The sequence below is a fragment of the Thunnus albacares genome, chromosome 11 (genome assembly GCF_914725855.1).
Source record: "Thunnus albacares chromosome 11, fThuAlb1.1, whole genome shotgun sequence".
Classification (NCBI taxonomy): Eukaryota; Metazoa; Chordata; class Actinopteri; order Scombriformes; family Scombridae; genus Thunnus; species Thunnus albacares.
In genome coordinates this window covers 9799480-9922903 of record NC_058116.1, presented here as the reverse complement: position 1 = coordinate 9922903, position 123424 = coordinate 9799480, and the positions used below count along the sequence as shown (strand labels likewise).

Sequence of the window (123424 nt, the reverse complement as noted above, 5' to 3'; positions counted from 1 at the left end):
CCCAAACTTTGAATGTAATGCCAAATTATATGCATATTGAGCTGACCTCTTTCACCTTTTTTTCTTAAAGCCATAGAAGAGGTGTGATATGCAAAAACCCACAGATCCTTCAGCTCATCATTTAGATGATTTCAGCACTTTTGGTTTTCTAGCTGTCCAAGGGTGATCACGTTGGTCACTAATAGATAAAGAAGAGCCTCCTCCATTAGCATGGAGGTCATATGTGTAAAACCCCAAACCTTGCTGTCATTGCAGTAAGAAAAAAACAATGGGACTTAGAGTAGAAATTCACTTGATGCAATGTCAAACACTTTGAATCATGAGACACAGAACGCACTAGATAACTGCAATCCATTCTCACATTATCCATTGTTAACACTCATGCTTTTGTCACCCATCTCTACAGCTATGACCTATTAGCTTTAGTGAAGTGCTCTGAGGCCACGGAGCCATGTGAAGGTTGTTCACCCATCCAACAGGGCCATTTACAGGAGAGAGACCCCAGAGCCGAGCCGCCGCAGCTCTCTAATGACTCTATCAGCTACACTGATGGGAGCAAATGGCACCCAGAGATTTTAACACATTCCCTGAGCATGCATTACATTTGCTCTCCTTACTTTCGTTATTCTTTTGTAATGGTAATGCATAAGGACATTGTAAAACATTTGAAAATACATCCTAGAAATACCTTTTTTTTAAAAAGAAATATTCAGCACCCTCCCATACACATGTGTGCGCACACACTCACACTAATGCCAGTTTTCCTATATAGGATATTGCTACAATCTTCTTGAGGTACTCACATATTTTCAAATGATCCGTTCTTTAACCTAAATACAACCTCTGTATAATTATTGTAATTTTCAAGGGAAGCCGGGTTGATCTCGCACCTCAATCCAAAAATTACAGGAAACTATGTGTAAGATAAAAACAGAATATGTGCTTCCCTTTGTGAGAGATGGTGTGAAGTCACAGGAGTATTCATTAAGGCCTTTTTGTGTCCTGTTTGAAATAGTGCTGTTAAAGGCTTTAGCTGTGGGCATCTCTCTGGAAGAGATATAATGATCCTCCAATTAGAGACAGAATCATGAGACCTGTTTATTAGTCCTAATTCATCTCCTCATTGTGCTGAGCATATCAAATACCACAGAGGAAAAAAAATCAACAATTTGCCCACCATAATTACAGATCTATTAATAGTTTCACAACAGTGACAAGCAAAGCTATTCACATCATTTTCTACTGTCAAGAACAATACCGCAGCACTGTCAATGTATCCATTAAAGCCTGCATTTATACCAGCTCAGTGACATCCTGCATTTCATAGATGACTCTGAGCCTCTTCAGATAAATTACACTTTTTCATTAACAAGAATGGTTTCAGTATTATTAATTCTAAATGGATTTTCAGACACCTCTCTACATTTGTAGCTTATCATACAATAACAGGGTTTTGCGGCTATAAAGGTATTTTCCATTAAGAACTAGAAGATGGAAAAAAAACCACTGCAATCCATTGTTGAGGTTTCTGTTTCAGGAGTCTAAAGGTAAAAATTGATACAACACAGCAACATAACAAATGAAAGTCCACATGCTGTACCTAACTTCAAATAAACACGTTAACTTGCCAGTTTTATGTAATAAAAATATGTTCACATTGTGAAATTACAGAACTTGAACTATTTAATGTTTTATGTAACCAATAACTATATATTGTTGTTACAGTTTTTCTTGATTGCTAAGACACAGTTTTTTAAATTATGCTCCATATCCCAAAACTCTAAACACAAATGCATAACTGCACACTTATCTTAACAAACTTCTATGTCAAAACCAAACTCTCCACTCAACCATGTAATCCGCCTTCAGACATCACACAAAAGCCATCAAATACACATATAACGGTCCATCCCAATTTCAATGGTAGTCATAAATCGTTAGCTTAAAAGCTGTATCATATGTTAGTTTAAAAACAATTTATCCATTTAGTTTAAATATCACTACCACCACAGAGGGACTGTTTTAACCAATGCTAGCTAAAGTAAAATCGTTAGTGTTAGTTTAACATTCATCTTAAAGCTGCAGTGCAGAACTTTTACATATAAATGAACGTCCGTTACATTCAAGCCCTTGCCAAACGAGTTCACACAATGTTGATTAAGCCTATCACCACCAGATAAATCTCTTTTTTAAATCTCATGTCCGGTGCGACATTCCCGTGCTGGCTGTTTGGCTGTTAATCTTGTGCTTCTTCTAGACTTTCCAAATGTTATAGGACCAAATAGATCAAATTCTGATAGTGAAATGAGTAATTTTGCCGGGGTTGTGTGACACTCAAAACAGTTTATCCACCATTTTACAGCTGCAACAGTTGGCTACAGCCAAGCGGCAACCTCCGGGGCTGAAAAATGAAGCCAATGTGGAAGTGCCAAAAACCTGCATTCTATTTAATGGCCATTAGGGGGCAACTCAACTGACTGCAAAATGAAGTCTGATTGTATGGAAGTCTATGAGAAAATGACCTTACTTCTGTATTGAATTATTATCTCAATTTGTAGTTTCAAGTCTTCTTCAATACAGCATGATGTTCATTTAATAAATTATGGTCCCATTTAATTTAAATTTGACGATAAAGCAGGGTATGCTTTAGGGCGTGGCTACGTTGTGATTGACAAGTTGCTACCATGGCGACGTAACGTAACTATAGGCCTAACTGCTGCTATTTCACAGTGTGTTTTCAGTTTCCTAAAGTTAATTGTACATTGTGATCGCCTCAGAAAGTGTTGTTCAGCATTTGGTTTTAATAAAAGACCCATCAATGAGTTGGATGATCAGTTTCTCTGGTGAGTACATTTTGTTTTAACGGTTTTAGGCCTGTTTTTTGATAGCGAAAATTAGCATTAGCATTAGCAAGATCACTGTTAACCATAGATTGTTAATGCACTGTGCTAACAGAGCTAGCCGCTAGCGCTGTGGTCAGCTCAACCCTCTTGTCCAAATATGGTCACTTCTGGCTCCAAAAATCAAACATGGCGATGGCCAAATCCAAGATGGCGATGGTCAACTCGTTAAACTCAAGGCTTCTCTTCCTACATCTACGCTTCAAATCAACAGTTTGCAAACCAAGGGGTGACATCACGGTGACTATGTCCATATTTTTTACAGCCTATGGTTATGGCCAGTGGTGTACTGGCCATCGCACATACTGGAACAAATTCCACTGGGCTGGTGGACTGTCAAAAAATACGTTTTTGGGCCAGTGGACCATCAACTCATATCAGTTTTTACCGGTCCTCTGTGTGACTGTCATCATGTGCACATGAGCACATGCTGCATGCCTGCAATCACAGTCGAGCGCCCCCTTTACTCTCACTGCCAGAAGGGGGAGACAAAGCCCCGCACTCCAGCTTTAAGCTAATGTAGCTCAAAAATAAATGTTAAATGTTTAGCTAACGGTAATTAGTCACTAGCTAACCGAGAGACAAAAGGTTGGGTGGAATTTTTGGGTGGATAAATTCATCTATTGTGAAACTTTATTTGATGCTAACAGGATTAGGTGCATGGTGGGATGCTTATATAAGTTAATGAAGTTGTTAAATTTCATAAACTAATGTTTAAAAATAATGCTGTTTTTTTAGGTGACAGCTAACAGTATGTCCTCTTTGACTTCCACAAAGACTAACTTTCCCATCCTATGGTTTGGTAAGGAATAAATGAATGCTGATGAGTGCAACACCCATAAGAGAAAGCAGAAAAGCAGCAAAATACTTATGGACGATCTCCCACGCTACAGTTAAAAAAACCTCTGGAATGTAGATGATATGCAGTGTTTTCACCATCTCATTTTGTTTCTTGTTCATCACAGATCAGAGAAGGCAGCATCTCACTAATATTAGGGAACAGGTTATTCATGTTACATAATAAAATATAAATCTTTACAATGTCTGTTCACCTGTCTGACATTGCTTTCCGCACTTGTGTGCTGACACCAAGATTAACCCCTTAGATAAAGTTTGTCAGCATGCAAGTTATCAAGAGTGACAATCACAATATTGCAGGGATACATGCTAGCAACATGATAATGTAGTAGTCAACATAAAGGAAAAGTGCCCATGTAGGTTTGCAACTGCATTGCATTAAAGTCTAGGACAATTATGTAGATGGTAGAAGATTATATTAGCTTGACTTCTTACGTAAGTTTTTCAAGGCTACACCCACCTTAAAATGAAAGAACTGTAACATGTCCAATAAGGGAAGGGAAGGGCACTGAGCACTGGTTTTATATTTTTACTGGCTCCTGTTTGGTCAGAAACTAAAGACTGATGAGCTCATGGGAAGTCAGTGGCATTACTGGTGATTATGTCATTTATTATTGCGTCTTACTATTTGCTAATGATGTACGTGTTTGTAAGCATTATGCAACTAGTTCTATTCACATTCTCTGGACTTATTATGGTGGACAGGTTAAAATGCTCAGAAGTGTGGGCATAACTGTGGCAAAGTGAATGAAAATACAGCTGACAGCAAGTGTTTGTGCCTAACAGTTTTGTGTGTAATATAGATAATGCTAACAATCTAATGGAACAACATGCCTTAAATTTGCAGGGTTTTGGATTGTCTCTGCAAAGCGGCTGCTGTGTCTTGTCAGCGCAGTCCATCAACTCCTCCTGGCTTGATAATCTTGGCAAACAGTTCTGATCCCCACAACAATGTGACCATATCAAGCCAAAATAAGTTCATAGTTATTAACTTTAGAAAGCAACACCACCAGCAGAGCAGATTTGACACAGTATACAGATTTGATAAAATGCTGGCAAACCCCAACCCATAGCTGTCATACACATATATTGTTTTAATCTGTGCTGGCTCTCTGACAAATAGTCCAGCAACAGGAAAAGCAGGGGCTGCTGCAGGTTTCCGAACTCAGGAAGGATCTGTGTGCATCGCACCAGTACATCAGTTTCACAGAGTGCTGGCTTGCTCCTGAACTCTCATCGTGTCACCAGCCTGAATGAGGCCACTGTGTTGAAATGGGGTGGTTGCCAACGCAGACGGCCCTGTAAAAAAATGCAGGGTTGTCTGACCAATGAAATTAAACCTTATCCAATTTATGTCCCAATGCAATTTGACTTAATCTGGCAATGCACTGTTTTGGCCGATCAAATACATGCAAGTGCACATTCCTAATGGATTGCTTTGCAATGTGAACGGTGAGAAGCAAAACGATCACTGTTCTGATAACTTTGAAGAGTTGTAAAGTTCTGTCTCACAGTATTATAACTGCTGTGCTGTGTTATGGCTTCTGATAAGCCCTCAAGCTCATTGACCTATTACTCAAACTGTCTTTCTTGGATAGTATTTCATTTTCTGACAGGTACCTGAAACAACACAGCCGCACCGCATTTTTATTTAACGCAGTGCTGTTAACTGTCTAGACACATGGTTAATCTGAAACCAGATAACACTTCCCAAAATTACAGGAACAATTACACCTCATGTTTGTGAAGGATTTCCATTTAATGTAAAGAGTTTCTACAAAACCCTTTTCCTTACAGATAAATCGTAAAATTGTTATGTTCGTTGTAAAATTTTATATATATATATGTGTGTGTGTGTGTGTGTGTGTGTGTGTGTGTGTGTGTATGTGTGTGTGCGTGTATGTATATTCATTATAATCTTATTCATTATAATCTTATCTGATATGAGGGCTTGAGTGACAGAGCATGGTGTTAGCTCTGTAACCTCTCAAATGTTAGATAAGTACATCAGATATTGCCAATCATATCACCTGTAATGATATTATACATATTGTTTCAGCAATAACGCATTAATCCAATTAAAACAGCATTTATCTTTATTTTAAATAACTTTATAACTTTATTGTACAAAGTATCTCAACTTTAATTTAGTGTATTTTTCTACATTCATAACACGGTCTGGTAATAAAAGTTAATTATTAATTGGTGAGGTTAATTATTTATACTTACTCCAATAATGTGCCTGCTATAAATGTGTTAGGTAAAAATGAATAAAAACTGCTGTTAAAGAGAAACCATGTGTTCAGCAGCCATCTAAGTGAGATAGACTGAGGCCCTGTTGTCTTTTGGGACAGGGCAGCTCTACTTTGGACAAATTAATCTCCAGTAAAGATGACTTAGATCAACTTTGAAAAACACTAAGATGAAAACCCATAAAATGATTACGAACGGCGGCCAGAATGACAAGTATTATCAACAAAAATTAATCAGGTGCATCTTTTCATGAACTCAATTAATAATGTGCAACAACGGGGTCTTTTTTCCCTGGAATGAAAATTAATTAGCAGGGGAAGGTCACTCGGAGATGCTGACATCACTCATCAGGCCGCTGTGGCAGTTCTAATTATTTGTCTTCCAGGCTTGGCTGATCAAAAATTATTGCCATACCTGAGCAACATTTAGAAAAAAAGCTTTGTTTAAAGCGCTTTTAATTAGACCTGCTATTTGATTAATGCCTTGTAAGCGCTCAGGATCGGCCCTCTTATCAGCATTTCTGACAAGTTTGCTGGGTATTGTTGTGTGAAAGACGTTTTACTGACGCTAACCGACTGTTTAGTATCTAATTCGTTCACTTTAGTTGCAATTAAAAAGCTATTTACTGCAAGAGCACTTGTTGATATTAATATAGATGTTGTAAACTTTGACAAAGCACTCTGTATCAATACTTGAAATAAATGTGGCATTGAGTGATAATAAGTAAATAAACTTACATCATGTGGATTAGAGCTAATAAAGAGTGTAGTTACTAACAACCAGCAATATCACACACAAACATAGTGTTGTTGAAGATTGTGCAATGATGACCCATATTAAGAAACAGCAAGTGTAGCTCTAAGGTAATACAATTTATTGTGTTTTTGTCAGCCATAATTAATAATAAAAGACAAAGGTCACACTAACCCAACATGATTACCTCATCCCTGCCTGATAGTAGATCTAGCTAATACTGAACCTCTTGGTCACAAAGAAAGAAGACTTGTCACGAAGCAGCGTTATGATCCAGGCTTTATCAAGCTCTTCTTGTGTCTACGCTCTTGCGTTAATGTGTTGACTCGATGCCTGAACTATCTTCAACCCTTACTACATCAATTCACATTACCTGCAAATTAGCAAAGTTCTACTTTCAAGCTCACAGTACATTTGATCCAAATAGACTCTAAATGCCATTTCTGTTCCTATTAACCTACGGATCGGTGTGGCAGATATTTTCATGAGGTTGCTGGGGAAAAAACACGAGGCTAATGGCTTGGTTGTGACAGCGCTATTCATGATGATTTATGATTCTGTGTTTAAGTTGATTACTCCACTGCTGACTCGGAATACTATTTCAATTAGTGCACTGAAGGTCACTCCACGAAATCCCTCCATAATCTATTCCTATTAACACTAATGCGCCGAGTATCCATATCTGTTCACCCTTGTTGATTCAAATCATCCCCACTCCTAACGGCCAGCTTGTTTACCAGTTTACTGGTTCGGACGTATCCTAGATGGTAATTTTCTCTCCTCCTTGTATCATTAATGTCTTCAGTCTTGACACATGGCTAGGAGGGACATCTCAATAGAGCTTGGGTGCATTTTTATGGCTTTTATTATTTCTAATTTGTTTCACAGATCGAGTGATATTTATGCTGAATGAAATTGATCCTGAAAGCCCTATAGGCAAATGTGGTAATATTGTGAGGTTAGAAAGCAACAACCTCCTATTACTTGTCATCATGAGAACCAAAATAGCCTCGGTGTGATCAAAATTTTAGAGGTCTAAATTAATTTTACATCACTTTCATTCATACTCCCACTCACCCATGCAGAGGAGGAAATTAGCTACCTGTATTTAATCTAATATGTTCCCACTGTAAGCGCTGGTGGACATGATAGACTTAATCAGTTCACACTGAATCAAAAAGCTCACCAGACAGTGCTTAGCGATGAACAATGTATTAAGTTTCAAAGACAGGGTCTATGAGTTTACCTTAGGCCTACTTTCCTTTAGAATACCTTATTTGAACAATAGGTTTAGCCTTCTGATTTGTTTTATACATTACATCAGATCAGAAATTAGCAACTAATTTACTACAAAAAGTTTATTGCATATTTGCCAGCACAACTTTAAGGTTTATAGTTGTTAGGATTAGCAGCAAAACATTATATTACACATTCATAAACAAGCTAACAAAATTCTGTATTGGAAAAAGGTAAAAACTTGGTAGCTCTTATCAGCCAAAACAGGCCTCCAGGCCTGAGGAGAGGAATCATCCTTTTTTGAGAGAAGGGTAAAAGTGCTGACATTGTCACCAGTTGATGGGACTCTATCCTAGGGATAGGTGAAAACACTTGCGCACAGTGACATCAATTTTCAAGATGATTTAACTCCATGCTCCTCTGTTGGGGGAAAGAAACTTCAGACCCCTGATTTACCTCCAATGACAGCCACGCGGCCCCCGAAACAATGTTTCCAAGGCTACTAGCGAATGACGAGTGGTCACGTCTGTACAGCCGTCCCCATTGGTTTGATTTATGTGACCGGGATCCAATAAAAATGGCAATCAAATCAACCCAGCCACTTTACAGGTAGAGGGCTGTCTGATTGAGTTGTCGAAGGCATGGCTGAGGCTCAGAATGATTATGCTAGGAAACGGAGAGGGGTCCATCTCTCCGCACCCAACAAGGACACCATACATCTCCCCATGCAGCTTTCCTACTCCACTGTGAAATGTATCCAAAATAACTGCACACCTACTGCTTGCCTCCCCTCTCTGAAGGTTATTTGTCGTCTGAAGGACTCTTCCTGTCAGAGTATGATGAATACCATGTACACAGACAAGAGCAGCGTCAGGTCCAGGATTAGCCGGAAAACTCACTGATCTGTGAATAACCTAAAAAAGAGGAGCTGAAGATTAGCAATGATGCTTTTAGGAATGATCCATCAAACTCAACTACCCCAGTCACTCAAATGAATCATCTCACTTGATTCTTTAACCCAGGCGAAGTACGAGTGACTGCCGCGCTACCTGCAGGTCACAGAGATCATTTTGAGGATGTTTATTAAATCAGTGCTATCAATTTTCTTACTGATCATCTTTTATCTGTCCTGTCCTTGGGGAAGAGTCAAGCACACAATGATGTTAAAGGTTGCAATATTCAACTTATGGCTTTTCCATACAACCTCCAGAGCTCCGCTGGCAATATTGAATTACAGCCACTGCCATAACGTACAAATTGATACCTGAAATATGCCCTATATTGAGAGGGCCTGTCACTTAAGTTAACTGACGTCTGTTAACAGAGCTACTGTACAAAGCAGAACAAAAAATGAGCAAACAATAATCATGTGAACTATTTGCCTTGGCTTTGAACTAATGACAACTCTGGCAGGCCTGTTTACTGTGCATGAGGAAGCACACGTTCAGGAAGTAAATTGGATCAAAGTACAAGCAGCTGCTTAAGTACTTACTCGCTTCGATAAGCAGAGTGAAATCACCATCATTGTTGCATTAGAGTGACTTGCTTCAGTCACCGCCAAGAAAGCAGACAGGAAGAGGAGAAGGGAGCTGATAGTGTACCAGCTCCATGTGTCATGAAGGAGCCACTGGCTAACAGCCAGCCTGAAAGAGAACAATTGAACATCACTGTAGAGTCTTTTTTTGTGTTGGAAACACAATCACCTTGTTGGAGAACAGAATGCACTGTACAGCAGGTACAAACACATCCTCTGGAATAATAGCCAAGCACACTGACTTTAAATCAGTTCACACATTTCAAGACATAATCACTTATGAGTAAGGTTTTTTTTCCCCTTTAGCTGTAACAGTTACCTCAGTATTATTTCATAGAAAAGTAGGCTACTACAAAAGCAAAGTCAACAGAATATGAATTTAAAACATGGAATAAGCTCATCGTTGTAATAAGCAAACAAGCAAACTTAAGATAAGAGAGAGCCCTTTCAATGTTTTCTTTTTAGGCTCGAGGCAAAGAGTGAAAACAGAAATTCTCTAAATCCAAAGGGTCTGAAATGACATCATCTTAAGTTGTCACTGAACTTTGAGGACCTTTCTTCTCCAGCAATGAGGAGACAAGGAAAGTTCAAGGATTGAGCAAGTCAGTTGGACTAACGTGCCATGGAACAGGAAATAGCCATTCATTGATTTTGTGTGTGTCCAGAAAGATCAATTTTATTCTTCCTTTGTTTTCAGACTACAATGCACTAAAGCTCCTGCAGCAGCAGGATGTGTTTCGTACAAGCACGGTCCAAATGAAGCTATAAATCAAGTGTTGAAGCAGAAACACATAATGTCATCCCCCATAGACCACATACTGTACAGTATTGCATCTCAAACTCCTCCAATCTGCTTTCATACTTGCTGTACAAACAGCCTGACAATGTCCGACAATCTAATTAATATGACTGTCAAAATAACAAAACAAGGACTAAGGAAATTGCTAAGAGAAAGGTAGCACAGTGCAGATTTATTCTATTTTGGATACGTACAGTAGGTGTGTTCTCACTCTGTACTCTCCTTGGAAAAGTTAGTCATGGATAGACTACTTTGCATTGTATGACGACTTAACACCTAACCCTTATGTTATCTAGTTCAACATCATTCTGTTGTTATGCAGTTTGCTGATTAAGTGCGTCAGTGCATGAGCACATATGCGTGCGTGCATAAACTGACACTTCTTTAATTGTATTTCACTTGTGCTATCTGGTGCTGGAGTTAACTCGTAAAAGTGAAGTCTCAAGCAGATTCCCAGCGTCTGCCTATTTAAGATTCATAGAAAAGACCATCCACCCCAATCAATATCTACTTGAGATTTAAGTTGCATTATGTGTCCCCTTCACAGGCATGATTTAAAACATCAGCACAAAGTATTCTTAATTTTATTGCCTGCCGTAAATTAAAATTAATGATGCTGACATCCACAATTAACAATGAAAAATGCAGATTCTTATAATTACTTTAGCAGTAATATTGTTTTCAGCCCAGGCTCAAGGTGCTCCTCATATGCTCCTCAACATTCAGTAAAACACAAAAAGACAGCTTCATTACATTTTATTTGCTATAGGAAACAAAAAAAGGGTCTAACAAAAATCCACAGCTCATTTGGGAATATCTCGCCATGCATAATTAAGCAAATTTGATTGGAATTAAGCATGACTTCTTTTGGTTGGGTTTTAATGAATGCAAATCAGGCATCTACATCCCTAAGATTAATTTCAGCCAATTAAAAAACAAAGCTTGTTGGAAAGTGTAAAAGTGTTCAAAGCAGGGCAGCAAAGCAGTTTCTCTCTCCCTCTCCCATTCCCTCTCTCTCCTCATCTCATCTTCATAACTTGCACTCAGGAGAATCCCCCCCCCCCCACCCTCAACTTTGATCATTAGCATGAAGTTACAGGCAAACAGTATGAATTCAAATGTGGCAGAAATGCACTGCCAAGATCCTTGTGCCTTTTAATCTCAAAGTTGCACCCCTTAATAGTTTCTTCACACAATTACTGTTTAAGTACTTTGTGTCTAGTATAAATCCAAATATACTAAATAACATGCTAATTTTTCCTCAGTGATGCAAAAGCAAAGTTTAGAGAACTAAATATGTCATTGTTCTGGGTTTTGACAGGACAAAATATGACAATTATTCTGCATTAGTTTGCCCACAATAATGTTGGCACAACCTGAAATCAACCTTTATCAGTGTTCAAGAGCATTCAATCCATCTGACTTAAGCACTCAGGAGATCTCATCGTGGTATTTTCCATGTGAAGGCACCATTGCACACCAGACCAGTGACAAATAACGCAGCTCACACCAATAACAAATGTCAGTGTCAGGCAGTGTCTATGGCTTATGTAGGTTTTAGTCTCATAATGACAACCTTACATTACCCTCTGTCTTAAATGCTATGCCTTTTTTTTGCACCTATCAATGCAGTGCACAACAGCACTGAGTAAATCCTGATTATTTTGAGAGTAAACGCTAATGATTGAGGGCAAGCAGGCACCTTCAGGCTAATGCTAATCTGCCTGCACATTGCCCGGAGAACGCCGTGTACATTGATTTGATCTCTCACATCAAAAGACAAACAGTGGTGCAAGTCAGCACTTCCCCAGTCAATGTCATTCCTTGAAGTGATTCCCCCACACGTGCATCTTCATGGGCCTGGGGAGAGAGGGAGGGAATAGAGTATTAGGCAATCAGATCTATTGGCATTTCTTTAAAGGAGATTCATGGTGGGAGGAAAGAGGAAAAGTGAAGAAAAGTGTTTCCCCATTCACCTGCTAGCCAGAGCCAGTTCTGAGAGGCTTGCTGTGTTTAGATTGCATTAATCCCTCTGTCTCTACCTGTTACAGAGCTTTCATTAATGTTGTCTTTTAACATCAAGTCTCCTGCAGAGTGGGGAATAAGTTGAGAGTGCTCAGAACTCTGCAGAAAGTTCAAAGCGCCACAAGAAACCCTTTATGTGTTCCCTTAATCATTCAAAAGCCCATCCTAGTATGCCACTTGCGTAGCTCCTCCATATGACGAGAAGAATTAATATTTGGCCTCTGATGCATTCTTTTTGAAAGAATAAAGGAATGTGAAGGAAAAGCATTATCTATTCAAGGAGCGCAGGGAATACTCCGACTGTGTCTCAGTTCTGTTGTAGCTGCTGCGTCTCATTTTGTCTGTCGCAGATCACAGAGCTGCAGACTGGTACGTTTCTGAGGGAGAATGGAGAGTGGGAAATTGTACTGTTTTATTAGAACCCTGTGGGAGAGTTTTGTAGAGGCAAGCATGCCATTGAGCCTATTTGCATCATGCTAGCAGTGAATAGATATGATAATATTGTAATACTTTGGAATCACTCCCACAAAAGTGGTTTATGTGATGATTTTTCTGTGGTGAGAGCCTCTGGCAGAACCCTTCGTGATATCAGACAAGATACTGTACAGTAAGTCCACACTGGTGTTTTATATTAATTTATATTTTGCCAAAAACATTACACATCTACATTCTTAGACGATAACTTATAATCACCACCTCAGTGTGAAAGCCAGAATAATCATTAATTCCCATTTTATCGTTTGTTCTATTTCATTTTTTAGTATTTTTTGTCTGTTAGTCCTCCCTTGTGTTAATGTATTAACTCTGATGCCTTAGGCTTTTCATTTCATTCAATAAAGCCTCATTGCTATAGAGTTGGCCTTATGCTTACTTTATGCACCAAGGACCACACATTCAAGTTCACTAGAGCAGACCTACGCGCCTTTTGAAGCACTTGGACCGCGTTATTATGAAAGTATAGTGTTCGTACATTTGTAACTGCAATTGCAACTCAGCCATCAGTGTAAAATTTCCCATTCTAAGTTTCCTGAATGCAACGAGACAGAGAGAGGGAACATGTGTGTACCCTTTATTTTCACACATAATAACACAACAGAGATTATTATTCAGGGGGTACAACTAGTGAAAGGCTATTCAGTACATTTGTTTCAGGCTGTCCTACTAAAAACCGAGAGCTGGAATCATTTGCACAAAGCCTTTAAGCATTCTGCGTATTCAATGGTTTTTTTTTTTTTTTTTTTTTTAAAAGTATTTTAATTAATTTTCATTAAATTGCATTGAACTATTTAAAAAGAGGGTGCTGTGGAAAAAGTCTTTCTGCTAGGTGTGGGGCTAAATTGTGTGGAGTGAAGAGATGTTACTCAGAGATGGGAAGCCCAAGGGACAAGCAGGAGGACAATGCTGTCTCTTGGGAGAATTTTATGCTGCTGAAGTGAATTTGAATACATAAAGGAGAACTCGGGTAAGAAGGAAAGGGGGGTACAACATAGCCTGTGTTCTCCTGGTCCCTTGTGTGGGAAAAGAGGCAGATTACCCTACGTTTTTTTTTTTTCCTTTCTGGCCCTATTCTCAATCACTAATTTTGCATTTTTAGGTCTACAATTATGCCATGAGAACATTAGCTCAAGAATTGCATATTTTACCTCCACACATCAAATTTAAGTGTCAGATGTGGTGCTCTTCAGTGGTAGTTCATTTACTTCTAGTATCCATTGCCACTGCACAAATTCGTTGCAGATGCATAGCATTACAATAAACAGATTTACTGCTTCCACCAAAGAAGTTATACGTTCCCGTCTAGTTAGTTAGTTTGTCTGCCTCTGTTGACTAGATATCTCAAAACCTCAACAGATTTGGCAGACAGATGGGCCTTGGGTCTAGGAGCGATGGATTTGATTCTAGCGGAGCTCCGGATGTAGGAGTTCTTATTTGCAAGACCATATTATGTTAGCTGTTTTGATTCCAAACCTTAAAGGCTTTGTTTACAATCTCATAAAATAACTGTCCGAGTTTCTCAAAGTTATTCTCTGATCGTGTAGCATTAACTGAACTGGGTTGTTTTCTTGGATTAATTCTTCAGTTAAAAAAAAACCCAACAACAACAAAAAATAGACACAGAGCGCAACATTACACAACACAACTAAAAAATAATACAACATACTCGTATCAGCACATTTTCCTGCTCAGGCAGGCAACGCCCCGCACATTCTCCCTTCTTAGTTTTCCTGTTTGGTCTGCCCTCTTTGCTTTGTCCCTTATCTGAGCATCATTCATTCCTCCTCCGTGATCCTGCACTTGGCTGTGGTCTGCGTGGCTTGGCACCCTCCCATTCCTCCTCTACCCCACTAAAGACACTGCTCTGCACTGTTCTTTGTCTTCAACTAAAAGCAGAGGGGTTGGAGTATGTGAGGGCATTACTTGTTGATATGCAGCAGCCTCACCTGTTTGCAGGACACCTTGTCATGATGTATGTTTGCATCTTGATCTGCCACAATATGCAGCTGGTAGTAAAACTGTAACATCAACAATCTCAACAGTATTTTAAAGTGAAGATTCTTATGTTAAAATTGGATTATATGTAAAGTTTCTCTATAAAAACGATTTATTAAATTGTGTAACCATTGTGAACATTTGCAAAATGACCTATCAGTCCCGATTGGTCATTGTGCCAGATCCAAGGAAAATAAGGAAGAATTTAATTTAATTATTACACTATAATCCTATACACTATACACTGTATAGTATAAAGTCAAAGCATCTATAAGAACCACTATCACACTGAGGTTATTTGATAACATGATAAATAGAATAACATCAAATACAAAATCACAGTAACAAATATATATATTTTGTAGAACACAATCCCTCTAGGTTAGTGGTTTGATGCATCTATTTTGGGGTGCATGACCTGAAAACATGTGAGAGGCCTGCAGAGGTATTTACAGTAACAGTATTAAAGCAAGCATGAACTAGATTGCAGTTGATGTGTTCTGTGTTCCTGTAGAGGTCACTGTTGTGTGGTGCCTCTGTGTCAGATATGGGATACTATCAGCAGCCCCGATGCTTTACTGTATGATGTCTGCAGTGAGTAGTGTGACATTGAAAGAGACCAAGAGAATGTGAGCAAGAGAGGGATTACAAAGTTAATTTTGTTTGCAAAGCCATAATGTCTAGTACAAACAATGTCGTTTTAAAGGGAAAAGTTTGTTGGAGCTTAATCTGTACAATGATGAACAGTAATTATTTTTTATGCCAGTGTTAATCACACTGCACCAGTGGTAAGTTAATTTGGACCAAATACAGAACATTATGTACATATGTCTGAAGGCATCTTAGAATTGTAGGATTATTTTCTTCTCTGGAAGAAACACATTATGTTAATCACAAAATCCCCATATTTGTGTATCTGGAAGATGATTGTAGTGAGCAATTATGAGTGGGCTTTATTACCAAGAACACAAATTAGATACTATGAATGAGTTCATCCCAAGCATTTGTATGTGCCATTTAACTCCCAAATCCTTGTTTATTAAACTCCAATTGCACATATGAATCAACTCTTTGGCATTAATCATGAAGTACAAGGGCCCAGATGGTACAATCTTAGCCAAGCTTGAATTAATACGAAAGGTTGAATCGCTGCTGCATCGAGATCCTCTCAAGGACCTTTGAAGAATGACATCAATAATCATTGTTGTTGGATGCATAGTTTATTAAGTCAGCAGTGCATTGTGACCTACTGCAAACTGAGAGAGATTATAGCACACGGTCCTGCCCTGCCAAGACTGTTTGATGTATTGCAGCTTGGATATTGAAGTGAAGAATAACTTGTTTTAACTCATAATATGACATTTTAGTATCATATTATACACTATAATATCAGTTTCATATGTTGGTCATGATAAATAAACTATTTTGATTTTTATTTGGGTCGGTGAATCCTTAGTTTATAAAATAGCATAAGATTGCTTGCTCTGATTTATAAAACCTAACCCTAACCCTAAAACTAACCCTAACCCTAACCCTAACCATAACCCTAACCCTAACCCTAACCCAGATTAATGTCTGAAACTACAGCCTACAAAAGGTCAGTTTCACAGTTAACATATTAACTATGTTATTTTCTGTCGTAATCACTGTAATACAGTATTTTTTCAGATATCTGATCTATAGCAGTGTCATGTATCTTATATCAGTATCATTCAATAACAGAAAGATGAGAAAAGGGAGGTGGAGATGAAACAGTAGTCAACAGAATAGGCTAACAAACAAGTGTTTATACTACTTAAGAGCAATTACACTTGAACATATAGAAAACTGTATAGATTTGCAACTCATGACATGAATATATATCCTGTCACTGCTCAGTGACAACACATCATAGAATCCTATTTACTTATTTTTTTGTTCTAAACAACAGTCCTTCTCCACTTCTCTGCTTTGGTCTCACACTTAATGTATTCCAGTTTAGCTGATTTCCTGATTCTAAAGGACATTGCATCTCATTTCTTGTCACTTGTCTCCTAAATTCCTAAAGGTACAATTAGCATTTTGTTTGACGAAATGTTGAAAGGTTCATAGATTGATATTTGAAAAATGTACCAGGGTGTTTTTTTTTTTTCCAAATGCAAATTCTGACATTTATTAACTTTTATTGCAGATAGTCTGTTTATGGATTGTAAAACTCTGCATAGATTTAATGGGAATAAAGTAAAATTACAATGTTTAAACACAATCAGTGTGGCAAACCAGCAAGTGTGTAATTTAGTGTTGTGTGGCAATGAAATGTTTTACGGGCCTTGATTTATGTCCTGTGCATGGCATTTCTAATGAGAGAGACCAACATTGCAGCGCGCCTGTGTTCCAGGAAACTACATTTACAGCAGATCTTTTTTCTCAAGAGTGTTTTTCCCCTGTGAAATAATGTCAGCACTTTCCCACCTTCAAAGTCCTTTTGTTTCCAGATCTATTAACAATTCTAATTGTACAGGAACACTTGTTAAGTAAGGCTGGTAAATAAAGCAGGAAACGCATTATTTCCTTTTAGTGCAGATTAAAGGTACAGCTATGCTGGGTTGAAACACATTAATGAGGTTTTAAATAAAAATGCTGGCAGGGAATTTACACCGCTGACTGGTTTAACTGCAGTAAGCAGTTGATTTTCCTTGATGTTAAAGGGGAACATTATTTCACCCACTAATGAAAAATACATCTTTCCACCCTCCTATCTGTTAATTAACATGTTTGTGTTAAGGGATTTTCAAAAAGGGATACAATCGCTTTCAATCTGATTAAAGTAAGTGATACATAATAGGGAGGTTGTTTTCGTTGGGTCTTTCTGTTAATTGAATAGCTTTGTATGACTAGGAATGTTTTTCCTAGTCACAACAGTTTGCCTGGACCTAGCAGCTTGGGATGCCCTATCTTAATTATGGATCGTTTTCCAAATGTGGTTCAATTTCCTCAGCAGGACAGTTTCTGTTAACTGCTATTTTTAAGGCCAATAACAACGTCAAAGCTAGGGATGATTAAAGCAATTAAAGTTTCCCTTTGTTTTCTAAGCACTGCGAGATAGGCTTGCCTGTTTGTACAGCATTTATTAAACATTTACTAAATGGAATTGAATCTGTCATCGATGAAGTTTTCCGAGACAATTACCTTTTAGCATAGCAAACACTGTTTCAGTCAGCCAATGTCTCACAGCTTATAGCTGTGATTAGCCATTTGATTTCATCAAGCCAAACTAAAATCCTCCAGCAGAGAGAGAGAGAGAGAGGGCGAGAGAGAGAGAAAGAGAGAGAGAAAGAGAGAGAGAGAGAGAGAGAGAGAGACAGAGAGGGGTTTAAATATAATTTTACCATCGGAATTTCTCAATTAGCATACCACATTTTCTCCATTAGATAAACTGCCTTTAGAGAGCTGGCTGGTTTAATCTGTTTAATGTCCGTGTAAACTATAATCTCCTGATTCTAAAAAGAAATCCCTTAAGGACATCATTCGCATACACTCTTCATAAGACAGTTTTTGAAAGACATGATCGAGCGCAGCTTTTAAAGAGGGATTGTACGGCGGTGGGATGTTATGCCTATCATGCTTTTCTTTTCTGTGGTGCATGGATTGTGCAAGTTGTGGTTTCACTTGCTTGAGTTTAGCTAATCATTAGTAATTACGCTTTTACAAGCTTGTCCTTACTCGAATATCACCAGAACATACAGTATAGCTTCACTGTAGATTGTTCTGATAGTATATAGGTTTATGTCAGTGCTCAAGTGTCATGGCAACTGCCTGTTGTCTCTGAAGTCATATATTAAGTCACTCTTGAAAGATGGTAGTTGCCGTTCTCTGAAGGATAATTTGGAAGACATATCACCACATGACATAATACATGAATCAAACTTTGATCTCAGATTGAATCAGGCGTGTATCAGGCTGTGTGTACTGTACATGAACTTCACTGCCAATCAGTCTTGGGCTGTTAGTGTGTATGGATATAGAAATGAGGATTTGTTGTTATCCTATTGAACGATGAGCACAGAGAAATCAGAGTGTTTACATGCATATCATTGCCTTCCATCATACACTGCAGGCTGTATGAATTAGGGCCTGCAAACACAGTCTCATTCTCCTTGCATCACGCCAAGAGTCACTCCATTGATTACCCTTCCCCGCTCCCAGGAAATGGCTCATGCATCTCGTGTACATTATAACAAATGTTCTCTTTGCATTACAATTGAATTGTGATTGTTATGTTCAATCAATGGGGAAAGGTCACGGGATTGCTCCTGCCAGCACTTTAATGGAGAAGTCGATGAGGATTCATTTTAATCACTGTGGCTGTGGCAGAATGAGCACAACACTGAGAGACTGTCAATGGCCCGGTAATTACCGCTGTTTATACAGGTTTCTGCTTTAGCAATTTAGATATCCACAAATCTCTGTTTCTTGCACCCCAGTTATATTGGAAGCTGCGTGGCATCAAATGAAGTACTGTAGGATGTGGGCCGTGACTGCTCTAATTGTGGGACTATCGGTGAGGCAGGCTCTTTGAAAATGAAGTGAGCTCCATTTGCTCCTCTTTTGAGTAGTTACATTACCAGAAAGCTGTTATTTTACATACTTTGTGTGAGGGAGCATATTATTAGCTCAGCTGAATCCAAGTCCTGTCTGTAGCAGTTGTATGTACGTAAGTGGTGGAAGATTGTGCATATAAATTACCGTATAAATTACAGTGCACGTCCTTCTAGGTTAACTAAATGATCTCATTCTGTAATTTCATTGCTTGAAGAAATTGTGATGGTGCGTACAAGCTGAGAACCTAAAAGGCTGATGTAGACTTCATTTCCCAGAATCCTTGCTATGTATGGCATTCTGTCTTCCTTTTCTGACTTTTCTAACTTTAGTTTCAGTTTCTGTTGTTGTATGCTTCTCTTCGGCCACTTTGGTCAGCATGTGTTATTTTAAAAATGCTTTACATGTACAGTAAGGTGATTTGACTTTCACTTTTTTACACATAAAAATATAGTATTTAGTGAATTATGTATAAGTAACAACTCTGAGGCAGAAATGCAGTTTTATGGACAGTAGACTAGGGCTGTTTTTATTTCATTATCGATTAATCTACTGACTATTTTCTTGATTAATTGATTAATGGACAATAAAATGTCTAAAAAAATGTCAAAATTACCATTCAAAGTTCGGGGTGGACTCTGGGTGAACCAAAGAGGTTCAATTTACAATAAAATAAACAGAAAAAAAGCAAATCCTAAGATTGGAGAAGCTGGAATCATAAAATTATCAGAGTTTTTCATTAAAATGGGCTTAAACAATCGATTGATTATCAAAATATTTGCAGATAAATTTTCTGTTTGTCGACTAATGCATGAATCATTTCAGCTCTAATGTAGACTGTCAGAGTCACAGTCACATTTTGGATTGTGACTGACAAGTTGGTGGATCTGATTAGAAAATTACAGACACTTTCACTTAAACATTCGATAAGTTAACATTATGAGAGATGGCCTAAACTGATAAAGAAATTGTTGTGGCCAATGTATAATATTATCACGCGCCCTCCACCATCACTGTGCTCTCTGACATCTCCCCCTTCACCCCAAGTGGCATGTTTGTGTTGGATGGTGTCTAAGGATAGATGGGGTCAAGGCAGTGTAACCTTGGAGAAACAAATATTCATGATCAATAGATGCTTTATTCCAAGCATCTAAATGATTCTTAACTCTGAGGCAGACTCCCCCCTCCCTCTCCCTTATTTGCCCATGCAGAAAAGCAGCTCGAAGATTTATGCAGACTAGGTAAAAGGACATTTTAAAAGACTACACAGTATCAATGCCTTCAAATGTCATGTAATCATAGGTTAGAGGAGAGTGCTGGGCACAGAGAGCTAAGTGATATTACAGATAATGAATTGCCTCTGAAATATAATACATCGTAAGTATGATGCTTTGTTCCAAGCTCTGTACACCAACTCCGTACAATTAAAGTTATTTATCTCTCTCGTTTTTTAAGTTCATCAATTATATTGTGATACACTTAATGTCCATAAGAGGATGATGCATGATTGGTCTAATTATTTCTTATTCACCATGCTTTCTAAAGCATATCAATTTTGTTAATACCATGTAATTAAAACACGTCAGTGTGCTACAAGTTGCTGGCTGTATTAATGACTATGAAAATTATTTTAATTAAATAGCCAATTATAGAAAAATCCTAACCATGAGAATTGACATTTAAATGAATTCAATTTAAATTGCTTTTCAACATTGTTTTATCAAAGCTTTATGGGGTGAATAAATTATTACATCAAACAATATACTGTGTCATTGATCATACACAAGTCTTGTCCCATATCCATACATTTTCAAACACTTTCCTGATGCCATACATCATACTGGGTGATTACATTTTGACATAGTCATTTGTTTACCGCAATCTCATCCACATGTACTGTACTTCTGTGTACTTTTAGGAAAACTGTTAGCTGTGTATGTGACTTAGTTGACCAAGTATTCAGTCACACTGGAAACTTCATTCCTAGTACTAATTTCCAACTGTTTTTGCTGCTACTTTGTGCTATTGTATCTGAAGAAAATATATTACATTTATGTCAAAAGGAAACAGTAAGTTTTCTTTGTAAGCTGTTTCCTTTCAAGATAAGTTCTCATACCTGACTTTTACGTCCAGTAATGATTTTGCATTTGTGCTGAATTACATGAAAGTGTTGTGGCTTAATGCACAGTACCAGTATACAAACCTTTTCCTGTTATGCTGTGTTTTCATAACTGGGGTCAGCCCACCCAGTATGTTGAAAGGCATCGGTATCGAAAACATCATACATATCCTGTGGTGCCTTTTAATACCTATTAGGCTTCTCAGGCTCATATATTCTCCTTTTTTCCCGCATAATGTTAATGAAGTCATTTTTCAGACATTACAAGCACAATGATTTGCAGTTAACCCGTGCAAACAAGAGAAATAGTGGCAAACTGTTGTGACATTCATTGTATATAATGAAATCTTAATATGGTGCATATTTAAGTGAAAGGTTAGCAACATAAAGGGCAAATGGATTGCCTGGCAATGAATTTTAAGCAGCTATTGATTTTACACTACAAGCTACCTCTTTCCCTGAATGATAATTTTGAAATGGCACACTGCTTATCTTAAAACTGATCTGACACAACAGGACAACAGGAATATACAGAATATTAAGGCAAATCTAGACTGTGATAAGCATCACTTTTCTTGACAGGCACCACCTCATTCCACCTAATGAGAATACATAAGTACTGATGCACTGTCGAAATGCCAATTAATACATATATCTAAGGGAAAATAGACAATTGTAATAAAAACAGTGTGATTAACAAAATTAAAACTAAGAAGGCTGTGACATATGGTTTCATATAATGTGTCTCAAGACTCTGGTTGTTTGGAAATTTTAAGAAAATGACCAAGTTGGTTATGGTAAGTAAAAACTTATGGCTGTGCTGACTGACCAAGAAAAATAGTTTTAAATGTTCACAAATCTCCAAATCAACGTCTTGCAAATAAGAAAAAAGAAAGTCCACATATGGTTTTCTGCCACACTATGAAGAAAACATAAAAGCAAAGTATTGTTTACTGATCCTATCTAACATATGTAAGCCCTAATTTTAATAGGTTCCACTTAGGATAACTCTGCTGCATGTTAACATAGTTCATTGTCTTACAACAAATGATTGGTTTGATGAGAAAGGCAAGAAGAAATGTCTTTTCTTCTATTCATTGGTTGAATAGACATATAAAGTCTATAAGAGCTGCACCTATTTCACTTGTACATGGATCTGACCCTACACCATGACACAGTGCTGCATTTCTTCCCTCTCTGCTTTTATCCTTCTTTCCTGTACCGTCTGAGATTGAGATTGAGATCGAGAGAGAGAGTTCGAGAGTTCACGTTCTAGCTGGGTCAAACTTGGTTCACAACTCAGCCTCATAAAATAGTACAACCCCTCAACTAACTAGTGTTCTGTCTGTCCGTTGGTTGTGCAGTGTGTGTACTGTGGCTAAAGATGACACTGCATCATTGTGCAACACCCAAAAAGTGAACAATTACTATTTCTATGGTCAGTGTTTATATGTTGATTTTTTTTTCTTTTAGGTTTTAACTTAGTATTTCCCAGTCCTCTCACACAATATCAAATTCTGAATGGGCTCTGGTGATATAAGGGATTTGGTTTCTTCAGTTGGTGCATTTATGTGTGCAGCAAATTTGAGTTCAGTAACATTTTTAACCCTGTTTTCATAGGACATATTGTTTGACGACACCTGTGATTCTTACATAATAAAATAGTTATTATGTGTATTTAACTTGAAATGGACAGAAGTTTAACTTTCAAAATGCTATCTGTTGGAGATCAGTAATTACAGTAAAACTTTGATAGGTAACTGTATGTCCACATTATCCGACAGTACTTTTATTTTTGTGCAGATCTGATGAGCGTTTTAATAACTGTCGTCCATGTTCTACTTCATATGAAAATGACATGCGTGTAAATACAATAATCAGAGGAGTTATTAAAAAGGTATTAAAGTATATTGCAGTATTAAAGTCTGTACTGGACATTTCAGGTATGCAAAATGAAAGTACAAAAGTTTGTCCTGCAAAAGTTTGTCTTAAATCATTTTGGTGCTCATGTAGAGTCTCTAGAGGATCAATGTGGAGCAGTGGGATTGCATACAGTTGGATAGCAGGTGCAACCTGTATTACTATTACAGTGTTAGAACCAGGAAAAAAAATCTGATATATCCAGTGAGTGCATGTTTCTTTTGACCACAGATAAAAAAACAATAAATGCATATGTTTACACGATTATGATTTGATATAACCGGAACTACTTTATGTGGAATAATCGATGTAACATTTTAAAAGACCTGAAACATTTCAGAGGTAGCCAAAGCACAGTTATCTGTTCTTCAAAGGCTTCCACTGTCCCCTAGCTCCTCCCTCTCTGTACCGTGTGACAACAACAACTCATCCACAGAGCGGAGCTGCACTTTTCAGCTCATTTTCCTCCTGTCATTCCTCCTCCTATCTTTGATCACTGTCCCGCCGCTCAGCCCCCCCAAACCCCTCACTCAGCACGCCTTTTTTCGGCAGCTCTTTTTACTTCCCAACTTATCCGAGGAGCTAAACTCTGGTGGATTCTTTCATTTAGGGGTATCTCGGCAGGCTGGGTTTTATACTTTGAACTTCGGCTACTCTCTTCCCCTCCTGTAGGTGACCATGGCCGTACCGGCTGCTCTGATCCCACCAACTCCTCTGGTCCCACCGCCTCCGATCTCGACTCCCTCCGCGACGACGTCCCCGCCGTCGACAACTTCATCACCGTCTCCATCCCTGGCCCCCCCATCTGGACCCGGACAGAACCTGTTCAGATCAGAGCTCCTCGCCACCAGCAGCCCGGGCATCCCGACCCCGACCGCGGCTTTACCACCCGGCAAACCCGTATATTCGACTCCATCGCCTGTTGAAAACATACCGCAAAACAATGAGTGCAAGATGGTCGAGTTACGCGGTGCCAAAGTGGCCTCTTTCACCGTGGACGGCTGCGAGCTCATCTGCCTTCCTCAGGCTTTCGACCTGTTCCTGAAGCACCTGGTCGGTGGACTGCACACGGTCTACACCAAGCTGAAGCGGCTGGAGATCACGCCGGTGGTGTGCAATGTGGAGCAGGTCCGCATCCTCAGAGGGCTCGGCGCCATCCAACCCGGGGTGAACCGCTGTAAACTCATCTCCAGAAAAGACTTCGAGACTCTGTACAACGACTGCACCAATGCGAGGTTAGTGGAGAGCTCTTTTTACGGCATTATGGTTTAAATGTCTGCACAGACCGCCGTGCGTAAAGGCGCAGAAGCAAGGAAGGGGGAGACATTTTCCCTCTATAAAACAAGCAGTCCAAGCGATATGATTAACTTTCTAGCTGACTTTAATAATCGTTTGTTTTTTAGTGTGTGAATATGCTTGAGCGTGTGTGTGTATGTGAAGCTCCATCTAAACAGCATTGTGCTGAAAGCTTGTCAGTTGGACGGGAAGAGGCCAGCGCGCATCATCAGTGAAAAAAAGTTTGGTGAAAGTTTTTTTGACACGTGCAGGGCAAAGTTGTGCCATGATGGATAGCCTGTCTGCCTCAGAGCAAATGAATCGATAATGTAAGACTACAGTTTCACAGTCCTGTTGAATAAAGTTCAGGTGCAGAGCTGCCACTGCAGAGACTATTTCAGAAAACACGAAACCTGAATCCATGAGCCATGCTTTACTTTAATTTAAGGCAGCTTTAAGATCAACTTTATTCTTAAATTAATCCAAAATAAAACTAGGCTGTGTCTTATTATATGCCCTTGCCACAGGGTCAATTTAATTTCAGTCATCACTTGAATTTTTCAGAAAGTAAACAAGACAAACCCATTATTAGAATTAGATGACCTGGAATATTTTTATATTAATTGTAATCTTACTATTGATAACTAATACATTTCTTAAGGAGGTTGCAGTACTTTCATGGCTTCTGTTGAAAAAGAAGAGTATATAAAGCCAGTTTTTTTTTTGTACCCTGTAAATCCCAGGGATAATTATCTCACACACACACACACAGACACATACACACACATGAGAATGTGCCTCAGTCACACAACCCTCATTTCTATATAACAAGGAAAATTAATAAAAAGTAAGCGAGGTAAACAACCACACGTGTGAAAATTAATGCATTACTCCAAATTACCAAATCAAATATTTTGAGCTTTATATGTTTTACTATGGAATGATTTAAGTGGAGATCAATATTTGATTAAAAGCCTTTTTTTACTGTCCTGTTGCTCCTAGCTTTGATGTATTGTTCAGTCTCACAGGATCGTTCAGTCTGGTCAAATTTACCATCTTACCTGTCACTGTGATTGATTCCATATTGATCTCCTACCTCAGAAATGAGCTGGAAATGCAAATATGATGGAAAGGCTCACATCAGTAGGGAATAGCAATAAACACTTTGAGACATTCGGATGTCTCAGTTTTTAAGAGGATGCAGCCTTTTGGAAAAAAAATGATAGTGTGAGATTAAACTCCATTCTGATTTGTAAATGTATGCTCTAATTTCACAAGCACACGTAAAAAAAAAACACACGTAAATACACGTACACAGAAGTTTCTGGGCAAACATTTTTTTGTGTGTGTGTGTGCCATGAAGATCCATATGCATGATGAGGTTAAATACATTGTGACCCTCAGGAATTACTCTATCTGCAAATTGCACTATCAGGCCTGGATTTAAAAAAAAAGCCAAATAACTCACACAATATTTCGAGAGTATGAGATTATTTTTTTACAATATGTTTTTTTTCCTAAATCGTTTTTCTCATGTAGCTCATTTGCATTAACTGCTGTTATACAGCTACATACGATATATACATTATACTAGTAGCTTACATATTTTTGCTATCAACAAACACACTTCCTCCTCTCTTTATGATTGCCTAGAAACAGTCAACCTCACACATCCACGCTCAATATTTGGAGCTTATAGATATGCTACAGCACCACATTTCCATTCCAGTAGCAATAGTCTCAACAACTCACCTGTGCACTTTGGTGCTTAAGCATCATTTACATAAAGCATCAAGGGAGCAGAACAAACCCCTTCTCTCCATAGAGAGAAACATACGGTGCAGTGATCCTCCTCTCTAGCCAGACGTAGGGCTTCAGGTGACAAAGTATGTGGTTGAACTCTTCGGGTTGTCAATGGGGGGATGGCCAGCGATGGGGTTAAAGGATAATGCAGTGCCTCGCGTCGCTTTAATGACGCTAAAGTGCTGGGCTATTACGGGCACATGGACAAGACTGTAATTGTCTCTGAAAGCAGCCAGGTTCTCCCGGTGCTGGGCTGAAATCAATCACTCAGACCCGGCCTGCCCGCCTGCCTGCCCCATTTGGAGAATTACATCATGGAACAGTGAGGCATCCGCTGGATAAAAGGCTTCTGTTACTTAGAAAGAGTTGATTTTATTTGCTGGGATGTGTGTGCTTTACATCGTCTGTCATTGAATTGCTGCTGACAAAATGATGAGTCTGAGTAAACAGGACACAAGTTGCCCTGTAGGTGAAAACGAGTCCCCCCCCCCCCCCTTACTCCTCCTCTTCTAAAGTCAATGTTGCACGTTGCTTTTGCACCGACTTATTGTCAGATAAAAAAAAAAAAAAAAAGTACCATCGGTTAACCCACTCAGGTTACACAACAACAGCCCGCTTGCCTGAGATAGTTTAGCTTTTCATCTCGCCCTATTACCACAGTGTCACTACTCTTTTTATACAGTGGCAGAGTGGTAACAATGAAGTGAATAATACTCCTGTACAATGGGTCTTACTATTTCACATGCTGTTTTTTCCCCTCCCACGGTCTATTGTGTTAAAACAACACTACTCTCATTTTGCACACGGTGTGAATGTGAATAGCATCACAGAGCACCGTTGCTTCCCGCTGTTTTAGTTTTGATGTGGACACAAACAAGCTCCAACCAAATTGTTCTCTATAACAGTTTTTGAACATGTTAAATGGAAAACTGCGTTGTCGGAATTGGAGTGTTTATCTCTTTTTTTCTTGTGTGTGTGTGTGTGTGTGTGTGTGTGTGTGTGTGTGTGTGTTTCAGAGATTAATTCAAAAATGAGAATTTATCCTTTTACATAATTTTACACCGAGGAGTGTTTGATCTATGTGTTCTTTCCTCTAATAAGCGACACAGTATTTTAGTAATTCATCTTTAAAGACATTAGGAATATAGTCATTCTCGACCCCTTCATTTTCTTAAGGACTCTCGTGCCAGATTAGCAGCGTTCCCCCTCTCTCTCTCTCTCTCTCTCTCCCAGACTGATCCAGGTTCAGTAATCTCCCTTACATTATGACTGGCCCTCCAGGAGCCCTCCAGGAGCCCTCTGTTCCAGCTACTTGTTTTCCTTTTCATTTTCCCTGCGGTGGGATGGAAAAGGTTCTTATTGCTGCGTGACACTTGAACTCTCTGAAAGGTTATTATAACACGGGGGGCGGTGCGGAGATATCGCATATCTCTCATTGGTCTGCTTTGTGGAGGCAGGCAATCCGATGCTGGGGCGCAGAAATGCAGCAGTTAATTGACAATCATTGTCTACCCCTGAAGGTTAACCACACGCCCCAGACAATGTCCCACCACTGGGAATGGGACGGCTTTTCACTTACATGCCCTTCTTAAATAGATTTTCCCCGGCTCCTTTCACTCAAGCAGATCCTACTCTGAAATGTTACGAGTGACAGGTCACAGTGGAACGAGGACTTTTTTTTTCTTTAACAAATATATCTAATTGATAGTGATATGACAGCAAGTGGTATGAGAGCTATCACCTCTCTTGTTTCTATTTCAAGGGTGTTTATGCCTAAACACACATATTTGCAAATGACGGTAATTGTTTTGTTTAGCGCTCAGTGTGAGCTGCCACTGAGGGTGCCAGCTTGTCTCTCTCCCTCCTCTCCTCTGCTCTTATAATATATTTGTTTTCTACAAGGCACGGATGTGTTTACAGGTACTCAGGGGAGATTTCTGGATTCCATTCAAATCATTCCCAGTCAGAGTGGGTGCTAAGATACCCGTCACCCAGCAACCACATCCAAGAGGGAGCTTGGGCGATAATAACTTCAAAAACAGAGTGACAGATGCCTGATTAGAGAGAGGGAGAGAGACACAGACAGAGAGAGAGAGGGAGAGAAGGAGAGAGAGAGGGAGATAATGGTATACAAAGCTGTTTAAAATCCAAATCTATTCAAGTACTTCCTTGAAAGTCAAATTGGCCCTCGTATTGTGTGTTGTTTCTTTATTGAGGAAAAAAAAAAAAAGATTGCAGTTCTCTCCTTTTTTTTTTCCACATTTTTAATCCTTCAGTGGGGCTCTGTTAAATTTGATTAGGTACAGTACATGTGCTCAAGTCAACTGTGCAGTTGGCAGATGGCGGCAAGGTGTTTTTTTTTGTTTTTTTTTTGCAAACAAATAGCCTCCTTGAAAATCAGAACTGCTTTATTGACTTGACATTTATTCAGTTGGAACAAGCGCAAATTAAAACATTTTTTTTTAGACTAACTCAGTCGACAAAAGTCATATTACTTTTCTTCATTTCTTTTAAGATCACGTTTTTATAACTTACAATGAAGCTGAGCCAACACTGTTGAACCCACAGATTTCACTTGTTAAAGAGGCTTTGTGTGACACTGTCTAATGTCATTTGTGGATTTAGAGGCTATTTGCATGGCAAAGAGGCCTGTATTGTTAATTTGCCTGTTGGATGCATTAGTTGTCCAAGCTCCTATCTTATTTGCATGCCTTTACTGGATCTGCAACAGCAATTAAATTACCAATTATTTCTTCTACCAAATGACATTTTTTAAAAAAAAAACCACACACACATCCACATCAGGTCTTTCCATGTTGATCGCTACATTAAAATGACCTATTTTTATGTTCAGCAACCATAAACGGGTATTAGCTTTGATTTTTATAGACAACTGACCCAAGCTGTTTAAAATCTATTTGTCAATATGACTTATCTAGCATGTTAAAGTAGATTTGTTAAGAGTGATTTTTACCTGCTGATTTTACACTGAGACTGATTGCCTGACAGGCCAGCAATAGATTTTGGGTCACTCTTATTTCTGTTCTCCTCTTCCCCCCCCCCCAGTCACTGCTCCCTAGCTTGTCTTTACTCACGGGCTCCTTCACATTACAGCACATTTAGGGAGCGTGGCGGAAGTCACAGACGCTCGTACCAGGATGTTAAATGCTACTGACAGAAGTTAGAGGGAGCAGATGAGATTTCCTGATTGGAGAAGGAATGCAGGCCCTTGCCTGCCTCTGTCTAATATGGTCACATAGAGAAATTGATTTTCCTCTGAAATTAATTAATTTTTCATATAGCCCAAAGCTGGAGTTTAAAAAAGAGTGCACACTTGCTGGTTTCCTATTTTCCCTTTTTTAAAGAATTATTGCCTAATCATATTAATACTTTTGCCCCAAGGATGAAAAGATAATTGTACAAATGCATTTGGAAATATGTATCACTGAGTATTTATGATTAAATTATGCAAATAACTCTGCTCCCATCCTTCGTGGGCCCAGATTGTCTAATTAGGATTGATATGGCGAATAGATGTTGGGGAATCTGAATACAAGCATGTCCAAAGAGCAGAAAATTGAAAATGACAAGGCTGGAATCCTTAAAAAGTGTGTAGGTTTTTTTTCCCCCCTCTCTGTCTAATTCAGCGTAGCTGTATCAGGAGTTAATTTTCCCCGGCTTCATTTCTCGTCTGAGCTGACAGGAAAAGGAATCCATCAGGGAAGCAATCTCAGATGGGATTCCACAAATTTCCTCCACTTGTTTTTTTCTCCCCCTCTTCATTTTCGTGGAGGCTATCAGGGATGAATCTTCTCCTGAGTAAACATGCAGATGTTATTCCTCAAGTGTCAATGTTTTTGGAGCTCTCTACTCAATACAAAGGACTCCTCCTTAATAATCGGAGTATATTACGAAAGGAATGTCATCCAACAAAAAGCTCTTTGTACTTTTGGAATTTTATTGAAGTAATGCACATCACATTATACGACTTTTTTATTTCATTTTCTGGAGGGTTAGGAACTTTTGACTTTTTTTTCTTCCATATAAAGAGATATTTGACCTATGTCATAACATTCAAACGACATCTTAGGTTATCTGATATACATTTGGCAGGTGATTACTGGAACAAAGTTTTTCTGAACATTTAAAACATTTACCTCCAAAATAATCAAATATATCAAACTGTCTTCTGCATACTGAAGTGTATTCCTATTTAATAAAATCCACACTTAAAACGAGCCTCTTCAAATTCCAGTCGGAGCTGCCAAAAGACAAACACACAGACACACTGTACACTGACACTAGTATGAGCCAACAGTTACGTGTAATTTAACAACAGCTCTGTTCCTTGCTGGGCACAGCGGCACATCATAGAAAAGAAACCAAGGAGGAAATGACATCGGTTTCCACTCTCTCTTCTTCTGTTGTTAGCGTCAGATGAACAGCACAGCACAGGAACGGCTCCAGTGCCTCCAACAGTATCTATTAAAGGGCTGATTGTTATCTAATCTTTACCTGGCGCTAGCTGGAAAAGCCCTGAAGCTAATGACACTTGAGACTAGCAGCACATTCTATGGTGGTTCAAAGCATCTGCTCAGTCAATACCTTCTGATGATAAACTAAGAAAACGGCCCCAAAGCTATTTATGTGAAGTCTGAATTCACTTAGACACCAGAAACACTTTATGCAGTCAATTTATTGCATTGAATTATAACTAACAACGTGCGTCAAATGAGTTCCTGTTGAACCAGCAGGCTCCACTCTACTGTTCTCTTGTGTTTGCTGTTGGAGTACAGGCATCAGAAAATCTGAGAACTCGACTAAAAAGTAAATTATTCACCTCATTTAAATGATTTAGACTGAAATTAAGTTGAAACAACATTAGTCAGTAATTATAGTGATAAATCAGTGATTTCTATTTAATTTTTCCTCAGCAACATGTGTCTTTCACTCCTCGTTGGTTTTATAAGATCAGTGTATAGTAACATAAATGTCCCACAAAAGGCAAATTAGCAAGTTAAGATTGTTCTTTTTCTCTTTATGGGTCATATCCAGAAGGTCGGTTCTAGTAGAGTTGGACATTGATCGGCAGATTGTTCCAGTTCTGTCTTTCAAACAATGAAAAAAAAAAAAGAAAAAAAAAGATCACATCCTTGTTGGATCTGCTCAATTAAAATGTAGTCATTAATCTTAAGGTCAATGTCAGCAGAATATTTCTCAAATTAGAAAAATCAAGAAACAAGCGACGACTTAGAAACGTTCCCACCAGCTTTTTTATTTTATATTTTTTTAACAACCTGATCCCATATATATATATATATATATATATATATGTTCCTGAAGATTCAGCTTTATTATAAAGAGAATAAAAACATTCAAATCAAAAAGCTCTGTGCACCGTGCTGTGTATTCATATATTATTTGCACAGTAGCTTTATTTTCAGTACAAAAATCATTTCAACTGTCAGCACTTCAAAGTGAACGAGGCAGCCTGTTCAGTGTACTGTAAAACGATAAGGTCTGCAATTCTGGCTGTTATCCATAGAGATAGCCACACCCAGAGCTGCTTCCTGACGGCACCGCACACCTGTAGAGGTTATGAGCGGGGGGTATCAATATCACCAGGTCAACACATTTTCATCTAACACTGACATCTCTCTTTACTTTTTCGCCCTCTCTCTCTCTCTCTCTCTCTCTCTGCTTCTCTCTCTCTCTCTCTCTCTCTCTCTCTAAGCCTAGTGAGAATATCGGTGGGAGTCTTTATTGGTTGCAGCACTTGGGTTTCTCTCCTCGTAGACTCAAATGTCACCGTCTCCCTGATGTTTCTTTAAAATCGCCTGTGCCACCACTTGCTGTGGCGCCCGGCTATTATTACCCTCCTCTTAAAGAGTGACAGTCGGGTCTTCGGAGACATGACAGAAACCTCTGTGGATGGAGCTGTATAGTGCTGTGTCAAGCCAATGCTCCCAGCCAATCAGAGAAGAGGAGACAGACCACTGTATACCTCGTATGCTCTAAGATTAGCAGAAGTCGGTGCAGTTCGGTTTCGTGCTTTAAAAGACTTTTTGCATTCCGCTACTTCAATCTGAACCGTAGATATGTAAAAATGAAATCACTCAAGGAAAAAATAAAGGTAATGCGTGATCGTAAGTCAGCGAGCTCTGTCCATGCACGTGCTAGCAATGTGTTGTAACACTTACTTGTATGTGTTCACACTAATTCCACAGTAGTGCAGGAAATACATTGAGACATCTTCTCTATGGAAATAAACATGGTTATGATAATAAAGCGGCCCTTGGCTGAAATGGTCTGTCCACATACATTAACCCTGTGTAACTCTCACATTCGGAGCGTGCGAGCGGGCTTACTTGTATGTGTGTGTGTGTGTGTGTGTGTGAGATGCTCAGAGAGAGAGTGTGTGTGTGTGTGTGAGAGGGAGAGAGAGAGGGAGAGAGAGAGAGAGAGAGGGAGAGAGTGTGAACTTCACATATGAATGGTCTTGTGTGAAAAGGAGGATGAATTGAGTCAAGCTGACATAGCATGCCAATAAGCTTTGTCTCATTTCCAATGCCGTATTCATTTGTGCCACAGAGAGATTTATTGCATGATTGACAATTATGAGAGGGTGACCTAGTTCTTTGTGATGGAACAAAAATGGTTTTCATCAGTTGCCTTTGCTGTCTTATGCATTTTGTGTGTATTTGTCTGTGTGTGTGTGTGTGTGTGTGTCAGTGTGTGTGTGTGTGTGTAAGAGAGAGAGAGAGACACATTCCCTGGTAAAGAGTAGGGATAGCCTCCGTGCAGTGAGATACTTTTTCACCCCCTCCAACTATTGAAACTCATGCATTTTTCTAGTAATGGCTTCATATATTTTGCATAGAATCACATCATCCACTATGTCTGTTCCACAGCAGAAAAAATGAATTTCCTACCCCATTAAGCAATGTGAGCTGTCCAAATGGATCACGTTAAAGTGACATTTTTACGAATGCTCTTCAATCTCTAACTTTGCCGTGGAAATAAAAAGAAAAGGAAGTAATTTCGCCGTCTGTGAACATATATATCTACAACACACACCAGGCCGTTTTCTGCTACTGCTTGCTATACCGCATTATCAGCTGTGTTATTGTTGTTGCTTGATCACCCAAATCACAAATACATTCATCCCTTTTAGTGTTTTGACTGTCAGTAAAAGGGCTTCATCTGTATCATACAGTCCCTGATTCCTTTATTCCTTTATGGTTCATTCTACCTGTCTATTAGCTGTGTGTTTGTCTGTGTGTGGTAGTGTGTGTATATGTGTGTGTGTGTGTGTGTAGCCAGTCAAGCTTAGATTACTACGACTGTGAGGAGGAAGTCTCCGCTCCTCCTGGGACTCCTGCTTGACTGGCCCCACAAATGATACAAGCCAGGGTTTAGTTGGGAGTTAATATCCTGCAAAATTGTCCTGCACTGCCTCGGCAGAATGTGGATGATTAAATGACACAAGCATATCAAAAACATTTTTCTCAGACTAGTGGCTGTTAAGTGTCGCGTTGGTGCAGCCCGTCTCCCAAGGTTACCATTAAAAAGAAAGGAATATTCAGTGGGAAGTGGTGTGTGTGTGTGTGTGTGTGTTACACCTGTATGAGCTTTTGCGTGCATGCTTTGGATGTTTTGTTAATGCCCTGTTTGAGTGGTAATAATATCTCAATAGGATTTCAGGGTCTCATTGAGAGGTTTGGTAGAAGGTTGAGAGGACATATGCTAATTGTTGCCTGAGAATGCTCTTCTCTCTGAAACATATTCCACTAGAGTTTTCCTTGTACGCTGGATGCCAGACTTCCCCCAGTGACCGAAAAAAGAAAAAAAAAAAAAAAGAAAAGGCTTGAGGTTCCAAAGCGATCCATTTTATCCTTTCTTTTTCAAAGGATGCAATGCTTTGTTTTAACCTCCGCAGGAAAGGAGATGAAAGGCTGTGTAATAAAGCCAAAAGGTCTTTCTGTAGTTATCAAATGGCCTTTCACTCCTGACCTTTAAGATGCCACAGTAGGAACTGGAGACAATGCTAGAAATACAGATCGGATTTCAGAGATCAAACACCTCTTTGTATAGTTTACTTGCACGGAGAAGAAAGAACAACCTTTCACAGCCCATCATTTGAACATAGGAAAAATAAAACCAAAAAATATTTGGGAAAGAATAACCTGCCTTGTCAGCTCCTGCACAGATCAAACACTTGTAAAGTTTAAGTGATGCAGCAACGGATACGTTTGGGTTCTGAGGCATTTCTTTACTTCTTCCTTTATCTGATATGCTCTTGCCACAGCAGTGGGCTTTGTATGAGGGCAGTCGTATTCATGTGAGACTCTAGGCTCTTGAGTGTGTGTCTCTCTGCGTGTTTTGCATTTGCCATTTGCATTCATCTTTACATTATATGTCATCAACAAAGAAAGCCTTTTACGCAACCGTCCCATTTGCTTTTCCTGTTGTTGCGTGTTACGGTAGATAGGCTAATATCATTTCAGTTGATGCTTCCCACCGGGCAACCTTTCACAGAAAAGACCACACCAAAGAATGGCAAAGCTTTAGTTGCAATGGATGTGAGATCTTTGCACTTCTAGTAATAACACTCGGTTAACCTTAAGTTCATGAGCTGCACTCGCTTTGCCCTGAAGTCTTAAAATCCCAATTTACACATATAATCATACTGCTTTCGCCACATGATTTATAGTTGATGCTTGTATGTGTGTGGTGTGGGAAGTTCAGGATCAGCTTTTGTGAAATGACAAGCCGCTGCATTGTAATGACAGGCCTACAATACCCAGCAGCCCATTTTTCCAATCACATCCATAGACGGGCTGACTACAGAGACCGCTAATCATGCTCTTAGAATGTTATTCGTAGAATGTTATCAGGATGCATGATGGCACCCAGCATTCCTGTCATTCTCGACATTCTGCAGAGCGGCACTCGCACTCTGAGCGTGGAGTGTCGATGCCTGCGGACCCTGAAGGGCTCTGTGTGAGAGGCCCAGTCGGGGCCCTGCTGGGCCAGGCCTGTTGACAGTTCCTTGGCACTGTTGTCTCAGCAGGAAGACATCAGTTGGAGCAACACAGAGGCTGTGGATGAAGGCCGTCTGGTCAGAAGAGAGAATGTAGTTGGAGAAGATTAGGCTTCACCCATGGGTCATTGTGTTCCCAGAGCAGGCCTGAGCCCGTCGGCCTCGGTATTGTTAAAGGGAAAGGTCAGGTCCAACGACTAGGCTAAGCCTATTAAACAACCCGCACCACTTCTTCCTGGAAACCTGACTGTGCTTTCTGTTAACTACCGAGTTGGGGAAAAATCAGCTTTGAACAGCTGAGGTCGGCCATATCCTTATGTGGATTAGAGACCACAGCTAATTGAAAAGAATATTACTGTACTGTACACTTGTATGAAAGCATTGCAATCATGCTTCTTTATAACACCAGGCAGCAATTTCATATTACACTCTAACACATAGCACCTAGTACAAGCAGCACTAATTGTTTTACAGAGCCCTGCAGTTGATATGCTGTGCAATATGTGCGCTAGGCTGCTGAAGGTTTGCTCTGACAGATCCTACCAGTGTCGTACAAATCCTCACATTTATATCCTCTCAGTACTAAATGCTTATGTACCGCATTCATAAGGTCGTCTGAGCCCCAACACACTCCCATAAGTCTCCTTTAGCTGTAGTGATGGCTGGTGTCAGGGATGTCTGCTGAATGAAAGGAAACACAGGCAGATAGCGTTTGATCCGTGATGGAGATGAGTCCACATAGGAGTAGAGCTAGTGATTAATAATGGTGCATCTGGGTAAAAAGGATGTCATCCCCTGGACGTCTAATGAAAGCTCTTGAACATATCTGGGAGAGGCGATATGTTGACAGTGGATGATGCAAATGAGGCTAAATGTGAGAGGAAACCTGAAATGAATCACCCCGCTGTCTCTGTTGCGTTTTTGTGTGTGCGTGCGGGCGTGTGTGTGTGTGTGTGTGTATGTGCCCCGACTAGCAGCCAGCCGTTTACGCCGTACAAAGCTCGGTGTGACACTCTCCCTCCTTTGTCTCAAACTGCTAACTGTATTTAATTTCACATCTTATCGGGCCGGGCTTTGTCTGTCTGTGAGTCTCTGCACAGTGGAGGCGACCCCCGGAGATAAACTCTGTCAGGCTCTGGGGTGATTTATTAAATTCTGATTTCTGTGAAGGACTTTAATGTCGAGGGGGTGGGAAGAGCGGGAGGGTGGACGGGAGGAGGAGGAGGAGGGGGGGGGGTGTTAGAGAGAGAGGGGGGGGGGGGGGGGGGGGGAGGAGGTGGTGATGTGGGGGAGAAAATATGTCGCAGGTGTCTCTGCCAGCTCCGGGCACTGTTCTCTCTCCATTACCAGCATTGTTAGGTATAGAGAGGCAGGAGAAAAGAGAGAAGTAGGAATCTATGTTGAATTTCCTGTCTTTGTTGTGGCAGTGGGCTTGTTTTTTCCCTCTGTTCCAGGCCAGTACAGCGGTATCAAATCTCTCTTGTTTGGACTGGAGATAGCAGACTGGAGTGTGGAACGTGGGTCAGTTTCATCGAGGGCTCGACCCCACTCGGGTTAACAGTTATATTTTAACGCTAATCTCCTTCATGACACCTGAATGGAGGGGGGGGGGCTCTAACCCTCTATCCAAATCTGTTAGGTAGGTCTGTTAGGTAAATCCTTTGACCTTATCGGCCTCCCAGCCTCCCCCAGATATTTGAATAAAGCCTGATGTCAAGACATACGTGTGACATTTTTTTTTTTTTTTTTTTTTTTTGACGAGTTCAGCAGATTTTACGGGCAGCTATTACAGCCAATCTGGACCTGGCGCTTCAATTTAAAATATTTTCTTGTTAAGTACACTTAGCAGGTCAATTGTGACTGTGCTGAAGCTCATCATGTTAATTTTAATATCATTTTATTCATCTCAAATGCATCAACTCCTCCCCCTTTGAAACCTATTTTACATTTCTCTTTCATATCACCTTAATCTAAATTGATGTGTTATCATACATGGATCTCAGAGGAGGGGATCAAATAATAACTGTCAGTGGTGCATGGTGAACTGTGTTTTTGAACATAATTTGGTGCTCAACATTATAAAATATGCTTTAAAGCGAAGTCACAAGGTGCTTTTCGTATGACCCCCTTCCCTTTGTGAGAATTATTTCATTAAACAGAGAACAGAGCTGTAAAAGTGATGTGTTGCTTCCTCTGATATTTGTGAAGCAGTTTGATCAAAAGGTAATATTGGTGAGGAGGGGGGGGGGGGGGGGCGTGTGGTTCTCGTCTCCTACACGTTACTTCCCCAAAGGGCTCTTTTCTCTGTGACACCTCCGTTCTCTAAAGCGATGAGTGGATGATAAAGAGTTGTGGATTCCATATATTTATTTATTGCTCGTATTGAAGAAGTTAATAGAAGACTGTGGGCTGTGATGCGTGAAGGGCTGCATGGGACAGGACTTCTTGTCTTAGATGCAGAACTATAGAAAGCCAGGCTGAACGCATACATCAAACCGCAACGACACACGCGCGCGCACACGACTACCCATGCACACACAGATGCTCTATATCAAATAGTTTACCCCCTGTCTGTCTTTCCTTCCCATTTTTCTTTTCAAACCAGGACATCTCCCACACTCAAGGTAGCTATTAAATCAAGCTGAGAAGATGAGTTTGCAAAGCCAGAAACTCAATCTGCTTGTACTTCTGCAAAACTAAACAGTCAGAGCTCAGCAATCCCCACCACCCCCCACCCCCATACCCAAAAAAAATAGCTCAACAAGATCAGTTTAAATACACTTTCTCTCTTGCAGAAGCAGAGTTTGTTTGACCTAGTATGCAAACCCTGGTTAGCAAGGTTTGATTGAGCGGGGCTGGGGATCTTAGGGCCTGCTCCTCTGATACCTACGTCTCCCTGTCTCCATTGTTCTCTGCAAGTCAGCATCTTTTGTCTTTGCCACTGATTTGTCTTTTGATCTGTGCGAGTGATTTATCTGCATGGAATCGTTTTTCTCTCTGTTCCCCCTCAGGAAATTTGGAATGAGGCTGGCCTAACCTTGCCAGGGCCAAACAAAGCCCGAGAGCTGATCTCATGTATTTTGATGCTGTTTGTGAAAACGACACACACACACATATACACACACACACACACATACACAGACACACACACGCAGCTCAGACTTTGAGAGGGCTGAAAAAAAAAAAAAAAAAAAAGAGAGAAAAAAGCACCCTGATGGTGTCCGTTGTTTGGTGTTTTTCTCCAGCAGATGTAAGTACCTCCAGCACACTTTCCATTTGGAAGTGACATGTTTCCTAAACTCCAAATTATTAAATGGTAGTAAGTGCATTTAAGTGGATACTTCTCATACAGGCTACTAAACCGCTCCACACACACAGACCCTCTGGGAGCGTAAACTCTGTTGGCTGTGGCTGTGAGATCACCAGGTAGGCCTGATGGAACGGGGGACCCCGGTGTCTTCCGACTGCAACAGTTTTCCCTCCTCTGTTTGCCTGGTTAAAAAACGCCAGAGGTTGGGGGGATTGGAGTTGACAACCCTGGGGGGATTGGAGCTGTTTGCCTTGTGCGCTTTTTTTTTTTTTTTTTTTTTTTTTTTTTCCACCCACCCTCATGTGCAGCTGTTATAGCCTCCTCCTTCCTCCTACCAGCTGCCAGAGAGAGAGAGAGAGAGAGAGAGAGAGACACATAGAAAGAGAGAGAGAGAGAGAGAGAGAGAAAGGGAAAGACAGCCTTAGAGAGGGAAAGGTAGAAAGGAGGCGGAGGTGGAGGTGGGAGGGGAGGTGGGAGGGGAGGGCGGGGGGGGGAGTAAACACAACCACTCAACACCTGCTGCCCGGTGAAGAGAAAAGGTGTGTGCAGGAGAGACAGGAGAGGGGTGTGGGGGTGGGTGGGCAGGGGAGGAGGGGGCGGGGGGGGATAGACAGAGATAGGTGGTTAGGGAGAGGCGACATGAGTACAAAAGCCCGAGAATGTGTTAATGTGGGAGTGAGGATTGTGAAAAAACAAAGATTAGAAGAGAGACAGGTGGGGGGATATGCAGGTAGGCTACAGTATCACACTCTAAACCTTTGGTATTCTAAGTGCTCCCACATGCACACAGTCTGCTTATCTTTGGTGGAAATCTTGGAAAAATATAAATAGATATCTTTGTTCCAAAGGCAGGAGTCTCATTGCTCCAGATGTTTACGTGCTTTGATCAACATTGTTTTGGGTTTGAGGCCCAGCGTGTTTGTCTGAGATCTCCGAGAGAGAGGAAACTTTTCCTCAGCAACGCTAATTATTTTTCCATCACCACTCTGTCACCAGTGAGAACTCTTCACGTCCACATCGCCTTTTCCAGACAAGCAAATAGAGTACTAGGGAAGCATAAAGCTGTTGTGTGTTTGCACAATTAATCTTTCGGAGATAGCTTTCTTTTCTTCGACAATTTGCTCGCGAATTCAACAAATACCATGGCGTGATAGCATTCAGACGCCGTGGCGATAAGATCGACACTGAAAGTTTGTGCATGTAAACGTGTTTGATTCTTGTCCAAAGTATGCATATGCATTTAAATCAAATGAAGTAAGCAATCTTTTTAATCAGCCATTTTCTCTGTATCAGAGAAGTGCAGAGTTCTCCCCCCCCCTCTCCTGTTCCGTTTGGGACCCAATTGTCAATTGGCTGACATTATCTAAACAAGAAATATTAAAACTAATTAAAGAAATGTCTCTGTAAAATCTTGATAAGGCTGAGTTTTTTTTTTTTTTCCCTTCCTCTCTCTCTCTCTCTCTCTGCCTGCTGCACTGTGCTCTGTTAGGAGACTTGCCACAGGCTTGTCTGAGCAGAGGAAGTTATGAAACTCCTACTGCCATATCATTTGCACAAGGAAGTTTCAGCCTGTTCCTCTGGCTCTGTTGACTGGAGTCCATAAAACAGCTTTATTAAAAATGACACCATTCCACTCTGTATTTGCTCAGTGGCTGCTCATCTAGATTAGGTCACATGTTGCTGTGTAGTGTGGCCAACAATAGCCAGAGTTTATGACAGATAGCAGCTGTCTGGGCTGACTGTGTTGTGATAACATATTGCTTACTGTACATCTCTAAATCTGCTGCCTTCTCATCGAGATAATCTGCTTCTGTTTTCAACAGAAAACTGTCTCGACCACAATTCAAAAGCAAGTCAGCTCTGTTCCAATTTCCTGTAACCAACTGCACATGATAGTAAATCATGAACTGAACTGAACTGACAAGGCAAACATTGTACCAAGTCACAATTTTAGGCTTGTTCTGCAGAATTGATGTAACTCTGCTACCTTGTATTGCACAAGTTGAATACTTGAGTCGAATACTTCAATGAGGAAATAGCCCCGCGTTTCTCAACCAAAGCGCGCTTTCATCTCGATAGAATCTGTACAATCAAGGCATCAGAAAACATATTGAGTGTCTGCGACGTACGTTATGTTTGTGGGCTCGTGCAAAAGAAGTGCTTGTGTGTGCATGCCCGTGGATGTATAACACAACCCGCCGCAGAAAGGGAGGGGTTGAGCGTTCAGAATTATGTTATGGCTGCCTCCTGTTTAGCTTTTCCCAGAGCCCCAGGCGACTGGAAGGCATCAAGGACACCTGGGTGCGACTTTATTAAAGTATGAAATGAGAGGTCAGTGACGCGACGGTCCCACACATGACATCCTGCTGCTGGCCCTTTCTTCCCTGCCTCCTCCCCTCAGCCCAGGGCTCTGATGACTCCTCCATGAAAGTCTGTTTCATTAATCCCCCTGAGGGACCCCTCAACTGCTCTTTCTGCCGCTGATACAAATTTAATTCCTGATAGGTCTGTTAGATGGAAGCCGTGTCTATCAAGGCTTTTAATTAATGTGGCACTACTCTCGGTGTATCGCAGTGTTTATCTGAAATTCATGACCAGGGCGAGGACGGACGGGATTGTTCAAAGATGGCTTGTTTTCCCCTTTTTTTTTTTTTTTTTTTTTTTTTGGTTGAAATGTGAATTTTAATTAGACACGGTTGTTACTCTGAGGGGTTGTAAAAGGGGACTCTGTGCTTGTTACACGGAGGCATGTGTGCGCTCTGATCTTTTTTTACTGTCACACCTTTTCCAATGTGTTTATTTTTCCTTATTAATGCTCCAGTATTTTGAAGGAAAACAATACTCTGAATAGGCTCAGGAAACTACCTACAAAAGTGCAGTTGACTAAATTCTTTGGGCTTCACTGTAAATCCACAGCCTGACAATGGGCTGGCCTGACAACTGTTTGTATTGGCAGGCTATTTCCAGCCTAATAGCTGTACAGTATCATTGTCAGCCTCTTATCATGGCAGGCACAGCCCTTTCTGACACACTGACACCTCAATGGTGTGCGTATCTGTGTGTGTGTGCGTGTGCGCGCGCATGTGTGTGTGTGTGTGGTCGCGCACTCGCTCGCATGCATCCATCTACGTCTCCAAATTATTTTTAACGTTTAGACGCACTTGTGTTTTTACGTATGCATATATTTCCACTGTTTAAATGTGTTTATCTAAGAAAAATAAATAAATAAACGGAAGCGACGAGGCCGGATGGATAACACCTTTTATTTGCTCCCCTCGTTAGCAAGAGTGTCAAAGAGAAAAGGAGAGATCATGAAAAGCCCATCTCGAGCTGTATGCTCACTCTCTAATAGCGTGGACGGTACCTTGAGATGGTTCTGATGGAAGATTATCATTTGCGCGCCTCTCAGCACCATCCTTGTCCCTGAGCCTCATTCGTGTTGAGGCTAATTTGTATGCTGTCCTTAATGGTTGTGTTTGGGTTAGTTCTGAGTAGCACAAAGCCTTTAATTGTGAGGTTTAACATTTTGCAATTAAAATCTCCCCTCTTTGCTCTAAGGAATGAATGAGCAGTCTTTGATGTGCTTTAATCAGCCGAGATGTATTGTAGTTTAAGAAGCATAAAGATGCCAGATACATTTCTGATTTTAAATTGACACACTCTTCAACCTTTGAAGATGATAGTGTGTTTTTTTTTTTCTCTCCCCCCCCTCCCCCCCCTTAGCTTAAAGCAGTGGAAGCTCAGTCCCTTGAACCCCACTCTCAGATTCTGGGGCACAGATCTCTATCTCCCTTTTCTAAAGTGGCCAAACAGGATTAAGAAGAGGAGCGCTTCTATTTCACCAGGACCAAGGAAGCGTACACAATGATTCACCAGAGCTTGACTAAATATCTTAGATGCACACTGTGACTGTATCAGCTGTTATTTTCTCACCTGTTAGAGGAGGCTTTTAGACATCCTCCTGTAAGACATGCTGATGTGATCAAAAGAGCATTTTTTTAAAAAAATAAAGCACACTGAGCAACAAATTCTTATTTAGACATTTCCATTTTTTTTTCTTTATTGCTAATTTCTGTCACACCATAAGCAAACGCTGGAGAATGCAGATTATGGCGCTTCTCTCCAGAGGTATCCTTGTTTTGCTGTATTGTCGCTGAACAAAAAACCTCATTAAGATCAGACAGAGTGAGAGAGAGAGAGAGAGAGAGAGAGAGAGAGAGAAAAAAAAATATATTCTTATTGGAGAAAGAGAGGTGGCAGTTTGATGAGGGCTGATTGGGAGCATCTGGAGGCTGTTTCCAGAGGACGCAGCCCTGAGTGAGCAACCCTGGCATTTAAGTACGGCCCGCTCTTAGAAACTAAAAAATCTCACAGCAAGCAAATTAACGGGAGCAGGGATTTGGTAATAATGGAGGGTTCTCGGCTTTTGTTTCACCGTGACAGATGGACAGTGTGTGCTCAAATTGAATTTGGCTTTAATTGCATTGTGGCGTTTATAATTTATCTGCTCCACAGATTTTGTTTACAGGTTTATGGGGGTCTTGAAATGCGTGTTTGCTCTCCTTCCCTCTCTTCTTCTACTTTTTTTCCTCTCTCTCTTTTTTTTTGCCTCTCCATCTCTCTGCGTGTGTGTGTGCGTGCATGTATGTGTGTGTGTGTGTGTGTACGTGGCGGCCAGATCCTTTTTCATCCTCCACTACAGCAGGATAAAGGACACTGTAATTCTCTGAGAGTGTGGTGTTCATTACCGTAGCAGTTTGCCCTCCAGGGTGAATGTGTTCAATAAGCGAGATTGTCTTTTTTCCAATATACACTTAAACGGTATAAGATTGCAAATGTAAGCTCTGTAGTGCCCGTCTGCCCCAATGCTCAATGTTCAAATCATTTGGATCACTTGGATAGGTGAACACAATATAATCAAATATCTCTCCTTTTGAATAACTCCTGCACATGCACACACGCCATATTAGCAGAGGAGAGGGCACGCTGGCACACACACACACACACACACACATATTCTGTACATACACACAGACACATCCATTCAGTTTGCACAAGAGGAAGCTACTTGAGTTGTTTTTTTTTTTTTTTTTTCCTGGGTGTAATTCTACATATGTTTAAGTGCTTCTTTTGTATCCAGGTGAGCTTAACGGCTGGTGTCTTTCCCCTTTCATGCAAACAGAGGCGGAACCTTGAGAAGCAGTAAAATGATAGTTTTATTTCTTCGGAAAATGATACACGATACAGCTAAATATAATACATCAAGCCTTACATGTTAAGCTTGACATGCTACTCTTTTGCAACACAGTGATTACTCAAATCTCATTCTGAACACGGATATAAAGGCAGCGCTTTGTCTCATTAACTTGTGCGATATTTCATCATTTTGTGTGTGTGTGTGTGTTTTTTTTTTTTTTTTCTTCCCTCCTTTTTGGACAGACCTCCCGCACACATCTCGTAGCGGCGATAAAGATTATATGCTTGTCTCCCGCTCCATCTAGCTCTTCTCTCCTCTCCTTATCCTAGCCTCTGCCACCCTCTAATTGATGCACCCCTGCCAATTTACACTTCAGCCCTGGCTCTGACCCCTATTAACTACCTGGCCTCGCTCTCCCAGGGAAAGCACTGTGTTCAGGGAGAATCCTCCACCCCCAATCAACTCCTCTTAAGGCTGCCGCTAAACACATTTTCATACTCAGCCAGCAAGAGAGAGAGAACTGGCGCTCCGCACTCTCGCCAACTTTTATCTGGATGAGTGAAAAGGATAAGCCAGGCTGTGCTGTTTCCCCTAAACGCGCGGCGTCCCACAACACGGCAGTTTATCACTGGCAAGCCTCACGGTCATTTTGACATAGGCTATTTATTTATTTATTTATTTTCTTTCCTCGCCCCCCCACCACCACCACCACCACCACCCCCCCCCCCTCTTCTCCCACGTCTTCAGATTACTGTCCTAGTAACACTGCACCAGCCACTTGTCATTGTCTGTTTTTCACTTGTCCTAGATCGGGAGTATTTTGAGGAATGTCCGCTCTGTTCTCTGTACCTGTCCCAGAAGTCTGCCCATTTGGGTTGTGTGAGAGAGAGAAAGAGAAAAAAAAAAAAAAAAAAAAAAGGGTCTGTGTTCTTGAGCAGCGGTGAAGCTCTAGGTCTCTATCAAGCTATGGCTTATTTGTGGTGGGCTTAGCTAGGCATTCCTACACAGGCTTTTCACTTGACCTGATGTTATGTCATCATGAATGTTCTCAGGGGTCCAGACTGTGTGCTGATTAAAGGACAGCAGATAATCATGTGTGTGTGTGTGTGTGTGAGAAAGAGAGAGCTGCTGATTGTTTATATTTAGATAATATTTCAGACTGAAGTGGTCATATTTAGAGTAAGGATCGCTGGGATGGGTACACTTACGGAGGGGTAAGTCACGTAGTTGCATTTTTTTTTTTTTTTTTTTGTTGCAGCAGCAGACATGGTATGTGTACAGTTTAATGAAGTAGGGAATCATTCTGTGTTCTCGATTAACAGTAATCACAAAGCAATTGAAGCGTGAAAAATGAATTTGTTTCTTCCAATGCAGAACAGTTTCAGAACACACACGGCAAAACTTATTAATTATACAGCCACGTCGAGCTGGAGGAGTAATATTTTTGAACATGCTGTCGTGTTTTGTCTGTTTAATCCTGCGGTATTTCACGTGGTTTCCTTCCATTAAAGATGAAGCAAAAAAAAACCCGGCAGTTAGTTCTCTCTTTTCCCCTCCAGCTCCACTGAGTAGCATTGCGGCTGTTTAGCCACTTTTCTCTGGGCAAATTGTTTTTGTGACCCATGGAATGTTAGAGGAAATGCTTCTTTCTCATTGGCGGTCCCCCGGGTGTGGAGGCCATGGCCCCTGTCATCGGCCCCAGTGCACACACAGACACAGACACACGCGCACGCAGACACACTCCCGCACACACCGCATCACTCTTTGCTAGAGGAAAGCAATCCACCACAGGAGAGGGACCTCCAGGCCTTTTTATAGCACCGATACACCCCACCCCCCCCTCCCCCTCCACCACCCCCCCAATCATCCCCCCTTGACTCCCAGACGTGACATCACAACAATCAGAGATCATTTTCAGCAGTATCATCATAACCACGCGCACTCTGTATCTTTATTTTCCCTTTTTGCGTGTTGCATTCAGAGTTATCGGTAATTAACCCTTTGCTCTGCACAAATAAACCGTGTTGATTTTGTTCAACTCCCTGAAAGAGAAGTTAAAAAGTAATCATGAACGGTCCCAATTCGAAAAGGATTTCCCTTGAATGTGCAGTGAAATATGCTCCTCAGATCAATTAAGTGTTTACAGCCTGTAAGAATCAGCAGCACAATAGAGAAGCTGTCTCTTCTGGACCCCGGAGGCTACCGTAGCAATGTTTCATTAAGTGCACTCACTCCTGTGGCCCCCTATAAACACACATTAATTAAGGCACACAGAAACACAGTCTCTGAGCTTGCACTATGGTAATGATGATATGACCCCAAAAGGAGAGGTGCACCAGGGGTCAGGGAATAAAAGGAGGGAGCGTTTAATGCCAGAGCTTGGCTGATCTGCAGAAACACAGCCTTAACTGGTCCAATTCAAATTAGGCCAAGATTTGCTTAACTGGCTAATTTAGATGTGCATGAATGTAGATTCATTTCCAGCAGTGAGTATGGCTAGGGTGTGTTTTCTCCTCCCATAAAAATAATGATGAGGGTCAAGATGACAATTTTCTCGATGTCAGCAGCCGACGCCGAATATTCTAATTTATATACACTGATAAAATGACTTATAATGATGTGTTGTGTTTTCATATAAAAGTAGGAAGTTTAATCGTGTATTGTCATATTGTCAAAGATAGAATATGTATATAGAATAATCACATTAACACTAAACAGATCTTGCATAATTTTAATCAACAGAGAGGCTGAACATGTGTCTTTTGACATGCCGCTACGTGAGATTGAAGATTTGCAGAACTCGGAGCTGTATTTGAAACCCTAATACAAAACTTACCCTGTAGACATGCTGCAACTGACCTAAGATCAGCGCTGGCTCATCCCTCAAATCATTTTAGTTTCAATCGCAGTCACCTCCCATAGACAATTTAGGTAGATTTGACAGTGGCAAATGGGTGTCATCAATATGATCCCAAACATTGACATTTTCTTTGGTGGGCTAAGTGGAAAGTCCCATCCCATCCTCTCAAGATCTGCAGCTAGAGGCCAGGGGGCTGGTATCCATCTTCGTAACAGTGACTATGTTGGAGGAGGAGGTGAAGGAAGAGGAGGCGAAGAGATGGAGGGGAGGGAGGCAGCATGTCAATGAGCCTGCCCAGTGTCACTGAGCACCACACAGAACAGCCATCTGGAGAATCAAAGACTCCTACCATCTGGCTGCCTCACCCACTCTCTACCCCCACAGAATAAGAATCAACCAGATAGTACTTTGCCATAACAGTCCTTGGCCTTTTAGAGGAAAAAAAAAAAAAAAAGTCAGGTAAAACTACATTCATGTTTTTAAAAAAAATAACACCTGTCAACATTCATAAACACGGTAAAACAAAATAGGCTTTTGATCCGCCTGTACACCTTTTTTTTTTTTTTTAAAGCGATAGAAAGATAGTGTTGACCCTCATTCGTCAGGCCATCACATGTTAAAATTGGATTTTAAAATGAACATATGTTCATTGTGCTGCCAAAACTAATATTTACAAATTCCCATCTTTGTCTTACGCTTAAGATCAATCTCACATCTGCTCGGAGAACACATGTGCTCATTTGTCATACCTCTGTTTGAATCCTGCGTAGAAAAGTTTCGCAATAACAGTGCTTAAGAAAATCCTCATGTTTTAGAATAACTGCGTATTAATTCCTCTCATCAGATTTCAGTTTTGAAATTTCATATTAAAAACTAGTTTACTGATCATTTGTTTTCCTCATAAAGCGAGACTTGCCAAATATGCAGAATTGAAGGGATTATGAATAAGTCCATGCAGATCTAAAATCATAGTCTCTGACTTCTAAGTCTATGATGTCCAAGGATTATTCCAATATAGATTCTTTCCCTTTTTTCATGATGGCTTTTCCATGTCTTTAGTACAGCCTGAAGTTCTGCTTAAGGAGGTAGAAACTGTAATGCAATGAAAACTTAAAGGAGTCCTTTAACATTGAACCAGTCTTGCTGAGTGGGCCTTCAAAGTCTTGATTTAAATTATGTATGCTCTGTAAGTATGTATTTGGCAGGAAAGAGTGGCGAGAGGAGGAGGGATGAACGCTGAAAAGTCTTCAGCCATATTCCAAAATGCCATTTCCGTGTTGCTGAGGTACCATTGTTTACAGGGCTTTGATGGAGAGGTGCCCTGATCGCCACTAGCTATTTCTCTCGCTCTCTCTTTTTCTTCCCCCTCTTAGTTTGAGAGAAATCTCCTGACGCTGTAAAATGGGCAATGATGACATATGTGGATGCAGGCCTGTTCATATCTTTGTGGGGCCTTTAGGGAAATAAATATCTGAGAACATTCAGTGAAATGAAGCTCACTCAATAAATCACCATGACACAATAAACACTTCTGGCACATGAGCACCCCCCTACCCACCATCCCCTGGTGCCCAGCCCCCTCACACACACACACACACACACACACACACACATACACGTACACACTCACTCTCTCCTCTCAGACACCACCTACCTCTCCCCGCCTCTTCTTGTGCTACCAAATGGTGCCTCCCCACAGGCCAGTAAATCAAATCCCAGCACAAATACAGTGGGAATTTATTTGGAATGGGCTTTTGTTCTCTTTAACGCCTGATTGTTAGGCCGACTAGGGCGCATGATAAATTTTGAGCAGGTTGTTTCTGCGCGGTGGCTGTTGTGTTTGTCGCTCCTTGTGCCTAACGTGACTCATACCGCCTTTAAACTCCGCTCCTTTGACCGTTTACACCCGATGTAGATAACTGCTGTCGCTCGCAGAGGAAATGTAAAGAAAATGACCTCACAAAATAAATTTTTTACGCACTATTAGCTCTCTGTCTATCTCTCCAAAAAGACGGCGGTGCTTCACATCAGTCACAGGTACAAGAAAAGATCCGGTTAAACTAGCCAAAAAGACGAGATCAACTTCTTTTTATACGTATATATAAAACAAATTAGTAAACGGAAACAAAAAAAAAAAGAACATTGGGTTGGCTGTGTTAACAACATGCCCTAACACTTCCTGAGTGACAGTGATGGAGGTTGGAGGGGCTCAGCTTTTCCCTTGGCTCATAGACACCCATTCAGTCTGCTATGGCAGCCGCTGTTTATGCAGAGGTAATACAAGCAGTAATATAACAGAGTCTAATTGGTTTATCAGTGTTTGCTATGGTAACCCACATGGAAACAGCCCCTTAAACAATTATATTATTAAACCGCTGGCCAGGATATATTTTGCTTTATCTATGGGCACTGTGGATATGATTGCTCACTGTTATAAATGGCACATAGTTAGTACACTGAGAGAAAGACACTGTTTACACTAGGCCTCATGCGGTGAATCTGTCCAGTGTAAGGTAATCTGCAGTAATAAGCTCCATTTGTTTTGTTTAGCTTTTAAGCTGAGGCAGAGAGGAAGGGAGAGGAGGGGGGGGGGGAGAGAGAGAGAAAAAAAAAATCTCATTTCAAATCCTACCCACCTTCTTATCTCTATTTGTTCAGTTGTTTTTAATGCCACATACTGAAAGAATTTCAATGGCTGTTTTGCCATGAAGTCATTTGTTATCCTTCAGCGGGCTTTCGTCTCCCTATTGTGTGACAGCCCCCGAGTGCTCGAATCCTCCAGATGGAGCAGGTCAGACACACACAGGCTCACTCACTTACAAACTCAAGGATACACACACACACACACACACACACACGCTGACGCACACTCACAAGCAGGTTCACACACTTTCCTTTGAATGGCTGACATAGATCTACTTGCCTTGTGACATATACGGAAATGATAATGTCATTTTTGGCAATTTGTCTTCCCCACCTCTTTTCTGTTATAGTTGGAAATGTGGCTGTTAAGAGCGCCTGGCAGTTATACAGCTCATGTCATGTTTACAAACAGTCCAAATGAAAATGTTCCACAATCTCTTTTTAACACATATTGTCAGTTGGTCTGTTACTCGCTTGCTGAGCTTCCCTCCAAAAAATTTTCGTGGACGCCGAACAGAACAGATGCATCTGCTCTGTCTTATTTGGCAATTACACTCATCTAAGGAGTTATGCCCAAAAAGCGAGAACACAATGGAGAAAGTCTTTATTCTAGAGATCAAACACATTATGGTTAAGTTATACACATGGAAAAATAGCTTTCTCTAACCCATTATTCTAACTTTTTCTCTTATTTCTTTCCTTTGTTTCTCTTTTTTTTTTTTTCCATGTGGTGTCCTGCTCCCTTCCTGTTTGGATCCTCTGATGTGCAGGTTAGTAGTCTTCATCCTAGCAAATTTGAAACTTTTTTTTTCATACTTTCCACTTTTTTTTTTATTACCTACCAACTGGCCAAACAATAAAAAAAAAACTGTCGTTCTGTAATATAACACTCATATTGTTATATTCTGTGCATGTTTGCATGATGACAGATGGCTTATACAGTTTCACTTTCTCTGCATGAGAGACAATATACAGCAGAGTTCCAGGAAAATATACAATAACATTTTACATGAAAACAACAGGTGCAGTTCAGTGATCATTCACTCGCCAGCCCATGGCAATAAAGGTAAAAGCAGGTTCCATAACAAGTACGACGTAATAACCGTAACAGCCATCCTTAAATGATTTGATTGACTCACGCTAGACCTCATCGCTCTATTTTAAACCTAATGGAGTCTAGGTATAATTTGACCATGCCCTGATTGACAGCCCCTTTCTCTATCTCAACAGTAACCCCTGACGATGTACATTAGGGTCGGATTAAAGCAAGGCGCTAACGCATATTAAAAAATTAAGCCAAGCCAGTGGACTGGCAAAGCTCTTCTTTTCTCCCATTTCCCCCCCACCACCCCCACTCCCCTTCACTCTCGTCCATATACTTCCTTTCGGCTGGTCCAGCATTAAAATTTCAATGCCATCAAGTAGTGATAGGGACTTGTTAATACAGCCGCAACTTGCCCTTGTGAAGGAAATCAAATGACACAGTACAGCAGGCCACAGAGGGAAGACTGATAGGACATTATACTGCTCAAACAGAGCCACAGAGCCTTGCAAGAGAAGCAAGGATACAGCATCAAATATACTATGTAGCCTTCATAACTAGGTGCTTAATTTGTCAAAATGCCTCACTTTTGTCTAGGGCATATTTTACCGTGCCTCGAGCCCTTGGCATATTTAAGAGGACCATGGTAGTTTTTCCTGCGGCAGGATACCAGCCTTATTGTACTGCTTCAGCTGCTGTAAATAGTAGTAAATCTTTAGTGTTGCATTTATTCTAGCATGACACCAAAGCCTCCCACTCAAAATGATTGAATGTAACTTATTTGATTCTGCTTCCCTTCATTTGGGGATTTTGTGAGGAGTCTTTTTTTGAAGACAATGAACTAACAAAAGATTGTTTTAACAGCTGCATGTCTTTGATTACACGCTTCTTTGAAGTATCACTTTAACTTAGCCTTTGAACTTGGATAGAGATCAGAAAATGAATCGAGCTCCTTTTTGATGTAAGAGGAGGGGATTTTATTGTTGAAATGTTCATAAACTGCTCCCGACCGTTTAGAGAACAAGTTCAGTGTTGATTTTTAAATTGACACAGGAGAAAGGGAGGGAGGCGACAGGGGTTTTGAAGGGAGGAAAGGAGGGAGGGTTTCATGTTAACGCACACCCAATGACGCCTTATGTTTTTTTTCCCACCCGCATTTTTGCCAAGACCCGCCTCGCTCCCTTCTCTGATTGGCTCGCACTCGTCGCCTTCGTCGGTTAGGTTGGTTAGGTTTAGGCATGAGGAGCGAGATGGTTAAGGGTTAGGGTAAAAAATATCAGGGTCAGAGCCAATCAGAGAGAGAGTAGGGACGGATGTTCGCAGAACGCAGTTGGGAAAAAACAATAACGCCCCAATGACAAGGAAATGAAAACAACGTCTTTTATTCCCCTCAATAGGGAAGAGTTCTTAGATACAGTTGAGTCACACCAAAGTCTCAAGCTCCACATTTACTTGTGTGGCTCATTAGGACAATATGCCATCCATATGTTTCATTAAATGATCGTTATATCAGTTTTCCCACTTGTAAAAGAGTTACACGTGCACCGAATTTGAAGAGTTAAAACAATCCTGTAACAGTTATACTTAATCTGCTTGTTGCTTTTGACAGCAGTGATATTGTGCATTTGAGGTACTTTGTTGTTTTGGACAAAACTCAAATTCTATTAAAGGATTAAGTAATTGAACACTAATCTAAAGGACTTGAGGTTTCTGTTCTTTTGGTAATGCTTTTAATCTTGGCACAGTTCTAGAAAAGGCAGTGAAGTACTGAGTCACTGAGGGAAAAGCAGATTAGTTCAATTTCATGTATTTTAGGGGAGTACTACTCTAGCTTAGATGGATTACTGTTGAATCAGTGAATTGAAATGTAATGATGCAAAATGTATCTATTTGCATAAACATGGAGCTGTATCGGCTTCCTCTCTGTAAATTAACAACTGAAATCGGGGAGGGGGGGTTGGGATGGGATGGGGGGGGGGGAATTATGTGGCTTGTCTGTACCGTGTCACATTGAAATGCTTTTTAAAGCCTTATTTTGTCGTAAAAAAAAAAAACGGAACGAAGTTTGCTGAATTTGGTTCACGAAATCCCCAAACTACAAATTTCACACAATGCCAGATTTAGAAATATAATACACTATCAGCTGTAGGCCATTGTATCCTTTTTTCATCATTTCCAAATTAATCATGCTCCAGATCCACTCCCATTGTTCAATTTTACTGTTACCAGTAACAATAAAGAAACAAAAGTTGAAGAAATTGCTTGCCCTACATCTGTCATTGTCATTGAGAGAGACTGGCCATAATACTTTATTTATATTCTGCTCTGGAGACGTGAGGTTTATGTTGTGAATGTTCATTGATTCAAGGGCATACAAATATACCCCCAACACCCTTCATGACCCACATAGAGCAATATGTCACATTCACCATCCATTAAAATAACACGATAGATACAAATAAACTGTATTCTACATTTTTGTTACCCTCGCAGCTAACTCAAATTACATTTTGAATGTCGTCCACTCAATCTCCCCTCGTCTTTTGTGCTTTCTTTTGATATAAATAGACAGACATTCAGGGGTCTGAAGTGTGGAAGTTAGAAGAATATAAAAGGAAGAAGAAAATTTAGATATTTTTAAATGATGTCCTACATTTTGTCAGCTAAAATCAGGATATTGCCTGAGCGGGGAGAAGCCATGTTCTTCAGTTGTCAAAAGGCAGTAAGTAATGATTAAAATAGCAGTGTGAAACGCGGGGAGATTAAAGTGATGCTAATGATAAGTGAGAGAAGAAAAGGGCAAGCTATATTTTAATTCCTGGGAGAATGGTTAATGACTTCTATTGCCTGAGATTAAACTAAACCTGTCTCATCAGCTTTTTCTGCTCGCTGAGGAAAAAAAAGCCCCCTGCACTTTAATTTATTAAACTCTTTTAAGGAAGCACATTGATCTACATAGGTTAAACTTTCAAAATTTTGGGCAAAAAGACGCCCCATAAAGCTGTCACGCAGGGCAAAGCTGTTGAGTTGCTCAAGGCACACTATAAAGAATTCATTATCTCCAAACTGCCACATTTAATCAGAAAATATCAATTATTTAAAAGGGGAGGTTTGCTCCTGTTTAGAGCATCAGGTTTTACTGACACACTGGATTATACTGACACGTTTAATATATTTTTCTGCTGTCACCGTGGTGATGCTGTGAACTTTTCCATTTTCTACGCCCTTTTTTTTTTATACCTTTGGCTGAGTAAATGTGCATTTGGCCACTGTAAATGGCTCCATGTAATCACATCAACAGTATAATATCATCCAACAAGTAAAATATTTATCTCCTGTTTTCAGCTTGCTGGAAGGACTAAGGACTTGTGCTGTGAAAATTTTTCGCATGGCATTAACACAGGAGCACTGGTGACCTCTGTAATGAAATGTATGGTACTGTTGACATGGCATTACAGCGATTCAACACTGTTCATTAATCTTTGTTTTGCTGGAACCCTTCTGGCATGTCCTTCGCCAAGGTGCGGAGCAATGCCAGAAATTGTAAGGCTCACCACATATTTCTGATGGCAATTAGCATGCATTCCGATCCACTGAGCCCCTCGCATAACAGCCCAATCCTTACAGCGGCCAGAGTCTTTATCAGCAACCGGGTGATAGGAGTCATTGAACATTCTGCTGACAGCAGATTATTTTTGTTTTTATACAGATGTCAGGCTTGAGTAGGTGGTGTTTTCCACTCTTACTGTGGGACTGCGGGGCCCCGTTGTCCTCTCTTTTCATTCGCAAACAGAGGACAATGTTTTTAACTTTTCCTCGCTCTCTCTCTCTCTTAGTTTCCCTCTGTGCTTCACCCTGTATCTTATCTTAACCTCTGTCATTTCAGGTCTGGAAATAGGCCTGATATTTAAAGCTCTGGTAAAGAGTAGCTGTCATTCCTTTGAGGACAAATAACAACACTCACCCAGCGCTGAATTCTCCCTGCCTCTAAATTCTCAGTGGATCTGTCAGCAGGAAGCAGGCATGCAATTAATAAGCCTTTTAACTGTAATATCACAGTGGGACAGAAATTGAAGACACATTCATACATAAGGGAAAAATTCCCAGCAATCTCTATGAGAAGAGGAAGCACGGTTTCAAAGTGCCAGCTGATGGTCCAGGTATAGTGGTGCTAGCCGTGATTTTGATCGATATCATCAATGGCTACTGCTGCCGTGCAGAATTTGATCCAGGAGTCTCATGCTAATGCTCACGCCTGTCTCAAGCACAATGTAATCTCTCCTTTTGAATCAATGACACTTTTTTTTTTTTTTATGGTCTCATCGCTTTTCCGATTCAGGTGGTAACACTGTCGCGCTTGAATCCAGCTGGAACACACGTAATCTGAAGCCCTCCAAAAGAAACAAACAAAAAAAACAAACATTGAATATCCTCACAGCTGAGTTAAGAAACTTTTCAATTGTATTAACTCAATAAAAGTCCGTTTTCTCAACAGTCTGGCAATAAACGCCGGGTTGAGATGTTTACAGCGTTCGCGTGCATAACCACAAGCTTTTCTTTTGACAAATTCAAAAATTTCTTTGGACTGTGAACGATTCAAATCTGCTAAATTCGCCTGGAGTCAGAGGAAAATGTCTCTGTATTATTTTGTTGACATATTCAGGATGATTTTTTTTTCTGCCCCTCCCAACCACCAACCCTCCACCCTCCCTCCCCCTCCACCCCCTTGCTTGTTGCGTAAAGTAATATCTCTGTGTTTCTGGGGACACATTACAATAATGCATTAAGAAATCACATTAATAATGCACATATTTTGTCACATATTTATAACTATCCCCCAGACATCAACATGTCACAGTTGTTGTTAGATCCCCTTTGGTTTCAATTAAAATCTCGCTGAGGCAATAAAAATAGCCAATTAAATTGGAGCAGGCTCTTCAGAGGTACAATTGGTCTGATTAGATTAACCTTGAACATAAATTAGGGTTAAAAATAAGATTAAATGTATATTAATAACTGCCCACCATATTCCATGCTAAACTATACTACTCTGGTAGTCACTCATTTCATCTGTATTGAGTCCGTAAGTGTCATTTTCACTTGATTAGCCTGCATTATCATTTATTTTCTCTCATGCTTATTTGTAGCTTAATTATTTAAATTGAAGTATTTTTTTTTTTTTTTTATAGAACTCTCGTTGTGAGACATTGAGACTTCATTATCTAATTACAGTAGTGTGTTTCCAAGTTAAAATAGACAATAGAGATGTAATCATGTATAACAGGCATGGCTCTACATATCAATCAACACCAGCCTCGAAAACCGTGGTCGCAATCCAGCTTTTACCGCCACACAGCTCTTCTCTCTCAGACACTTACTCTCCGCTCTCTCACTCTCTGTCACACACACACACACACACACACACACACTCACTCCTTCCCTGATAGCTGTGGTGTGTCAAGCTTTTCTCACCACTATTACTGCCTGACTGCCTTCACTGATCCCGTCCCACCTGGTAACTAAGAGCTGAGCATCCAGACGCTAAAAATACGACTGATGCTAATGTCACACCCCCCTGCCATTTCCAGCACCCGGTTCCCAAAGCCCAGGCTGGTGTGAAGGGAGGGGAGCCGAGCAGACATCTTTGTAATTCTTTTAATAACATGTGTAAATGGGCAAGGGGCCTATCGGTCTTTATCAGGCCTGGCGAGCGGAGCAGAGCAGCTGATACCACCTAGGGGCCGGGGAAATGCCTGATTCATCTAACAGTCCGTGAAGCTGATTAATTTCACTCTTCATTAAGAATGTGTTGTGGCGTCTTCTCTGAGCATTCTTGAGCATATCTCTTCCACCACACAGTCTCTTGGTCATCTTTTTTTTTTTTTTTTGCTGCTGCTGCTTCTTCTTCTTCTCCAGCGTTCTCCCTCGCTCTTTCGCTGGCCCTTCCTTCTTTTTCCTGGGCAGCGTTAGCAGCAGCGGCCACCCTCCTCCTCCTCTTTTTGCGCCCTTGGCAAATGAAAGGTCAAAGACGCTGCAGTGATTAATGAGCAGTAGACTCTGGGATCTCTCTGTCAACCCCCCGCCAGTCCACCACCACCCCCCCACCCACCCCACCCTCCCCATCCCCTCCTGCCCTCCTCGCTCCTTGCATTATTTCATCTGCTAATCTCACACAACACTACTTAGTTAGTATGTCGCGGAGTAAACAGTGTTGTGTGTCTCTACGCCGGACTGCTTAGACACCCAACTCTGATGAACTTTTTCTGTTAGGGTTTAAAGGCATGAAAGCGAGGGGAACAGAGAGCATTATGGAGGTAGAAGAGGAGGAGGAGGAGGAGGGAGGAGGGCTCACAGAATGTTTTTTGGGCCAAAGAAAAGGTGCTGTAGTGTAAATGGTGAGCTCTCCACTCAGCTTTTCATCTCAAGATGTTGCTACCAAGTCTAATGACTTCAGTAGTGTGCTCCTAGCACAAAAAAAACCCCACTTCAGCCCGCTCGGTGGTTTTATGGTGTAATTGAATGTGAACGTCACCGCTCCTTTTACAGGATAAATGACACTTCATGGGCTCAGACCAACTGTTTATTTGAAAAAGTAATGAAATATTTACTCTCCATTGCAGTACAGATTAGCAGCAGTAATTGACTGCGACAGAGGTCTATGCACAAGTATGTGTGCGTTTTACAGCGAGGGAGAGAGAGAGAGAGTGCGAGCGAGAGAGAGAGAGAGGGAGAGAGAGAGAGAGAGAGAGAGAGAGAAAGAGTTAGAGGGCCCCTCATGTTTGAATGCAGATCTTCAGCACACAATAGGCCTGTTAGCTAGGCTGAGTTTCTGCCTGTCACTTTCTCTCCACATGTTGCTTTTTCTTTCAGAGATAAGTGGGCCTAATGCTGAACAAATAGTGGAAATCAGAAGCCACTGAGAATCATTTGCCTCTCCTTTTCCCATGGCTCCCAAACAGACACCCAGACTCACAGACAGAGGGAGTGACGATGAGAGAGGGGAGAGAGCGAGACGGGGAAAGGGGAGGAAGGGGGGAGGAGGAGGGGATGGAGGGGGGGGTGTGTGTGTGGAAGGGTGGATAGAAAAAAAAAAAAAAAAAAAAACAACAAAAAAAAAAAAAACAAACCTCAATGAGCAAAACAATTTTGTCACCACAAGCAGATCCAATTGAAAAGTCTCCTGGATGGGGAAGAGCTGGAGTTGTCAGATCAGACCATGGCAATGAATAGATCCAAGCAGGCTAAATTGGCATCAGGTGTGGGCTTCCCCTGGCCGGTGATAGGCTCCCACATTGTGCTGGCTAGACATTTGGCCATTTTCAAATATAATGGGAGAAATGAATGCAAATGAGTGAGTGGACTGAAATGTATTTAAATGCAGATTGAATGGGGGGCTCTGCGTAGCGCCTGATAACAAGTTGCTTTAGGAGAAGGGCCACATTGTGTTGGATCATCCCTCCAACCCCCACCGCTCCGATCCCCACACCAGCAGTCCTGTTCTCTCTCCCTCTGTCGCACTTGTGTCTCATAAGGGGCCATTGTTCACTGGGTAAACTCTCTCAAAACTATTTACATTACTCATTTATTTGAATTTCAAATATTTTGGGTTCTTTCTCTCTCCCATACATAGCCGACACACATGCAGCCGCCCGCCGCCTTGGGCTATCCAGTAAAACAGTAATTGCAAAAGGACAGGGGGCTATGGCAAAAAAAAAAAAAAGAGAAAAAAGAAAAAGGAAAAAAAACACAAGAAGGAAATGGAGGGGTTCAATCATTAATGATTATGTTGCTTGTATCCATAGCCTCATTAGAAGCAGTATAGCAGCTAGTAGCATGTGTTTCACAAACAAGTTCCCTGTGCCGACTGCCGGTCGACCGCTAGCCCACGGCGATCCATCTTCTCAAACATCTCCTTCCCATATTTAAGGAGCTCTCGTTACAGCCTTTCCCAGACCTGTGAATTTATGGTGCACTCCAAGCGGTTAGCATAATCGCCGGTAATGCAGTCATTTCAGCGGGAATGTGGGAATTAGGGCAGGAGAGAAAAGGAAAGCTGTTGGTGTGTTAATTGAATTTCATATGAATTCTTTGCAGCAGATTTGCCTTGAGCACAGGGCAGCATGGACACTGTTAGGCTATGAATTTATGTCTTTGCCAATATTTTTTTGTTGGTTTTAATTTCCTTGTTTTTTTTTTTTTTTTTCAAAAATAATTGGAAAAAAAAAAAAGTCATGTTTCTCTGGAGAACTGTTGACACTCAACAACAGCTTAGAGACGTAGCTTACTTTTATAAACTGGCTCTGATTTCAGCAAACAGAGGAAGTGAAGGGTAACAAGAGGGTGCGAGGGTTCTTCACCTTAAAAAAAAAAAAAGCTTTTTATTTTTTCTCATCTGCATTTAAAATACAATTTACATGCAATTAAATGAGATTAATTAGAGACACTAACCTCTGCCTGTCCTGTGTGCACATATCATATCATGCATTTTCAATGTCAACCAACTCATGTTTACTTTAACTTTTGTGTTTATCGAGAACCGTCATTATGTTTTGTTTCCACAAAGACATCATTTGAGGCATTAAAAAAATATTTCAAACATTTGACATATTGAACCCTTCAACGTCATGAAAGCCTCAGTCTGAGGGAGTTGGATAAACAAGTTGTTCAGGACTTGGTGACAACATTAGTAATTTTAAAATAATACAAGATTTTTCTCAGAATGCCAGTTATTTAAAGTTGGCCCTGTTAGCATAGGGGGCAGGTGGGGCAGCGACTGCAGAGATGTTTCAGTGTCCAGAAGTTTCCATGCGGTGATTAATAGGAGGGGTAATGTAGTGGGGAAATGAGTAAACACTCCCTTGCTCCTGGCTTTGTGCTTCAACGGCTTGATGACAAGGGCAGAGCAAGGTGAGAATTAAACAGACCCGCAGAAAAAGAGAAAAAGAAAAAAAAACCCACAAGCAACGGGCTTGGAGGGAGGAGTGAAGCATGACAGACCTGGGCAGTGGGTGGGAGTGAGGAAAGGGAGACTGGGAAGAAAGAAGGCCGCCCTGACAAAAGTGGAAGTGGAAGTTTCTCCTGAAGAAGAATAATTAAAAGCGCTCAAGGGAGGGCAGTTTTAATTTCACATGTAAGGGGCTAAAGATTTCATTTAAAGGCGCGGCGAGCGGAGAGGAGGTTAATAAGATGAACAAAGCAGGGAATGTGAGAACATACAGTGTGAGGAAGCGCGTTGGACTTTCACCTGACACGTTTTTAATTATTGAACCTCTGATATTTCTCTGTTGAAGAGAAGGGGTAAAAAGAGAAGATTAACTGATTAATGATCGCGGTTACCAATTACTCACTCATGGGGGAAATAGAAGTAACTTCACCACACTTCTCTTCAACGCTCAACGTCACCAAGTGCAGAAATGCTTCCAGCACCGAAGCTAAAAGCATACTTTTGCTTGTGCTGGCGGTCTCAGTAGCTGCCTACTGGGAACACAACCAGAGCATTGCATAATGCCTCCTTTCTAAAAAAAGTGAACTTGCTTCTACAGTTGAATATGTGCTCTTGATCACTGAAATCTCACTCCATTAGTGCTATCTGAAGTTGATGTATCCCAATTATCATAATAAGATCAGCTTGGTCCCGTACTCTATGGGACTCCAAACTCTCTTACTGCCACAAAATGATCAAAAGGACTTTGTGAACTAGACCCAGAGTCCCAGCTGTGGGCTGATTTGTTCAGTAGTGGTGAAAAAAGAACTTTAATTGAATATGATGTATTTCTTTTTCTTGCACTTTTGGGCCCAGTCCTCTAGAAGTGAACAACAGAGATATGCCAGGCTGTCTTATCTTGGCTAGATATCAACCCAAGAATACTTTTCTTTACTTAGATCACCGTTCAACACTATAATACAATTCAATGTTTGCCAAGCTGCATCCCACTTGTAGACTTCCTCTCTACGGTGCCAACAGCAGGCTCCATAGTTCCCGAAGTGTCCCCCCCCCCGCCTCCCCCCCACACTCCTCCCTCTTCATGAAATCATTAATATTGTCAGAGAGTAGAGCATGGGAATGAGTGTTGCACTGCAATCCCAAAATCCTGTTCCCCTCCCGCCGCCGCGTCACACTGCACACACACTGTGTTTGACACTTATGTATTATATGTTTATCAGTCTCTAATGAAACACTGACAAGTTCCCTGCACAAGGGATACTGTGTTCCATTAATAGCCCTTAACGAACCTTGGGCACTCACAAAAAGGTTGGTCCTATTGCAGCTGACAGCAGAGGGGCCCTCAGCCCCGGCCCCCTGGAGAGGGAAGATATTAAGCGTTAGCAACGTCTGCACTCTCTCCTTCAGTCTCTCTGTCATCCCCTCCTCCCCACCACCACCCCCCCCACCCCTCCTTCTCTCTCTCTCTCTCTCTCTCTCCCTATATGCATCTGTCTCCCCTGGAAGTAAAAGGTGTCTCTTTCTATTTCTTCAGGCACATGTTACTTGACCACGGTGTTTAGCATGGAGCTTGACAAAGAGAACAGTGTCAGTTAATTTGTCAGAGAGTGTTTGTGATTGATTTATTCATCTAAGGCTCAACAAATGTTTGTACTGTGATGAATCCCCCTGAACCATAATTTACTGCAAATTAAACTCAGACCTCTAACGACACACACACACACACACACGTAGACATTTACATACGATTTGATTAAAAACACAATTTATTTGGACTTATTTAACTTATTTTAGCATTTCCTAAACTGATTAAGCACAGAAGTTGTAATAATGCCCCCAAAACCTGAAAAAAAAGATTTGACAATATGTTCAAAGACAACAACAGATCTTTTTTTTTTTTTACCCCGACCTTCAGAATTGGTTTTAATAAATGTGGAGTAATTGTTCTGACCTGATTACTGTTAGTTTCTCTCTTTGACAAGGTGAAAATACTTTTTCAGTCACAGCAATATTGTATACGACATCTTCAGCAGACCTTGTGTATTTTTTTCTCCTCAGTCAGACTTTAATCTTACTATTTGTGGCCTTTTTTTTTTTTTTTTTTTTTTCCAAATATGAGAAATCCATTTTGCCTCAGCTTACCGCCAAAAAGCAGCAACTACCCATGATCTCTCTATTAGAATGTGACAAAACATTTGTTCTCACTAGAAATAATGGTCTGTAACATCTTCTAATGTGATTCACAGTTTATTTGCAAGTCCATCGCCTGTGTTGAACAAGGGGTTATGGGTGTGTCACACATATGGATAATTTTAAGCAGATGCATCTGGCGTGGCTACCATGCTATGATTAGTTTCCACAGCGTTTGTGAATGTGTAAACCATTGCCGACATGGATGAAATATAGCCTAGGTTCACTGGGAGTGCAGAGAGAAGAAATGTACCCCATCTGTAATACACTGTGTAGACTAATATCAGCTCCTTTTCTCTGATATTGCAGTGAGATATCGATCTGGTAAAATTGTCCCATATTGGAGCTGTCTGTTGTGATATTCATCATGCTGTCACCTCTCCCCAGCACCTACGCGTTATTAGAAACCCGGGTTTGAAGAGGTTGAAGGGTTTTAGTCTCCGAGATGTAGCAAACAATTCATCATGAGAGTGAGGGAGAAAGAGAGAGGGAGAGAAAAGAATGCAGGTGAGGTGATGCTTGGATAAAATTTATGTCCAGTCAGGCTGTACATTAAGAATTATATCATCAAGCAAGAGGACACCAGCAGCTTCACCCGCTATCTGCTGAGTAGGACTATTTGCTCTCCTGCCAGGCTTAAATGGAGTTTTTTTTTTTCTCTCTTATGAAGCTTTTAAGAGAAATCTGACGTTTCAAGGAATATAGTACATCACCAAAAACAAAGTTATTTGTGAAAACAGCTTGTCCAAAAAACAGTGGCATGTGAAGATTGTAGTGAACGTGACGTTATATTTTGAGCTCGATGCCACTTGTCACTTGTTCGCCATAAAGCCTGTAACTGGTACGTGTCACCTTCAATTTGGCCCTCTTCAGGGTGGGACTCTAGTTTGAGTTCCTGTTATTTCCTCTCTTTGCTCTCAGTCAGAGATTCTTCCGGAAGGATCACAGACAGAATCCAATTCTTCCGTGTCTTGCAGAGGAGTTTGGGCTTTGATTCGTCTTTAACTCGGTATAAATGCTCGTCTGGGAATGTGCAGGCTGGGGGCTCCCTCTGAAGTTGTTTCTCTCTTTCTCTCTCCCTCTCTCTCTCTCTCTTTCTCGCCGGGAAGCGTGTGTGTATGTGTGTGTGTGTGTGTGTGTGTGTGTGTGTGTTTGTGCGCTCGCAGGCTTGGCCGTGCTCTGTTAGCCGCGATGTTATTGTTGTAAACAGCATTTAAAGCACAGCTGGCCAAATTGATCAGGGCTTGTGCTGGAGTGAACTTGAGCAGCCGAGAGTGGGGCTGCATAAACAGGGCTGCTTGTATCTAAATATGCAAACACTCTCACAGCAAGTCCACACTCAGGGGAACAGACACTGTTACTTCTGATGGGGAGACAGTGAGAAACAGTGAGAAACAGGCTCGAGTCCTAACCTTTCCATGTATACAGAGAGAGAGAGAGAGAGAGAGAGAGAGAGAGAGAGAGGGGGAGAGAGAGAGAGAGGACAGGAACATTTTTCCTGATTATGTAAACATTTCTTTTCCTCCCTAGATCATTTTTGGACTCCTCCAAGTATTTACTTTTCATTAATTATTGAGAAAAAAAAAAAAAAAGAAGAAGAAAATCAGGAAAAAAAGTGAATAAACAGTAGATAATTTTTGTTTAATGTTTCACACAGGATTCCAATCCTCAGTGCAATTAATGCTAATCACCATGGTCTTCCTGTTTAGCTTGAACTTGGAGTATGTTTGTGAGCGCTTGTTGTCTCTGTCTACATCTTTCGCTCTACTCCCTCTCTCTCTCTCTCTCTCTCTCTCTCTCTCTCTCTCTCTCTTTTTTCCTCTCCTTTCTCTTCCTCCTCCATCTCTGCTGTTAGTCACTGTGTCTCCTCATGTTATGATTACATCACCCTTTTCTGTCTGTTGTGTCCATTTAGACCTGAAATTAATCACATCCGACAATCTGGTGGTGCTATTCCCAAAGTTCAAAAGCTGTAGTGGTGAGAGAGTGATGTAGAGAGAGAGAGAGAGAGAGAGAAAGAGAGAGAGAGTGAGATGGAGCGCATTAAGCATGTTGGAGGTACTTACCATTTGTAGAGTACAGTATATTAATTGCTTATCGGTTTTTGATTTCAGAGTCATTTAGAGTCAATCGAACGCATAATTTTCACAGCTATTGTTCTTTGGGGTTTGTTAATTGTCACCCCACTGGCAGAATTAAAAGCAAATTAAAAGCCTTAACTATTGACTCTATCTGAAGTCACTCTCCACAACAATTTCACAAAACAATGGGGAGGATTAATGAAAATGCAGCTTGATTTCTGTTCTCCAAAGCTTTTGCTATGGGGAACCAATTAACTACCCTTCAGGATGACTTTCACTTCTAACTGCCGGTCTGTTCCACTGCCAGAAACTGGGATTAATTCTCAATTAATCCCTCCACCAGAACAACTCTGCCTTTGTCTGCTGGGGAGGACATGAGCATACAACACCGAGGTTACCCCAAGCCTGTTTGGTGGAGGAACTCCACCCCTCCTAAGATTGATACACCCTGTAGACTAGCTCTTCTCAAGCTGAAAATAAGAGCCATTAAAAGGGAATTGTTGACAATGATTTTTGTTTTAGGATTTTGAGCTTTATTAGCCATGCATATTAATGAGTCAATTAATTCCATTCGTCCTCGCGAGTGGTCTGTTTGTTTTTGCCTGACCTTTTATCTTAGATGTGTTCACGCTCCGCTTGCTTTAAGCACTTACTCCACACTGTGTTTCCCATAGCCTCACGTCCAAAAAGGGAGTTTTTATGTGTTTAGCACTAAGATTCTTCCCCTCTCTTTTGTTTTCTCTCTGCCACTCTCTCTCTCTCATCCGGCTGCCCTCCCCCTCTATCTTTTCTTCGCTCTTTCTCCCTCTGTCAGAATGCCTGCTGGATGTATTCCACTCTAAATGTGACAGGAAATATGCTATTATAGCATGCAGAATATTTGCCTGATGGGATTTGCAATAAAATTACTACATTTCCTTTCCATTAGGATCTCTAAAACCCCTCTCTCTAATTTATGATTACCCTGGCAAAAAGACATGTTATATACATAAAGACTAAAGTAGCCCCCAGTCCACATTTAGCCTGTCCTGCTTTCAAAGTTAGTTGAGAGGACAGGAGAAATAATTGAAAAGTGCAGCTGGACTGTGTACAATCTTGTAAGGGATGCCTAGAAAATGAGATTAATCAGTGCACAGACATTGTGGGGAAAAGTTTGCAGTGAATGCCTGACAGTCGTGCTCTTTCTCTCATTTCAAATGTTGGCAGGCTAGCAGGCAGCTCCAAGGGAAATGCGCTCCTTTCATACTTGAGTAATTGATGAATTGTATGCAATATGCAAATGAGAATCCATAAATCTTATGAATGACAGCTTAATTTATGTGAGCCTTAATGAATGCAGGATTAGATTTTAATTAAATATCCTCAAAGGCACCCTGACTGGGTAAGTTTTTAAAGCCTTGTTTTGAAGACTTGTTTCATATGCATCGCAGTTCATGAAAAAGAGAGATCAGTGAGAGTGGTTAGATGAAATTTCCTCGCAGTTTGAAGATAAGACCTGTTCTGTTTTGCTAACCAAAGGCACTTGCAATTAATAAATATTGGAGCAAAATCATATCTAGCAATCTCATTTAGGCTTTCCTGGAACTGTTCATTCTCATACATTTGATTAACTGCATTTACTTTAAGCGCTATCTGATTTCTAACATTTGGTACAGTATCTTTTTAATTAAGAGAATCATCCATTAGGCATGGAAAAGTCAACCAATTAGGCTTTCTTCATCAGTTCCCGTGATGTAGGAAGTCTGCTTACTCATTATCAGAGTCTGTTGATGTGATACTAAACAATCTTAGTCTCCGTAGTTATGGGACATACAATTATGAAATCAGCTTTTAACATTAATGATGCATGGGTGTAATCAGCAGTTTATCTTGTTTTAGATCTTTTTTAGATTCTATTTCACAGCTGAGAGGCTTCAAACGGCTCTAATAGAATGTGATTACAGGAGAAAGCTCTTTGTAGCTACTGTAACTGTGGCTTTCTCTTAAAGCCCGGTTGCGGTTTCATGACACAGCCTTGAGGACAGTGGAAGGAGCGTGACCGGCTCCGAGTTCTTCCATACCATCAGATGCTGTGCTGGTCTCGCCCAGCGTGGTTCTAATCAGGCCTGAGCTCAGACAAAGGCACCAGGAAGGCACCCACTCTCCCAACTACTACTGATCTCAACCCTGCACATTAGTCCACACAGGGATCAGAGCACAGACAGCACTTTAAAAGGGGTTTTAGTGGGATTGATGCTAACTCTCCTCCGCCTTTGATTTCACACCATTTGATCTGTGATATATTGTTCCGTAACAAAGGTTCACAGTTTGCAGGCGGATGCAGCTGTTCCTATCCCTAATAAATAAAAGTGTGTTTTTTTTTTTCTTCCTCTCTCCTCACACTCACAAACTCGCTGTAATCCAGCTATCTAGATCAGATAAGCGCGATGTGGCTACCTGTGCGAGGCGGTGTTTGACAGGTGCAAGGGGAAGCTGATTGAGATAATCCAAGAATAGGTTCAATGCAAATACAGATACAAGATGAGGGTGAGGATAGATGGATGCATGAAAAAGATGGATGAGTGAATATATTCCCATGTATCACACTGTGACTGAGATTATGATCATCACAACCAATAGACTGCCAAGGTCAGCAGGAAATATAAATCATCTTTTTTCTCCCCGCTTTTTGTTGAAGGCAACATAGAGTATATTTCTGTCATTTTCACTGGGTTTGTTTTGTCAGATTATTATTATCATGATTATTTCATATTACTATTATCTAGCGCTGCAACTGACAATTATATTGAGTAATTGCTTAATTGCTCGGTCTATAAAGTGTCAGAAAATAGTGCGAAATGCCTGTCATCATTTACTTTTATCCCACAAACAGCCTAAAACCAAAGAAAGTCAGTTTTCTAATGATACGAAAACACAGAAAAGAAGCAAATCATCACATCCAAGAAACCAGAAACAGATGATATTCGGTGTCTGCTTGATGAATGACTTCAACAGTTAATTAACAAAATAGTTTCTAATTAGTTTTCTTTGCCTGATATTTAATATTGTGAAATATTTCTCACAGACATGGATGTTATCTGAGCTTTTGTGTTTACTAATGTTATTGTGTTTTCCGTAGCAGAGCCTATAGGACAGCTGATCAATTAGGGATCCAGAGAATTGAGATCACAATTACATCAGCTGATAATTAATTAGACATATGTCACAGTGTGGAACTCATAATAAGTATTCCACTCTAATTTTTAGTTGGATTTTAGTTTGACTTATACTTGCATGTCAGTCTCGCTTTTTGTTGCCCTAAATCAAAGTGAAGAAAACAAGCAGCAGACCAAAATTTTAGAAGTTAAACATTGAGTTTTTCCTCTCAGTGAACACTGTGGGGAATTTTAAATTGGTAGTAAGACCACCACAGCCATGTTATTCCTGTCTTTCAACAAACTGTTAACCTCTCATGGGAGTTGCCCTCATATTGTTAAACCGTCACCAAATAAAAAACACTATAAAGTCAGCATATTCAGGCCCCTCATGGTCTGAGGCCTCTGAATTTCTGCCTGACCTGGCACTTAAAAAGGTAAGGAGCTGCTTTGTTTTATCAATAAGACCTTGTTTTCATGGCTGGTCACCACCCCAGCAAACCAATCAATGGGGCATGCTCTGCTATCGCTGTGAGAGAAATGAAAAATAAACCCCAGATAATCCTTCAGTTAAAAGGTTACTCAGGGCGATAAAAGCTATTTTGTTAATTTATTTACTCTCTGCAGTGGAGAGATAAAGAAAAGGAACAATTAGGGAATTCTAGGTGAGAGATTTTAAAAGGGCAATGACATTGGGTTAATATTTTATAAGGCCTGATTGGCAGAGACCTGGAGAGGCCTTTTGTTTACACAAGCCCCAGATGGAATGATTCATTCGCTTGTTTTGGCCGACTGGGCGGAAATGGAATAAATATCTTCATCCTTACCTTTTAGAAACGTCAAACAAAAGACTGAGATAAAAGGTTAATGGCTCAATCATAACCACCAGGAAATAATATTATGTTCTTTCTCTGCAAACTGGAGTCACTATTGACATAATCAGGTTGAATTCCTAAAGATATCCGAAGATGGGAGGAGCAGATGATTTTTGTGTGTAACTAAATCCACTAAGGGAGTGTGCTCACTTGGGCTAAACATTACATTTGTGGTTTCAATTGATTTATAACAGATCATAATCACTGCATTAACAGCGTTCTGGGTAATAAGATCTCAGTCACTGCTTCCGTCGACAGAAAAAGCGTCTGATAGTGAGATGTCAGAATTTTACCATGAGATCAAAAACCGTCCCGATATCTCATGTGATATTATAGCTCTTATTATACCTATCACCTAGTGTTGGCTTCCTGTAAACGGGGTGAGAACGTGAATTTAATTATTGTGCGTTTATTGCATTGTAGCACTGAAATTGGACTCGTGTGGAGTGTATTGTTGGGCCCCGTGTAATCTGATTGCCTGCACAGCGTAGTGTGTTGGATAGTATCAGGTTCCAGCCGACTCTGCTGGGTCAACACACGGCCGGGCCATTAAAGGAAGTCTGGTTCAGGGAAAGTTCACCACTATTTTCTTTTCACCATGGCAGCAAAACAAGAAAGAGAGAATAGATGTGTAACATATTTGTGGCCCCAGCCCAAAGCTGGTGGGGCCTATTTTGTTTCCTTAATTGAAGCCAGAGATATGAGGCCTTTGAATATCTTTAGTTTAAATATAAATAAAGCAGGGAATAAAATTCTTTCATGATTAACCTCCAATATAGAAATAATATTGTCCAAATAAGTCCAATTGAAAACCCAGAAGTATCTATTTTCTGAAACATTGTAAAGTAGAGAGGAGAACATGAAAAGAAGATTAGAAAAGACAACAGCGGATAAGAAATGAGAAGTACTAGAATTCCAATCATACATCCAGTTGTGCTTTCTTTTTCGGCAATAATGGCCTAGTTTGGAGCAGTTTCTGTGCCAGGCTATTTAGGGAATCAGCATCTGCTGCTTGATAAATAGCCTGACTCTTTTGTTTGAGGCCATGTTGAGTTCCTATCCGGACCCAACTTATTAGCCTGTAAGGCTCTGGCCATCGCAGATCTGCATTGATGTTAGTACGGATGCCTCAGCTGTGGAGTTTCAAGGGACTAAATTACATATTGTTAAGGAACATTGCACCAAACGATATGAATCACAAGGCTTTGAAAATAACAGAATAAAACAGGAAAATAGTCTCGACATGCACTCGATAATAAAGTGTATGCTGTTTCTGTTTCTGTAAATTTAGACACTTAGTCAGAAGGAAAGGAGACACAAACTAACTATTCATTTCTGAGAGGCTTTCCTGTTGCTTGGAGGTTCCTCAGTTCAAAGCTCCTTTTCAGTTGGTGTATTGCTTTCATGGCCAGCTAGTGTTTGTGTGCAGAGAGGAGCTGAAATGCTATCCCTTAAACACACGGACAGATTCTCTTGCAGCCTATCTAAACATTACCTTTACTTAACTGGGTCTTTGTACCTGGGTTCACATCCTTTGACATGATCTAAGGTTGATGTGACATTTTTTTGTCCATTTGAGGGCCTTTTTGCTTTTAGTATTGTTGGTAAAAAGCCTTTTACCCATCACATACCCTCTATTGAGGTCTTTCATAAATAATTCAGCCAGAGTACAAGTGAAAGTGATGACAGCAAAACTGTCTGCGATCTCTCCCTCTCATAAGATCAAAGAGGTGCTTCTATAGAAATAGGAATTACATTTCCAGACGTTCCTAGGTTGAGCGGGCACTCATTTCTCTTTCTGCCTCTCTCTCTCTTTCTCTCTCTCTCTCTCTCTCTCTCTCTCATACTGCCCTCCTCTCACTTCTGTCATTTGCTCTCCCCCTCGCCACTTCTCTCTATCACTTCTGTATTTTCCCTCCAAAGGGACACAGCTTGGTGAAGGTCTGCTTTTAGTCCTAAAATCTCCAGAGCCAGTACTGTATATGAGAGAGTCAGCACATTCAGACAGATAGAGCGAGTGCACTCTATTAGCAGGACTGAGGTAAATAAACCTCACAAGACACGGCTGAATAAATTCAACTACTAAGGCTGTGTGGTATCTGAACTTAAACACTGCATCACTCTGTGGATACTGCCTGTGGGAGATGTTGTGAAATGTACTGTAACACAAACATCCTCATGTACTGTACTGGTTGATGAGGTCCAGAATGAGACATTAATTGTAAAGAATTTAAAACAGCTCATCTTCGGTTACATCAGTTAATTAAATTTTTTAAATTTTGTTGGTTGTAAACAGCTCGTAAATCCTTAAGTGACCATGTTCAAAATCATTGACAAATGATGGCAAAGTAATAAGCATCTGTATCTACAGTAGTGCTGTAACAATTAGTTGATTAATTGATTAGTTGTCAACTTTCAAATTAATCGCCAGCTATTTTGATAATCCATTAATCATTTGGAGTCATTTATTTAAGAAACAAATGTCCAAATTCTCTGATTCCAGCTTCTTGAATGTGAATATTTTCTGGTTTCTTTAGTCTTCTATGATAGTAAACTGAATATCTTTGTGTTGTGGATTGTTGGTTGTGACAAAACAAGACATTTAAGGACATCACCTTGGGCTTTGGGAAATGGTGATCGACATGATTCACCATTTTCTGACATTTTATAGACAAAACAAATAATCACTTAATCAAGAAAATAATCGACAGATTAATCGATAATGAAATAATCATTGGTTGCTGCCCTAATCTACAGACAACAAAAATAATTAGTACCCATGTAGATATATTTATTGAGAGATTTTTTCCATGTTTTGAAAAACAAAAAATTACACCTCACATATAGACTGTAAAAAAATAATGGATGTAGCCACTGTGATGTCCCTTTGGTTTGTGGACTCCTGTTTTGAAGCCTGAAGTTTGGCATTTTGACCGTCGCCATCTTGGACTTTTTGAGCCAGAAGTGATGAGAAGTGACCATATTTGGATGAGAGGGTGGAACTGACCCTAACGCTAGCTGCTAGTTTGGTTAGCACAGTGCATTTACAGTCTATGGTTAGCTGTGATAATGCAAATGCTAATGCTAATTTTTGCTCGCGAAAAACAGGCTTAAAACCATTAAAACAAAATGTACTTACTGAATATCTGAACAACTGAACATCCAAATCCTTAGAGGGTCTTTTAGTACAACCACATGCTGAACATGACTTTTTTAGGTGACCAAAATGTTACAATTAACATTTGAATCTGGGGTTATGCCATGGTTACGTTACCTAACCAACATTGTTGCTGTGGTAGCAACTTGTCAATCACAACGTAGCCATGCCCTAAAGCATACCTTGCTTTATCGTCTATTTTACTCTAAATGGGACCATTATTTACAAAATGAACATCATGCTGTGTTGAAGAAGACTTGAAACTAGCGATTGAGACCATAAACTCATTAGGAAAGTGTTTACTGAGGTAATAAATAAAGTGAGAAGTAGGATCGTTTTCTCATAGACTTCCACACAATCGGAACCAGTAGAGTCGCCCCTTGATGGCCATTAGAGAGAATGCAGGTTTAAGTTGCTTCTGCATTGGCTTCCCTTTTCAGACCTGGAACTATCCCCTTGACCTCACATCAAATTTGACAATGACATTAATGTATAACCATGTTGGTTCACCCCTCCAAGCCTTAGTACCAGAAAAATAATTAACTTGGATACAGTCTTGTGAGGGGAAGGTCAGCAGCTAAGCAAATATGTCCCAGGTTTGATTTCCGGCCATGTCCTTTCTGCGTGAAATATAGTCAAGTTTGCCCAGTTTTCTTCCCATAGTTACGACATTACAGAAACCTTTTGGTGTTTTAAAGATGGATTAAACTCTGTTCATATTAGAGAGAACTTAGTATCCTGGTAAAGCTTGAAATGGACTATTGTATGTGAAATAATGTATGAAGCCAATATGTCACCTGTGTCAAGTCACCATAATTCATCTTCAGCTGAGACACCCAGCTCCTTGTTCATAAAGAATATACCTCCATAGAATCTTGCCCCCCTTATTATATTCTCATTGCATTTTTTTTTTTACCCTGTAGGCTTTTCTTGTTACTATAAGCCAGCAAAGTAGGTATTGATTGCAACTTGCAGCTGTATTAATAAGTGAATGAGTAAGATGTGTGGAAAGTTAGGGGTGTATCTGCTTTGAAGGCCTTTTCTCCTCCACAGTAAGGTGGCACAGTCATTTATCACGGCTGGATCTGTGCCCCTCGTTTGGTGTAATAAAACTCCCCCATCAGAATCGTCCAACAGGTCTGAATCACTCTGTCACACCACCTTCCAGCTAAGGCACGCATTAAATCAAGCAAGCAGAACATTTCCTAAGGCAGCCATTGCCTTTTAATTTCCTGAAGAACCTTAAAATATCATTCATTACCAGAACTACACATATTTGGTTTTTAAAAGTCTCATAAATCAATAGTGGCCTGACTGCAATAATTATAACAAGTTAACATGTAATTTCCAGGCCGAGGGCCGCGCACTGGATTTTAGCATATGCAAACGAGGCAATTCAAATAGTGTGGGGATATTAATACGGAGGAACAGGTAACGAGGTACGGGTTATGAATTATGCATCAAAAAGTGGTTGATCTTCAATAAAGGAAATGAATTCACCGTGTAATCTAATTAGTTATGGAAGTCTATTATGTTGAGCTGCAGAAAGCAACTGTCCTTGAAAAGAAATTTATTTACAGTACGTGTTAGCTCTTTGGAATGGAATTGCATTCTGGAGTGCTCTAAATGTTAACACCGCCCCACCACCACCACCACTACCACCACCACCACCACCACCACCTACACAACCCCTCCTCCTCTGCCAGTCTCCTCCACATCTCTCACCCGCGTTCTCCTCCTTCTCTGCCCGGTGTTTTAGCTCCAGACCTGGACGGCCCCCGAAGAGGACCCAGAGTGTGACATCACCGGAGAACCCCCACATCATGCCCCACTCAGTCCCTGGTCTCATGTCCCCTGGCATGATCCCACCCACAGGTATGGTTTGGTCATAGTCTGTAGCGCTCTGTCGCTGTTGCTAAGGCTCTGATTCACTCTTTTTCTCTCTCTTTCTTTCTGTCACACACACTCATGTATATATACCCACACACACACACACACACACACCCTCCCTACCACTGGACTCCCTGCAGCTTGTCCTCGAAATGGCAACCAGTCCAAAGTGACACATGCACCCAACCACCAGACACCAGCCGCTCACTCGTTTACCAAAAACAGATCCTCTGCTCAACCCCCGGAAACAAAGAGGGGGAGAATAAATTGGAGTGGAGATCTTTTCTCTCAGATTATTCCAGTAGATGTTGCATTTTGCCTTGAGATCATTCTAATTAGTGCGATTAAATCCACTTCACTGGTATATGTACATAGGCAGTGGTGATGCTAAAGCAAGCTTATCGCCACAAGAATCAACAACAACCATTTGTGCCCTAACTTACCCCTGGGCCAAGTCTTATTGCAACTAATGCTTTTGTTCTATTTGTGGCTGGCTTCATTGTGACTGCTTTGATGTTGGTGGCTGTAAGTGCTCTGATTTGCATATTTTGCTCTCCTTCTTGATATGTCTTTAATGATATTGTACTGTCGAACAGAGCTCTTTGAATGCTCACTCTGAGTACAGTATGCATTGTATTTAACTAGCTATTAACTGTAGTACTTTACAAACAGATGAAACACCACAGCTGCTTTTTCATGCTGATCTTCATTGTGTAACAATTTTAACAGACTTGTTATTATCCTACCTCACACATTTTTTCCATCTCTGTAAAAACAGTCCGGGAGTGTTTTTTTTCTATCTCTCCCTTTCTCCAAGAGGCAGCAAAGCAGTGTCTGTGAGGTGTTTGAAATTCAATATTAAACAGAGATTGGGCCATCCTTGTGATTCAGTACAATAGAGGCTCACAGTCTAGTGCTTTGAACTCTGGGAATAGGGTGAGGTCACTGGCTATCTGCGGCATAGTGTAGAAGGCGAACTTAAAGGCCGAAGTGAACACAGAGAAGGACAATGATGAGAAAGACCCGTGTTATTTAGTGGAACATAAAGCAACAGAAAAGCCTTTTGATAACATCCCCTTTAAGCCCAGAGGGACTCTATGATCTTGACATTTAGTCAGGGTATTCAGGGGGCAGAGATAAAGTAATTGAGATTTTTGGTCTTCTTATAACTGTCTTAAAGGACCAGTGTGTTGGATTTAGTGGCATCTAGCGTTGAGGTTGCAGATTGTAACTGCTGATTGTAAACTAACTGAATACCTCCCACCCCCCCCTTCCGAGCATGTAGGAGAACCTACTGTGGCCGCGAAACTTGCGAGAAACACGAAAGTCCCTCTTTAGAGCCAGTGTTTGGTTTGTCTGTTCTGGGCTACTGTAGAAACAGTAAACAGGCAGAGCAACATGGCGGACTCCATGGAAGAGGACCCGCTCTCTATGTAGATATAAAGGGTTCATTCTAAGGTAATGAAAACACAACGATTCTTATTTTCAGTTGATTATACACTAATTAAAACATACTTATGAATATTATATTCTATTTATACCAAGTCTGCTAGATGCCACTAAATTCTACTTTTAATCTTCCTAACTGTGGCGCGACAGATTTTTTCCATCAATTTTTGTGTTATAATTGAACCATTTATTCTTTTGATGATAGTGTTGAGCATGACGTTGAGCAACATCAAGGAATTTACCAATTTTGACAGATTAATAATCAAATATAATTGACCACACATAAGTTAGGATCTAAGTAGGCGGCTAATTGATCTCCCTGTCACGTCCAAATCTACTGATTGATGATAAAAAACTGACATTGAGAAACTGTCTTAAATAGTTACACTATCATGTCATGTCATATTAGTTCATTTTTCAGATGAGTTAGTGCCCGCACACACAGACAGAATGTGGGCCGACGGCTTTTCCTGAGGCTCCACCAATATTCCGAGACTCCTCGAAAAAGCCACAGCACTGTTTAATTTGGGCTGAAGAGAAAGAGCGAAGCACGCCATGAAATGTTTTGTTCACAGTAGCATGTCATTTCTCTCATGGTGTTACATTTGCAAAATACTCTACACTGGTCTCACTTAAGAACGACTGATTCGGGCAAAGAAAATGTGTTTACTGTGAATTTCTCATGCAAACCATGATCAGCAAATGTTTTTTTTTTTTAGATAAAAAAAATAGATAGATAGATTTAGATAAATTAGATCAAATCATATTAGATTAAAATCAATCAGCATATTCAACACAGTGGAAAGATGTCTTCTTCACACTCTAACAAGACCAGAGAGGCCTTTGTGAAACACATTGTTAACATATGTATCTTAGCCCTTGACACCAGTTCCATTTAGAAAAGGACATCTTAATATGCTTAGCTTTCCATTTAAGGAATTCCATTTAACCCTCATGTGTGTGTGAAAGCACATGTGTGTATGTAGGAGTATTTGAATGCCTATGTGCTTGCGTTCATGCCCTAGGGTTGGTGGGGGGGGTGGGTGGGTGGTGGTAGGGGGGAGGGTGTTGCGCTGGAGCCTTTCCAGTTGTTGATGCATTACAGGCAGATTGGCCCCCAAATCGGATTATTTGCTGTGGACTGACACCACACTGAGATGACATCTCCTTTAAAGTGGAGAGGGCCTCCACTCACACTCTGGCCACTACTTAAGCAGCAGCTTCAATATAATTCATTTATGTCCTGGATATGGCTTCAACCTTTTGAATAACGCAAGAGTACTGCATTTACCATTAGAGAAATGAATGTCACCTACATCTTACCGGGGTGCATCCTGTACTTTACTGATAAAAACAATATTTTCTAATGCTGCCTGTACGGCTCTGTTGTACTGTCCCAGTGTATGTGTGTGTGTGGATACCAGTGAGCTGGTTTCCTCTTATGAATACAGTAGGTGGACACCCAATTGTAATATTTATGTTCTTTTGATGTACAATTAGCACATCAGCATCTGGAGTGGATCATCTAATCCAGCGCCACTTCAAGCCGCTTTAAAATAGATCCGGTATGCAGCAGGTAATATCATTTCTTTGTGCTTCTACCCCTCCTCTTTCAGTCCACTGCTTGTCATAAGGTTAGCACGCTCTGTAATTGATACTAAATTTGTCATGATGTGGATAGCACAGTTCAAGTGGCGCAGTGTACCTAAGAGTCGCGTTGTTCCCAACCCCAGTTTGTCATTGCTGTGCTGCCACCAGTCCATGCATAAAATTAGGCGGCCATGCTCATTGACATGGAGTGTCTCTTCTCTACTTATCCTCCTTGCCCCGATAAATAAAGTGTGTTTTCATTGTTGCCCATGGTGCCGTCCCTAACAGAGACAGAACGGAAACACAACAGATAAGCTCTGGTTATTTTTTTTTTTTTTTTTTTAATCGCTGCTAGAGAAAGTCGTAAAAGTCAGTCTTTTGTGTACTGATGTGGAGTTAATCTGATTTTAATTTAATTATACGAGTTAGTTGCGGAGGGCACAGGCATTGGGGTGTTTGTTGTAAGAATGTTCTGACATTGGCGCAGGTATGGGGCAGCTAGCATGTTAATTAATGATGAAGATCCTGACAATATGCAGAGGCATGACAGCGTTAAGCCAGTCGGCTGCTGCTTCCTTTGCATATTAATAGATCCTTCATTATTATTTAATATGACAGCTGCTCCAAGGGCTACCATCAGACCTTGTCTCTGTTATTTGCTGTTTTGTGCTCCCCATGTGACAGTGCCATGCTATTCTCTATTTGTTGAAATGTTCCCTTTTCTGTTCTTTGACTGGTGTGGCTCTCTCCATGCGGCAGGGCTGCACTGTTTGTTTTTTGCTCAGGAGGATTCTGACTTGCCTGTGCGTCTATATGCGAGTGTCTGAATCTAAAGGTGACTTTGAAAGAATATATGAGGCAGGATTGTTTTGTTTGCATAGTAATGAATGCAGATTAGCATTGAGTGGGATTGGTCTTGTTGACGTTTAGACTTCTAGTGGCTTAATAGACTTGTTGCTGGGCGCCAACATCTCCCTGGCTTCCTTATTACATCCACTGTATTGAGGTGTGTGTTATGTGGATATGACAATTGATCCGCCGAAATGAAACAATTATCAGAACAAAGATTTCGATTTATGGAGTGTGTCACTTAGTCAAAGACAGGGTGGAGGCTGGGGCCGGATGATAAATGAAAAATGGAAAAGTGATCATTCCATCTGTTTCATAATAGTTCCGATCGATTTCTGAGCCTTTATTTACTCAATACACATCTGATCAAAACCTGTCACCTTCTTCTGCGTGGATTAATCCCCCCCCTTTTTTTTTTTTCACCATTTGTTTTATCAATCTTACACAGTTTAGTCCAGTTTCCTAAAGTAAAGTAAAAGAAATAGTGAGGACACAGAGGCAGCCAAAGTTAGAGAGCATCAGAAAGCACCGCTGCGGCACTCCTTTGAGGGCACCTGATTTGTGGGGGGAATTTATCACACAAACAGCCCAGAGGTGATTTCAATATTTACTCGGCAGTCTGTTCTGCATACGTCTCATTTGGAAAACAGTTGACTCTTGCCCATTATACACAAATGAAGGCTGACCTTCAGACTGGGCAGAGGCCACATTCATTATGTGGAGAAGTATCACCTTCTTATGAGGCAACGGCCCTTTTTTTTTTCTCCGGCGCTGCCTATGCATATGGAACAGCAGCCAGGGCCCATTGCAAACGAGAGGGCCCTCTCTGACATGATGTATACTGTACGTCAATATGGTACTGATGTATTTTAAGATGCAAACAAGGCTTTAAATTATATGCACCTCCATGTCAGTGGCTCAGAGTGACTCTCGCCATCTGCCTATCAGCTGGGGATGAGAGGAGAGGGTGCCCAGGCCGGTATGTTCTCGCGCGCGTGTTCGTCGGCGCGCGTTTGTGTCTGTGTGTGTGTGTGCGCACGTGCTCGCATGTATCTATTAGAGCCACATGTTCGATTTCTACCTCTCCTTGTACTTGTGTCTCCCCCTCAAATGCATGGCTAATAGCTGCTCCTGAGTCCCATCACGGAGACGTGACAGCTTAGTGATGATAAACGCAGACGTTGCCTTGTTCTGCGTCAAACGTAAGGCAAACCTGCATATCAAGTGTAAGCAGCCTCTGTAAGAGGGCAGGTGATATACTGTATTGTGGGTATGAGTGATTCCACTAATAGGTACATATCTTTTTCTCGCCGTGCATCTTTGATTTTGTTGCTGGGGTTGGCGAGAAGAGTCGCGGGACTCTCCTGAGACACACACACACAGGCCTAGAGGAGCTTTAGCACTATCTGTCCCTGCTGTTTGAGACCAGCCTCATGAATAAAGATTTCAGTCACGTTCAATACACCAGAAACCCTGGAACTACCACAATGACAAACCAATGCTTTATGATCTCTGCAGTGTGCTCAGCATATGTATGTCTATAATCTCAGACTCACTGTATCAATCATATCAAGTCCATTTTGATCGAGGTGGAGGAATATTGCTGTTCCGGTATATATTCAGAGCTGGCAGTAATGTGAATGATTATTTAAAATGTGATGTCAATAGTCATTTAGTCTGCTCAAAAAAAAAAAAGAAAAACCCAGCAGCCTTGGGCCTGATGAGAATCCATGTAAAATTCTCAGATATTTGGCATGTTGTCAGAAATGTTCAAGTGATATGCATACTAAAGAATGAATGGTGAGATTGAAACTGCTATAAAACAGTATGGAAACGTCTGCAGAGTGCAGGAGCGAGACTAGAACACTAGCTTTTTATATTTCTTTACTTTTATCACTTGAATTGATTTTTTACTTTTTTCTGGTTTTACGGGCAGTTAAATAACACTAACCTTAAAAATATCTTCAAAACAAAACAAACACATTTATATAATCTATCCTCAGTTGTTTATTCATATTTTTCCTTCTTACTGCTGCTTTATGGACTTTGCCCTCCTGCCTTATTAATTTCCTGCCTTAAAGGTCCTCAGTACGCATGTTGTTTTCTTCTTTTTGAGAACGTATCAGAGATTGCATACATTGCTTCTCTCTTATGTTTTATTGAACATATCGTTTTGCATTTTGCTTGATGACCAGCCTTGACTCTCAGAACACACTTTTATATGAAGAAGCATTACAGTATAAAGCTGTGAAGAACTTGAATACAAATATTATTCACAGCAATTAGATCTAATGAATTCATTACAAAGTATCATTGAAATACACTTTAAGACATAATTGTCTCTCCTGTATTTGTTCACGTGTTGAACCTCCCTCACTCTGTCTTTCACTTTTTCACTCCTGTGTCACACCGTATCACTACGCCGCTACTATATACACATACAGTGTGCGTTGTAAGTTGTACATACAAAATGCTTTTATCATGCACTATTATCTTGACTGCATCTCTCCCCATCAAGATACAAATACATCAATATAGGAGGCAAGGAGTGGCGGAGTGGGTGAAACATTCATAAAAATCATATGCTGCCACACACACAGGGATCTATCCCATCAGCATGATAACCTGCTGTGAAGATATCCCCTGTCACAAGATGAAAAACTAAGCTGTGATCTCATAGGCGCTTATTCCCCGTAGTATATAAAATGATTCATTGTTTTATACATTCAAAAGCCTTTTTCTTTTCTTTTGTTTTTAATTCGCCAGCGCACGTTTCTGAGAGGTTTTGCAGGTGCAGTTGCTCAGCCCCAGTAGACACGTAGCGGTCTGTAAGAGCTCCGTCTCCTCTGCTTCCTCTCTCTCTCCAGGCCTGACAGCGGCGGCGGCAGCAGCTGCCAACGCAGCCATCGCAGAGGCCATGAAGGTCAAGAAGATCAAGCTGGAGGCGATGAGCGGCTACCACAGCAACGCCAACCACCATGGGGCCGACGGAGAGAACGGAGACCTCAGCTCCAGTGTCGGTGAGGATGCCCTCCACACACACACACACACACACATATATACACACACACTGGCACAAACATATAAAGAAAAACACAGGCATTCCGCAAACTATTTTATGTACCTGCACAGACAAAGACAAAACACATGAAGACTTGCACACTTATCACCACTTCTTTATCGACACTAGAAAGCACTCAGAGAACTCTGCGCACTTGATCCATATCTGCATTGAAATACACATAAATGCATGGCTCATGGCGTCCATAAGCTTTCGAGAAGAATGAAATTCAAGTATGACCACCCTATTGTTTGTTTTGTTTGTGCCACATATGGGCAGAGTACCATCAAATGTGGATGGAGCCAAGGAATTAAAAAAGGAGAGAGAAAAAAAGAACTTTTCATGCTTTTTATATGGGCACCAATATATTCTCACTTGTTTTTGGCCGGTTTCCTAACTTTACACCAAATGTGATTGAAATCTATGAAGTAGTCTTTTAGATCCCGCTTAACAGCCAAACAGACACACACACAAACAAAAACCAGATCCGCTCTGCCAGAAGTAATAAGTGATCCCATTCATACAGCTCGTCCTAAACCAACGTTCTGCATGACACTACAGTATCTCCACTATACAGCTGCTTTCTTAATGTTTATATAATGATGAAATATTCTTCATCATGGTAAGGGAAGTCTTATTTTCTCCTGAAGTGTTACATTTTTGTGTTGAAAGAAAAAAAAAAAAAAAAACAACATTCTTAATAGCTAAGTGAAACTGTGAACACAATTTCCCAAAGCTATCAGCTTTTAACAAGGTCTAATTGAATTGCTGTGAGAGCTTTGGTTTTTCACTGTGTGCCATTCCAATTCATTATTAGCCCTAAAATGCAAAAGGATTTTCGTAATATCACACAGAACCACTTAGTGAATTAAAGAGAATGATAATGTATGTGAGCGCAGATTCATGAGCCCGTTCCAAATTACAAACCAAATGTAATCCCTGTAGCTTTGCTTTGCTAAATGGAGGTTTTGATTTGCTTACTGTACTAAATGGCTTGACTCCCGAATACATTTCAACAGTAATACTTGACACCATGGAGCTTATGGTGCGCGCGATGAAAACAGGATGTGTTTCTAAGCAGATTTAACAATGCAAAATGCATAAAGTGTGAGGTCATCACTCCGAGAGAATGGAGTGTGTAAAAAAGAGAATACGAGCATACGAGGTCACGGAAATAAAGATAAATGTGAGCACCAACAGCAAGGCTATGGCAATGGAGCTAATAAGAAACTGTTTTATCTTTTTACAATTTAAATTGTAACCTTGAGCCCACAGCCAGCCACACAGGCTCCCGCTAGAATCATAATTCTGGCAAGGGGGAGCAGCTCTAGGTGTGGGTGCGTGGGCCACAGCATTAGCTCTCTGAGTGAAATATATGGCAGTGACGCCTCTCGGCCCCATCCACAATCAATTGGATTCTTTTCCTTTAATATTTACTCGCAGCGATGAGATGCTCGTCTGCATGGTGATGAACAGTCTGCCACTGGCGTTTGAAGGTGACCTGTCAGTGAGTATGGACAAATCTCTCGCTCGCAGAAATGTAGAAAATAAATCATTAGGGGCAGGCTGCTAGACAGGGGCCTCTCTCTCTCTCTCTCTCTCTCTCTCTCTCTCTCTCTCTCTCTCCCTCACTCTCCTCGGATTTAAATCAGCTCAGATTTATGATTTGAATTAATGCTTCGTTTGGTCAAAGGAATGGTTGCGGAGACAAATGATGTTTGGTACTGAAACCATCCTAATATTGATTACTGGGTGTCGCAGCAATCTCTTGTTTATATCAAGCACTCTTCTGTGACAGGGTGGCCAGCAGGAGTCATCCTGATAATACGCTGGAGAAATATGGCCCGCTCTGCACCGCAGGGCCATGAAACACAGCTAGCAGCATGCTGTCTTCTTCATCTAGCCCCAGGCTTCCGCTCACATGTTTATTTTTAATAAAAGCATTTTGTAATTTCACCCAGAAAAAAAAAAAAGAAAAAAAAAGAAAATATGAACTGACTTTACAGAAAAGTGTGATTATAGAATTATTTAACATTCCAAAAGTGTCTCACTCTGGCCTGCTTTCACAAACTATTTTAGAGTGTGAATGCCTAATATGTCCAGCTCTCAAACCCCAGCAGCAATCCAAACTTATAAATCACTTGACTGATAAAGCACAGAGTGGGCAGAAGGGGGACTGTATTTGGCTGTAGCTTTGTCAGGATTGGACCGACTGTTGTTCACAGGGCTGCTTTTAAGAGACTCCACGACCACAGCTGCTCTGAGGAAATGGACTAGAGTTTTATAATCACCCCCCAGCTTAAACTAAGACACACAAATAGATGTGTTTACTTACACAAATTATGTTACCAACCATGACAGGAATTGATATGATAATGAGCGTGCTTCTGATAATACCACTAAGGACATAGATCCATTTAATCAGAAAGAGCTGCTACATAAATCCATTGAAAAAAAAAAAATCCTCCTCGGGCTAAAATACAGGTGCCTCATCTCAGTGTTTGTCTGAAGCTGATCTTGTATTGTGAAGCGCTTAAAGCAAAGCACAGCAGAGCCAGCCAGTGAAGGACACTCTGTTCTGTTTGTAGAGTTGGACTGCCTGTCGCTGTCTTTGTGTTGATGTAAATTGAACAGGCTAATGTTTCTCCCTCGCATTAAATATTCATCACAATTAGACCTTCCTGTTTGCATCAATGTTATTAATTATAAGGAAAATACAGCCAGTTCAACTCTCAGCCAAAATAACCAAACATCCTGAGTGAGAGAAAGAGAGAAGGGGGAAAGAGATATTTGTGTAGGAGTTTATGACGGAGGGACAGATGTAAAAAAAAAAAAAAAAAATAGTGAGCAGAGAGAGATGTAAAAATGTAGAAGGAGACAGAGTGAGAGGTGTGTGTGTGTGTGTGTGTGTGTGTGTGTTGGGGGGGGGTGGGGGGGGGTGTCTTTTCTTTGATTTTCCATCGTGCTCTTTAGTTGGGAAGAGGGAGACTTCTCAAAGCACAATGTGGATTGTTCCTGCGCAGGAAATGCCACAATTACAGATCACAGACCAAGCAAAACACGTGTGGCGCTGGGCCTTGAGGGGGATAACAGCTCGCCATTCCCTCCCAGTGCATTGACCCCAGCCATAACCTTCATTACTGGGAGAGAAAATATTGTCAGCTGCCCACTAACAAACACCTGCCAATTTCAAGAGAAGGAATTGTTTTTCTGTGCCGCGGAAGGAAAATAAAGTGTTTCTTAGATCCTCAGAAAAGGAGTGGGAAGAAAAGATAAGACGGCATTCACCCTTGTCCTCTTTTTTTTTTTTTCCTCTCACAGTCTTACTTACTTCTTCTCTCGTCTTTCACCCTCTGTCTCTCTTTGGCCACTGGGTGCTGCCCTGCCACTCATCTGACTCCTCACCACACAACTCTAATGGAGCTGAAATCCTGTTTGTAATTAGATATGGGAATTCCACTGTCATCAGCCAGATGATGCCGCGACATGCCGACCAAACAGCTCGCCGGGCAGACAGCGCCTCAGCGAAAGGAGAAGACACAATAGTCGCGGCTAACTTTCAGACTTCACCGTACGATTTAAATACGCCCTAAACACATACGACACCACAACTGAAGCAGTAAAAACGCTGCACTGTAAAAAGCACTTTGAAGCTTCAAAACCTGAAAGCTCTTTGTCTCACATCTGTGGTTTCAGTCCAGGCTGCCTGCGCCCAACAGGGAGCAGGGGGGGGAGCCACATGCTAGGCTGAAGCTGGACGGGTGGTGACAGGTACCTGGAGTGTTGCCTGACTGAGAGTTGAGAGAAGAGGTTCTGGGTGAGATGATGAGGAAGCATCATTCTCTCTTCCCAGGGTCATCAGGCTAATTTCTGCAAACCCCACCCTTACGCTTGTACGTGTGTATGTGTGTGTGTGTGTGTATGTGTGCGTCTGTGTGCGTGTGCGTGCTCGCGTGAGAGAGAAATAGGGGGCCTTGGCCCCTGAGAGCGCTCTGTGAGGAGACCACAGCTGTACACTCCCAGCAGCTAATTGGTCCTTATCTAGCTGTCCCATTCATCTTCATTTTTTACCAATTACTGAGCATTATCTGTGTTCTCAGTTGGGTATGGGACTTAATCCGTTTTGGTTAAGCTGGTGCTACAGCTTGCAAATTTCAAATGGAGAGGAGGGGAGGGGGTTGGTGGGGGGGTGGGGGGGGGTGGTGGGGGGGGGACTAGGAGGAGAAGGAGGGAAAGGTGGAGGGGAAGGGGAGGGTGGTGGGGGGCAAAAGTCATAGCAAAAACAAACTCTGGGAACTTCCCATCATCCCTCACTGGCGGGAAGCAATCAATAAACAATGACATCACACGAAGGAGAGAGGAAAAAATGGAAGAGATCAATTATTGGCGTTATAATTCAAGTCCTTGTTTGCAAACGTTGCAGCCTCATTGATTAGGCTGTTCTTGTTGCACTCTCCATTATTGACTTGTTAAAACCATATTTTCTCATCATCAGTGGTTTTACGTTTGCGGTCACACAGATAACAACGCTTTAAGGGGGCGTCATTAATTATTCAAGATGTATTCATTTTAAAGCGCAGCGAGCCCAAATCATTCTGTTTACTCTACAAACAACAAAAGTATAGTACATTGCTCATCCAGAAGGTACATCAAGACGCTGCAATCTGGGGCAGTTAGCCTTAATTTTCTGAGATCAATGCATAACTAGGCTCCTCTCTATATGGGGTCCGTGCTTGGCCATGCTGCAGAGCTGAGCAGAGTCAGCCTGGAGACCATGCACTAATTACTGGAGTGTTTACTGCTCTGCTGGATAGCATTTGTACTATTTCGGATCGTATCAGTGAGTGAATGTGCTTTGCGCTAGACTGATAAATAAGACATTAAGATGTCGGTGTGTGTGAATGAAATTACAGCGGGGGAAAAATTACAGGCATCCATTATAGAATAAACACAAGTCTAAAATGGATCAAATGAAAAGCCAAACATGTATGTATACTTACAGAACATATAGGCATGCGTCTCAGCAGACAGACAATCATGCACACCAAAGCAGGCCACATATAGAGGCACTGCTCCTGCACTTTGATAGGGATCTGTTTGGTCACACTCTCTGCGCCAGCTGTCAGCCCAGCTCCACTGCTGCGATTTAATTAGTCTGTTTATGTCCTTTCTAATAATAAAGCTCTCTGGGTGGAAGGACACATCCAACCAGCTAGCTGCACGCTCCAACCTGCTAGCTGCACTAGTGCTGGTGGCCCGGCGCAGCTAAATGTGGGCCATGATGGAGGATGGTGGCTACTTCCTGCTCCTCTAGACAGAACAATGGCCTGCAGGCTCAGATCTAGTATCACCCCCTACTCAATCCTAACCTTAACCATTAGGGGATAAAGCACATACTGACCTGATATGAGTGTCTAGGGGCAACTTCATCCATCTTCCTCTCTAGCTCTCTTGTGGGATCCTTTGTCAGTCGAAGCTCTTGAGAGAGACTAGATTGTAGCCATAGGCTGAAAAGAATTCATTTCACGAACACATCATAACACCTCTTTGGCTGCGACACACTATAGACTCGTCTGATTTATGCAATTACAATGTGTGTTGTTTTGACTTTCTTTATTCTGATATTACGGCTACACTGGACAAAATAGAGTCCATTTAAGTTGCAAGCACAGGGGGGGGAAAGGGGGAGTAATGTTAGTAACTGAGTCAGACACACTGAGCTAGACAGAGGGTGGCAGAGCAGACAGACAGCCTTCCAGCCTGAGTGAAGAGCTTGATGGGTCTGTGTGTCTCTCTTGGGCTTAGGCCCTCACCATCTCTCTATTAGTCTGCCAGGCTCATGGGAGCCAGGTGACAGATAAGTGAAGAACGACACACACATTTTAATAGACATTTCAAAAGATAAACCTGATAATCATTTCTCTTTTTAATGAAGTCTAATGTCCTCGTTCTAATTCCAGTTGCGTCGGCTGTTAAGCATCAGCGTAATACTTGAATATGCATGATTGGGAAATTGTGAGGCACACTCATGTAGCTACAAAATACACAAACGCAGACAACTGCAGAAATAGATTGCAATAACAGGGGGGAATTGATTAAACATTATTTCCGTAATGATCCATATCAAGTTCTATCATCTTTGAGTGGCAGCGGAGTTGCCGCATTTACAGAGAGGAAGAGACACAAAGAGAGACAAACCGCGTGTCATGGAAATATTTGTTTGATTGTCTCTTGTGGTTAGTTCACAAACGCAGGAGCAGAGCTATAAAAAACAACTGACCAGTCGAGTTGTCATCCCTCATCAACATTAGGCCTCATTCTTCATTAATTGGATAGATTAATTTGGAGCGCTTTGATGCGGGGGTGATGCACGCGTTCGGCTGTCCCCTCCTCACTATTCTCTGTCAGGTTGAATTTAGCCAGGGAAGGGGTTGACCTTTGAAAGTGAAGAGATCAACACAATTTGAAAAGACAATGTCACTTGGTGTAAATGTGATACGTGTAATAAATGACATTCAAACTTTCAGTGATGATGAGCTTTCGCAGGTTTGGAGTAATGTGAAATATGCACGGCGTGTAATTGCGTCGAATGTGGAGCAGTTTTCACATGCACAGTTAAGACGGTCGAAGCATTTAGTGGCTTGATAACATGTGCTCTCGTTTCACTATGATTACGTATAAGAGGACACATTAGCGTGGAGTAATATTATTACTGTGTACACAGCAGTAATGACAAGACAGTGATGACAACAACAAAATGACAATCTCTTTCCACTGTGATCATGCTGTAAAAATGTCCCATTGCCCGACGACGTGGCAATCAGGAGGAGAATCAAAAAGCATTTGTGTGATAGAAATACTTGGTTCTGTTCCACGAAAGCACTCTTGTTTGTTGCCTGAACCCTGAAAGGTGTTTCTTCTCAATTATGATATGGGAACCCTCATCCAAATAGAACTATCAGCCATGCTGAGCCCAGACATCTTCACCATCACACAGCCTCTCCTTTGGGACCAAGATAAAGAGGGAGAGAGCGAGCAAGTTCAAACAATGTTAAGGAATTTTACAATCTCAGCATGTCCTTCACAATGTGAACAAACAGAGGAAGGTATTTCTTGATAAATTGTGTTTAGAATCCCTAACAAAATACTCATTCCAACAGAATAATTGAAATAACCCTACAACATAATGTTATTTTTTTATTTTATCCGTGTACTTAAATGTCATTCAATCCGAACTCGCCTACCTGTTTTGGACTCTTGTGAAATAAAACGTGTATATTAGAGCGAGTTCACCTTGAAATAATTAGCACTGCAACTGTAAACCATACACTGCATTACTGATTTTCTCTCAAGAGGTGATTGTAATAGAGGAAGTGAGAGCGCAGGAGGTAGTAATGCTAATTTTGTAATTAAAACAGATGATCTGATGACCACATGAAAACCAATCCCCCCACCTCCACCCACCCCTCCACACCACCACCACCCACCCCCCCACCCCCCTCTTATTCCACCGAAGGGATATGACGGCAGAGTGGGCTGTGATTGATAACGCTCGTCAATATATTTCATTTCAGGAGCCTTAGTCAAATGACAACTGGTTGTCATTGACTGAAAGCAATCTTTTTAAAAGGGGAGCCTTTGCTAAGTATCAGATGAAAATGATTCCTCTGTCTGCTTGGGTGTCACTGTCTGTAGGAGCTTTATTGATTGGGCTTGAATATATTGCACCCGCAGTAGTAACAGCTGCTAGTAATATCTCTCCTTCTCCGTCTGCTCTCTCCTCTTCTGCTCACAGCACTCTCTCCATGCCACGGTGTATTGTCAGCGATCGGATGTCGGTGCGCTCTCGTGCCGATGTTGCATATTTATCAAGAGTGATGTGTCGCAAATATAAAGTGAGCCTGGTTCCGACCCAAATTAGAGGAGCGAGAACGCTGTTTGCTAATGTGTCCTGAAGCCCTGGCTGTCCCGGCCACCCCCGGCCATGTGCATGATTGCGTTAACTAAACCCACCATTGTCTCCCCCCCTCACCCTGCTCTATACGCTCTGTGTTATCAAGCACAAAGATGTTGGCATTGGTTGGTAAAGGTCATTTACTGTAATGAGATTTGCCACATGCAAGCATATGGCTTGATTATTGCCCTGTTCGTTAACATTTTCAGCAAAGAGACAAATAGACAGCTAAAAAACGGGGGGGGCGGTGCGGGCGGGGCGATGGCAACAAAAAAAAAAAAAAAAAAAACGTGTTTAGCATTTTCTCTTCAAAAGATAAGGAAGAACTTTTTTCAACAACAGATCTGTCACCGAGATGATTGATCTTTCAATTTTCATAAGGAATGCGTGCCATTAGAGCCCAGGATTTAAATTATCCTATAAAAGTTGCCTGCCTTAGATTTTATACACTTAAAGGACAAACACCTCTGTCTGTCTCCATGATAATTTCTACCACATGTTACACTCCAGTGGTTTGGGTAGGAAAGCAATTATGTTACCTCATCAAACCAGAAATGTTTTCTTATCATGGTTTCTCTTACATTACATTACATTAGGCATCTTGGCAGGAAATCTTTGCCCACCTGAAACATTGCAAAGTGTATCTCTTTATCCTGGCGTGCTAAACACATTTTGTTTGTTGATGTGAATTAGCTTGAAATGTATCCAATCATTACGGCTGCTGGAATGTAAAACATATTGTTTGCATGTGTCTTTATGTCTGGCTGGCTCTGTGTGTGTACGTACCTTATACACACAATTATCTATACTGCATCACTATCTGAGTGTGTACCTGTGTGTTTACCTCATCTTGTTGGTGGGGGATGTATTCTTTTATATGTGTCCGTTTGCTTTTATATATATATATATATATGCGTGTGTTTGTGCATATGTGAGTGTACGGCAGGTATTTAACAAAGGCAAGATGTTTGCTTTATTATCAACATTAACTGCGTAAACACAAAAGGCTTCAAAGTTTCATTCAATGACACTGAGGGGCTGTGGGTGGCTACATCAAAGCTCAATACCTTCCTCTCTCCCCCCATTTTAATGAGAAACAGGACTCACCAGCCTTGACTGAACCTGCCATCTGTGTGTGTGTGTGTGTGTGTGTCTGTTTTTTCTTGTTTGCGTATGTATGTGTGTGTGTATGCAGAGAACAGTCGTGTGTCTATGCATATGTGAGCATGAGCTCGTGTTTTGTAGTAAAGTGGCACCGTAATGCCAGACAACATATTTATGGAGGCTGTGTCTTATGTTTGATCTAAAGGCTATAAGGCTCCCTCCATCTCACATGGCAGGGCTTTCTGATTTTTGGATGGAGATTAACAGTTATGGTAAAGATGAATAGCTGATTAGTGCTACGTAGAGACCCCTAAATGTCTCGCCGCGTGACAGACACTTTTTCACGAGCCGTTCATTTCCTTTCGGGACTGGTGTGCAAATCCTTGATACGACCACAACAAAGACTCTCCATGTGTGTGTGCCACCGTCTCACCTTTGTTGGAGAAATACATACGCGACATGGGGGCATTTTACAAGCGCAATTAGGAGGAAAACTGAGATTGTTTTGCAGCGGGCGGACCGCGTACGCATTGTGCAGTGAGTCAGTCCATTTAGCTGCTTGACTGGAACGGTCCTGTTCAGTTTGACAGATCAGAAGAAGAAAAAAAAAAAATATCTCAACACCATGAAAACCAAAGGCTTAGCGCTGAGCAAATCAGCCCTTTGTCTTGTTCAATTCAAATCAAAGGATAACCAGGAATGTTTGTTTGACAACAGCATTTACAATGCATTGTTCTGAAGCCCAGAGCCTCCCAAACAAAGACAGATAGGCTTTAAACAAGTCATTTAATTAGCACCGGATCCCCAGCTTTGGCTGCGCCAACCAATTATACATTCCTGAGGCATGGGCAGGTCCTATTTCACAGGAGCGAGAGGCAGATCCTCTCCAGCCCTGTCTCTTACAGTACATCTCTCCCCTTCCATTTAAGAGAAGGTAAATAGCCCAGACAGACAGCTTCATTAGCCAGCGTCTGAAGAGTGCAGGGCCGATTGTCGCTTAAATAGTGCACTTTTACTGCAGGCCCAGCCGGCGACCTCCGATCAATTACAGCTGACATTATTGTTTGTCGGGAGCTTTTTTCCTGGACAGAGAGAGTAAAAAACGAGATCAGGCCTGAGCTTTGGCTGGAAATGTAATCTTCCCCCTCTCTTTGGTTCTTTCGCTCCACAAACAATAAATCATTCAGTTGAAGAGATAATAAAGTGCCAAGTAGGAGCTAGTTTAATTTTTGTCAGGGGAAATCTGTCCACAACAGAGTTAAGGGTAAAGGGCTGGCTGCTACCTCTATACCATTTTCAACGACAAAGGCTTAGTTCCTTTTTTTCTTATTTTCCTCTGTAGGGTTAGACGGCCAGAGAGGCTGAAGTCCTGTTTAGATGAAGATTAACTGCAGCACAAATCACTGCAGGTTATCATTTCTGTCATCAAAATAAATTACTGCTCTCTTTTTAATCATTTTAAAACATTTAACATTCAATCTTTTTTTTCGGCGTGATTCTTTTAAGTATCTGACCGACCGTCAGCTGTGCGATTTGGTTCTGATGTAACAGCTTTTTAATCATGTTGTTACCAAGGGCTGTTTTAATTCATTCAATTCATCCTCCATGATTCAGATCTTTGCTTATCCATGCGTGAACTCCCAAGCACTGCACAACATAATAGCTGAGCTGTTTATATTGGTATTAAGTGATTTGTAGTTTTAATGATGGTAAATAGGAGTTCACCTTTGCAGGTCCCTCAGGCTTACTTCAGGTAAATTACTCCAAATGCATTGTTTATGCCCTTCAGAAGAGAAGGGGGCTTATGGGAATTCACCTCTCATCAGGTCTGAACTTCTGTATCAGAGATAAACAGAAACTGACAAATATGTTTCTAACAGTTTGCTCACTGGAATATCTACACAATGCCTAAGTGATTAATGAGTCTGATTAATGTCGGCGGGATCTGGTTTTCGAAAAAGAAAAGTATCGCTATAGTATTGTTCGGGAACTTGTACCGCAGTCGCTTGTGATCTTTTTATTTAACAAGAACAAATCTAGCAAATGTGAAGAAATTGCATATGAATGAAACAAAAACACTTAACTGTCTCGCAAAAAAAAACGCCGGATTCCTTGAATAAACCAATATCCCCCTCACCTGGCTCCTTTCAGCCACAAAGAAAGGGATTGGTGGACCCTCGTTGGCCTGTGGCACATTCCCCTACAGTGGCCTGAATAGGCCTTTATGGGAGAAACAGCGCTTTAGGATGGGGTGACATGAAAGGGGCTGGACAGGCACTGAAAGCGAGACTAATACCCCTTACAGCGAACAGAGGTCCAGTGTTTTCCCACCGGGCTGTCCGTCAGGTGGAGACACATCACCGAGCCTCATACACCATCAAGTACAAGACGCAACAAAGGAAGACAAGTAGAAGAATGTGATTAACGGGGAGCGGACACCGGTGATTCTCTCCGTCTCTTTTTCGTCGTTTATTGATTTGGTGAAAATTTGGCCTGCTTAAGAAATGTGTCTTTATGTGTGTAGCTGTGTTTGATTGAATGGGTGTAATGTATCCACCTCAAAGGCAGAATAAGTCTCTTCTCTCTGGCCCTTGAGTCGCCTTGAAAGGCTGATAGGTAGCCTAGACCTCTCCATGTTGTCCTACAGTAAGTACCCCCGCAATCAGGCCCTCTGTGGTGTTTTTTAATTGAGCTTAGCCTGCTGAGTGGTAATTGATTCAGTCTGAGCTACAGCAGAGGCGCTGATACAAGGTGCTGCTTGGCTTCCGCCTTTCTTTAATCTCCCCTGCTTTATATTGTTTGGGAATACTCACCACTGAGAAACTGCATGCCATCTTTCTTATGGAAATCAATGCTTCTTTTGGAAGGAGGGGAATGATAGAGAGGAGTACTTCTCATGTCCTTTCATTTTCAACCAGTGTCCTTCCCTTTAGAGGCTTCGCCATGCAGATCTCCTTGCCCTTTGGCTACTGATGTTTTGTCAGGAAAGAAGAGTGGAGTTGTTTTGTGGATCAGCTTTCTGTAGTGCGGTATCTTTTTTTTTTTTTTTTTTTTCCTCCTTTCTTTCACGCAGCTTTTTTTTACCTTGAACCAGGCTGCCAAGAAAGAGAAGGAAAAAAGTGAGTGAAAAATCAACAGAGAGGCTCAATCAGATCCAATAGTGTCTATGAGGTTTTCTTTAAAGCATTTTTTGAGGAAAAGCATCTGAGTGGCGGAGGAATGAGACCAAACTGTTCCCAGTCACTTTTGATCCTGCCAGTTCAAAGTCCCCATTGAGCAGAAGGGGGGGAGGGGGGGGGGGGAGGGGGGGTGGTGCCGTGTTTGGGGGGGTAGGTGGGTGGGTGGGTTGGTGGGGGGGGTACAGACACCTAGCTTTGACCTTCTGTCTGCGCTCATGTCCTTTGAAAGTTGGCTTGTTTTCATTAAGCCATTCAGAAGCACAGTGCAGGGCCGCAGTTCGACTAACTAGTACCCCCTATGGTATCTTTATTAGACATTCTTTACATTTTTTGAACTACTAATGTCTTCAATTTCCCCAATTAGGCATCTATTGCCAGACAGCAATTGAATAATTTAAAACATTTGTAAGATATCTCTGATGTTGTAATGGAATAATTTGTGTGGGTATAAAAAAGAGAAAGAAATGTAAAACCCATTATTGTGCGAACTGAAAGCGACTTTTTCGGTGTCGCTCTTTTCTTCTTCTTCTCTCTCTCTCTCTCTCTGGTCTGGAATATAAGCTGCTATAATTAGCCTAAAGTCATTGCCATACTGTAGTCTGACGGTACTTGTTTGTCATTAGCACATTTAACTAGTCATTTGGGTAATGGCTTTCAAGATTGCCTTTGTTTTTACAGAGATTTTTTATATTTAAATATTTAGACAATTTCCATAATGTCCCCTTTTTATTCATCATAGAATAATTGATGCATCTTTATTGCTGTGTAAACTTTGGATCTTTGAATGACTGTGTATTTAGTTTTCATCCCCGTTTTCTTTATTATTATTGCAGTAGTATCTATTATTAATGTATGTTGTAAAACATTTATGTGTATTATGTTAACATGGAAAGATACCCGAGAAGCGATTAATTTGAATTATTCCATTTTTTTCTCTAATGGATGGCAGTGTAAAGCTTTAGTGTTATTGGACACCAATTTTAAAGGGTATCTCAGTGGTGGGAATCGCTGATTGCGGAATTAACAGCAGCAGCTTTTGAGTTTTCTGCCAGAGCCTCAGAAGTTTCCCCCTGTGAATGACTCACTCATAATATGCATCATTGAGTAACCAACGACCCCTTCATGTGTCTTAGGCCTGGAACTGCCCTTCATGATGATGCCCCATCCCCTGATCCCTGTCAGCCTGCCCCCAGCCTCTGTCACCATGGCGATGAGCCAGATGAACCACCTCAGCACCATTGCAAACATGGCCGCCGCAGCACAGGGCCAGAGTCTGCCCTCCAGAATGGTCACCTCTGTTATAAAGGTAAATTTTAACGCAGAAAGAAGCGATGTCCTTAAAACTACATCAAATGTAACTGCTTTCTTCAGATTTGTGTTGTGACTTTTGTACGGTGTTTCAGTCTACACTGGGTACTTATTTTGGGTGCGTTTGTGTGTTTTTGTTACTGCTGGGGTTCCAGGAACGTGTCCCAGACAGTCCCTCCCCAGCCCCTTCCCTAGAGGACCACAGGAGGCCAGGCAGTCACCCATCGTCCCATCGCAGCAGCAGTGTGTCCAGCTCCCCAGCCCACACAGAAAGCTCCTCAGACAGGATACGTACGTCTCTGTATTAACTCACTGCACAGTTAGTCACACATATAACTGATGAAGAAAAAAAGACAAACCTATTTTGTTCTCTCTCCAGCGGTACACCACAATGGCCTGTCCATGAACCATGCCCTGCTAGGCCTGTCCCCCAACATCCCGCCTGGGCCTAAAGAGGGAGACCTGGCCCACGACATGAGCCATGAAGTAAAAAGGATGCACGCTGACAAAGGTGAGTCATTAAAACAAGTGTGATAGAAAGGTGAAGTCTAAATGATACACCGTATGCCCACACAGATTTTCAGTACGCCTGCTAGAAAATGAGCCACGATTGCTTTTCTTTCTTTTTTAAACATCACAATATGAGAAATTATTACATTTTACGTCAAGCACTTCTAATCTAGCTTTTAGTTCTTTCTATTCACTGCTCACAATGTCTGAAAACGACAGTTGTCATGAGAAACAAGCGACTGAATCCAGCAGTCTCTACTCTGACAACAGAGATGAAGTCTCATTTATTTCAGAAGTGTGAGTCTGCAGAAAAATCTGAACCTAGCTCAGGAAATCAGAGGAGGCAGGAGCACCAAGTGAGTCAGTGGAGTTGCCAGAGGAGACAAGGAGACCACATTTGGTTAATGTGGCACCAAAACCTGCTTTTATGAAACCGCTGTGAGTCAATGTGGCTTCAAGGTGAATCAACTTAGACAGAAGAACTTGTTGAACTTTTTGTGTATATCTCTAATTTGATGACTAAAAAAAAAGACAGAGACCGTACTCTCATCAGTCGCATGCCTGGTGTAATTATTTTTACTAAGAGAAACACTTTTAAGATATCTAGAACTATATTCAAGATTATTTAAGGTCATTCAATTTAGATAACATAGTTTTAAGCCTTTGGGGGGATTCTTTATCGTTGTTTCCGATTTTTCCTAATTGTAAATTGTGTCTCTAACAACACTCCTAAATTAGCCGGTCAAACTTTAAATTTCTCAGTTTAACAGTTATTTCTTTACAGATCAAAATAATCTGATGGGTACCATACCTAGTTGTGGTAGCCTGTAGAAGTGTATGTATGTTTGTTTCTGGAATCTCTATTCTAAGCCGCCAGCTCTTACATTACACACGTCATGATGACATTTAATGATACACCCTCTTACAAAACTGATCTATAGATAAAGCTCATTGTTTTTCTGATTTCAAAAAAAAAAAAAAAAAATACCTGCATGTATTTAAAATGTGCAGATGACTTTTAACTAATTATCACTCAGATTTCATGTTTCCAAGAATTCCAAGAGGACTTTGTTAACCGTACTGTACAGTTACAGTTAGCTCAGAAGATTATTCTGTTAATTGAAAAAAGGAATAGAGTTCTTAAAGTAATTACAAAAATATTAAACTATTTAATGTTAAGACTAATCTGATTTTTACATAGGTTTTTTAAAATCCCATTGGTACCTGTTTTATTTATAATTGTGACTGATATTTTTTTACAAACATGTGGGAAATAACGAGGTCTTTGTTTAGAGCAGTAGATGTGCTGTTTCCTGTCACTTCCACTAACTCTAAACTTGACAAATATTCAAAATCTTCAATCATATTATCCAGACTAAATGGTTTTATTAATTTCTGGTATTATTTCATTATTCTTTTTCTATTCATTCATTCAAAAGAAACAGACGTATACGGAGTAAGTGTGTTGAATTAAATATAAAAGGAAGCAAATAATAGATTTGAGTATTCTCGATTGGGTTTTGAGAGGAGCAGGGGTGGGCTGTGCTGTGCTGCACTGGGTGATCCAGGGTGGGGTGAGGCTGATAATGATATTAAAACCACTGTGGAAATCATTGGGCTGTATGTTCCCTGTTGGCTAGGCTGACATGAAGATCAGTGTTAGACCTCCACTCACAGGGTGTGAAGCAGTGAATAGTAATAATTAGCAGGATCATGAGTGAAATTTATGGGTCACAAACTGTCTGTGTTTCTCTGTGTGTGTATGTGTGTGTGTGTGTGTCTGACAAAAAGAGAGTCTGGCAAACAGAGCAACGCAAACAGAGAAAGGAGGTTCAAGCAAGTGTCCACACACTAAATCAACTGAATGTTTCCTCAGTAGCAGAAATCTTACTTCTAAACTGAAGTGCCCCCCCCCCCCCCTTCCAATACTCAGATAATCAACACAAATGGACTGTAATTTCTTCGCAATATTGGAGGAGAAAGCAAATGACCCAGCAATCCACACCAATTCTGACTAGTTGACCCGCACACATCTACCCGCAAACACACGCCTGTATTATCTTTGAGATTGTCAATTCCTAATATGTCACTGGACTTGATTAGGATTCTGAGCTCTCCAGTGTGTGCACCAGAGGTCTCGGGCTGTGGAAAACATTTTTATAAAATAACCCATTAATGCAGAGGAGTGCAACTAAATTAGTTACCAATTTGCTGAGCATGAATTAATGAAGAGAGCTTCTCCCGGCTCCCACAGTTGTAATTTTCATAATAACCCCAGACCTTTATTTGGCAGGTTGTTTAGTTTTTTCGTTTGAAGGTTTTCATTAGTCTAATGAGGACTGTGCAAGGGCGAGCAGTCAGCACAATTTACATGAGGAAGCTATCATAATAAATGAGGCAATTTGAATAACATGCACAGGTTTATGCAGCGAGATAAGAGAGATTGTAGCAGCCAGATTCAGAGGTAACCAATACATTAGAACCAACTAATAACCAAAGTAATTCCAATAAAAGCTTTAAGTGAAGGGAATAAAATTAATGATAGATATATTGAACTGTAATGATATGATACATGATGCATTAGATTAATAAAATAAATGTGTTCCATTGTTAGAGAGGGGAGAGGCCTCGCGATCCGGAGCTTTGTTTATGGTGAGCTTTTTAATTAGGCTTGTTCATCGCATCAGTTTGTTTAGATAAATGAGATAACATTCCAATGGTTTAATGATATCTCTCCACTTGTTTGATCTTTATGATCCTGGCAGAGCATTAAATTAATCTCTCGCAATGCACTCCTAGAAGAGAGCACAGTGGGCGCAGAGGAAGGATGCGGTGCCCCGGCTCATATGGAGGCTATTTTAAATAGCCAGACACCTCAGAGACAGACACTATAATGTCACATCACTCATATCCTATGAACACGGCTCATCTTTTTCATGTCATCTCTGCTGATGAAGGACAAAGGCTGTTTGTTGTTGTCTAAAAAAGGCGGTTTCCAAAGTTGTGTCACCCAGTGCAGAGTAACCAGATGGTAGTTTTTTTTGGGAGGGGGGGAGGCTGTTGTTTGAACTTGATTATTTTTTGTCCAAATTTTGCCTGAGAAAAAAGGGGAGATTAGATGATGTGTGAGAAAAAAGGCGAGTAGAAAGCTAAGTGTTATCTCACATGTGACTAATTGAATTGCTTCAAACAGAAAGTCTGTGGCGATAGCTTCCGACAAGCCTCTGTCTCGTGAAACAGCAGGTAGCTGACAAACAAGGGGAAATTTGAAAGGTACGGAAGCCTTTGGCTGTAAACTCACTTTGGACATCAAACACTTGACATCATTTTATTTCCTTGGGGAAAAGGTGTTTGAAACACAAGCCATATGTATGTACATCGAAGTATAAGAGTCTCTGTAAATACCATGTGGCAGTTTAAGCATTTTGCCAACAACAAATTTCACCACTTTACCTCAGCCCTCCCGCTGCAGTTAAACATGCCACATCTCTTTTACGCTGAGCTAAAACGCCTGACAGGAGAGTCAGAGACAACTACAGTATGTAAACTGATTCTGTAAACCATATTTTAAAAGCGGGGTGATTCACCGGTAATACGATATTGGCACTTGGCCGGTAAACGTTATATATCCTTGTTGACACAACAGGAGATGCACTCATAATGTCCTCCCAAGCACAAATGGATGCTTATGGTGTATTATGTCACCTAGAGGTGCATCCTTTCATACCTGCTATCAACCCAGCAATCGTTGATGCATCGAGTCCCGGTGTGACCACAATGGACAAAGCTGATTTGCCATGCCCTCTCTGTGTCAAGATGCTGCCCAGAGTCCCAGTTTACAGTCTGGATGGAGAAGTGGAGCAGGTACCAGTGTCACAGTCTATTACCATACAACTGCTTTGGGCAAGGGCCTGTGGATGCTGATGGGCTCATGTAGAGAGGGGGGTTCAGGGGGGGATATAGTTTGAAAAAAGATGAAAAAGACAAAAAAGTGATTTCTAGTCTTTGTAGTCTTTGTTCTGCTCCATCTTTGCATAAGCATTTGCAATGATAAAAAGGAAGTTTGGGGACTTTGGGTCAGGCGAAAGTTTCGGCATCAGTTTTGTGCTCTTTTTGCGGTGTAAATATTTCACTGACATTGATGGTATCTCAGCTCAGTATCATTAAAAGTTCAATATGTTCAGTGTAAGCTCCTTCTCTTCATCTTTCTGACTTTAATGCATAGTGTTTTGTTCAGTCCTCCCGATGTCCTTGGCGTTGCAAGCTTCAAACACATGCTGACTACCTGACTTTCCCTAAGTCAGGAGGCAAGATCATTAGCCATCACAACCCTGAAATGTGACTTGGCAGACAATAATGCTTTATGATCAAACAACTTGTCAGTGCGTCCTGTTGAAATGAAAGAGTGCAAAAAAATAATTCAATAGAGGATCAATCAAATTTCCCCGGCCCATGTGAGAGAGAGATTGCTGATGGTGCAGAGAGGGGCTATTCCTCGAGGACATGGGAGTTCATTTGGATATTTGTTCTCCCCCTCATGAATGTTCCATTGCGTGACACCATCTCCTGCTAATCACATTTCACTGAAAAGGGGGGATGCTTTTAGGGACGTTGAAAAGAGAGAGGTTCTTTTTAATCTTTGAAATGCCTCAAAAGTGACAGAATGCTTTCTCCTGCCAAGACGTGAGCCTCGGATGGGGAGATAAATATGCTGTGGTCAGCTAAGTGTATCTAGTGAGCAGAGAGGCAAATTTAATAATGCATTATCATTCACTGGCGAAGGTGAAATCTCCCTGTCCATCAGAAGGCTGAGGCCTGTTTCATGTTACCCTTCACTGCAAATGAACAAGTGCTTTACTCAGCCATACCAGAGATGCACAGTAGGCATCAGTGCTCTACTATATATGCTGCTCTGGACTGTCAGGAAAACAGGTCTGCAATCAAAGCAATCATCTATCAGTCTTGACTGGAGACATTAATGATCACAGTCCTTATTCCTGATAAAAACTGTTTTGAACAATAACCTTCTTTTTTTCTTTTTTTTTTTTTTCTTCCTCTCGCTCTCCGTGAAACACAAGGTGCGTTTTACATATCTGAGCATCTGCTATTATGCAGATCATGGGAGCATATTTACCCGAACGCCCTTGGACAACGGCATTAAACAATTATGAAGATTATGTACAATGCGGGAAAATTTGTGATTCAAAACAATACATATCTTAGCAGTGGCAACTGTTGCAGACAGATAAGGTTGACCCTGAATATGTATTTCTGTACTTTTGGAGACATTTCTGTGGGGTTGTTTGTATAATTTAATATTTGCATGTAAACAGTAATTAAGTGATGCTACTGACATGCCAGGGCCAGGCTCTGCCAAGGTAAACACCAGCCCTAGTAGTTTGCCACAGTCCATCATGTTTACAGACTTGCAGAGCCGAGTGCCTGTTTGTGTGCTCTTCCTTGGCAAAGCCCATAAAACACAACCAATTGGATGCCGGGTGTTGAACACAGTCACTCTTATCGCCTGGCAGTCTGCTAGCTGACTTGAGGACATTGTGAGTCAAACCTTTAAATTTTCTACTCTGCGATAATTACGCTGCTATACTTGAGCTTTTATATCCTTTCACTGAGAAAGTAAATCATTCCTAATAAAGAGAGGAAGAATAGGGGGCGGAGGGAAAAGTGCTTGAGGACTAATTCTCTTCACTCCCTCCCTCTCTGCTCTCTATTCTGCTTTTTGAAAGCCTTTCTCTGAGTATTCCAGTCACCTTGACTTTGCAGCTGCAGCCTTATAGTCTGTTGCTTATCCTGCCTAACCCCAGCCTGTCAATTAGGTGTTTAAAAATTAATCTCTTTAACTGGAAATACCAAGCCAGCTTTCTTCCGTCTGTAAATGAAGTGTTATTAATTCACACAGCGCAAAGCCAGTGTTATGAATAATGTTATCAAAACAGATTTCCACACGTTTAACACGTCGCTCCCATTAAAACCCCTTAAGTATTTTTATAACTGTGAAACCAGGACTACTAATGGATTTGCATCCATTTTTGAGCTTCTACACCAGGCAGCCACAGAGCAAGTGTTCCTAAGCCAGGCCTTTTAAAGTTTACATTTCCCACTTCCTCTTTTGTTCTTTCATCGTCATTTAAAAGCAGCTCAGTATATCCAGTCTGGATTAGCGCCAGCCGTCGTCGACGCTCTCGCTCGGCAGCGACAGAACGGCAGAGCCTCTCCCTGTAGGATTGCAATTCCAGGCAATGACACCAATGTGTCTCCCCTGTACCCCCCCACCCACCCCCACCCCCCTCCCCTCCCTCCTCCCCTTCCTCCCCCCTTCCCAAACTCAGCGACGCTCTGATCTAGCAGCAGGCTATCTGGCCAACCACACCAAGCTAATACTTGTTCCATTAAAACCTGGTGATTATGGGGGATTTCCTCTCTGTTTGTTTGTTTGAATGCTTAATTATCAATATGTAATTGGCATGTGTATTGTGATGTTGGGTGCATATTCAGTGGCATATTTTACTGGAATGCACATTGCTATCGGGTAGAAACAGGACTCCCCAGTCACTGTCTAAGTTAAGCTGCATGAGAAGTTGCTCTAATGAATTAATAAATGCTAAACAAAGGAGAACTAAACAAAGAGTGAGAAAGTAAATGGCTTGATGATTAGTGGGTCAGAGAGATTAGTGGGGTATACAGTACAAATGATCCCCTTCTGAAATGAGAATGATTCAGGCAAAATACCCAATCAATAGCCAAGGCCAATTTAATCTCTGGGATTCTTCTGTCAATAAATGGACCTGGTCAACGGAGGTCAATATGCAGAGACAATCTAAACACCTTCAAAGTGCCTCACTATAATGTCCTTCTGCGAGTACTATCTGCCTGACAGTTTAGGCTCATAGTCAATAGGCGAATTTACAGAAATCTATTCCGGTCTGCCTGGCTGTCGTTTTCTTTTCTGACCCACAGGTTTATTTTTTTCTTCTCTTAACTGACTCTCCTGGTTTAACTAAAAACTAAGGTCATGGATTTAGCTTTGTGATTTCTAACCTTTAATCACCTCACCTCACCCCCCCCTCCGACCCCCTCCACTTCTGGTTCTGTCTCGACCACCGTAACCGTGCTCGCCGCTCTACAAAATGCCATTTTGTCTCCAGTACTGTTCGCTTTAAGAGCTCATTTGAAGGTGCGCGCTGGCAGAAACAAAAGTCCTGTATGCTTTTATGCAGTCATCACAGTCAGCCAAGCCTGTAATCCTCAGAGGTCCGATAATGACATAGCCCCTGCATTTATTACATGGAGGAGAGGAGAGAGGGAAAACGCTGACTTTGAACAAATGAACACTCTGACCTTTATGCAATAAATATGACATGGGCCGCATAAAAAGACAAGATATCTTCCTCCTGAATGGAAGTCAACATGGATTCTGCTCCCTTGCCTCTTGCTTGCTCTGTTTCCATTTCTCTCTCTCTCTCTCTCTCTTTCTCTCTGTTTTTTTCTCTCTCTCTTCTTCTTCTTTTCCAGTTAAACAAATGATGAAACCCGCTTTAATCATTTGCACTATAATATCATAATCTATGCTCCAAAAGCACAATTTGTAGTTCATAATTTTCTCTGCTGTTGGTAATGTTATACATAATATACATTGCAGAATATTACGGAGGATCATCTGTCAGTATTGTAATCTTCATGCATGATTAGATTCTTAAATTTGATTATAATTGGGTATTTTCTCACCAATGAAAGCCATAAAGACATGTTCTTCATCCATGCCAGGAAATGGCAGTTTTAACAGAGAGAATCAACCTTTCATTGTGCCTTTTGTAATCTCAGTGTGATCCCAATTGAGCATCGCAATTGTCTTCTTTTGTCACCTCAGACTGCCTCTCTGACAGTAAAGGATTTATGGTTATTTCCTCCATGCAGCCTGTCCATCTGTGGCTCTATCTTCATATGGCCTTGAGAATACGATTCAATTTATTAAGGCAAAGCAATGGACTCATTACTTTAAAAAGGTGGCAAGAGAGAGAGCGAGAGAGGGAGAGAAGTGACACACTGAATTGGTTATTAATGGAAAGGCACAGCCATAGGGCAGTTGAAATTTAATGATATCCTACAAGAAAATATGAGGGTGTCACTCTCCAAAAAGTCATGCTAAATGTCAACATTTTAAGGTCCCGGCGCTAATTTTATGCCTGTGCACAGTAATGTTTTGGAGAGCATTTAGGAAACACGGACCAGTGGCCAGCCTGATTATCCTGCTCACCTTCTCTCCTCTCTCCAAATGGGTTTGTGCAGCAAGCGATTTCATCTCTAAGTGAAGGGAACATTAGGGAGGGGAGAAGGAGAGAGCGATAGAGGAAAACACGCGGTTTGATTTTCATGCTGTGATAAGAGAGTGGGAGCCAAATGTTACCTGTTAATCTAGCCCAAACCGACCGGGGCTCTTGACTTTGTCCCCCAGCAGGGATGGGGCAAACACTCATTTTCCTCTCTCCGTGATGAAAAGGAAATTAGCTTAAATGTGATGAGGGCACATTAGTGTGTGTGCAGTGTGTGTGTGTGTAATGAGTGTGTATGTGTGTGTGTTTCTTTTTTTTTTTTTTTGTTTTTTTCTTCTTCTGCGTGCATGTATGTTTTCTCTCTCTTCACAATGCACGCAGCGCATTACGCACACATATGCACAACATATGCAAGTGATAGTCATTCTAAAGGAATCTGTCTCATATGGATCATCACACACATCCTCGCAGTACGTCCCTGCACGTTCTTTACTTACTTTTAAGAAAAGTGTGCCCTGCGATGCAATCTAACCCTCCAGTAGTTGGATTATATACTATCATCTTCAATGTTTCTGTGAATAAATTCAAGTCAGCCTTTATTAACACTTGGAAATCCTACTTTTTAAAGGTCGGAAGAGACACAAAACAATACCTGGAGTTATTTAAAATACGCTCGCAACATTCACAGAACAGCTTTAGAACTCTCATACAGTTAAGACTGAATTTGTTTTGCCTGAGAGACCCTTCAGAGTGCAGACATCATTTGCAAGATAAGCTCATGTTTTTTAAGTGCTCAAATTGCATGCAACTACTTTTTTTTTTTTTTCTCCCCCAGCTCTGCATCACTGCATTTGTACCACAAGACAGATATTTCCCTTGACAAGATTTTTCCAAATCCAGCGCTTTAAGTGCAGGTGGAATAATGCTGTGTTAGCTGCTAATGGCTGTCCGAGAGGTCATAACTACTCCATTTGAAGGAGGCTGGTTTCTCCGCAGCCCTGGCAGGTCAAATCAAATGTAATTGTGCAGCGGAAAGCGGTGCCTTGCTTTGTGTTGGCTGTGCTGACAATCTCCAGGTTTAGCATTCAGTTCTCCTGCTGGGAGGAACACAGGTTTGCAAGGACAAAGGCTTCACCTGTCAATATATCACACTGACTGGCCAGCCAAATGTACCTCTGCTCTCCCTCTCTCTCTCTCTCTCTCTCTCTCTCTCTCTGTCTCTCTCATTCCCCTCTCTCTCCTATCTCTCTTCCTCTCTGTCAGTCTTTCATTCTTTGCACACCCATTCTATTGCGGCCTCCTCTTCCTCAGACTCTGCCTCACCTATCTATCCATCCATCTTCTGTCTTCGACCATCTATCTCTCTTTCCTGCCGTCCTCCCCATCCTCTCTCTCTCTCTCCCTCTCCCTCTCTTTGTGTGTCTTTCTGTATCTTCCTCTCCTCCCTCTCACACTGCTGCCTTCGTGTGAGGACTCAGCTGAAATGTCCTGAGGGACCCAGTTTCAAACACAGGAACCAGAAACATATGGCACATTTTCAACTCCCAAGGTCAATTACAGCTATTTATCCAGAGATTGCAGCTAAATTTCCCAAGGTTTCTTCTAGATTTACCACAGATTGCAATGTGTGTCTGTCACATTTTAAATCAGGCCAGTTTCCCCTGCTTCTCTCCATTCTCTGCGACTTTCCATCAAATATTTCAAAGGCTTTCAAGTGGGTTTTAGACATGTTTTATCTCTGGTTATCATGTGCCCCATCTTTTTTTTGCCTCAGCATTGCTAGGTCCAAGTGCCGCTTGCAACACAAATCTAATAACATGTAAATTGGAGATAAGCCCAGATCCCTCCAAGTGATATTTTTTACATTCATAGTTTGTCAAGTCAATTCCTAGGCCCCTGTTTTAGCAGCACAACACATGAGGAGTGAGAAAATTAACTGGATAGGTGATTCATCATTGCTAGCACACTGTCAAGGACTCCCTCTGCAGCTATTGAGAGCAGGGTGGAGGAGGAGGACAGAGAGAGGAGGGGGGCGTTGTTTTAAATTATGGCATTTCATTCAGAATGCATTGTATTTACAGCGTCCCATTTTTATTTGTGGCTCCTATTATCCGCCGAAACAGTTGTGCATGAAATGTTATTTGTGACAGGGGTGACCTGCGAGTGTTTTTCCACACAGTATTTCATAGTCGGGGCCTTAACTGTACCTTTACCGTACGGTAAGCACAAGAGGCTGTCACAGCTGCTGTTGGCAGCCTTGCTAGTGGAGAAATATCACCTGGAAACAGAGCACTCCATTCCACCGGCCCCCATCACTCCAACGCCTGTCGCTGTAATTAAGTTGAAGTCAATGATTCTGAAGCGATGGTGAGAAATAAACATGCCAACACGTGCCAGCATTTGCAGCCAGGCACCAAGAAAGAGAGGGTGGGGGGAAGTGAGGGGGGGGGGGGGGGGGGGGGGGGGGGGGGGGGGGGGGGGTAAGTGGGGGCGATACCATTAGAAGCATATAAACCACAGATCTAGATCATGTTCCACTGGAATTTACATTTGAGTTTCATTAAGCCAGTTTTGATTATATTGATTGAATTAGTCACTTATTAGCTTCCCATTTATTTTCCCTTTTTTTTTTTTTTTTTTTTTTTTTTTTTTGAAAGTGCCGGTATTTATGAATAGCTCCTGGTGGAAATGTTATCTGACAAGAGGTGCTGTACGGTAGTTGGAGTCTGTCGAACAAAACACGCTGTTTGCTTTTCCCAGAGCATGACAGGTTGTTTCCCCTGCAACAAAGCCATCAAATATTCTGTGTGATCCAACATTGTGTTGAGGGGAGGCCTGCTGAGTGGAAAGCCGGAGTTTGTTAAAGCAATGATTTATGATTAATGCCAACTCTAAATAAGGGACAAAGTGCCTACAGTACAAATCAATTACAAAGCTACAACAGCAGACCTTTCCCCGAGGTCTACTAACGTCTCTAGTTGTTATGGTGATTTTATTGGAGGTGGGTGATGCATGCACATAATGCATGCAATACATCTATATCAACCTGAGCTGGAGCCAACTGTAATGCTTTTGATCTTTGATTAGTTATTTTATTGAGATAAAATGGGACTTTCATGTTGTGCCACTGTATAAGCAGAGTGCATTTTATATCTCCACGACGACGCCCACCTCAAAATGCAGACAGGACTGCACCAAACAAAACAAATTACCACAGGAGTGGCTTCTTAAAAGTAGGCAATTCATTATTTTTATGAAGTCAAATTATAAACAAATTTTAATCCATTAGGCAACCATCCATTCTAATTAATCAACAGGAGTGAACTCCATCTGAAAAAGGAGAAAGGTTGTTTACTCTCTCCACGGACCAGCGGTGCATATTTCACCATCTTCTCCTCTCAGAGAAAAAAAAAAAAAAAAAAAAAAAACGTTCTCCAAATTACAAACCCAAACTGTGAATCCTAACACTCGACTTTTGGCGCGTAGATGTTTCCAGGGCATTTGCAGATGCTTGAAATAATCTCCAATGTTTTTGCTCAATCTGCTCTGAGGATGGGTGAAATAAATACTTTAAACTAATTAATGTAGGACCAGCTGTTCCCAGCATTTGGCTGGCGTTGGTGAATATTGATGGGAGGGAGAGGCAGGGCTGTTCAGCTCCACTCGCTGTTTGTACAAGATTCAGCCTGCCACATAAACAGATATGAATACTGGATGAGAGCAGAGAGGTGCTGTGCACAACACAGCCAGGGTTCCACGTTACAAATAAAACTTTTCCCCCCTTTCATTAAATTAACAATTAAACAGCTGATGGTGCAGACTTCCTGTGGTGATCTTTTTAGACTGGATGTGTTTAATAAACTGTCTCCCTGCAAGATGGTTGCACTTACAAATTGCTGGCTTGATAAAAACTCATCGGACAAAAACATGTGTCAGATCTGATGGGGCAACAAACGGCAGTGTCTGACATACTGTTTTAGTTTGACCGGGCCATATCTGTGTCTATGTTTGCCTCCTGCCTCTCTCCCTCCCTCTTCTGTTCCTCTTTCCTCCTCTGAGGCCTGGTGGAGAGGCTGGACAGCAGATGGCAGGGCCCTACCCCTCTGCCGGTGATGAATGGAGGATGATGTCATCTTGGGTTTGACAGGCACCCGTGCGTGCATACACAAAGGAAGCCCGAGCCTCTGGGGTCGAACTGCGGGCCTGCTTCTGATTTTGGTGTCCACATGACATCTCTTAAATGGGGGGAAGCTGGATTTATGTCCTGGTTGATATTGTTTAACCCCACACTCAGGCCTTGAGGAGAAGCAATACAAAGGAATCTCTAAGGGCCCAGTCCACTATATTTCTGAGAGGAGAAGAGAGAGCTGGGATTGGTTGCTGGAAATCAATACAGACCCAGTCATCACTTCTGGTCAATTCGAGTCAGAGTCAATATGTGTCAGAGTCGTCAAAAACATGTTCTTAAAGTTTTACATTTGTTTTTTTGTATGAATGATTAATCCATTTTCATTGTGTTACTTGTTTTGCAGATGACAACCCAATGTGCACCCCAACAGCAAGAGACAGCTATGAGAGGTTGTCATTGGCCGGACAAGCTCTGCCTCCTGGCTTCCCCTCACCCTTTCTCTTCCCAGATGGCTTGTCGTCAATAGAGACTCTCCTCACCAACATACAGGTACAGTATTGTCCTCTGACAAGAGTTGTGGCCTTATAACAAGGCAGAGTTAGCACATTTTGACACAACTGCCTCCAACAGAAGGAGCCAGAAGTTTTTTATTTACTCTATACCTTTAAAACCATGTATTCAGGCCCTTTAAAGTCACTATGTGTCAAATTTTTGATGTGATTATTGCATCTAGAAATTATTCTGATGCCACAGGTTTGTGTTGATTGAATAATGAGAAAATCCTGGGGCAGTTTATACGCCAAAATTGAATTCTACATGTAGTTGCTTTAAAACTAAGACTGTCTTCTTCGACTTTAGCTCAAATAGCATTAAAACATCTTTAGCAGGAAGTAGTGTTACGTCCTTAGATTGCGATGAAAAGTAAGAGTGTGGAGGTCAGGGTTGATGGTTGGGCATACAGAGTATTTTACTTTGTCAATAAAGACTTGTGTATGTCTCATCTTCTTCCAAAGGTCAGCAATGGTTTTCTTTTGAAATAACGTCAGACTTCCTGTGAATATAATTACGGCCATCTTTTCAAAAGCTACATTAGGACTACAGCTGCACACATCTGTAAATCTGCTCACCTTTACAATACCCATCAACACAGACACACAGGCATCAGCTCAAACACCCTCAGTCAGAAAGATGAATGTATTTGCCGTCTGTCTGAGTGTAATGATGTGTGCACACTGCTGCCCTTCTCATTGCACTCGTACCACCGGCATCAGAGTCCTGCCTCTCTTTTGGCTCTGCGCGGTAATTAGAAAGCCACAAGTAAACCCGTTGTGAGCTCACAACACTCCGCTAAGTCATCTTTGATAATGATCGTCGCCTTGAATATTTATATACAAATCAACAAAATGAAACCAAGCAGAAAATGAAGATAAAGCAACTTAGAATAAATTGGGGTCAGAAGAATCAACAATTAGTAAGATATAGCCCAGCGCATTTGATATAATTGCATGTGGATAGGGAATAATTGTGATGAAAATGGCCGCTGCACTTTACTGCTTTCATGTGAAAACGCAGTATCTTTCAATGCGGGACTGTCAGGAGTATATTTGGAATGGCAGTAATGTAATTGATACATGATGAGATACTTGTCATTCATATTATTCATTCCTGCTGCGCTGGGTGAGGAGCTTGAAAATGTGCTACAGAGGCTGATTCTGTATATTTACACCAATCCAGTTATAAATGTCAGCTGTGTAAAAGAAAATAGAGATAGCCTGAAGATTAAAGATGCTGAACTTGCCTATACTGTATAAACCTTTTTTTTATCCAATTCTTAGTAGACTGGAGCTTTGACCAAAATCTCAGTGTTTCCTGCTGCATTCTTGGATTTTTTTCTCTCCTGGTTTGCCTCAGAAAACTCCAAAGTGTAATGTTCATGCTCAGTTGTATTTCATACCTTTGACCAAAAGGGGTCAGACATACTCAGCACTCTCACATTAGCAATCATTATTAATTATTTTAAGAACTACTAATACAAAAAAAAAAAACTGTGGTAGATCTGTGTTCGTGTTACCAGAGCTGAGCTGTGAAGTAAGCTGTTGAGCTAAAAGATAATGACATCTTCTCTGATAAAAGAACCGGCAAAGGTGGTAATTCGCCTGAAAGGAATCCTGAAGCAGCAGTCAGCTCTTGGCTGGGCAGTACAAAGAACTGCTGTGACATACTTTCAGTGTGGTTTGCTGTCACTTCATCTTGAAGCTCTTAAATAGCCCACATCACTCTCTTTCTTCCCCTGCTCCCCTCTCCCCCCCCTTTTTTTTTTTTTGTACAACTCTGTGATATGTGTGTGTGTGTGTGTGTGTTTCTGTGTGTGCAGGGCCTACTGAAAGTGGCAATTGACAACGCACGGGCTCAGGAGAAGCAGGTGCAGCTGGAGAAGACAGAGCTGAAGATGGAGCTGTTCAGAGAGAGGGAGCTCAGGGAGACTCTGGAGAAGCAGCTCGCCATGGAGCAGAAGAACAGAGGTAGCGCCTGACGACTACCTGGCACTGTTTCCTCCCTGTCAAACGCGCGCACGCGAGCGAGCGTGTGTGCGTGTGTAAATGTGTGTACTTACAAGGCGGTTCAGGCCTGCGCTCATGTAGACGTGATAGCTCCTGAATGTGCGTACACAGCTCTGCATGCATGTTTAATGTTTCTTATTGAAACACTGACATACTGTACAGTAAGCTGCTGTGTGTTTCTTTGGTTACAGTGATCTGCTTAGCGCCGGTTTCCCTGCTCTTAGACAGTTCACATAATTGGAAATACGCATTAACTTAAGAGAAATTTGCTCTCTGTCTCATGTTAAATGCATTAACTTCATATGCTAACTGTGTCGTTTATGTTTAATGAGAAAAATTCATGAAAAATATCCCAATAAACGTATCAATTTGCTTGAACTCCCTCTAGCAGTTTGGTAAGTCACAGTCAGTATTTGCTCAGATTTTCTTTTTTTAAGGAGAATCTTTAGATATTATGAAATATTAAGGTTTAATTGATTTCCTTTTTTTCTATCATAGAGCGCGAGATAAAGAGACCTTATTATCATCTTTTCCTGCTAGAATACGATAGCCACCACAACAGTAATCAGATTTCAGACCGTATAAGGCTAAATAAGGCTCTGCTAATTTGTCCCAGAGCTTATTTATTGTTAATGTGGTTTCCTCCCCCCCCCCCCCCCCCACCCCCCCCATCTTAGCAATCATCCAGAAGCGTCTGAAGAAGGAGAAGAAGGCCAAGAGGAAACTCCAAGAAGCTCTGGAGTATGAATCCAAGAGGAGAGAGCAGGCTGAGCAGACTCTCAAGCAGCCCTCGCCCACTGACAGCATGCGTTCACTCAACGGTCAGTCATTATATGAAAAGCAGACAGCGGCAAATCCTCACATCTGAGAAGCTGGATACAGAGAGAGTGATTGGCATGTTTGCTGGAAAAATGATTGTTCAGTAATCAAAACAGTTGGCAATTCATTTTCTCAGTTATTCGACCAATTGTCGATTAATATTTTCATTGATATTTTGATGTAATAATTTGATATTTTGATGTTTTGCATGGCAAAATATCATGTGCCGAATTGAGTCATGTGGTGTGCATTTATAAGACGTGTCAATCAAGTACTGTGGAGGATGAAAGTAACTACATTTCCTCAAGACCTAAACTTTAATACAGTTCATTATTTTTACGTGACAATCTGGAGATGTTACTGTAATTAGTTTGCAAAGTTAAGATTTTACACAGATGCATGTGATGCACAGTAGACAGGAATGAGCTACCTTCAAATATATGTTTATTTTAATATGTTAGTAAGTACCTAAGATCTTAATCTGCATGTGTAGTGACTGTGTTATCATCAGCTGACTGGTGGAGTCTGACACCAGCAGTGTACAGTATTAGTTCGAGTTATTAGACCAGTAACAAACTAAAAACTATTAATATTTAGTTAAAGTACAATTGTACTTATGACACTACATTTGTACCACCACTACACTTCTGTACTTTTATTGAAGCAAACGTTTGAACGCAGGATCTCACTTTTAATGGGTTATTACACCAAACTGTTATGTTTTTCCCTCCACTGATAATAATCACACAGAACACAACATCTCATCCAAAACACACCTTCACTTCCATGCATCAGAGAGATATAGCTTGAAGGCTCGGGCCTCTTGTTTTGAATGAACGATGCTGTGAAACCGGCACTGTGATAGGTGGATGTCAGGGATGTTTAACGGTGGTGATCCCTCTCCTCTTGCAGACTCTCTGACCCCTGAGATGGAGAGTGACCGCAGCAGTGGAAGAACAGATGCTGAAAGGACAATACAAGGTACAGGGGCTCAGATGAGACAATAAATCTCTCTCTCTTTCTCTGGCTCTCACTCTTGCTCTCTTTCTCTCAGTCTCCCACCCCTCCTCTCTTTCACTCTCTTGCTCTCTCTCTCTCTCTCTCACACACACACACACACACATACACACACTCTGCTTCAGTTTATGAACATTAGTGTTTCTGTGCCTGCTGTTCAGGCATACAGCTCACCATCTGGGCCACAGCACTAGGTCAAGATCATTGGTTTTCTGTAGAAATAATATTGTTTTTTCCTTGACTTTTAGTGACTCTGATGCTTTTAGGAAACACATATTTGTCTGTATTGCACAAAACTATGTGCAATACAGTTGGTAAAATAACGAAACTACTAAGTAAGGTTGCAGACTAAGAACGAAAGAAGTGTTTTGTTTACAGCTCAGGAAACACTAATGAGTCATAAAACCACAAAAAGCAGTGGAATCCCCCCTTTGATAGTAATAAAAGGGGGCAAATCAATCCATTTTATGAATAAGCCTTGTACATTTTTAATGGTTTGTTTGTTTGTTAGCCTTGGGGGTGCAGTATGTGTTTGGGGAAGGGCGCTCTAGTGATAACCTCTGTAGACTGTCTGCTATCTGTGTTTACCCAGATACAAGACACCTCGCAGAGGTTGAATATCCTCATTATTACTCGAACGTCTTCCTTTAATACGCCTCAGCTGCGTCTGCTCAGAATTGCCCTTATCAGCGGGAGAGGTCCCAATTTATCCGCGAAAAATGCTCCGTGTAATTTGCTGTGAAAAGTGGAAAATATTCATCTTTGTGTGCAAGAATAAGTTGGGTCCCTTTAACTCTTTAATGTTTGATTATTCTACTTGAACTGATATTTTGTGAAAGGGCAAAAAGAAAGAAAATGTACTAAGAGAAATGATGACTCCTCCTTAATTAAATGTCATTCAGTCACTGTGGGGATCTGAAAGAGTTTGATGTCTAAAAAAGGAAATCCATATGTCATCATTTAAATACAAAGATAACTTCCAGATACAGCATAATTATAGCCCCCTATTTCATACCAAATTAGTATATTTAGCCACTTTAATTTTACACTTATATGAAGAGCTGGCTCTTTGTAGTGTAATTGTATCAAATTAAATGTGATAAAAGCTTTATACTTATAGTGACAGCGTCCATTGTCCTGCTTATATATATTTATAGTCCCGATTCCTTTTTTTGTTTTGATTTTATATCTATCCCTGTTAGAAATGGAGTTCATCCGGCCATAGAACATATAATTTTTTGGTCTCTCAATCACTCCGATCATTGCCTCGAAGAGTTGAATGAAGGAGGAAACTGAATAACAGTCTGCACTTTGTGTTTTTGTTCAATTAGAGAAGCATTTGTCTGCCACCCATGTCTCCTCTGCTCTACTCTGCAAGCCTCGCTGTATAATTAACCTCAAATGGCAAAAAATGATGTTGATAAATTACACAAGCAAAGGGGGGAAAAACAAGCCTATCACTCGCATGAAAGCCGAGAGAAATGTGTTGGTATATTCTCAACTCCCAACCTAAGGGAGGCGAATGGAGAGAGAGGGAGAGAGAGAGAGGGAGAGAGAGAGAGGGAGAGGGAGAGAGAGAGAGAGAGAGAGAGAGAGGGGGAAAAAATAATGAGGGCATAATTTTAGAGAACTAATTATTTCTATTTGTCTTTTGTCACACTTCTCTAATTCTGCGATATTAACACAGTCTGTGTTTATTAATTGCTTTTACAGTGTTTTGAATCGGGTCCAAGAGGGAACGTGGGTCTTTTCACAGGCAGACAAGCTACTGGGACTGTACCTCGCCAGTACTGCCTGGCAACGGTGCGCATGTGAATATCTCTCCCAGTATCTTCTCTGGTTCCCTGCCGCTTCCCACTCGATGTGTTCGGCAAGTTTACACGACCCTGTGCACAGAGATAAAGTTCTTTGTTGCAAGATTAAACATCAAAACAGTTAAAGTGAAATTAAAATTAAATGAATGAATGTCACTGAAGCAAAAAAGACTGTAATTAATGGATCCCTTAATTGTCTTCATAAAATATTTGCATGGGCATAATTTGCATAATTTACATGTATTAATTAATCTTTCAAAGGAATTTTATGCTGAGAGAAGCCAAAAATTCCCTTTGTTTTATTTAGCATCTAATGAAATATTTATCCTCTTTAATGAACTTTTCATCTTGATTTGAATATAAAAATACTAAAGTTTTAACATATTTTAATGAGGCAGTCTTTCATAAAACAACGTGTCAAGACGTCACCACATTTTTCTACGCGTGTATGCAAAGCAGATGTTTCAACATTTGCGCTGATATTGCGCGCCGATTTGAAAAAAAAAAAAAAAACGGATTTGAATCGGTACCATTTGCTTAACAAGCCTCATTACCGATCCCTCGTCTTTCATGAGGATTTTTTTAATCTATCAGAGGTAAAAAAAAAAACAAAAAAAAAACGCTGCAAAGTCTTAACCACAACTGTGAATCTGAGCAGGCAGACAGGCTGCGAGGTGAGTGTGTGTGTGTGATGTCTCATCTGCTCTTGTTATTGAAAGGCGTGTATGTATGTATGTGTGTGTGTGTGTGTGTGTGTGTGTGTGTGTGTGTATCAAGTTGTGCATCCCGGCCCACACTCTTAGTTCTCTCCGCCGGCCCCCTCCTCGGCTTTATGTTCTTCGTGGCGCTGCATTCATGCTGTAATGACTTTTACACAGAACTTGGTGGTTGTTGCTTGAATAGAGGCAGCCAGAGTGCAATGCCTTTGAGACCTACGGCAGTGCTGGGTAATTAGCCTGTGTGTTTGTAACCCCCCCCCCCCCCCCCCCCCACCCCCCCCCACCCTTCCCCACAACACACACATACTGCATACACACACACACAGAAACACATACACAACATGCCTTTGTTTTCTCCTCTCTCAATGCACGACAATACATAAAACACTGGCTGGAAGGGAGAACAAGACTTAATTGATAAAATACTGATATTTTAAGAGGTGCATATTTCAAATCCAACAAAAACAAGTTTTAATTCTGAGCTGTAAAATCAGATTTTTTTAAATGATAGACAATAATCTGATGCTGAAAGCTTGTGTGTGCCGGCAGAGGTAAACATACTGTTAGACATTGTAACCAGGTGTATCCTCCACGTCTCTGTAGAATAGGAATCAAGCGTCGTCTCTGATGTCCTGCGCGGCTTGTGTCATGTCCAACAACTTGCGCTGCTAAACGTCTTTGTGTGCGTTTGTCTTTAACATTGAATTATTTAGACGCGCTGCCATAGAGAGGTGTGCTTCTTAAAGGCATTACTGTAGCGTTCTTCCAGCGGCGGAAATGTGAAGGTAATAAACGTCAAACGTGCTCCTGAGCTGTGCCTAACAGATGCTTTTACCAGCTCAGCGTCGCGGCAGCCTCTGCTCGCTCAGGCGAACACTCAGACAAGAGTGTTCGCTGAAAATGGACAAAGCTCGTTAGGTTAGAGGTGTCTGGAGATAACGTGGCAGAGGAATGTCTGCCGTTTTCAATAAACACTATTTCCATGCAGGAAATGTCACTTAGAGAGAGCTCTACATCATGAGTGCAGTATTATGTTCAAACAAGCGTATCAGTAGAGATGTCTTAAACACATGTGGCATGCAATTCTGATGCCTTTGAGTGCTTACCATAGCTGCTTTTACAGTGTGTGCCTTGTTGGTAATAAAATATGCATTTTACAGTGTGATTATATCCTGAATGATGTGATGTATAGGATCTTAAATACAAAGATTTAACTGTTTTGAAGATAATCCAATAAACGGCATAGTTCACACATGATCATTGCTTCTATTTGTTGAATCTGTATTTTTCTCTTTATTACTGTACATCATGTTTAATCATATTTGTCACAGTTTCTCACTTTATCTCGTCCTTATATCGGTTTTTAAATCCATAGTAATGCGTCTGAAATCGAAAGACTAGAGGGCAACATTTTGAAGTTACGTTTCATCAACAATCACATCCTGAACAGTGCATTTGCGTCAGCAGGATGTTAGCTGTTGGCTAATCTTTGGCTCCTGTGTGTCCTCTGTTGCAGATGGAAGACTGTTCCTGAAAACCACAGTGATGTACTGATAAGGCTGCGAGGAGCTGGAGGAAATAAAAATTTAAAAAAAGGAAAGAAAAAAAAAAAGAAAAGAAAATCCATGAAGATTCTCAAGAGCCCTTATCCAGGCTGATTTAGTAGTGGAAAGAAGTCAAGCTGCTTGTAGGAGTTCAATGGAAATGTTGCTGTGTTCACCCAAATGCTGGAGGATGTTGTGTCTGAATGTAGAGTAAGAAGTCCTTTTTTTCTCACAGAGGCCAACATTAAAAAGTTTGATAGAGCGGCTTTTGACGTAACAGTTTGGCCAACGTGAAGGATAAACATATATATTGAGCACAGTAAAAATGTACCCATGGTACACTGTTGGTAATAGCCCATAAATTCACAGCACTGAAGATTTTTATACTGTATCTCAGCCAGCGAGAAAGCTTTGAAAAAGAAATCCGACTGAAGTTTTGTTTTTGTATTTCAAATTGAATTTTGAGAAGCAAAAAAATGACACGTGGAGATGAACCTTGTGAGGAGGAGAAAAAAAAAAAAAAAGTGAATCTATCCATGTGTTCATCAAAAGAGAAGACTGATGTTTGATTTTCATGTTTTCTAAATTAGATGACAATACAATCAAGTTTCCTTTTTACCATTGTTGTACATACAAGATCTGATGATAATGATAGGAAAACTCACTATCGAACCCGAGTGGATTGATAAGGTATGTGTATATAACGTTAAGAGGTATTGTGTATGCAGTAGAGCTATTAGGCAAACAATACCACCATTTATATAAACCTACAGTTTTGTTTTGTTCTATTTCTGAGCCATCATTCTTTCCTATAGCTGCCATTTTTTGGTGAGAAAGCATGCAGGCATGTAAATGTTTGTCCTGGAATTATGATATTTAATAAATCCTATATTGTGCTGAACAAATACTAGGGTTGACTCACTCAAGCCCAAATGATTTTGAAAACATAATTATCAAACATTTCACTTTCAAATGAAGACTTTTGCTGTCAATAGTACTGTAATCTTTGTAACAGAGGTAATATTTCTTGGAATTTACTGTACATTTTTGTCATGAGACACTCAAAATCAGCACCTCTCAATGCTTTTTTAAAAAAAAATAATGCAAACTAATTATGATCACGTGTCAGCTTGAGAAACCGAAACAATCAGTCATGACACACAACTTTTCAAAACTCAACGCCATTTAATTACATTGCTCAAATCCCTGTTCAACCCTTGTACACAGACTTTTTCTTTTTTTTAATGATATCCTGATGGAGTAAAAAAAAAACAAAAAAAAAAAACTTTCATAATAAGTTATCATTTTCCTGTTACTTTCCCTGAAGACTTTTGGATTTCGGTGCTGAAACACCTGTGTATATTCTCTAGACATAAGCTGATGTCAGTCCTTTTAACTGCAAAACAGTTTAGACCTTATGTGTTACAATCAGGAGAGGAGGAGTGTCCCATGTTCACAATGTGTTTGTTCTTTTTGTTCTCAATGGAGTGTCTAGGTCTGTTGTCACTGATAACTTATATAGCTTCTCGAATCATCTCTTCATTGTACTTCAAATTCAAATAAAGTTAACATGTTGATGATAAACTATGTGAGTTAACTGTGTTTGCCCGATGCTCTCGGACACACTTCCGTGCCGTGCCTCTGTTGACGAGTGTCTTTTTTTTTTTTTTTTTGAGGAATCCGGTGCAGAGGTGTAGAAGTTGCACATGACACTGATTTAACATTCCAGATAAAGCTCGATACTGGAAAGGCCACCTACACAATAAACTTGTAGATCATCACCGCTGAGACCGCCAAACATAAAGAGTCGAGATGATCTGATACAAATGTAGGCAAGTGTTGGGGGCAGCTCTTTTTTTTTTTTTGTGATTCTGAATCATTGTTGTGTTTTTGGCGTATTCTTTTTTCGAGACCTTTACAATCAACCTTCAGTCTTTTAACTCATTTCTATGTATTACTGTATGTATGGCCTAAAAAAAAAAACATTGCAGGTATACTGTACTAAAAATAAATGAGCATATTGTTCTTCTCTTTGTATAGCGGTTACAAAAAAAATGTATTCAAATGATGAGAATATCTTTTAAGTTTCCTTTCTTTCCACTGAGTGATGATTGAGAGTGTGTGAGTGTACGTGTGCCCTTTGACTTGCACGTGTGAGTGTGTTTTTTTAAATGCATAGGCTAATCCTAGTTAAAGTATGTAAATGAGGGTGTTACCGAGCTCACTGTAAATAAATTATTTCATGTGTACTTTGAAGTGTATGACACTAATTCACTATATAGCACCATAAAATAAACAGCACTCATTTAACCAGTTGCACATCGCTGTACGCTCATGCATCATATTATTTGCTTTAACAACATACAGAGTTGCCCAAGAAGTTATATCAAATTATTCTGTTTTGTATATGTGACATTGTTGTGGCACTTCATGCAGATTTCCTTGCTTTCTTGTAATTATTATTTGCACCGACTGCTGTTGAATGACGTTATTTGTTTTGCTCTAAAGACACAACAGTTATCCACAGGGATCATTTCAGAGCAACCGGTAACAGGTACAGCTCTTAAAATGCATAAAAAAAAAATACAAAATCGACATTGAGAGACAAATTTCTCTAGTAAGCAATTCTGAGTGAAATGTGTTGACACAGCATGCTTGGCCCATTCCCATTCTGCATGCTTTTTAAAGCATGGCCGTAACACAGCCACAGAGATGAATAATTGACTGATTGCTGCATAATTCAATGCTGCATTGTAAAAATTCAAGGCCTGAAATGTTTCAAGCTTTTCTTCTTCTTCTTCTTTTTTTTTTTTTTTTTTTATTAAAAATGAGGTTAAAGTTTCAATCAACCTTGAAAGAACAATATGACACACAAAGGGCAATCAATCATGAAACCATGCTTCTGGTTGAGTTCAAACTCATACTGACTTTAGCGGCTCCTCTCAAAACTTGCGCTCACTCTGGAGTGAAAGACACGTCCACTTTATCCATTTAATGACTCAATTGCCCCCCCCCCCCTTCACTCTATTTTTTTTTCTTTTTTTTTTTGCTGCAGTGAAAGATTCACTCTGCTCACTCCCAATGAGCTTGTGAGACGTGGGCTGTTCACAGCTATTACTCAGATATTCTGTTTATTTCTCTATCTGATGCCTTTTTCTGCACTGGCATCTGAGAGACGAGGCCCTGCAGCTACATGTTTCATATCACTGCACATTTTGTAATAAATTCAATTCAGTACAAATATGACCATGAGGCATGAAGACTTTAAATACCAAATGTGCATTATAGCTGTGTTGTTGCATTTCTCTTCACTGTAGTGTGGAAAGCACAATGCTGATTGCATTATTCAAAGCCGTGTGAGCTGTGTGCCTTATTTACTTGGCTTGACTTGGAGATGTGCTCACGAAGACATCATCCAGACGGGATTATTCCACATGATCCTGCCTCTTATTTCACTGTTGGTTTGCCTAATGTCATATTGCACAATTTTGTTGTTATTTTGTGCTTGCTTGACCAGCTGAGGAAACATTTGTCCAGACACCGCTGACGGATTTTTTTTTTTTTACACTTTGAGGGTCAAAAAGTTTCTCAAGAGAGAAATGAAGTTGTATTTATACTTTCGAATAGTGTCAACTGCATTGTTAACCCTGACTGAGCTAATTCCTCGCTCATAATCATGACCAGGTGATGGCCGTTTAGTGAAAGCAGTAATATTGCATGTCTCTTGATAACTCAGCGGTGCCCTGAGTCTGTGGAGAGACATTAGGAAGGTGCAGGCTGATAGTCTGAAAGATAGGACTAATGTCACCTAATCAGATAGACCATTATGTATTAGCGAAACTACAAAACAGTTTTATCTGACAAGGGCCAGGCCACATTACCTAAATTAACATTTTGCAAGCATGAACATGGAAGCCCACAGAGGCGAGGGGAGGGCTATAGGACTGTGCGCTTAGACATTCGGCAGTAATTATTAATTTATGATTGTCTCTGGTCTTAATGAAAATGAAAGCCAGGAAAGAGAACAGGGAGGGATAATGTGGCGTGAAATTGAGTTTCATTTGTACAGGGGCCACCTTTTAACTCTGCGCTTCTTAGGCGGAAATGGAGCCGAGCACTCCTCTCTCTCTCTCTCTTTCTCTAGAGAATGTGTTTCAGTGGGTTTTTTTTTTTTTATTTTTTATTATGCTCTCTTTCCTTTCAGTCTTTCACTCAGAGCTTGTTCATATCCTCTCATCCTTTTGTGATATTTGGGTCCAACACGCCCTTTAACATCTCCATTACTCTCATAAGGCCTTTTCAAAATGACACAAGGCTCTTTGATGTCTGATAACTATGTCAACAAGTTTCTTGAATGGAAATGTCTCAGCACAGTGCTTCTCTAATGTCAACAAGGCGACGCAAAAAAAGGTCTCGGACCAAGTTGGATGGAGAGGGTCTGAAAGAAAGGTAGACTGATTTACACAAGATTGTATGGCATATAATACCCTGTTGATACAATACAAGATGGAATTAACTGTAAAGGGATTTTTTTTTTTTAATGCAGGCAGATGCTGGCAGTATTGATCCCTGTGGAGGGTGGCATGCCAATTTAAGGCTTACCCTAGTGCTATACTGAAGTGATGGTTAAACAGCAGGGATGCTGGAGGGGATAAAGGTCTTAACACAAACATATGCAGATATGATAGGCTTTAGAAAATGTATATAATATTTTGCAGAGATTACATTGAAATAGCATCCTAAATATTCTTACACTGGTTTCTTCATTATAACCACTTTCAGTTTGCAGGTAAACCGATACAATATCAAGTCCAACTTCAAGTTCCACCTTTACTGGCTGCCTCAAACTTTGTTAAAGGATATGGCTGGTGATGTTCAATATTATTCTGATTGTCAACAGAGCCAAACCAACAATGAACTACTTACAAGTAGCCTATTGTGTGCGTATCCAAAGCCTGATATATCTTATTCCTCTGTGCCGTAGACCTCTGGTGTTGTCCAAAAACTATTAAAAACACGCCAATTAGTCACACCGTTGCACTAGGTAACGTGTTCCTTCGCCCCGAAGATTACGGTCATATTAGTTTGTTTAGAAATAGCTCTAAAGACTAATAGCAGCGATCACATTTTCAGTCTCCGGAGAGTAGTTCAGTGTACGGCAGACGCCATTTTTCAGATGCTGTTTACAGAGCTTTGCTAGCTTGTTGTGCTACATATCACAACCTCTTGACTTTATACTAACGTGATTTACAATGTACAATGTAGTACAAAGTCAAGAGGTTGTGATATGTAGCACAGCAAGCTAGCTGGAAACAAGCTGTCAACACAACTCTGACATATTATCACCTTTTTGGTTGATACAGCAAACTTGTTAGCAGACAGTTGGAAATTTATAAATCCAGCAGATACGGAGCAACATTAGTACTCCACCTAACGAATTTACGCTTATACACTATTCATACAATATACACTACCTCTTTTTAGCTCTGTGTTTCTCCTGGGGGAAGTATCTGCCTCTTAAGTATCTATGTTTCTCTACTGTATGTTCACCAGCTGGTTGCTAACTTTGCTGTTTGGTGCCCCACAGGTAGTGTAGAGCTTTCATTTAATTTGCAGTAATTTGCAGGCAGGAGAACCAATCCAAATGCAATACACAGTATAAGCTCAGTAGAGCTGAGTAGAACTGCAGAGTTGGGTAATGGCTCTATGTGGGTTCATAACTATGAGTGACCCATGTCTTGTACAAGTAGTCGTAGTAGTGATCCAATGTTGATATAACAATATTGATTATAGGTGCTTCAAATAAGAAATAAGTAGATTTTTTTTTAAAATTTGATGTATAAAAGTATTAAACTATTTGTTTAATTATGTCCACCATCACAGTAAGCATCAGTAAAGAGTTAATTTGCAAAATAAATCCCAACAAAATCAATTGTTAGAATATCAATAACTTACATTGCTCATGAAATAGTGCCATTGTTTCATTTTAATTAGCTGCCACAGGGAAGCTTACTTTACAATTTGAAAGCAGCCACTTTATGCCACAATGCTGTACATCAATACAATATTAGACTTTAAAGATGCTTCAAATCTAAAGTGGCGTCTGTAAGCTACACAAAATTACTCACAGCCAGGGTATCCAAACCACCAGGGTTAGTTATATTAAGTCAATTACATTTTTACAATTGTGAGCGAGGGATGGTTAATTTAGTTTGACCCAGGAACCCCCCGACACTCCCCCAGATAGCAGATGGATGAGACGAGTGACCACGGGCGTGAGGGAGTGTGTGTCTGAGTGTGTGTGAGCCCACTGGATTAGTCTTCATTTGGTGCCTCTGTCATAAGGGAGGCAAAGACTGAACACTGTGTGGCAGAGCAAAGAAAACACACAGGGTCAGTCAAACACACACAAACACAAGCGTGCGCTATTAACCTCCCCCCCAGCTCATCAACTTTATTTTGCAATCTTCCCTCAGAACCATTAGAATACCCTGAAGAAATGACTTTCCAATTAAAGGGGATCTAGAAGAAGAAGGGTTTTTTCTTCTTTTTTTATCTCCGGCTCCTGGAGTTCTTTATTCCAATAATTTAAATTGGAATTGATTTTTCAATTTACCCGCTGACTGCTACGGACACAGAGCACAGGGCTAAATAGAGCTACCTTCCTAGAATATTTGTCATGACAGCGTGCTACATGTAAATTTGCTCAGGCCTCCTAATAAGTAATATATTTCCTCCTGTGAGAACAATCAAGCAGGACAACAAATTCAAGCCTTGTGTGATTAGAGCATCAGTTAGGAGGGCACTTTATGTGCTGTTTTTCAGAAAATGTGTTATTTTTCCCTCAAACAGGTCCCTACTAATTGTCAAACAGAACAATTCTATACATTTTTTTTTTATCTAAACCAGCATGTACAACCATATTGGTCTAATTAAGAACTTCAGAGGCATAATCTTAGCAGTTTGTTTAACATTAAATTTAGTGTTTGTGGGTTCTCTGTCTAATATTTAAAGCCATAATTCAGGTCAAACTTTAATATCACACAGCATTTCCCACATGGAGGAAACAGTAGTCTGTCCCAGGCAGGGAGCTAGAGCCTCACATGTTTAAGTTTGACAAACTATGCCCATGAACTCCACAACAACAGCAGTTCCAGCTGCGTTCTAATGAGCATTTATTGTGTCTCTACTACAGCGAGCGCTTTGCACAGCCCGCTTCAAAGCCAACCGGATTCTACTCGAGCTGTTTTACAGATGCGTCTAGAAATCCGAGGCCGTTCTTCTGTGGACGAATGGTTCTGTCTTTTGCTCCTGACAGCTGCGCGGGCTTGTTGTTCGCTCTCTCCTGAGTTGTTTTAATAAAGTTGTGCTGCAGGAGTAGTGAGAGAAGATTAATGGACGCACAGGAAGTGTGGCAGTTGTGAGAGGATGCAGGACAGAGCGGGCCAGCAGCCATCTGTTCCCTCTCCTTTACAGCTCTCTTAATGGAGAAGCAAACCAAACAACATGGATCTGAGCCCTGCAGACAGACACACACAAGCACACACGCAGACACGCACACCTCAGTTGCACACAGCTAAACACAAAACATCACTTTATGTGACAGAGATGAGAGCTAGGCTTTTGTCATTGTATTCCCCCTTGTTGGAAGTGTATGTACGCCTGCTGGTGTGTGTGTGTGTGTGTGTGTACGCCTGCTGGTGTGTGTGCTTTTTTTTTTTCTTTTTTTTTTTTTTTTTTTTTTTTTTACCTTTCAGCGAAATAAAGTTGGGTGTGAGCCACGGCTGTGAGATTTAGATGAAAGACACAGCCTGGATGGAACGTGATTAAGAGATATGTTCTTGAGGCAAAACAGGACTTGGCATTTGCTGAGACAAAACCTAATCAAATTAAAGCAAAACATGGCCATTGTTGTGGAGTGTGTTCTCTGCTTGTGTCACGTTTGAAATGAAACCATGTAAAATAGATACGGGCTGGTGTCTGCGCTGCATCACCAGCACAGTGGTTTTATTCAGATTTACACACAGGCACTGACTAATGATGGTTGTGCCCAATGATGCCTAAAGCACTTTATAGAGCTGTCTGGGTTATAAAAAATGTTTACTGTGATGGAGCTGAATGGCTTGCTGAAAGAGTATTATTGTTTACAAGTTATTGTTTTAAATTAATTCACTCAGCAGAATTGTTAAATTCTCTATCCAGCAGGCACGGCCACCTCCAGTTCATTCTTCCGTCAGTCAGTATTCGCTGATGAGCCTCCTTCTCCCGTGAGTTCCCGCTCTTTACCGCTGCTCCATATTTATTATTAGCCTATAATGAAATCTATAGTCCTACTGTTTCTCATTTTGTTTGTTTTGAATGAACGCAGACCATGTCACGTTAAATGACAGCATGCATCGTCTCCCTCTTTCTCCCAGTGAAGACATCTGTACGACATGATGAAGTTTCCTCTCTGAGTATCAATCCTGTAATTGAGCTCAGGGAGAGGAGACGTGATGTGCACACAGAGGAAGTGAAAGGCCTCCCTCCTTCCCTCACACACACACACACACACACACGCATGCACACACACCACAGTCTAACGTCCCCTTTTTTTTTTTTTTCTTCTCCGGCACACACA

The 123424-nt window shown here is 40.9% G+C and overlaps 1 protein-coding gene across 3 annotated transcripts; it reads left to right on the top strand.

The window, feature by feature from the left end:
- The first annotated feature begins 2720 nt into the window (after nt 1-2720).
- Nucleotides 2721-116384, top strand: dachd (dachshund d). Of its 3 annotated transcripts, XM_044365876.1 has the most exons (12): nt 2721-2843; nt 24138-24700; nt 72779-72894; nt 79665-79817; nt 93229-93401; nt 93547-93694; nt 93783-93914; nt 106734-106879; nt 108705-108852; nt 109569-109712; nt 110623-110691; nt 114777-116384. In XM_044365876.1, the coding sequence occupies exons 2-12, from the start codon at nt 24144-24146 to the stop codon at nt 114812-114814; spliced, it is 1824 nt and encodes a 607-aa protein (XP_044221811.1). In that variant the 5' UTR covers nt 2721-2843; nt 24138-24143; the 3' UTR covers nt 114815-116384. The 3 variants fall into 3 exon arrangements, with proteins under 3 accessions (XP_044221811.1, XP_044221813.1, XP_044221812.1); XM_044365878.1 differs by lacking the exon at nt 2721-2843 and having other exon boundaries at nt 23910-24700; nt 93559-93694; XM_044365877.1 differs by lacking the exon at nt 2721-2843 and having other exon boundaries at nt 23910-24700; nt 93550-93694.
- Nucleotides 116385-123424: the final 7040 nt, after the last annotated feature.

Coding starts and splice junctions, on each gene's coding strand:
- dachd (XM_044365876.1), top strand. CDS start 24,144: ATGGCCGTACCGGCTGCTCTGATCCCACCAACTCCTCTGGTCCCACCG. Junction 93,695..93,782: donor AAGCTCCTCAGACAGGATAC/GTACGTCTCTGT, acceptor TTCTCTCTCCAG/CGGTACACCACAATGGCCTG. Junction 110,692..114,776: donor TGCTGAAAGGACAATACAAG/GTACAGGGGCTC, acceptor CCTCTGTTGCAG/ATGGAAGACTGTTCCTGAAA.